General features: G+C 39.8%; 1 long non-coding RNA gene across 1 annotated transcript; it reads left to right on the top strand.

Moving 5' to 3' along the window:
- The first annotated feature begins 65,535 nt into the window (after positions 1 to 65,535).
- LOC136867313 (uncharacterized) lies at positions 65,536 to 108,605 on the top strand. Its single transcript, XR_011017980.1, has 5 exons — positions 65,536 to 65,631; positions 73,771 to 73,823; positions 86,676 to 86,832; positions 94,134 to 94,201; positions 108,450 to 108,605. It is a non-coding gene; the product is annotated as an uncharacterized lncRNA (long non-coding RNA).
- The last annotated feature ends 35,574 nt before the right edge of the window (positions 108,606 to 144,179 follow it).

Here is a 144,179-nt window from a genome sequence, read left to right as displayed (position 1 = left end):
CGCACGCACAAAGATTCTACAACCTATTCCCCCTAATATTACACAGTGAAAACAGCCTTACAACAGAAATCAGACTCTTCCTGTACACTTCACATTATTGTGTCCGCTATCGGAGGACGCTGGCACTTAATTGTTTTCTGGGTATGGTACAGGATCTCCAAAACCGGGTATGTTGCCGTTGATGCTTTCATGGCCCGTCATTGTTTAGGAAGCCTTTCAGGTGGACAGTCAAGATTTCTTCTGAGGACACAGAGCACAGTTCTCTGCGAAACGTAAAGAATTTCACTTTTTTTTCTTGAGACGGCATAAGCCCACAAGCCTATACAGCACCTGGTATGATACTTATTTATTATTATTATTATTATTATTATTATTATTATTATTATTATTATTATTATTATTATTATTATTATATTTAAAATACTAGGCTGATTTTTACATCGATTTTGTGAAAACGGCTGACTCGATTGACATCGTAAAGTATTATGACGTAAGCTCATGGACTGTGGAGTTGCAATGTGTGTTAAAAAGCGTACAACCTCTTGTCGTCTATTTTTAAATTATTAAAGAATAATGTATCATTCTTATTCTCGAAAGTGCTCGCCAGTACATCAAGGCCACCTGGATTGTGGTAGCGCTGAGGAATACGATCAGAGAGAGGAGTTGGAATTGGGCAAGCATGCATGCGCAGTCGGATGTGTCTCTGACCAGTCGCTTCAGTCTGTGTTGTGTTCAAGTTGCAGAGTCTCCTAGTCGACTAGAAGCTATTCTTCACAATGTTACTGTCGCTTTGTAGCTCTCCCCATATTTGCTTGCTTGAAATTTTGATGAGCAAACCTAAAAGGCTTTTTCTCCGAGTGCGTAATTTTAACACTAAATCTTTTAACTTCTCCCACTCAGGTAGTTAGCGAAGTGATTCGACCCTCCGTTTCATACTAATGTGCTAATATTTAATTTTGATTTTGGCGTCATGGTACTGATAACAAACCAAGAACAACGTTCAATTATTAATGAAATTCCATTCCGTTAGTTAGCGAAGTGAGGCGATCCTTCGAGCCATACTAAAGTGCTAATTTTCAATTTTGATTTTGTTGACATGCTACTCATAATAAACTGGGAACAACTTTCAATTATTAATGAAATCATTGGCGTGCTTCAACAAATCAACACAAGTGTCAATAATGCACTTTTGATCGATCATCCCGGGGAACTAGAATAATATTTAGGATATACAGTATATTAGAAAATGTTTTAACTTAAGGCTTCATGCTATATCAGAAACATGGACAATAATAGTCGATGTTTTGCTACCCAGTAGTTGAGCATTGCAAAATACATTCAAAATTCCTCTAAATTTAAATGAGGCTTCGGGGTCCGATTTAAATAAAATTAAAAAGTAGCTGATAATATTCGATTAGCACGGCTCAATATGGCATGAATCCCCAATGGCAAATTGTCGTTCTTTTTAACGTGAGTGAATCGTCTTCTAAAATATAATAGGTAAGGACATTTAATTCCTTCTGGTGGGGATATTATTATCCTTTGGGTAGATTTCATAAAGCTTTTGATTTTTATTTGAAAAATGCTTAGCACCAATTATATATATATATAAATGTATTAAATACCCATTTTGACCCTTCTTAAAAATACTTCGATTACATAAATATATGCTGGCAAACCCACAAAAATAAATGAAATTTCTTTTCAAGAGATCGGTTGCAGGGACTACCCGTCTGTAGATTGTGATGAATTGAATGTTATTGACCTACCAGCCAGAAATTCAGCACATTATAATTTCGTGATTGAAATTTAAAGCAAAACGTTCACTTCTCCGAAAGATGTCATAATTTTCTAGAAAGTTGGAATTATTCATTAAATCATTTGAAAACCGCTGGGCTTATAACAGGAAGTTCAAAACCGTATACTTATTTCAACGGATTAATATTCTAGATGAAAGGTAGCTACTTAAATTTCCTACATAATTCTTGAATGCATTGGATATAATGGTTTGAATTCACACATTCTTATCCCACATATATGGCATAGAAAACTGAACGTTCCCAACGGCTCCTAAACGGAACAACATCAACGCTTTATTGTAAGAAATATGTGCGAAAATTGTTGAAATTTGGAAATATTAAGTGAAAATAAAGCTGAGCAGGCTTTAATACACTCGAATTGATTTAACATCCGCAAAAACATTTCCATTTTCTTTCAAGAGACATCAATTTCCAATTTGCTTCACCGTTTTTTAAATCACGTTCAATAAACCTGAAGCGACGTGATGCTCCCTTTCCGTCAATCAGTTTTCACCCATGGCCACGTAAATGTTGCATGTCAAGAGAGTGATATGGTAGGGTTGCAAGAGTGAAAAAAGGTAACGATACAACCATTGCACCGAATAAGTGGCTGCGTGGTTTGTGTCACGTAGCTATCCGTTTGCTTTCGGTGATAGAGGGTTCGAACTCCACTGTCGGCAACCCCGAAAATGTTCTTCCATGGTTTCCCATTTTCACATCAGGCAAATGTTGGGGGTGTACATTAATTAGGGCCATGGCAGCGTCCTTCCCACTCCTAGGCCTTTCCTATTCCATCGTCGCCATAAGACCTATCTGTGTCGGTGCGACCTAAAGGAAATAGCAAGAAAAATTGTTGTGCCAATTGTGCGGCAATGTAATCGATTAATTAATTAAATAGTCCGGAATTGTCCAGGTTTTGTAATCAATATTAGAGTTACCTTCTTTCCGCAGTTTGTGCATTTCACAGCGCTGAGGAAAAATAGATGTAATAACCAATCCTGTACTGTAATATTACGCAGAAAGAGAACATTTACAGATGTTGATATAATTTCACAGGCTGCTGACATTGTGGAGAACTTCGATCAATTCATACGGCCACCTGCGGAGGAGAGTGGGAAGTACATAGGAGCCAGTGATGGTAAGTTATGTAGTTAATACTGTAAAAGAATTTTAACAGCAAAATCTTAATCCTCATCTAGCCGATGAATAGATGACTTCATCGTTAAGTTAGCTGTTGACCCGCTTTTCAATTCTTCTTAGTTTTAATACATTACTATACATACATATTTAACCCCATTGAAGAAGAGCTTCCTCAGTGTGATTTATTAGATCAACCCCATAATGTATACGTAGCACTGACATTAGACACTGTGTCGCTGTGTAGCTCTACAGCGGATAGGTTGCACCTTGGGATGGTTCGGTGACAGTCCTTCGCTCGTCCCAGTAAGAGGCTGTTGTGTTCATGTAGCACAAGCAGATTAAAAGGATCAAGTGTAAAAAAGGACAGCAAGAAGGCGGTCATTCACCGTCTACGCGACTGAGTGTCGTGGGAAGAACTGTCTAGCGTTACATAATGACGACAACGACGACGACGTCGACCCTGCACTTCTCTCTGTGCTTGTTGAGAAGTGTTGATAAAAGCAGGATGTAATAATTTCGCAGTCTGAACACAATTAGCCATGTCTGCTAAGCGAAGCGTTTCAGGTGATAAAATCAAAATCGTGCCTATCGTCGTTACGGGACAAAAAGCAAGCAGATGCTTGAACTGTTTGACCAACAGGAAATTGAGCTGATTGAGTTTGTTCACAAGGAGTAACTGTAAAGGAGAACGACCGTCTACAAAATTAAATTCGTCGTAGGCGTCCTAAACCGTGGTGTGGGAAGTGGTGTTGGCTACTGAGTGTATTGCTTCGAAGCAGTGCATCGATTCATTCGCACTCCGAGTGAATCGAATCACAACAGCAGCGAGCTGACGGTACGCGATTGCCGAGTGGCGCACTCTTGGATCCGTGAGCCACAACACACACACACACTGTTATTATGAGAACCCTGGGCATTGGCGAAGAGCCAATGTTCCGCTGCAAATGGGACATAGAAAGCAATGGCTAAGTGAAGGAATCGTACGCTTGTGGCTTTATTACGGTCTGTAACTTTCAGCTCAGTAAATAGCATACTTATTTGGATTTCCAGTAACAAAGTGGTTTAAATAATATTTAATTAATTTTGCAGTGTTATAAACGAAGATAAACCATAATTCCAAAGTAACAGCCTAATTACAGGTTCTTCTATTTATTGGGTTAATGAATATTGGTATTATAACTTAGTTGACATTCGAGAGTTAATTCAACTAAAGTTTATACCTTCTACTATGACTATGAGCCATGACCATGATCACTCAGAAGTATATGTTTTACATTGGTAAGAGCTGCTCTGCACTCTCTCAGTTCGTATATCGCATCATTGCTCAATAGTTAAGTCATAGAATCACGAGATCGCCGATTGCCCGTGGACGGATATCTTTCTCCTAATTCTGTACACTGTTTAATGGATTTGTCACCGTAAGGGGAGGCCTTGTGACAACAAAACTTTATGCGAACAGGTAGCTGCAGTGAAACCTCAACCTGAAGCCAGGATGACATGCATAAGGAAGCAGTTTATAGAATAAAGACCGGATGGGAGCAGTGAGCATTAAGTATTGTTGCTGTTATCTACAAGTACAGCTGATGTAATAGGAACGGTGACTAAAATGTGCCATGTATCTGGACATTGTACCAATTAAGTAACGTGAACGGAATGGGATAAATTCATAACATGAATCGAATATTCCATCACTAGTCTGAAGAACTGGCTATTGCTACACGACAAAGCCCCTGCACTTCGCTTTGTGCTTGACCAAGAAGAATGGTATTGAAAATTAAGATTTAATTCCGCCGATGATGTCATCGCTGTCACAACAGATTCCGTAAATGATTTTTCTGCCAATATCACTCAACAATGCTCTGAAATGCTGTACTAAGTTTGACAAACATGTACGGTGGCCAACGGAAGCTATACTGAGGGGCGATGGGGAGATGTGTAAGTGAACACTGTGTTGTGTGGCTGCTTACACTCTGCTCACCCGTCCATGAATTTATTTACTGTGGCAGGATCATACCATAGATGTAAATGGATTACTAACATTTCATATGAACGTAAAAGAACATTTAAAATAGGGAATTGAAAGAATCTTTCAATTTCTCTTCTATATCCTTGTCTAAATGTTACAAACAGTTATGTTCATATTTTGGATCTGAAAAATTTGGATTATTATACGCTGATAAGTGTATGACATTTAAAAGATAATTCATAACCTTCAACGGATGACGAGTGTTTACTATACTACTGTGATTGAGGTTTTTATTTTTTTAATGCTACCCAAAATCGAGTTATCAGCAACTTATAATGGTAAATACACTGCAGTGTAAAACGTAAGGACGAGATAGATAAAGCAACATAACATATCAACTATACGCTGGAAATGAACGAAGGTGCTGTAGCATGTAGCCAGAGGTCTCCAAACGTGCATGGAAGCCTGGCATTTGGTGAACGCGACTCTGGGGCCAAATGGGACTGGTCCCACAAAAGGAAGCATTTTAAGGAATGGGACAAGACAGTGTATTGATCAGCGAGCTCTTACGATGCGCTGTGTTGGTGTTATTCATTACAACATGGCCCGGAGATAACTTTTGGATGACTTCACATGGGGAAGAATCATCGGGGAAACTGGAAATAGGACGAAGTGGGACTAGTGTAGCCCAGGAGTTGATGTTGTCCACAATATTGTTTCACGTGCATGGAGAGCATTCCGGACCGCGGGCACTGCTGCGGGAAAGAGAGGAGAGGGTCGAACACGGTCAAATACAGCAGCTAATGACCGTTACATTGTGCAACAGGCACGAAGAGACCCACGTCAATCAGCGAGTGTATTGCAACCACATTTAAGAGGACTGCGAGGGCACGCAGTCTCACTCCACAGTGGCATGGCGACTCCATGAGAGTGGTCTGTTTGCCCGACGACCTTTACGTTGTGTTCCAATGACACTCGCACATAGGCGACACCGAATGCGATGGCGCCAAGGGCATCAGCTCCGGATAGAAAAGAAGTTGGGTAGCGTGTCTTCTCATATGCGATCAGATTCCGTCTGAGTCATGATTCCAGACGAACCCTCATCTGGCGAGAGTTGGGAACACGTAGTGCTCCCAGGAAAATTGTCAAACATAATCATTCTGGTGATAGAAGTGTTATGGTGTGGGGAATCATGATGTTGCAAGGGCGTACAGACTTCCAAATCCTTGAACGGGGTACACTCACCAGTCAACGTTGTTGTGTGCAGCGTACTCCTTCCCAATGTGCGTCTTTCCTGGAGTGAATTCGACCCTGATTCCATTTTTATTCATGACAATGCACGACCGCATCGAACAGCGCAAGTGTGGCAGCTGTTGGAGAGAGCGGATATTCGGCGAATGGACAGGCCTGCCCGTTCCTCGACTTAAATCCCATCGCTCACGCGTGGGGCATTTTGGGCAGACATCCATATACCAACGACCATCAAGCAGTTCTCAACCACGTGGATGGAAGAATGGAACGCTGTAAACAAGAACGCTTTAGCAATCTTGTGGCCAGGATAACACGTTGTAGAGCATGCATCGTCGTCCGCGGTGATCACACATCATGTTAATAAGCATGTCCCTTCTTTTGTGATGTCCAGGGGACTATCATGAGTCGCAGTGTCTCAGTGTAATTTATTGTCTCTGAATAAAAGTGTCATATCTGTTCGTTTCATCGCATATTCCTTTCAGTTGCCTACTGTCCCATACTGTAGCTGTTCATACTATGTGTGGTTCAAGTTTCATGGACCTATGTTACTTGACACTGATACAACATGAGAAAGTTAAGTTTTGCACAGCAAGTAAAATCGTGCTATTGTTAGATATTTTATTACTGTAGAGTAACAAAGCGGGTACTGATAATTGTCTTTTCTTCTAAAAGTAATGAAATTAACGATAGGGATTTAACCTAGAGGCTCACTTAGGCTTCTTGTACTTGAACATTCGTTATTGCTGTCAGGGAAGTATTATGATACGTTTTGAAACAGTGAGAAAAAGGTTAATAGCAATTGCCGAAGTGCACATAGTAATATCCAGGGCCGGAGATCGATGTCTAGGGCGAGATATGAGGTTAGGACGGTCGTCGTTGAGAATAACGGTATGGAGGTCGTCCACCATACCTTGAAGTGCTCTCACAGCACGGTCTGTATATGCACATCCCCAACCTACACTATAGGCATTAAGGTTTCCACATAATAAATATGTACTGTAGGTTCAAATTGTTTAAATGAAAAGCCCCATTCTGCTGCACAAATTATATGCGGGATGTACAACATTATCTCGAAGGGGTAATGTTTTAACCACCTCAGAGTGTGGTTTCTTCATAAAAAGTTCTTTAGCTTCCTTATACGGTAAGATATACTTGGCCGAAATCTCGTTGATCTCTAATAGTTTATAATACTCATGGTACTGTTTACATAGTGCGTTATATTTACATTCTTGGTGTACACACGTTGGATGAAGCAGTGATCCGGAGCTTGGAGCATGCAACGCACCACTGTTGTTGCACCTAGCTTGAGATCGACAGCTTTTACTATTGTGTCCGAGGCGTAAACTATTATAGGGAATACGCACTGTTGCCAAACCGCACTTCACAACGTACCCCATATATTGACACACTGTCTGAAAGAGTCTGAGGGTGTAAAGTATTTGAACAGCAATTGTAATATCGACCACAGATGCGTTGCGTAGCTTCATGAATTTTAAGAGACTGGTGTATCCTTGTCTGGAATACGGACGCCAGGACATGAAAGAATTAAATGGAACCAACTCAAATTATCTGATGAATACTGCCCACAGCATATCACAATAAAATACGTTTTTCTAATGAAAAGATCACTTTTTAAGCAACGCAGTACTGAAATACTGACACAGATACTGCGCTGCCAAAATAAAAGTGGCATCGATACGCAACTCTTGCCGAAGTCAATAAAATAAGGCGACATATTTATCACTTCCACATATTAACATTAAAACACCTCGATCAGGAGTCGGTCTTCAATCAACAACGTTATCAATAAAATAATAATAATAATAATAATAATAATAATAATAATAATAATAATAATAATAATAATAATAATAATAATAATAATAATAATAATAATAATTCCATCAGTGATTGGAAACTGAATAGAAGAAAGTAGGCACTTAATCTCCACCCTCTCACTTACAAAGAATTACATAAAGCAGCAAAATTGGCCACTTGTCATATAGTAAGGAAGTCAATTGGCATGGACCATTCACCATATACAGAGGACTAACTAAAATCTTCTACTAATAAATTTCATTGTTCATTACTATAACTTTAATGGTCATATTGGCCCCCTTGAGTCTTCCATGAACAATCTTTCTTTGAAGGATATATTGTTTGATTCTTCTTATCTGCCCAGTACTACTCTGCCCGTTCTGATCACCGTGTTGTTAATTCGTCTGATATCTCTACGGGCCTTCCGTGATTCATTACGATTGACAATTTGTGATTCTTAATAAGGTTGGTAATTTTGTTCTTTTGCCCTTCATCTGTAATTTCGAGTCTAACTGTTTTGAGATCCTCTTGAATTTCTATGATCCAGTGCCCTCCTGTCTTTCTTCCCAGATTTCTCATCACTAGTTGACGGAACATCCTGTTTTATGATTGACAGTTTATGTAGCCTATAGTAAATATCGTATAAATATCTGCCAAATTAATTTTTCAAAATTGTATGTATATACTGTACCATCGTGTATAGAGCATATGTGTATATGTAATAAATAGCACGGAGAGAGTGGGGTGCGTTGGTCTAACCGGGTAACTGTCAGCTTGCATTTGCATTCGGAAAACGTTGGGTTCGCATCTTACTCTCAGCAGCTCTGAGGATAGTTTTCCGTAGTTTCCCATTTTCACATGATGCAAATGTTGAGGCTGTACCTTATTTGAGACCACAGACTCTTCCTTCCCGGTCCTAGCCATTTCCTATCTCATCACCACCAAAATATCTGTCTCAGAGTGTACGATATGTAGCCTTGAGCGATAAAAGCCTGTAAGTTCTACTCGATATAAATGACAAGCTTTTGTCTGTTTTAGCGGATGTGGAGAAGGTGTCCACGCTGGAGGTGTTGACTACCCAGAGCCAGAATGTAAGTAGAGGAGAGTTGTACTGTCTATCACTTGTAACTTCTTCTTCTTCTTCTTCTTTGTTCGTTCTTGGACTCTGCGCAGCGCACTACGTCCAGTCACTGGGTTCACTTGTAACTTCATTTGAATATTCCTTGTGCTATTCAGCAGTACAGTATGTGTCGGTACGGTGTTTCAATTGGACACGCCAAGCCCCCGAATGTTGAACTCCTCTTGCATCTTGTTGTTACTGCCCGAAACGCGACCCTGTTGGAGGCATCCATGATACCTCCAGAACAGCCTCTCCACCCTTGAACCTTGGTTCCAACAGTTGACAATCAAACTTGTGTTAATAAGTTAATAAATGTCATGTGACATTATTGGGAACGAGACAAGGCAGGCTCGAGTGGGGGAGTTAAATCGAAGAAGTTATCGGATGGTCCCGAGTGTCACTCTTGACCGAGGATACATATATCGCCTGCACAAATAAAGACCTTCAACCATCGCACGCACAAAGATTCTACAACCTATTCCCCCTAATATTACCCAGTGAAAACAGCCTTACAACAGAAATCAGACTCTTCCTGTACACTTCATATTATTGTGTCCGCTATCGGAGGACGCTAGCAATTAATTGTTTTCTGGGTATGGTACAGGATCTCCAAAACCGGGTATGTTGCCGTTGATGCTTTCATGGTCCGTCATTGTTTAGGAAGCCTTTCAGGTGGACAGTCGGGATTTCTTCTGAGGACGCAGAGCACAGTTCTCTGCGAAACAAAAAGAATTTCACTTTTTTTCTTGAGACGGCATAAGCCCACAAGCCTATACAGCACCTGGTATGATACTTATTTATTATTATTATTATTATTATTATTATTATTATTATTATTATTATTATTATTATTATTATTATTATTATTATTATTATTATATTTAAAATACTAGGCTGATTTTTACATCGAGTTTGTGAAAACGGCTGACTCGATTGACATCGTAAAGTATTATGACGTAAGCTCATGGACTGTGGAGTTGCAATGTGTGTTAAAAACCGTACAACCTCTTGTCGTCTATTTTTAAATTATTAAAGAATAATGTATCATTCCTATTCTCCAAAGTGCTCGCCAGTACATCAAGGCCACCTGGATTGTGGTAGCGCTGAGGAATACGACCAGAGAGAGGAGTTGGAATTGGGCAAGCATGCATGCGCAGTCGGATGTGTCTCTGACCAGTCGCTTCAGTCTGTGTTGTGTTCAAGTTGCAGAGTCTCCTAGTCGACTAGAAGCTATTCTTCACAATGTTACTGTCGCTTTGTAGCTCTCCCCATATTTGCTTGCTTGAAATTTTGATGAGGAAACCTAAAAGGCTTTTTCTCCGAGTGCGTAATTTTAACACTAAATCTGTTAACTTCTCCCACTCAGGTAGTTAGCGAAGTGATTCGACCCTCTGTTTCATACTAATGTGCTAATATTTAATTTTGATTTTGGCGTCATGGTACTGATAACAAACCAAGAACAACGTTCAATTATTAATGAAATTCCATTCCGTTAGTTAGCGAAGTGAGGCGATCCTTCGAGCCATACTAAAGTGCTAATTTTCAATTTTGATTTGGTTGACATGCTACTCATAATAAACTGGGAACAACTTTCAATTATTAATGAAATCATTGGCGTGCTTCAACAAATCAACACAAGTGTCAAGAATGCATTTTTGATCGATCATCCCAGGGAACTAGAAAAATATTTAGGATATATATTAGAAAATGCTTTAACTTAAGGCTTCATGCTATATCAGAAACATGGACAATAATAGTCTATGTTTTGCTACCCAGTAGTTGAGCATTGCAAAATACATTCAAAATTCCTCTAAATTTAAATGAGGCTTCGGGGTCCGATTTAAATAAAATTAAAAAGTAGCTGATAATATTCGATTAGCACGGCTCAATATGGCATGAATCCCCAATGGCAAATTGTCGTTCTTTTTAACGTGAGTGAATCGTCTTCTAAAATATAATAGGTAAGGACATTTAATTCCTTCTGGTGGGGATATTATTATCCTTTGGGTAGATTTCATAAAGGTTTTGATTTTTTTTGAAAAATGATTTGCACCAATTATATATATATATAAATGTATTAAATACCCATTTTGACCCTTCTTAAAAATACTTCGATTACATAAATATATGCTGGCAAACCCACAAAAATAAATGAAATTTCTTTTCAAGAGATCGGTTGCAGGGACTACCCGTCTGTAGATTGTGATGAATTAAATGTTATTGACCTACCAGCCAGAAATTCAGCACATTATAATTTCGTGATTGAAATTTAAAGCAAAACGTTCACTTCTCCGAAAGATGTCATAATTTTCTAGAAAGTTGGAATTATTCATTAAATCATTTGAAAACCGCTGGGCTTATAACAGGAAGTTCAAAACCATATACTTATTTCAACGGATTAATATTCAAGATGAAAAGTAGCTACTTAAATTTCCTACATAATTCTTGAATGCATTGGATATAATGGTTTGAATTCACACATTCTTATCCCACATATATGGCATAGAAAACTGAACGTTCCCAACGGCTCCTAAACGGAACATCAACGCTTTATTGTAAGAAATATGTGCGAAAATTGTTTAAATTTGGAAATATTAAGTGAAAATAAAGCTGAGCAGGCTTTAATACACTCGAATTGATTTAACATCCGCAAAAACATTTCCATTTTCTTTCAAGAGACATCAATTTCCAATTTGCTTCACCGTTTTTTAAATCACGTTCAATAAACCTGAAGCGACGTGATGGTCCCTTTCCGTCAGTCAGTTTTCAGCCATGGCCACGTAAATGTTGCATGTCAACAGAGTGATATGGTAGGGTTGCAAGAGTGAAAAAAGGTAACGATACAACCATTGCACCGAATAAGTGGCTGCGTAGTTTGTGTCACGTAGCTATCCGTTTGCTTTCGGTGATAGAGGGTTCGAACTCCACTGTCGGCAACCCCGAAAATGTTCTTCCATGGTTTCCCATTTTCACATCAGGCAAATGTTGGGGGTGTACATTAGTTAGGGCCATGGCAGCGTCCTTCCCACTCCTAGGCCTTTCCTATTCCATCGTCGCCATAAGACCTATCTGTGTCGGTGCGACCTAAAGGAAATAGCAAGAAAAATTGTTGTGCCAATTGTGCGGCAAAGTTATAGATTAATTAAGTAGTCAGAAATTGTGTAGGGTTTGTAAACAATATTAGAGTTACCTTCTTTCAGCAGTTTGTGCATTTCACAGCGCTGAGGAAAAATAGATGTAATAACCAATCCTGTACTGTAATATTACGCAGAAAGAGAACATTTACAGATGTTGATATAATTTCACAGGCTGCCGACATTGTGGAGAACTTCGATCAATTCATACGGCCACCTGCGGAGGAGAGTGGGAAGTACATAGGAGCCAGTGATGGTAAGTTATGTACTTAATACTGTAAAACAATTTTAACAGCAACATCTTAATCCTCATCTAGCCGATGAATAGATGACTTCATCGTTAAGTTAGCTGTTGACCCGCTTTTCAATTCTTCTTAGTTTTAATACATTACTATACATACATATTTAACCCCATTGAAGAAGAGCTTCCTCAGTGTGATTTATTAGATCAACCCCATAATGTATACGTAGCACTGACATTAGACTCTGTGTCGCTGTGTAGCTCTACAGCAGCTAGGTTGCACCTTGGGATGGTTCGGTTACAGTCCTTCGCTCGACCCAGTAAGAGGCTGTTGTGTTCATGTAGCACAAGCAGATTAAAAGGATCAAGTGTAAAAAAGGACAGCAAGAAGGCGGTCATTCACCGTCTACGCGACTGAGTGTCGTGGGAAGAACTGTCTAGCGTTACATAATGACGACAACGACGACGACGTCGACCCTGCACTTCTCTCTGTGCTTGTTGAGAAGTGTGGATAAAAGCAGGATGTAATAATTTCGCAGTCTGAACACAATTAGCCATGTCTGCTAAGCGAAGCGTTTCAGGTGATAAAATCAAAATCGTGCCTATCGTCGTTATGGGACAAAAAGCAAGCAGATGCTTGAACTGTTTGACCAACAGGAAATTGAGCTGATTGAGTTTGTTCACAAGGAGTAACTGTTAATGAGAACGACCGTCTACAAAATTAAATTCGTCGTAGGCGTCCTAAACCGTGGTGTGGGAAGTAGTGTTGGCTACTGAGTGTATTGCTTCGAAGCAGTGCATCGATTCATTCGCACTCCGAGTGAATCGAATCACAACAGCAGCGAGCTGACGGTACGCGATTGCCGAGTGGCGCACTCTTTTATCCGTAAGCCACAACACACACACACACTGTTATTATGAGAACCCTGGGCATTGGCGAAGAGCCAATGTTCCGCTGCAAATGGGACATAGAAAGCCATGGCTAAGTGAAGGAATCGTACGCTTGTGGCTTTATTACGGTCTGTAACTTTCAGCTCAGTAAATAGTATACTTATTTGGATTTCCAGTAACAAAGTGGTTGAAATAATATTTAATTAATTTTGCAGTGTTATAAACGAAGATAAACCATAATTCCAAAGTAATAGCCTAATTACAGGTTCTTCTATTTATTGGGTTAATGAATATTGGTATTATAACTTAGTTGACATTCGAGAGTTAATTCAACTAAACTTTATACCTTCTACTATGACTATGAGCCATGACCATGATCACTCAGAAGTATATGTTTTACATTGGTAAGAGCTGCTCTGCACTCTCTCAGTTCGTATATCGCATCATTGCTCAATAGTTAAGTCATAGAATCACGAGATCGCCGATTGCCCGTGGACGGATATCTTTCTCCTAATTCTGTACACTGTTTAATGGATTTGTCACCGTAAGGGGAGGCCTTGTGACAACAAAACTTTATGCGAACAGGTAGCTGCAGTGAAACCTCAACCTGAAGCCAGGATGACATGCATAAGGAAGCAGTTTATAGAATAAAGACCGGATGGGAGTAGTGAGCATTAAGTATTTGTTGCTGTTATCTACCAGTACAGCTGATGTAATAGGAACGGTGACTAAAATGTGCCATGTATCTGGACATTGTACCAATTAAGTAACGTGAACGGAATGGGATAAATTCATAACATTAATCGAATATTCCATCACTAGTCTGAAGAACTGGCTATTGCTACACGACAAAGCCCCTGCACTTCGCTTTGTGCTTGACCAAGAAGAATGGTATTGAAAATAAAGATTTAATTCCGCCGATGATGTCATCGCTGTCACAACAGATTCCGTAAATGATTTTTCTGCCTATATCACTCAACAATGCTCTGGAATGCTGTACTAAGTTTGACAAACTAGTACGGTGGCCAACGGAGGCTATACTGAGGGGCGATGGGGAGATGTGTAAGTGAACACTGTGTTGTGTGGCTGCCTACACTCTGCTCACCCGTCCATGAATTTATTTACTGTGGCAGGATCATACCATAGATGTAAATGGATTACTAACATTTCATATGAACGTAAAAGAACATTTAAAATAGGGAATTGAAAGAATCTTTCAATTTCTCTTCTATATCCTAGTCTAAATGTTACAAACAGTTATGTTCATATTTTGGATCTTAAAAATTTGGATTATTATACGCTGATAAGTGTATGACATTTAAAAGATAATTCATAACCTTCAACGGATGACGAGTGTTTACTATACTACTGTGATGGAGGTTTTATTTTTTTAATGCTACCCAAAATCGAGTTATCAGCAACTTATAATGGTAAATACACTGCTGTGTAAAACGTAAGGACGAGATAGATAAAGCAACATAACATATCAACTATACGCTGGAAATGAACGAAGGTGCTGTAGCATGTTGCCAGAGTTCTCCAAACGTGCATAGAAGCCTGGCATTTGGTGAACGCGACTCTGGTTCCAAATGGGACTGGTCCCACAAAAGGAAGCATTTTAAGGAATGGGACAAGACAGTGTATTGATCAGCGAGCTCTTACGATGCGCTGTGTTGGTGGTATTCATTACAACATGGCCCGGAGATAACTTTTGGATGACTTCACACGGGGAAGAATCATCGGGGAAACTGGAAATAGGACGAAGTGGGACTAGTGTAGCCCAGGAGTTGATATAGTCCACAATATTGTTTCACGTGCATGGAGAGCATTCCGGACAGCAGGCACTGCTGCGGGAAGGAGAGGAGAGTGTCGAACACGGTCAAATACAGCAGCTAATGACCGTTACATTGTGCAACTGGCACGAAGAGACCCATGTCAATGAGCGAGTGTATTGCAACCACATTTAAGAGGACTGCGAGGGCACGCAGTCTCACTCCACAGTGGCATGGTGACTCCATGAGGGTGGTCTGTTTGCCCGACGACCTTTACGTTGTGTTCCGTTGACACTCGCACATAGGCGACACCGAATGCCATGGCGCCAAGGGCATCAGGTCCGGATAGAAAAGGAGTTGGGTAGCGTGTCTTCTCATATGCGATCAGATTCCGTCTGAGTCATGATTCCAGACGAACCCTCATCTGGCGAGAGTTGGGAACACGTAGTGCTCCCAGGAAAATTGTAAAAACATAATCATTCTGGTGATAGAAGTGTTATGGTGTGGGGAATCATGATGTTGCAAGGGCGTACCGACTTCAAAATCCTTGAACGGGGTACACTCACCAGTCAACGTTGTTGTGTGCAGCGTACTCCTTCCCAATGTGCGTCTTTCCTGGAGTGAATTCGGCCGTGATTTCATTTTTATTCATGACAATGCACAACCGCATCGAACAGCGCAAGTGTAGGAGCTGTTGGAGAGAGCGGATATTCATCGAATGGACAGGCCTGCCCGTTCCTCGACTTAAATCCCATCGCTCACGTGTGGGACATTTTGGGCAGACATCCATATACCAACGACCATCAAGCAGTTCTCAACCACGTGGATTGAAGAATGGAACGCTGTAAACAAGAACGCTTTAGCAATCTTGTGGCCAGGATAACACGTTGTAGAGCATGCATCGTCGTCCGCGGTGATCACACATCATTTTAATAACCATGTCCCTTCTTTTGTGATGTCCAGGGAACTATCATGAGTCGCAGTGTCTCAGTGTAATTTATTGTCTCTGAATAAAAGTGTCATATCTGTTCGTTTCATCGCATATTCCTTTCAGTTGCCTACTGTTCCATACTGTAGCTGTTCATACTATGTATGGTTCAAGTTTCATGGACCTATGTTACTTGACACTGATACAACCTGAGAAAGTTAAGTTTTGCACAGCAAGTAAAATTGTGCTATTGTTAGATATTTTATTACTGTAGTGTAACAAAGCGGGTACTGATAATTGTCTTTTCTTCTAAAAGTAATGAAATTAACGAAGGGGATTTAACCTAGAGGCTCACTTAGGCTTCTTGTACTTGAACATTCGTTTTTGCTGTCAGGGAAGTATTATGATACGTTTTGAAACAGTGAGAAAAAGGTTAATAGCAATTACCGAAGTGCACATAGTAATATCCACGGCCGGAGATCGATGTCTAGGGAGAGATATGAGGTTAGGACGGTCGTCGTTGAGAATAACGGTATGGAGGTCGTCCACCATACCTTGAAGTGCTCTCACAGCACGGTCTGTATATGCACATCCCCAACCTACACTATAGGCGTTAAGGTCCCCACATAATAAATATGTACTGTAGGTTCAAATTGTTTAAATGAAAAGCCCCATTCTGCTGCACAAATTATATGCGGGATGTACAACATTATCTCGAAGGGGTAATGTTTTAACCACCTCAGAGTGTGGTTTCTTCATAAAAAGTTCTTTAGCTTCCTTATACGGTAAGATATACTTGGCCGAAATTTCGTTGATCTCTAATAGTTTATAATACTCATGGTACTGTTTACATAGTGCGTTATATTTACATTGTTGGTGTATGCACGTAGGCTGAAGCAGTGATCCGGAACTTGGAGCATGCAACACACCACTGTTGTTGCACCTAGCTTGAGATCGACAGCTTTTACTAATGTGTCCGAGGCGTTAACTATTATAGGGAATATGCACTGTTGCCAAACCGCACTTCACAACGTACCCCATATATTGACACACTGTCTGAAAGAGTCTGAGGGTGTAAAGTATTTGAACAGCAATTGTAATATCGACCACAGATGTGTTGCGTAGCTTCATGAATTTTAAGAGACTGGTGTATCCTTGTCTGGAATACGGACGCCAGGACATGAAAGATTTAAATGGAACCAACTCAAATTGTCTGATGAATACTGCCCACAGCATATCACAATAAAATACGTTTTTCTAATGAAGAGATCACTTTTTAAGCAACGCAGTACTGAAATACTGACACAGATACTGCGCTGCCAAAATAAAAGTGGCATCGATACGCAACTCTTGCCGAAGTCAATAAAATAAGGCGACATATTTATCACTTCCACATATTAACATTAAAACACCTCGATCAGGAGTCGGTCTTCAATCAACAACGTTATCGATAAAATAATAATAATAAAAATAATAATAATAATATTAATAATAATAATAATAATAATAATAATAATAATAATAATAATAATTCCATCAGTGATTGGAAACTGCATAGAAGAATGTAGGCACTTAATCTCCACCCTCTCACTTACAAAGAATTACATAAAGCAGCAAAATTGGCCACTTGTCATATAGTAAGGAAGTCAATTGGCATGGACCATTCACCATATACAGAGGACTAACTAAAATCTTCTACTAATAAATTTCATTGTACATTACTATAACTTTAATGGTCATATTGGACCCCTTGAGTCTTCCATGAACAATCTTTCTTTGAAAGATATATTGTTTGATTCTTCTTATCTGCCCAGTACTACTCTGCCCGTTCTGATCACCATGTTGTTAATTCGTCTGATATCTCTACGGGCCTTCCGTGATTCATTACGATTGACAATTTGTAATTCTTAATAAGGTTGGTAATTCTGTTCTTTTTCCCTTCATCTGTAATTTCGAGTCTAACTGTTTTGAGATCCTCTTGAATTTCTATGATCCAGTGCCCTCCTGTCTCTCTTCCCAGATTTCTCATCACTAGTTGACGGAACATCCTGTTTTATGATTGACAGTTTATGTAGCCTATAGTAAATATCGTATAAATATCTGCCAAATGAATTTTTCAAAATTGTATGTATATACTGTACCATCGTGTATAGAGCATATGTGTATATGTAATAAATAGCATGGAGAGAGTGGGGTGCGTTGGTCTAACAGGGTAACTGTCAGCTTGCATTTGCATTCGGAAAACGTTGGGTTCGCATCTTACTCTCAGCAGCTCTGAAAATAGTTTTCCGTAGTCTCCCATTTTCACATGATGCAAATGTTGAGGCTGTACTTTATTTGAGACCACAGACTCTTCCTTCCCGGTCCTAGCCATTTCCTATCATATCACCACCAAAATATCTGTCTCAGAGTGTACGATATGTAGTCTCGTGCGATAAAACCCTGTAAGTTCTACTCGATATAAATGACAAGCTTTTGTTTGTTTTAGCGGATGTGGAGAAGGTGTCCACGCTGGATGTGTTGCCTACTCAGAGCCAGAATGTAAGTAGAGAAGAGTTGTACTTTCTATCACTTGTTACTTCATTTGAATATTCCTTGTGCTATTCAGCAGTACAGTATGTGTCTGTACGGTGTTTCAATTGGACACGCGAAGCTCCGGAATGTTGAACTCCTCTTGCATCTTGTTGTTACTGCCTGAAACGCGACCCTCTTGGAGGCATCCATGATACCTCCAGAACAGCCTCTCCACCCTTGAACCTTGGTTCCAACAGTTGACAATCAAACTTGTGTTAATAAGTTAATAAATGTCATGTGACATTATTGGGAACGAGACAAGGCAGGCTCGAGTGGAGGAGTTAAATCGAAGAAGTCATCGGATGGTCCCGAGTGTCACTTTTGACCGAGGACACATATATTGCCTGCACAAATAAAGACCTTCAACCATCGCACGCACAAAGATTCTACAATCTATTCCCCCTAATATTACACAGTGAAAACAGCCTTACAACAGAAATCAGACTCTTCCTGTACACTTCACATTATTGTGTCCGCTATCGGAGGACGCTAGCACTTAATTGTTTTCTGGGTATGGTACAGGATCTCCAAAACCGGGTATGTTGCCGTTGATGCTTTCATGGTCCGTCATTGTTTAGGAAGCCTTTCAGGTGGACAGTCAAGATTTCTTCTGAGGATACAGAGCACAGTTCTCTGCGAAACGTAAAGAATTTCACTTTTTTTTCTTGAGACGGCATAAGCCCACAAGCTTATACAGCACCTGGTATGATACTTATTTATTATTGTTATTATTATTATTATTATTATTATTATTATTATTATTGTTATTATTATATTTAAAATACTAGGCTGATATTTACATCGATTTTGTGAAAACGGCTGACTCGATTGACATCGTAAAGTATTATGACGTAAGCTCATGGACTGTGGAGTTGCAATGTGTGTTAAAAAGCGTAAAACCTCTTGTCGTCTATTTTTAAATTATTAAATAATAATGTATCATTCTTATTCTCCAAAGTGCTCGCCAGTACATCAAGGCCACCTGGATTGTGGTAGCGCTGAGGAATACGACCAGAGAGAGGAGTTGGAATTGGGCAAGCATGCATGCGCAGTCGGATGTGTCTCTGACCAGTCGCTTCAGTCTGTGTTGTGTTCAAGTTGCAGAGTCTCCTAGTCGACTAGAAGCTATTCTTCGCAATGTTACTGTCGCTTTGTAGCTCTCCCCATATTTGCTTGCTTGAAATTTTGATGAGGAAACCTAAATGGCTTTTTCTCCGAGTGCGTAATTTTAACACTAAATCTGTTAACTTCTCCCACTAAGGTAGTTAGCGTAGTAAGTCGACCCACCGTTTCATACTAATGTGCTAATATTTAATTTTGATTTTGGCGTCATGGTACTGATAACAAACCAAGAACAACGTTCAATTATTAATGAAATTCCATTCCGTTAGTTAGCGAAGTGAGGCGATCCTTCGAGCCATACTAATGGGCTAATTTTCAATTTTGATTTAGTTGACATGCTACTCATAATAAACTGGGAACAACATTCAATTATTAATGAAATCATTGGCGTGCTTCAACAAATCAACACAAGTGTCAAGAATGCACTTTTGATCGATTATCCCGGGGAACTAGACAAATATTTAGGATATATATTAGAAAATGCTTTAACTTAAGGCTTCATGCTATATCAGAAACATGGACAATAATAGTCGATGTTTTGCTACCCTAGTAGTTGAGCATTGCAAAATACATTCAAAATTCCTCTAAATTTAAATGAGGCTTCGGGGTCCGATTTAAATAAAATTAAAAAGTAGCTGATAATACTCGATTAGCACGGCTCAATATGGAATGAATCCCCAATGGCAAATTGTCGTTCTTTTTAACGTGAGTGAATCGTCTCCTAAAATATAATAGGTAAGGACATTTAATTCCTTCTGGTGGGGATATTATTATCCTTTGGGTAGATTTCATAAAGCTTTTGTTTTTTTTGAAAAATGCTTAGCACCAATTATATATATAAATGTATTAAATACCCATTTTGACCCTTCTTAAAAATACCTCGATTACATAAATATATGCTGGCAAACCCACAAAAATAAATGAAATTTCTTTTCAAGAGATCGGTTGCAGGGACTACCCGTCTGTAGATTGTGATGAATTAAATGTTATTGACCTACCAGCCAGAAATTCAGCACATTATAATTTCGTGATTGAAATTTAAAGCAAAACGTTCACTTCTCCGAAAGATGTCATAATTTTCTAGAAGGTTGGAAATATTCATTAAATCATTTCAAAACCGCTGGGCTTATAACAGGAAGTTCAAAACCATATACTTATTTCAACGGATTAATATTCAAGATGAAAAGTAGCTACTTAAATTTCCTACATAATTCTTGAATGCATTGGATATAATGGTTTGAATTCACACATTCTTATCCCACATATATGGCATAGAAACCTGAACGTTCCCAACGGCTCCTAAACGGAACAACATAAACGCTTTATTGTAAGAAATATGTGCGAAAATTGTTTAAATTTGGAAATATTAAGTGAAAATAAAGCCGAGCAGGCTTTAATACACTCGAATTGATTTAACATCCGCAAAAACATTTCCATTCTCTTTCAAGAGACATCAATTTCCAATTTGCTTCACCGTTTTTAAAATCACGTTCAATAAAGCTGAAGCGACGTGATGGTCCCTTTCCGTCAGTCAGTTTTCAGTCATGGCCACGTAAATGTTGCATGTCAAGAGAGTGATATGGTAGGGTTGCAAGAGTGAAAAAAGGTAACGATACAACCATTGCACCGAATAAGTGGCTGCGTGGTTTGTGTCACGTAGCTATCCGTTTGCTTTCGGTGATAGAGGGTTCGAACTCCACTGTCGGCAACCCCGAAAATGTTCTTCCATGGTTTCCCATTTTCACATCAGGCAAATGTTGGGGGTGTACATTAATTAGGGCCATGGCAGCGTCCTTCCCACTCCTAGGCCTTTCCTATTCCATCGTCGCCATAAAACCTATCTGTGTCGGAGCGACCTAAAGGAAATAGCAAGAAAAATTGTTGTGCCAATTGTGCGGCAAAGTTATAGATTAATTAATTAAGTAGTCAGAAATTGTGTAGGGTTTGTAAACAATATTAGAGTTACCTTCTTTCCGCAGTTTGTGCATTTCACAGCGCTGAGGAAAAATAGATGTAATAAGCAATCCTATACTGTAATATTACGCAGAAAGAGAACATTTACAGATGTTGATATAATTTCACAGGCTGCTGACATTGTGGAGAACTTCGATCAATTCATACGGCCACCTGCGGAGGAGAGTGGGAAGTACATAGGAGCCAGTGATGGTAAGTTATGTAGTTAATACTGTAAAACAATTTTAACAGCAACATCTTAATCCTCATCTAGCCGATGAATAGATGACTTCATCATTAAGTTAGCTGTTGACCCGCTTTTCAGTTCTTCTTAGTTTGAATACATTACTATACATACATATTTAACCCCATTGAAGAAGAGCTTCCTCAGTGTGATTTATTAGATCAACCCCATATAGTATATGTAGCACTGACATTAGACACTGTGTCGCTGTGTAGCTCTACAGCGGATAGGTTGCACCTTGGGTTGGTTCGGTGACAGTCCTTCGCTCGTCCCAGTAAGAGGCTGTTGTGTTCATGTAGCATAAGCAGATTAAAAGGATCAAGTGTTAAAAAGGACAGCAAGAAGGCGATCATTCACCGTCAACGCGACTGAGTGTTGTGGGAAGAACTGTCTATCGTTACACAATGACGACAACGACGACGACGTCGACCCTGCACTTCTCTCTGTGCTTGTTGTGAAGTGTGGATAAAAGCAGGATGTAATAATTTCGCAGTCTGAACACAATTAGCCATGTCTGCTAAGCGAAGCGTTTCAGGTGATAAAATCAAAATCGTGCCTATCGTCGTTACGGGACAAAAAGCAAGCTGATGCTTGAACTGTTTGACCAACAGGAAATTGAGCTGATTGAGTTTGTTCACAAGGAATAACTGTTAAGAAGAACGACCGTCTACAAAATTGAATTCGTCGTAGGCGTCCTAAACCGTGGTGTGGGAAGTAGTGTTGGCTACTGAGTGTATTGCTTCGAAGCAGTGCATCGATTCATTCGCACTCCGAGTGAATCGAATCACTACAGCAGCGATCTGACGGTACGCGATTGCCGAGTGGTGCACTCTTAGATCAGTGAGCCACAACACACACACACTGTTATTATGAGAACCCTGGGCATTGGCGAAGAGCCAATGTTCCGCTGCAAATGGGACATACAAAGCCAGGGCTAAGTGAAAGAATCGTACGCTTGTGGCTTTATTACGGTCTGTAACTTTCAGCTCAGTAAATAGTATACATATTTGGTTTTCCAGTAACAAAGTGGTTTAAATAATATTTAATTAATTTTGCAGTGTTATAAACGAAGATAAACCATAATTTCAAAGTAACAGCCTAATTACAGGTTCTTCTATTTATTGGGTTAATGAATATTGGTATTATAACTTAGTTGACATTCGAGAGTTAATTCAACTGAAGTTTATACCTTCTACTATGACTATGAGCCATGACCATGATCACTCAGAAGTATATGTTTTACATTGGTAAGAGCTGCTCTGCACTCTCTCAGTTCGTATATCGCATCATTGCTCAATAGTTAAGTCATAGAATTACGAGATCGCCGATTGCCCGTGGACGGATATCTTTCTCCTAATTCTGTACACTGTTTAATGGATTTGTCACCGTAAGGGGAGGCCTTGTGACAACAAAACTTTATGCGAACAGGTAGCTGCAGTGAAGCCTAAACCTGAAGCCAGGATGACATGCATAAGGAAGCAGTTTATAGAATAAAGACCGGATGGGAGCAGTGCGCATTAAGTATCTGTTGCTGGTATCTACTGGTACAGCTGATGTAATAGGAACGGTGACTAAAATGTGCCATGTATCTGGACATTGTACCAATTAAGTAACGTGAACGGAATGGGATAAATTCATAACATGAATCGAATATTCCATCACTAGTCTGAAGAACTGGCTATTGCTACACGACAAAGCCCCTGCACTTCGCTTTGTGCTTGACCAAGAAGAATGGAATTGAAAATAAAGATTTCAATCCGCCGATGATGTCATCTCTGTCACAACAGATTCCGTAAATGATTTTTCTGCCTATATCACTCAACAATGCTCTGAAATGCTGTACTAAGTTTGACAAACTTGTACGGTGGCCAACGGAGGCTATACTGAGGGGCGATGGGGAGATGTGTAAGTGAACACTGTGTTGTGTGGCTGCATACACTCTGCTCACCCGTCCATGAATTTATTTACTATGGCAGGATCATACCATGGATATAAATGGATTACTAACATTTCATATGAACGTAAAGGAACATTTAAAATAGGGAATTGAAAGAATCTTTCAATTTCTCTGCTATATCCTAGTCTAAATGTTACAAACAGTTATGTTCATATTTTGGATCTTAAAAATTTGGATTTTTATACGCTGATAAGTGTATGACATTTAAAAGATAATTCATAACCTTCAACGGATGACGAGTGTTTACTATACTACTGTGATTGAGGTTTTTTTTTTTTTTAATGCTACCCAAAATCGAGTTATCAGCAACTTATAATGGTAAATACACTGCTGTGTAAAACGTAAGGACGAGATAGATAAAGCAACATAACATATCAACTACACGCTGGAAATGAACGAAGGTGCTGTAGCATGTTGCCAGAGGTCTCCAAACGTGCATAGAAGCCTGGCATTTGGTGAACGCGACTCTGGGGCCAAATGGGACTGGTCCCACAAAAGGAAGCATTTTAAGGAATGGGACAAGACAGTGTATTGATCAGCGAGCTCTTACGATGCGCTGTGTTGGTGTTATTCATTACAACATGGCCCGGAGATAACTTTTCGATGACTTCACACGGGGAAGAATCATCGGGGAAACTGGAAATAGGACGAAGTGGGACTAGTGTAGCCCAGGAGTTGATATAGTCCACAATATTGTTTCACGTGCATGGAGAGCATTCCGGACCGCAGGCACTGCTGCGGGAAGGAGAGGAGAGGGTCGAACACGGTCAAATATAGCACCTAATGACCGTTACATTGTGCAACAGGCACGAAGAGACCCACGTCAATCAGCGAGTGTATTGCAACCACATTTAAGAGGACTGCGAGGGCACGCAGTCTCACTCCACAGTGGCATGGCGACTCCATGAGGGTGGTCTGTTTGCCCGACGACCTTTAGGTTGTGTTCCGTTGACACTCGCACATAGGCGACACCGAATGCGATGGTGCCAAGGGCATCAGCTCCGGATAGAAAAGGAGTTGGGTAGCGTGTCTTCTCATATGAGATCAGAATCCGTCTGAGTCATGATTCCAGACGAACCCTCATCTGGCGAGAGTTGGGAACACGTAGAGCACCCAGGAACATTGTCAAACATAATCATTTGGAGGTACAAGTGTTATGGTGTGGGGAATCATGATGTTGCAAGGGCGTACCGACTTCCAAATCCTTGAACGGGGTACACTCACCAGTCAACGTTGTTGTGGGCAGCGTACTCCTTCCCAATGTGCGTCTTTCCTGGAGTGAATTCGACCCTGATTTCATTTTTATTCATGACAATGCACGATCGCATCGAACAGCGCAAGTGTGGCAGCTGTTGGAGAGAGCGGATATTCGGCGAATGGACAGGCCAGCCCGTTCCTCGACTTAAATCCCATCGCTCACGCGTGGGACATTTTGGGCAGACATCCATATACCAAAGACCATCAAGCAGTTCTCAACCACGTGGATGGAAGAATGGAACGCTGTAAACAAGAACGCTTTAGCAATCTTGTGGCCAGGTTAACACGTTGTAGAGCATGCATCGTCGTGCGCGGTGATCACACATAATTTTAATAACCATGTCCCTTCTTTTGTGATGTCCAGGGGACTATCATGAGTCGCAGTGTCTCAGTGTAATTTATTGTCTCCGAATAAAAGTGTCATATCTGTTCGTTTCATCGCATATTCCTTTCAGTTGCCTACTGTTCCATACTGTAGCTGTTCATACTATGTATGGTTTAAGTTTCATGGACCTATGTTACTTGACACTGATACAACATGAGAAAGTTAAGTTTTGCACAGCAAGTAAAATCGTGCTATTGTTAGATATTTTATTACTGTAGAGTAACAAAGCGGGTACTGATAATTGTCTTTTCTTCTAAAAGTAATGAAATTAACGATAGGGATTTAACCTAGAGGCTCACTTAGGCTTCTTGTACTTGAACATTCGTTATTGCTGTCAGGGAAGTATTATGATACGTTTTGAAACAGTGAGAAAAAGGTTAATAGCAAATGCCGAAATGCACATAGTAATATCCACGGCCGGAGATCGATGTCTAGGGCGAGATATGAGGTTAGGACGGTCGTCGTTGAGAATAACGGTATGGAGGTCGTCCACCATACCTTGAAGTGCTCTCACAGCACGGTCTGTATAAGCACATCCCCAACCTACACTATAGGCGCTAAGGTCGCCACATAATAAATATGTACTGTAGGTTCCAATTGTTTAAATGAAAAGCCCCATTCTGCTGGACAAATTATATGCGGGATGTACAACATTATCTCGAAGGGGTAATGTTTTAACCACCTCAGAGTGTGGTTTCTTCATAAAAAGTTCTTTAGCTTCCTTATACGGTAAGATATACTTGGCCGAAATCTCGTTGATCTCTAATAGTTTATAATACTCATGGTACTGTTTACATAGTGCGTTATATTTACATTCTTGGTGTACGCACGTAGGATGAAGCAGTGATCCGGAACTTGGAGCATGCAACACACCACTGTTGTTGCACCTAGCTTGAGATCGACAGCTTTTACTAATGTGTCTGAGGCGTTAACTATTATAGGGAATATGCACTGTTGCCAAACCGCACTTCACAACGTACCCCATATATTGACACACTGTCTGAAAGAGTCTGGGGGTGTAAAGTATTTGAACAGCAATTGTAGTATCGACCACAGATGTGTTGCGTAGCTTCATGAATTTTAAGAGACTGGTGTATCCTTGTCGGGAAGACGGACGCCAGGACATGAAAGAATTAAATGGAACCAACTCAAATTGTCTGACGAATACTGCCCACAGCATATCACAATAAAATACGTTTTTCTAATGAAAAGATCACTTTTTAAGCAACGCAGTACTGAAATACTGACACAGATACTGCGCTGCCAAAATAAAAGTGGCATCGATACGCAACTCTTGCCGAAGTCAATAAAATAAGGCGACATATTTATCACTTCCACATATTAACATTAAAACACCTCGATCAGGAGTCGGTCTTCAATCAACAACGTTATCAATAAAATAATAATAATAATAATAATAATAATAATAATAATAATAATAATAATAATAATAATAATAATAATAATAATAATAATAATAATTCCATCAGTGATTGGAAACTGCATAGAAGCATGTAGGCACTTAACCTCCACCCTCTCACTTACAAAGAATTACATAAAACAGCAAAATTGGCCACTTGTCATATAGTAAGGAAGTCATTTGGCATGGACCATTCACCCCATACAGAGGACTAACTAAAATTTTCTACTAATAAATTTCATTGTTCATTACTATAAATTTAATGGTCATATTGGACCCCTTGAGTCTTCCATGAACAATCTTTCTTTGAAGGATATACTGTTTGATTCTTCTTATCTGCCCAGTACTACTCTGCCCGTTCTGATCACCGTGTTGTTAATTCGTCTGATATCTCTACGGGCCTTCCGTGATTCATTATGATTGACAATTTGTGATTCTTAATAAGGTTGGTAATTTTGTTCTTTTTCCCTTCATCTGTAATTTCGAGTCTAACTGTTTTGAGATCCTCTTGAATATCAATGATCCAGTGCCCTCCTGTCTTTCTTCCCAGATTTCTCATCACTAGTTGACGGAACATCCTGTTTTATGATTGACAGTTTATGTAGCCTATAGTAAATATTGTATAAATATCTGCCAAATTAATTTTTCAAAATTGTATGTATATACTGTACCATCGTGTATAGAGCATATGTGTATATGTAATAAATAGCATGGAGAGAGTGGGGTGCGTTGGTCTAACAGGGTAACTGTCAGCTTGCATTTGCATTCGGAAAACGTTGGGTTCGCATCTTACTCTCAGCAGCTCTGAAGATAGTTTTCTGTAGTTTACCATTTTCACATGATGAAAATGTTGAGGCTGTACTTTATTTGAGACCACAGACTCTTCCTTCCCGGTCCTAGCCATTTCCTATCACATCACCACCAAAATATCTGTCTCAGAGTGTACGATATGTAGTCTCGAGCGATAAAACCCTGTAAGTTCTACTCGATATAAATGACAAGCTTTTGTTTGTTTTAGCGGATGTGGAGAAGGTGTCCACGCTGGATGTGTTGCCTACTCAGAGCCAGAATGTAAGTAGAGAAGAGTTGTACTTTCTATCACTTGTTACTTCATTTGAATATTCCTTGTGCTATTTAGCAGTACAGTATGTGTCTGTACGGTGTTTCAATTGGACACGCGAAGCTCCGGAATGTTGAACTCCTCTTGTATCTTGTTGTTACTGCCTGAAACGCGACCCTGTTGGAGGCATCCATGATACCTTCAGAACAGCCTCTCCACCCTTGAACCTTGGTTCCAACAGTTGACAATCAAACTTGTGTTAATAAGTTAATAAATGTCATGTGACATTATTGGGAACGAGACAAGGCAGGCTCGAGTGGGGGAGTTAAATCGAAGAAGTCATGGATGGTCCCGAGTGTCACTTTTGACCGAGGACACATATATCGCCTGCACAAATAAAGACCTTCAACCATCGCACGCACAAAGATTCTACAACCTATTCCCCCTAATATTACAGAGTGAAAACAGCCTTACAACAGAAATCAGACTCTTCCTGTACACTTCACATTATTGTGTCCGCTATCGGAGGACGCTAGCACTTAATTGTTTTCTGGGTATGGTACCAGATCTCCAAAACCGGGTATGTTGCCGTTGATGCTTTCATGGTCCGTCATTGTTTAGGAAGCCTTTCAGGTGGACAGTCAAGATTCCTTCTGAGGACGCAGAGCACAGTTCTCTGCGAAACGTAAAGAATTTCACTTTTTTTCTTGAGACGGCATAAGCCCACAAGCCTATACAGCACCTGGTATGATACTTATTTATTATTATTATTATTATTATTATTATTATTATTATTATTATTATTATTATTATTATTATTATTATTATTATTATTATTATTATTATTATTATTATTATTATTATTATTATTATTATATTTAAAATACTAGGCTGATTTTTACATCGATTTTGTGAAAACGGCTGACTCGATTGACATCGTAAAGTATTATGACGTAAGCTCATGGACTGTGGAGTTGCAATGTGTGTTAAAAAGCGTAAAATTTCTTGTCGTCTATTTTTAAATTATTAAAGAATAATGTATCATTCTTATTCTCCAAAGTGCTCGCCAGTACATCAAGGCCACGTGGATTGTGGTAGCGCTGAGGAATACGACCAGAGAGAGCAGTTGGAATTGGGCAGGCATGCATGCGCAGTCGGATGTGTCTCTGACCAGTCGCTTCAGTCTGTGTTGTGTTCAAGTTGCAGAGTCTCCTAGTCGACTAGAAGCTATTCTTCGCAATGTTACTGTCGCTTTGTAGCTCTCCCCATATTTGCTTGCTTGAAATTTTGATGAGGAAACCTAAAAGGCTTTTTCTCCGAGTGCGTAATTTTAACACTAAATCTGTTAACTTCTCCCACTCAGGTAGTTAGCGTAGTGAGTCGACCCACCGTTTCATACTAATGTGCTAATATTTAATTTTGATTTTGGCGTCATGGTACTGATAACAAACCAAGAACAACGTTCAATTATTAATGAAATTCCATTCCGTTAGTTAGCGAAGTGAGGCGATCCTTCGAGCCATACTAATGTGGTAATTTTCAATTTTGTTTTAGTTGACATGCTACTCATATTAAACTGGGAACAACTTTCAATTATTAACGAAATCATTGGCGTGCTTCAACAAATCAACACAAGTGTCAAGAATGCATTTTTGATCGTTCATCCCGAGGAACTAGACAAATATTTAGGATATATATTAGAAAATGCTTTAACTTAAGGCTTCATGCTATATCAGAAACATGGACAATAATAGTCGATGTTTTGCTACCCAGTAGTTGAGCTTTGCACAATACATTCAAAATTCCTCTAAATTTAAATGAGGCTTCGTGGTCCGATTTAAATAAAATTAAAACGTAGCTGATAATATTCGATTAGCACGGCTCAATATGGCATGAATCCCCAATGGCAAAATGTCATTCTTTAACGTGAGTGAATCGTCTTCTAAAATATAATAGGTAAGGACATTTAATTCCTTCTGGTGCGGATATTATTATCCTTTGGGTAGAATTCATAAAGCTTTTGATTTTTTTTTTTGAAAAATGCTTAGCACCAATTATATATATATATAAATGTATTAAATACCTATTTTGACCCTTCTTAAAAATACTTCGATTACATAAATATATGCTGGCAAACCCACAAAAATAAATGAAATTTCTTTTCAAGAGATCGGTTGCAGGGACTACCCGTCTGTAGATTGTGATGAATTAAATGTTATTGACCTACCAGCCAGAAATTCAGCACATTATAATTTCGTGATTGAAATTTAAAGCAAAACGTTCACTTCTCCGAAAGATGTCATAATTTTCTAGAAAGTTGGAATTATTCATTAAATCATTTGAAAACCGCTGGGCTTATAACAGGAAGTTCAGAACCATATACTTATTTCAACTGATTAATTTTCAAGAAGAAAGGTAGCTACTTAAATTTCCTACATAATTCTTGAATGCATTGGAAATAATGGTTTGAATTCACACATTCTTATCCCACATGTGGAGCATAGAAAACTGAACGTTTCCCAACGGCTCCTAAACGGAACAACATCAACGCTTTATTGTAAGAAATATGTGCGAAAAGTGTTTAAATTTGCAAATATTAACTGAAAATAAAGCTGAGCAGGCTTTAATACACTCGAATGGATTTAACATCCGCAAAAACATTTCCATTTTCTTTCAAGAGACATCAATTTCCAATTTGCTTCACCGTTTTTTAAATCACGTTCAATAAACCTGAAGCGACGTGATGGTCCCTTTCCGTCAGTCAGTTTTCAGCCATGGCCACGTAAATGTTGCATGTCAAGAGAGTGATATGGTAGGGTTGCAAGAGGGAAAAGAGGTAACTATACAACCATTGCACCGAATAAGTGGCTGCGTGGTTTGTGTCACGTAGCTATCCGTTTGCTTTCGGTGATAGAGGGTTCGAACTCCACTGTCGGCAACCCCGAAGATGTTCTTCAATGGTTTCCCATTTTCACATCAGGCAAATGTTGAGGGTGTACATTAATTAGGGCCATCACAGCGTCCTTCCCACTCCTAGGCCTTTCCTATTCTATCGTCGCCATAAGACCTATCTGTGTCGGTGCGACCTAAAGGAAATAGCAAGAAAAATTGTTGTGCCAATTGTGCGGCAAAGTAATAGATTAATTAATTAAGTAGTCCGGAAATGTCTAGGTTTTGTAAACAATATTAGAGTTACCTTCTTTCCGCAGTTTGTGCATTTCACAGCGCTGAGGAAAAATAGATGTAATAACCAATCCCGTACTGTAATATTACGCAGAAAGAGAACATTTACAGATGTTGATATAATTTCACAGGCTGCTGACATTGTGGAGAACTTCGATCAATTCATACGGCCACCTGCGGAGGAGAGTGGGAAGTACATAGGAGCCAGTGATGGTAAGTTATGTAGTTAAAACTGTAAAACAATTTTAACAGCAACATCTTAATCCTCATCTAGCCGATGAATAGATGACTTCATCATTAAGTTAGCTGTTGACCCGCTTTTCAATTCTTCTTAGTTTTAATACATTACTATACATACATATTTAACCCCATTGAAGAAGAGCTTCCTCAGTGTGATTTATTAGATCAACCCCATAATGTATACGTAGTACTGACATTAGACACTGTGTCGCTGTGTAGCTCTACAGCGGATAGGTTGCACCTTGGGATGGTTCGGTGACAGTCCTTTGCTCGTCCCAGTAAGAGGCTGTTGTGTTCATGTAGCACAAGCAGATTAAAAGGATCAAGTGTAAAAAAAAAGGACAGCAAGAAGGAGATCATTCACCGTCTACGCGACTGAGTGTCGTGGGAAGAACTGTCTATCGTTACACAATGACGACAACGACGACGACGTCGACCCTGCACTTCTCTCTGTGCTTGTTGTGAAGTGTGGATAAAAGCAGGATGTAATAATTTCGCAGTCTGAACACAATTAGCCATGTCTGCTAAGCGAAGCGTTTCAGGTGATAAAATCAAAATCGTGCCTATCGTCGTTACGGGACAAAAAGCAAGCTGATGCTTGAACTGTTTGACCAACAGGAAATTGAGCTGATTGAGTTTGTTCACAAGGAGTAACTGTTAAGAAGAACGACCGTCTACAAAATTGAATTCGTCGTAGGCGTCCTAAACCGTGGTGTGGGAAGTAGTGTTGGCTACTGAGTGTATTGCTTCGAAGCAGTGCATCGATTCATTCGCACTCCGAGTGAATCGAATCACAACAGCAGCGAGCTGACGGTACGCGATTGCCGAGTGGCGCACTCTTGGATCAGTGAGCCACAACACACACACACACACACTGCTATTATGAGAACCCTGGGCATTGGCGAAGAGCCAATGTTCCGCTGCAAATGGGACATAGAAAGCCATGGCTAAGTGAAAGAATCGTACGCTTGTGGCTTTATTACGGTCTGTAACTTTCAGCTCAGAAAATAGTATACTTATTTGGATTTCCAGTAACAAAGTGGTTTAAATAATATTTAATTAATTTTGCAGTGTTATTAACGAAGGTAAACCATAATTCCAAAGTAATAGCCTAATTACAGGTTCTTCTATTTATTGGGTTAATGAATATTGGTATTATTACTTAGTTGACATTCGAGAGTTAATTCAACTAAAGTTTATACCTTCTACTATGACTATGAGCCATGACCATGATCACTCAGAAGTATATGTTTTACATTGGTAAGAGCTGCTCTGCACTCTCTCAGTTCGTATATCGCATCATTGCTCAATAGTTAAGTCATAGAATCACGAGATCGCCGATTGCCCGTGGACGGATATCTTTCTCCTAAATCTGTACACCGTTTTATGGATTTGTCACCGTAAGGGGAGGCCTTGTGACAACAAAACTTTATGCGAACAGGTAGCTGCAGTGAAACCTCAACCTGAAGCCAGAATGACATGCATAAGGAAGCAGTTTATAGAATAAAGACCGGATGGGAGTAGTGAGCATTAAGTATTGTTGCTGTTATCTACCAGTACAGCTGATGTAATAGGAACGGTGACTAAAATGTGCCATGTATCTGGACATTGTACCAATTAAGTAACGTGAACGGAATGGGATAAATTCATAACATGAACCGAATATCCCATCACTAGTGGGAAGAACTGGCTATTGCTACACGACAAAGCCCCTGCACTTCGCTTTGTGCTTGACCAAGAAGAATGGTATTGAAAATAAAGATTTCATTCCGCCGATGATGTCATCGCTGTCACAACAGATTCCGTAAATGATTTTTCTGCCAATATCACTCAACAATGCTCTGAAATGCTGTACTAAGTTTGACAAACTTGTACGGAGGCCAACGGAGGCTATACTGAGGGGCGATGGGGAGATGTGTAAGTGAACACTGTGTTGTGTGGCTGCATACACTCTGCTCACTCGTCCCTGAATTTATTTACTGTGGCAGGATCATACGATAGACGTAAATAGATTACTAACATTTCATATGAACGTAAAAGAACATTTAAAATAGGGAATTGAAAGAATCTTTCAATTTCTCTGCTATATCCTAGTCTAAATGTTACAAACAGTTATGTTCATATTTTGGATCTTAAAAATTTGGATTATTATACGCTGATAAGTGTATGACATTTAAAAGATAATTCATAACCTTCAACGGATGACGAGTGTTTACTATACTACTGTGATTGAGGTTTTTATTTTTTTAATGCTACCCAAAATCGAGTTATCAGCAACTTATAATGGTAAATACACTGCTGTGTAAAACGTAAGGACGAGATAGATAAAGCAACATAACATATCAACTACACGCTGGAAATGAACGAAGGTGCTGTAGCATGTTACCAGAGTTCTCCAAACGTGCATAGGAGCCTGGCATTTGGTGAACGCGACTCTGGGGCCAAATGGGACTGGTCCCACAAAGGGAAGCATTTTAAGGAATGGGACAAGACAGTGTATTGATCAGCGAGCTCTTACGATGCGCTGTGTTGGTGTTATTCATTACAACATGGCCCGGATATAACTTTTGGATGACTTCACACTTGGAAGAATCATCGGGGAAACTGGAGAGAGGACGAAGTGGGACTAGTGTAGCCCAGGAGTTGATATTGTCCACAATATTGTTTCACGTGCATGGAGAGCATTCCGGACCGCAGGCAATGCTGCGGGAAGGAGAGGAGAGGGTCGAACACGGTCAAATACAGCAGCTAATGACCGTTACATTGTGCGACAGGCACGAAGAGACCCACTCAATCAGCGAGTGTATTGCAACCACATTTAAGAGGACTGCGAGGGCACGCAGTCTCACTCCACAGTGGCATGGTGACTCCATGAGGGTGCTTTGTTTGCCCGACGACCTTTAGGTTGTGTTCCGTTGACACTCGCACATAGGCGACACCGAATGCGATGGCGCCAATGGCATCAGTTCCGGATAGAAAAGGCGTTGGGTAGCGTGTCTTCTCATATGAGATCAGATTCCGTCTGAGTCATGATTCCAGACGAACCCTCATCTGGCGAGAGGTGGGAACACGTAGTGCACCCAGGAACATTGTCAAACATAATCATTTGGAGGTACAAGTGTTATGGTGTGGGGAATCATAATGTTGCAAGGGCGTATCGACTTCCAAATCCTTGAACGGGGTACACTCTCCAGTCGACGTTGTTGTGTGCAGCGTACTCCTTCCCAATGTGCGTCTTTCCTGGAGTGAATTCGGCCCTGATTTCATTTTTATTCATGACAATGCACGACCGCAGCGAACAGCGCAAGTGTAGCAGCTGTTGGAGAGAGCGGAAATTCGGCGAATGGACAGGCCCGGCCGTTCCTCGACTTAAATCCCATCGCTCACGTGTGGGACATTTTGGGCAGATATCCATATACCAACGACCATCCAGCAGTTCTCACCCGCGTGGGTGGAAGAATGGAACGCTGTAAATAAGAACGCTTTAGCAATCTTTTGGCCAGGATAACACGTTGTAGAGCATGCATCTTCGTCCGCTGTGATCTCACATCATTTTAATAACCATGTCCCTTCTTTTGTGTTGTCCAGGGGACTATCATGAGTTGCAGTGTCTCAGTGTAATTTATTGTCTCTGAATAAAAGTGTCATATCTGTTCGTTTCATCGCATATTCCTTTCAGTTGCCTACTGTTACATACTGTAGCTGTTAATACAAGGGTAATTCCGGGAGAGTTGCCGCACTTTTTATGTCTTTTGTTATATCTCGGTATGTTTACTTTAAAAATTGTTGCAAATTCATCGAGCATAATTTGAAAACATGTACATTTGATCAGGGATGAACAAAATATTGGCAATTGAAAGTAAATGGGAGAAAGGACGGAACAAAGGAATTGTTGCATCTGCGGCGTCTCTCCCTGGATCCCTGTATAGATGCCGACTTTGCTCGGGAGAGATGCCGCAAGTAAAATAATTAATGACAAAATTAAAGTTAAGCCAATTTCTTCAACTTTAGTATAACCGAACACTAGAACGTACTACAAGACAATTATATCCACATAATATAATCATTCAATGGAAAAAATCTATCTAATAATTTACAACATTAAATTAATCGTATTTTAATTTCGATTTACTATAAATGTGCATGTGCAATGGATTCTTCACTGTGTTATATAAAACCCCACGGCACTTAACACCCTTGAAAGGGCTCTGGCCTGCATAGCGACCGCTGCTCAGCCCGAAGGCCTGCAGATTACGAGGAACCGTGTGGTCAGCACGACGCATCCTCCCGGCCGTTATTCTGGGCTTCCGAGACCGGGGCCACCATGTCACCGTCAGATAGATTCTCAATTCCAATCAAGTAGGCTGAGTGTACCTCGAACCAGCCCTGAGGTCGAGAGAAAAACCCTGACCTAGCCGGGAATCGAACCCGGAGCCTCCGGGCGAGAGGCAGGCACGCTATCCCTACACCACGGGACCCCCGTGTTATATAATGGAAACATCAAAATCATAATGAATATAATTCTGTCCCGGCACAGTAATTTGGAAACATGTCTAAGGTGGGATTCTTGAATCAAAAACTGATGTTTATCCTCTTAGAAGTTTTTACAGATTGTTTCCTAAAACTTTGTTCTCTAGCAATTTTGCTGCAACAGTCGTTATATGTAGAGCAAGATTCACGTAGCCATTGTTTGTAACTCAAACACTGGATACAGTAATCCTTTTTTGGATATCATTTTGACTTCGGTGATTATTGAAGTAGCTATACCTGCTGGACCCAGAGAGCCCTTTTCCAGATTTCGTGACTGCATTCGAAGTTTCAGTGTTCGTTCCGGAATTCTGTAGTATCATTCTGCCTCCCTGATCAGTATTTCCTTGGCTTTCAGTCTTTTAACAGCCTCTCTTAAATTTGCCTGTGTCCATTGAGGTCTTTTAACAGTGCCCTTACTTTTATAATGAGCAGGCATGTCGCAAATTTTTATTGCTGAAAATAATATAATTTTATATAATAAAATAATGTTACCAATGAAATTAATAAAAATAGATTATGTATATCAAGAATCGTGAGACGATAAAATATTCGAATAAAATACCGGCACACTCTGAATAGTATTGAATGTTTCCAGATGGCTTGTAGAATCTGATAGCAATGAGGCATCTCAGCCGGATTGTTGTGCGGCAACTCTCCCAACTATCAGGGAGAGACGCCGCACCCTCCTGTTTTCGTACCTCAAGGCTATCATGGCCCAAAATTAGCTTACTCTCAACTACAGTTATGTTTCTGACGTCTACTGTACTAAAAACGTCTGATTTAAGCATTTGAAGCCAACTTAATATACAATAAATTAACACACGCAAAAACTTTGTCAGGAGGAAACATGATAACGGCTATAGTTGGCGTAATACACGAGCAAATTTCGTCACACTCGCAGACAGTAGTTCTTCCTTGGAAACTGAAAAACCACACATATTGCCATCTAGCTGTAACGATGGGAACCTTTAGTTAGAGTGTATGCGGCATCTCTACCGGGGCGGCATCTGTCCCGGATTTACCTTATGTATGGTTCAAGTTTCATGGACCTATGTTACTTGACACTGATACAACATGAGAAAGTTAAGTTTTGCACAGCAAGTAAAATTGTGCTATTGTTAGATATTTTATTACTGTAGAGTAACAAAGTGTATTTAGAACCATGTACCGGGCTTCATGGTACTGATAATTGTCTTTTCTTCTAAAAGTAATGAAATTAACGAAGGGGATTTAACCTAGAGGCTCATTTAGGCTTCTTGTACTTGAACATTCGTTATTGCTGTCAGGGAAGTATTATGATACGTTTTTGAAACAGTGAGAGAAAGGTTAATAGCAATTGTCGAAGTGCAGATAGTAATATCCACGGACGGAGATCGATGTCTAGGGCGAGATATGAGGTTAGGACGGTCGTCGTTGAGAATAACGGTATGGAGGTCGTCCACCATACCTTGAAGTGCTGTCACAGCACGGTCTGTATAAGCACATCCCCAACCCACATTATAGGCGTTAAGGTCTCCACATAATAAATATGTACTGTAGGTTCAAATTGTTTAAATAAAAAGCCCCATTCTGCTGGACAAATTATAACAGGTCTGTGATGCCCTTAGATGTTCTGGGCCGCACGCGCGCTACACTGAAGGAATCAGCGTGTCCTCCTAGTCCGAAAGGACCGGGCAACCCGTTGAACCTCCTTCGTGCTAGGGATTGGGGCTTGCAATTGTTCCCCATGAACGAGGAATTCCCAGTAAGCGCGAGTCATAAGCTCGCGTTGATTACGTCCCTGCCCTTTGTACACACCGCCTGTCGCTACTACCGATTGAATGATTTAGTGAGGTCTTCGGACCGGTGCGCGGGATCTGCTTCGCGCAGTTTCCGATGTGTCTGGAAAGATGACCAAACTTGATTATTTAGGGGAAGTAAAAGTCGTAACAAGGTTTCCGTAGGTGAACCTGCGGAAGGATCATTACCGAAATTGTTTTAATAAAACACATTTCGAGAAGGAGGTGTCGGACGGCCCCGCGCGGTCCTCTCCTCCGGCGAGGCTCCCTCGAGGAGCGAGACTCCTGCCGAGCCCGCTGTTGTGAGCTCGGGCCAGTCCTGTTCGTAATCGAAGGGGTAATGTTTTAACCACCTCAGAGTGTGGTTTCTTCATAAAAAGTTCTTTAGCTTCCTTATGCGTATGATATACTTGGCCGAAATCTCGTTGATCTCTAATCGTTTATAATACTCAAGGTACTGTTTACATAGTGCGTTATATTGACGTTCTTGGTGTACGCACGTAGGATGAAGCAGTGATCCGGAGCTTGGAGCATGCAACACACCACTGTTGTTGTACCTAGCTTGAGATCGACAGCTTTTACTAATGTGTCCGAGGCGTTAACTATTGTAGGGAATACGCACTGTTGCCACACCACACTTCACAACGTACCCCATATATTGACACACTGTCTGAAAGAGTCTGAGGGTCTAAAGTATTCACCCTAGTCCGTATTTGAACAGCAATTGTAATATCGACCACAGATGTGTTGCGTAGCTTCATGAATTTTAAGAGTGATGTATCCTTGTCTGGAAGACGGACGCCAGGACATGAAAGAATTAAATGGAACCAACTCAAATTGACTGATGAATACTGCCCACAGCATATCACAATAAAATACGTTTTTCTAATGAAAAGATCACTTTTTAAGCAACGCAGTACTGAAATACTGACACAGATACTGCGCTGCCAAAATAAAAGTGGCATCGATACGCAACGCTTGCCGAAGTCAACAAAATAAGGTGACATATTAATCACTTCCACATATTAACATTAAAACACCTCGATCAGGAGTCGGTCTTCATTAAACAATGTTATCGATACAATAATATGATAATAATAATAATAATAATAATAATAATAATAATAATAATAATAATAATAATAATAATAATAATAATTCCATCAGAGATTAGAAACTGCATAAAAGTGTTGAGACACTTAATCTCCACCCTCTCTCTTACAAAGAAATACATAAAGCAGCAAAACTGGCTACTTGTCATATAGTAAGGAAGTCCATTGGCATGGACCATTCACCATATACAGAGGACTAATTAAAATCTTCTACTAATAAATTTCATTGTTCATTATTATAACTTTAATGTCCATATTGGACCCCTTGAGTCTTCCATGAACAATCTTTCTTTGAAGGATATACTGTTTGATTCTTCTTATCTGCCCAGTAATTCTTCACCCGTTCTGATCACCGTGTTGTTAATTCGTCTGAAATCTCTACAGGCCTTCCGTGCTTCATTACGATTGAAAATTTGTGATTCCTAATAAGGGTGGTAATTTTTTTCTTTTTCCTTTCATCCGTAATTTCGAGTCTAACTGTTTTGAGATCCTCTTGAATTTCTTTGATCCAGCGCCCTCCTGTCTTCTTTCCCAGATTTCCCATCACTAGTTGACGGAACATCCTGTTTTATGATTGACTGTTTATGTATAGTAAATATAGTATAAATATCTGCCAAATTAATTTTTCAAAATTGTATGTATATACTGTACCATCTTGTATAGAGCTTATGTGCATATGTAATAAATAGTACGGAGAGAGTGGGGCGCGTTGGTCTAAGCGGGTAACTGTCAGCTTGCATTTGCATTCAGAGATCGTTGGGTTCGCATCTTACTCTCAGCAGCTCTGAAGATAGTTTCCCGTTGTTTCCCATTTTCACATGAGGCTAATGTTGAGGCTGTACTTTATTTTAGACCACAGACTCTTCCTTACCGGTCCTAGCCATTTCCTATCCCATCACCACCAAAATATCTGTCTCCGATTGTACGATATGTAGCCTCGAGCGATAAAACCGTGTAAGTTCTACTCGATATAAATGCGAAGCTTTTGTCTGTTTTAGCGGATGTGGAGAAGGTGTCCACGATGGAGGTGTTACCTACTCAGAGCCAGAATGTAAGTAGAGGAGAGTTGTACTTTCTATCACTTGTTACTTCATTTGAATATTCCTTGTGCTATTCAGCAGTACAGCCATGTATCTGTACGGTGTTTCAATTGGACCCGCCAAGCCCCCGAATGTTGCATCTTGTTGTTACTGCCTGAAACGCGACCCTGTTGGAGGCATCCATGATACATCCAGAACAGCCTCTGCACCCTTGAATCTTGGTTCCAACAGTTGACAATCAAACTTGTGTTAATAAGTTAATAAATATCATGTGACATTATTGGGAACGAGACAAGGCAGGCTCGAGTGGGGGAGTTACATCGAAGAAGTCATCGGATGGTCCCGAGTGTCACTTTTGACCGAGGACACATATACCGCCTGCACAAATAAAGACCTTCAACCATCGCACGCACAAAGATTCTACAACCTATTCCCTCTAATATTTCACAGTGAAAACAGCCTTACAACAGAAATCAGGCTCTTCCTGTACACTTCACATTTGTGTGTCCGCTATCGGAGGACGCTAGCAGTTAATTGTTTTCTGGGTATGGTACAGGATCTCCAAAACTGGGTATGTTGCCGTTGATGCTTTCATGGTCCGTCATTGTTTAGGAATCCTTTCAGGTGGGCAGTCGAGATTTCTTCTGAGGACGCAGAGCACAGTTCTCTGCGAAACGTAAAGAATTTCACTTTATTTTCTTGAGACGGCATAAGACCACAAGCCTATACAGCACCTGGTATGATGCTTATTTACTATTATTATTATTATGATCATTATTATTATTATTATCTATATATTTAAAATACTAGGCTAATTTTTACTTCGATTTTGTGAAAACGGCTGACTCGATTGACATCGTAAAGTATTATGACGTAAGCTCATGGACTGTGGAGTTGCAATGTGTGTTTAAAAGCGTAAAACTTCTTGTCGTATATTTTTAAATTATTAAAGAATAATGTATCTATCATTCTTATTCTCCAAAGTGTTCGCCAGTACATCAAGGCCACCTGGATTGTGGTAGCGCTGAGGAATACGACGTGAGAGAAGAGTTGGAATTGGGCAAGCATGCATGCGCAGTCGGACGTGTCTCTGATCAGTCGCTCCAGTCTGCGTTGTGTTCAAGTTGCAGAGTCTCCTAGTCGACTAGAAGCTATTCTTCGCAATGTTACTGTCGCTTTGTAGCTCTCCCCATATTTGCTTGCTTGAAATTTTGATGAAGAAACCTAAACGGCTTTTTCTCCGAGTGCGTAATTTTAACACTAAATCTGTTAACTTCTCCCACTCAGGTAGTTTGGGAAGTGGGTCGACCCTCCGTGTCATACTAATGTGCTAATATTTAATTTTGATTTTGGCGTCATGGTACTGATAACAAACCAAGAACAACGTTCAATTATTAATGAAATTCCATTCCGTTAGTTAGTGAAGTGAGGCGATCCGCTGAGGCATAGTAATGTGCTAATTTTCAATTTTGATTTAGCTGACATGCTACTCATAATTAGGAACAACATTCAATTATTAATGAAATCATTGACGTGCTTCAACAAATCAACACAAGTGTCAAGAATGCATTTTTGATCGTTCATCCCGGGGAACTAGAAAAATATTTAGGATATATAGCAGAAAAATGCTTTAACTTAGGGCTTCATGTTATATCAGAAACATGGACAATAATAGTCGATGTTTTGCTACCCAGTAGTTGAACATTGCACAATACATTCAAAATTCCTCTAAATTGTAATGAGGGTTCTTTGTATGATTTTAATTAAATTAGAAAGCAGCTGATAATATTCGATTAGCACAGCTCAATATGGCATGAATCGCCAATTGCAAATTGTCATTCTTTAACGTGCGTGAACAGTCTCCTAAAATATAATAGGTAACGACATTTAATTCCTTCTGTTGGGGATATTATTATCCTTTCAGTAGATTTCATAAAGCTTTTGCCTTTTTTGCAAAATGCTTAGCACCAATTAATTATATATATAAATGTATTAAATACCCATTTTGACCCTCCTTAAAAATACTTCACTTACATAAAAATATCCTGGCAAACCCACAAAAATAAATTAAATTCGCTGATATCTTTTCAAGAGATCGGCAACGGGGACTATCCCTCTGTAGATTGTGATGAATTAAATGTTATTTATTCAGCACATGATAATTTCGTGCTTGAAATTTAACGCAAAACTTTTACTTCTCCGAAAGATGTCATCATTTTCTAGAAAGTTAGAATTATTAACTAAAAAATTTGAACACCGCTGGGTTTATAACAGGAAGTTCAAAACCATATACTTCTTTCAACGGATTAATATTATAGATGAATGGTAGCTACTTAAATTTCCTACATAATTCTTGAATGCATTGGAAATAATGGATTGACTTCACACATCCTTATCCCACATATGGACCCATAGAAAACTGAAAGTTTCCCAATGGCTCCTAAACGGAACTACATTAAGGCTTTACTGTAAGAAATATGTGCGAAAATTGTTTAGATTTGGAAATAGTAAGTGAAGATAAAGCTGGGCAGGCTTTAATAACTCGAATTGACTTAACAACCGCAAAAACACTTCCATTTTCTTTCAAGAGGCATCAATTTCCAATTCGCTTCGCCGTTTTTTTAAAACACGTTCAATAAACCTGAAGCGACGTGATGGTCTCTTTCCGTCAGCTAGTTTTCTGCCATGGCAACGTAAATGTTGCATGTCAAGAGAGCGATATGGTAAAGTTGTATGAGTGTAAAAAGGTAACTATACAAGGAATGCACCGAATAAGTGGCTGCGTGGTTTGAGTCACGTACCTATCCGTTTGCTTTCGGGAGATAGTGGGTTCGAACTCCACTGTTGGCAACCCCGAAAATGTTCTTCCATGGTTTCCCATTTTCACATCAGGCAAATGTTGGGCCTGTACAGTAATTAGGGCCATGGCAGCCTCCTTCACATTCCTAGGCCTTTCCTATTCCATCATCGCGATAAGACCTATCTTTGTCGGTGCGACCTAAACGAAATAGCAAGAAAAAATTGTTGTGCCAATTGTACGGCAAAGTAATAGATTAATTAGTTATTTAAGTAGTCAGGAATTGTCTAGGTTTTGTAATCAATATTGGAGTTACCTTCTTTCCGCAGTTTGTGCATTTCACAGCGCTGAGAAAAAATAGTAATTATCTTGTTCATAAGTTGGAAGTAACAGACATGAAAGTAGCGAGAATGATTGCTGGTACAAACAGGTGGGAACAATGGCAGGTGGGTACTCGGAATGAGGAGATAAAGGCTAATTTAGGAATGAACTCGATGGATGAAGCTGTACGCATAAACCGGCTTCGGTGGTGGGGTCATGTGAGGCGAATGGAGGAGGATAGGTTACCTAGGAGAATAATGGACTTTGTTATGGAGGGTAAGAGAAGTAGAGGGACACCAAGACGACGATGGTTAGACTCGGTTTCTTACGATTTAAAGATAAGAGGTATAGAACTAAATGAGGCCACAACACTAGTTGCAAATCGAGGATTTTGGTGACGTTTAGTAAATTCTCAGAGGCTTGCAGACTGAACGCTGAAAGGCATAACAGTCTATAATGATAATGTATGTATGTATGTAATAAGAAATCCTGTATAGTAATATTACGCAGAATGATAACATTTACAGATGTTGATATAATTTCACAGGCTGCTGACATTGTGGAGAACTTCGATCTAGTCATACAGCCACCTGCGGAGGAGAGTAGGAAGTACACAGGAGCAAGTGATGGTAAGCTATGTAGTTAATACTGTAAAATAATTTTAACAGCAACAGCTTAATTCTCATCTCGTCGATAAATAGATGACTTCATCATTAAGTGACCTGTTGACCCGCTTTTCAATACCTTTTAGTTTTAATACATTACTATACATACATGTTTAAGCCCACTGAAGAGCTTCCTCAGTGCGATTTATTAGATCAACCCCATATTGTATACGTAGTACTGTCATTAGACACAGTGTCACTGTGGTGCTCTACAGCGGATAGGTTGCACCTAGGGATGGTTCGGTGACAGTACTTCGTTCGTCCGATTAAGAGGTTGTTGCGTTCATGTAGCACAAGTGGAAAAGAAAAGGATCAAGTGTAAATAAGGACAGCAAGAAGTTGATCATTCACCGTCTACGCGACTGAGTGTCGTGGGAAGAACTGTCTAGCGTTACACAATGACGACAACGACGACGACGTCGACCCTGCACTTCTCTCTGTGCTCGTTGTGAAGTGTGGATAAAAGCAGGATGTAATAATTTCGCAGTCTGAACATGTTAGCCATGTCCGCTAAGCGAAGCGTTTCAGGTGATAAAATAAAAATCGTGCCTATCTTCATTACGGGGCAAAAAGCAAGCTCATGCTTGAACTGTTTGACCAACAGGAAATTGAGCTGATCGAGTTTGTTCACAAGGAGCAACTGTTAAGAAGAACGACCGTCTACAAAATTGAATTCGTCGTAGGCGTCGTAAACCGTGGTGTGGGAAGTAGTGTTGGCTTCTGAGTGTATTGCTTCGAAGCAGTGCATCGATTCATTCGCAGTCCGAGTGAATCGAATCACAGCAGCAGCGAGCTGACGGTACGCGATTGCCGAGTGGCGCACTCTTGGATCAGTGAGCCACAACACACACACTGTTATTACGAGAAGCCTGGGCATTGGCGAAGAGGTGATGTTCCGCTGCAAACGGGACATAGAAAGTCATGGCTAACTGAAAGAATCGTACGCTTGTGGCTTTATTACGGACTCTAACTTTCAGCTCAGCAAATAGTACACTCACTTGGATTTCCATTAACAAAGAGGTTTAAATAATATTTCATTCATTTTTCAGTGTTATAAACGAAGTTAAACCATAATTCCAAAGTAATAGGCTAATTACAGGTTCTTCTATTTATTGGGTTAATGAATACTGGTATTATAACTCAGTTGACATTCGAGAGTTAATTAAGCTAAACTGTATGGCCTCCACTATGAATATGAGCCATGACCATGATCACTTAGAAGTATATGTTTTATATTGGTAAGGGGTGCTCTGCACTCTCTCAGTTCGTATATCGCATCATTGCATAATAATTAAGACATAGAATCACGAGATCACGGATTGCCCGTGGACGGATATCTTTCTTCTAATTCTGTACACTGTTTAATGCAGTTGCCAGTGTCATGGGAGGGCTTGTAATAACAAAACTTTTTGCGAACAGGTAGCTGCAGGTGAAACCTCAACCTGAAGCCTGGATGACATGTAGGTCTATAAGGAAGCAGTTGACAGATTGAAGACCAGATAGGAGCAGTGAGCATTGAGTGTTGTTGCTGTTATCTACCAGTACACCCGATGAAATAGGAACGGTGACTAAAATGTGCCGTGTATCGGATCACTGTACCAATTAAGTAACGTGAACGGAATGGGATAAATTCAATAAAATGAATCGAATATCCCATCACTAGTGGAAAGAACTGGCTGTTGCTAAAAGACAAAGCCCCTGCACTGCGCTTTGTGCTTGACCAAGAAGAACGGAATTGAAAATAAATATTTCACTCCCCTGATGATTTCATCACTATCACAAGAAAATCCGTAAAGGATTTTTCTGAAAATATCACTGAACAATGCTCTGAAATGCTGTACTAATGTTGACAAACTTGTACGGTGGCTATCGGAGGCTATTTTGAGGGGCGATGGGGAGATGTGTAAGTGAACACTGTGTTTTTTGGCTGCCTACACTCTGCTCACCCGTCCATGAATTTATTTACTTTGGCAGGATCATACCATAGACGTAAATGGATTACTAACATTTCATATGAACGTAAAAAACATTTAAAATGGGGAATTGAAAGAATCTTTCAATTTCCCTTCAATATCCTAGTCTAAATATTTTAAACAGTTATGTTCATATTTTGCATCTAAAGCTGAAATGTTAATGTTAAAGTTTGGATTATAATACTCTGATAAGTGTATGACATTGAAAAGTCAATTCATAACCCTCAACGGATGACGAATGTTTACTATACTACTGTGACTGAGGATTTTATTTGTTTTAACGGTCCCCATAATCAAGATATCAGCAACTTATAATGGTAAATACACTGCTGTGTAAAACGTAAGGACGAGATAGATAAAGCAACAGAATATATCAACTACACGTTCGGAATACATGAGAGTGCTGTACCTTGTTGCCAGAGGTCTCCAAACGAGCATAGAAGCCTGGCGTTAGGTCAACACGACTATAGCGCCAAAAGGGACTGGTCCCACAAAACGAAGCATTTTAAGGAATGGGAAAAGACAGTGTGATTGATCAGCAAGCTGTTACGATGGGTTTTGGTGGTGCTATACGTTACAACATGGCCCGGAGATAACGTTTGGATGACTTCACACGGGGAAGAATCATCGGGGAATCTGGAAGGAGGACGAAGTGCGACGAGTGTAGCTCAGGAGTTGGTATTGTCCACAGTGTTGTTTCTCGTGCATGGAGAGCATTCCGGAACACAGACACTGCTGCCGAAAGGAGAGGAGAGGGTCGACCTCGATCAAATACAGCAGCAGATAACCACTACATTGTGCAACAGACACGGAGATACCCACGTCAAGCAGCGAGTGAATTGCAAACCACATTTAACAGGACTGCGAGGCACGCAGTCGCACGCCACAGAGCCATGGTGACTGCATGAGGGTGGTCTGTTTGCTTGACGATCATTACCTTATGCCCCGTTGACACTCGCACATCGGCGACACCGTTTGCGATGGTGCCAAGAGCATCAGGTCTGGGTAGAAGTTGGCTCGCTTGCTCTTCCCAGATGAGAGCAGATTGAGTCTGAGTAGTGATTCCAGACGAACCCTCATCTGGCGAGAGGTGGGAACACGTAATGTACCCAGGAACATTGTCAAACATAATCATTTTGGAGGTACAAGTGTTATGGTGTGGGGAAACTTGATGGTGCTTGGGTGTACCGACTTCCAAATCTTTGAACGGCGTACACTCACCAGTCAACGTTATTGTGTGCAGTGTACTCCTTCCCAATGTGCGGCTTTCCTGGGGTGAATTCGGCCCTGATTTCATTTTTATTCATGACAATGCACGACCGCATCGAACAGCGCAAGTGTAGCAGCTGTTGGAGAGAGTGGATATTCGGCGAATGGACAGACCTGCCCGTTCCCCGACTTAAATCCCATCGCTCAAGTGTGGGACATGTTGGGCAGACATCCATACACAAACGACCATCCAGCAGTTCTCAACCGCGCTGTTGAAAGGATGGAACGCTGTAAACAAGAACGTTTTAGCAATCCTGTGGCCAGGATAATATGTTGTAGAGCATGCATCGTCGTCCGCTGTGATCACACATCATTTTAATAACCATGTCCCTTCTTTTGTGATGTCCAGGGGACTATCATGAGTTGCAGTGTCTTAGTGTGATTTATTGTCTCTGAATAAAAGTGTCATATCTGTTCGTTTCATCGCATATTCCTTTCAGTTGCCTGCTGTTCCATACTGCAGCTGTTCATACTATGTATGGTTCAAGTTTCTTGGACCTATGTTACTCGACAGTGTTACAACATGTGGTTGCTTTCTTCCTTAAGTTTTGCACAGCAAGTAAAATTGTGCTATTATTAGTTATTTTATTACTGTAGAGAATAAGGTACCGTATTTCATGGTACTGATAATAGTCTTTTCTCTTAAAAGTAATGAAAATAACGAAGGAGATTTAACCTAGAGACTCGCTTAGCCTTCTTGTACTTGGGAAGAACATTCGTTGTTGCTGCCAGGGAAGTATTACGATACGTTTTGAAACAGTGAGAGGAAGGTTAACAACAATTGCCGAAGTGCAGATAGTTATAACCACTGCCGAAGGTTGATGTCTGAGGCGAGATATGAGGGTAGGACTGTCGTCGTTGAGAATAACGGAATGGGCGTCGTCCATCATATCTTGAAGGGCTGTCGCAGCACGGTCATTAAAAGCATATACCTAACCTACACTATACGCATTAAGGTCTCTGCTTAATATATATGTACTGTAGGTTCAAATTGGTGAAATAAAAAGCCCCATTCTGCTGAACAAATTATAATGCGAGATGTACAATATTATCTCGAAAGGGTAATGGTTTAACCACATCAGAGTGTGGTTTCTTCATAAGAACTTCCTTAGCTTTCTTATACGGTAAGATATACTTGGCCGAAATCTCGTTGATCTCTAATCGTTTATAATACTGAAGGTACTGTTTACTTATGCCTTTGCTGGCAGGATGTAGTGTTTACAGTGCACTATGTCTTCTTGTATGGGCTAGAATAAATTTGTTACTTTCATTGACATCTTTCAGTCTCTTCCTTGGCTTTGACAATATGAACGTGACTGAGGTATGAGCGATTCTAGTAATACCGCTCCTTATACAGCCAGTCCCTGTTATGAAGGGTGTGAAAATATCGCTCATAGGGTCGGTTGGTGCATGCATTTCAGTAAAATGTGATGTATGGCTTTTAGTGCCGAGATATCCCAGGACGGTTTTGGCTCGCCAGGTGCAGGCCTTTCTAATTGACTCCCGTAGGCGACCTGCGCGTCGTGTTGAGGATGAAATGATGATGGAGACAACACATACACCCAGCCCCCGTGCCGTAGGAATTAACCAATTAAGGTTAAAATCCCCGACCTGGCCGGGAATTGAACCCGGGGCCCTCTGAACCGAAGGCCAGTACGCTGACCGTTCAGATGCATTTCAGTGGGCTTGGCAGACTGATGTGTAATAGCAACTTCTGGCGCAGTGAGGAAAGCAACGGGAAACTACCTCACTCCTCATTTCCCTAGTATGCCTCTTCAGTAACACCTAGATTATCTATGACAGCTCTTGGTGGAGCTGTAGAGGATAAAACCAGCCTTTGGGCTGAATACCCAACATACATACTGTTTACTTAGTGTGTTATATTGACCTTCTTGGTTTACGCACGTAGGATGAAGCAGTGATCCGGAGCTTGGAGCATGCAACACACCACTGTTGTTACACCTAGCTTGAGATCGACAGCTTTCCAAGATGTTAACTATTGTAGGGAATACGCACTGTTGCCAAACTGCACTTCACAACTTGACACACTGTCTGGAAGAGTTTGAGGGTCTAAGGTATTCACTCTGGTCCGTATTGGAACAGCAACTATAATATCGACCTCAGATGTGTTGCGTAGCTTCATGAATTTTAAGAGACTGGTGTATCCTTGTCTGGAGGACGGACGCCAGGGCAAGAAAGAATTAAAAGGAACCAACTCCTATTGATAGATGAATACTTCCCACAGCGTATCACAGTAAAATACGTTGTTCTAATGAAATGATCACTTTTTATGCAACGCAGTACTGAAATACTGACACAGAAACTATGCTGCCGAAATAAACGTGGCATAGATACTCAACTCTTGCCGAAGTCATTTACATAAGGCGGCATATTCATCACTTCCCCATATTATCATTAAAACACCTCGATCAGGTTTCAGTCTTCAATTAACAAGAGTGTTATCGATATAATAATAATAATAATAATAATAATAATAATAATAATAATAATAATAATAATAATAATAATAATAATAATTATAATAACAATAATAATAATAATAATAATAATAATAATAATAATAATAATTGTACCGGGCGGTACACCTCTACGCCGCAAATTTAAGTCTTCCGCCAATAAATCCTCCTCTACCGGAGAAACTGCGAACTTTTAGAGCTGTATTAATTCATGAGTTTTCTCAGAAGAGGTCTCTACTATAAATTTTGGGAGTACAGAGTTGTCTATACTGTGTGAATTTCAACGTGTTTTGTCTTCTATGGATCAAGAAGTGTGGACATTCGCTGACAGATGTCTCTACCCAAAAAACTATGATCAATCACCCTGGTGCGAAGTGAAGGAACTTTTGTTGAAGAATTTTGTATTTATAAGTTTTGGTCTTTACTAAATTTTGTTCTTTCATTTGTGGGTTGGCAATATTAAGCTTTCTTTCCGCCTGTTTTGAACTTAGCCAATCAGTAATTTCTGTAATTAATTTTCCACCTATCAGAGGTTTCTTCTTCGAATTTCCATGTGTAACTCTTAGCTACCCAGTTAAGTTGAGTGGGTGTGTCTTTATTATTCATGAAAGGTCTCGAATCTTCCACGTGGGTTTAAAAACTGCTGATTTTCTCGGCTCTTCGCCACTTCAACAACATCTTGCTTAGTGTATAGAAGCATAGCAGGGGGCGGGTAGTGCCTCTTCCTTCGGGCAGCAGCTCTTCAACAAGGTAATGGCCGTTTAACATCTTTCTTTTATCTTTGCTAGCTCAGCAGTTTAACCCGCGGGGCAGGTCCGAAACCTTTAATATGTAACCTTTAAACATGTAAATCTTTTTCCGTCTTTGTAAAACTTCATATATCTTTAAATGTAAATCGGGGATAGAGAGTGCTTTACTCTCTCGAGCTCCCCTTCATTTTGATTTAAGGTGACTATGTTTTCGTAACTTATTTTCCAATCTTTCTTAATGTGTTAAAATTGTTCTTATACAAGTCACCTATATAGTGTGGGAATAGCCCCTGTGTATCGGCTTAGCGCCACGTAGGTTTTAACAAGCTTTCATGTAGGAGTGCTAGTACACGCCTCCATTCATCTTGATATTTTGGACCATTTAATTAATCTGTTCCTTTTCCACGAAGGCCTAGTAGGGTGGGTACAAGATACCCCTGTTTAATTCTTGTAAGTTTTGCCGTGACGACAAGCGATCGTAATGTATGGTATGGCCTTGAATAGGCTTGAAAGATTGAGAGCGGGTCAGCTCTTTCTGGTATTTTGAAAGGTACCTCGGGGAGGCGTGACATTTTGATTGCTGGGAGCAAGTGCTCCATTGTATTGAGGGAAATTCTGCCCTATTCTAAAATATGTGGTTGTGAGCTGAAAGCTCAGAAATTGTTAAACTTCGGGGCTCGTAGCCCAGAATTTGTAAAGACCCCTTAACTTGTGCTTTCGTTTGTAAAATTACATTGTACCTGATTGTTCTTTGTTATTTCACCTAGTGAAAATTGTTGAACCTTGTTGTCTATTGAAAGTATAACCTTTATTTAAATTTTAAATTCATTTTTCGGACTTGTAGTTAGACCCATTCCAGCCCGCACCTTCTTTCACCTCTGCTGATCCACCAAAACACGGTAACAATAATAATATAATAATTGAAATTGAAACAGATCTCCTGGAAATCAATATCTCAGAAGACATTGTACAGGACAGATGTAAATTCAGAACCAAAATCGACAATCACCACTTTGAAGACAAACCCAACACCAGAGCTGCTATAACTTGGACAGAAGAACGAAGGAAGAAGCTCAGCGAGAGGATGAAGAGATTTTGGGAGGAAAACAAGGCCAACACATCAGCTAAGCAAGTTCAACCGTGCTCCTGAGTAGGGCATAACGATGTAATAATAATAATAATAATAATAATAATAATAATAATAATAATAATAATAATAATAATAATAATAATAATAATAATTTCATCAGTGATTAGAAACTGCATAGAAGCATTGAGGCACTTAATCTCCACCCTCTCACTTACAAAGAATTACATAAAGAAGAAAAACTGGCCACTTGTTATATAGTAAGGAAGTCCATTGGCATGGACCATTCACCATATACAGAGGACTAATTAAAATCTTCTACTACTAATTTTGATTGTTCATTATTATATCCTTATTGGCCTTATTGGACCCCTTGAGTCTTCCATGAACAATCTTTCTTTGAAGGTTGTACTCTTTGATTCTTCTTATCTGCCCAGTACTATTCCGCCCGTTCTGACCACCGTTTTGGTAATTCGTCTGAAATCTCTACAGACCTTCCGTGCTTCATTACAATTGAAAATACGTGATTCTTAATAAGGTTGGTAATTTTGTTCTTGTTCCCTTCATCTGTAATTTCGAGTCTAACTGTTTTGAGATCCTCTTGAATTTCTTAGCGCCCTCCTGTCTTCTTTCCCAGATTTCCCATCACTAGTTGACGGAACATCCTGTTTTATGATTGACTGTTTATGTATAGTAAATATCGTATAAATATCTGCCAAATTAATTTTTCAAAATTGTATTTATACACTGCACCATCATGTACAGAGTATATGTGTATATGTAATAAATAGCACGGAGAGAGTGGGGCGCGTTGGTCTAAGCGGGTAACTGTCAGCTTGCATTTGCATTCGGAAATCGTTGGGTTCGCATCTTACTCTCAGCAGCTCTGAAGATAATTTTCTGTAGTTTCCCATTTTCACATGATGCAAATGTTGAGGCTGTACTTTATTTAAAACCACAGACACTTCCTTCCCGGTGCTAGCCATTTCCTATCTCATCACCACCAAAATATCTGTCTCAGAGTGTACGATATATAACCTCGAGCGATAAAACCCCTGTATATGTTTTACTTGATATAAATGTCAAGTATTTGTCTGTTTTAGCGGATGTGGAGAAGGTGTCCACGATGGAGGTGTTGCCTACTCAGAGCCAGAAGGTAAGTAGAGTGGAGTTGTACTTTCTATCACTTGTTACCTGATTTGAATATTCCTTGTGCTATTTAGCAGTACAGTATGTGTCTGTACGGTGTTTCAATTGGACACGCCAAGCCCCAGAATGTTGAACTCCTTGTCGTTACCGAACGAAACGCGACCCTGTTGGAGGCATCCGTGATACCTCTAGAACAGCTTCTCCACACTTGAATATTGGTTCCAACAGTGGACAATCAAACTTATGTTAATATGTTTCTAAGTGTCATGCGACACTATTGAGAACGATACAAGTCAGGCTCGAGGTGGGAGTTACGTCGAGGAAGTCATCGGGTGGTCCCGAGTGTCACTCTTGACCGAGGACTGGTATATCGCCTGCAAAGCAAAGCAAGGTCATCTCCGTACAGGCCATGAAGGCCTTTGGAGTAGTGGAAGGTAAAGGCTTCCACCATTGTTAACTTCGGCGTGATGTGGTAGAGTGGTTAGCTCTACGCCCGGCCGCCTTTGCCCCCAGGAATTAACCTGGTACTCATTTTGGTGTAGGCTGAGTGAACCTCAGGGCCATATGCACCTCCGGAAGTGGAAATCCCGTATCTTAAATTTTACGACTTCCTGACGCGGATTCGAACCCACGTCCTTCCGGGCGAACGAAGCACGCCCTTACCGCCTTGGCCATTGAGCCCCTCTTATATCGCCTGCACAGAAAGAAACCTTCAACCATCGCCCACACAAAGATTGTACAACCTATTCCCCCTAAAATTGCACAGTGAAAGTAGGCTTGCAACAGAAATCATGTTCCTTCTGCACACTTCATTTGCGTGTCCGTTATCGGAGGACACCAGCACTAACTTGTTACCTGGGTAGGGTACAAGATCTCCAAAACCAGGTATTTTGCTTAATTATTATTATTATTATTATTATTATTATTATTATTATTATTATTATTATTATTATCATCATCATCATCATCATCATCATCTATATGTTTAAAACACTATGCAATTTTTTGTTACATCGATTTTTGAGAAAATAGCTGAATCGATTGACATCGTAAAATATTATGACCTAAGCACACATCTCAATATTGTGATCTTTCCTACTTTTAAAGACACCATCCAAACTTATTCTTCTACTGATGTCCTCCCACGCCATCCCTCCACTGACAGCTCGGAACATACTACTACATCCTTACTACAACCCTAAATACTCATAACCATGTGCAGACATATGTACCCTTTATTTAAAATCATATTTGGGTATGATGCGCAAAGGTATCACCCAAATATCACTATAAAATTTGTCACAAATGGAACATAATAATTGCTTTTACACATATCAAGTGAAAAATCCCTGGCAAATTAAGAAATACCGTCGTTATTTGAGAAATATGAAAACATACTTAAGGCTTGTAGACAGGACTGGTTTATGTCGTACTACGCTGCTGGTGCCGTCTTTTGTTACTTTCTTCAGGTCCAGAGTTAGCACCGTGGAATGGGAGTGCTATGTCTGTAGATTCTCATTATCTTTGTCCATTCGCTGCTGGCGCCGTCTTTTGTTACTTTCTTCAGGTCCAGGGCTAGCACCGTGGAATGGGAGGGCTATGTCTGTGGATTCTCATTATCTTTGTCCATTCGCTGCTGGCGCCGTCTTTTGTTACTTTATTCAGGTCCAGGGCTAGCACCGTAGAATGGGAGGGCTATGTCTGTAGATTCTCATTATCTTTGGCCAGTACAAACAGCAAAATGGAGGTCAAAAGAAAAATAGCATGATCCTTGGACCAATAAATATTTTTATTTCTATTCGAACGAAATCACTAGTCCACTGAGTTTTTCTTATGTACATTGGCCATATCATTTTGTCGCCTATTAAATATTGCATATCGCGATACAATTCGTGAAATGATGTCATTGACAAGTGAAGAATGAAACGAAAGCAAAGAACTTCAGTGAACACAGATATCACACACGAAATTGTTCAAAGTGTAAGACAAAAGACATACGTGTGTCACTGTGAGCGCAACACCAAATGTACTTGTAAAGTAGTAAAGTACGTATTCATATTCTCCAAAAAACATATATTTCTTAATTTGCCAGGGATTTTTCACTTGATATGTGTAAAAGTAATTATTATGTTCCATTTGTGACAAATTTTATAGTGATATTTAGGTGATACCAATGCGCACTATACCCATCATATTTATGTGATTTCCCCAATGAAGATCTTTCCTTATATTTATACCTAGATATTTACAATGATCCCCAAAGGGAAATTTCACCCCATCAACGCAGTAATTAAAACTGAGAGGACTTTTCCCATTTGTAAAACTCACAACCTGATTTTTAACCCGGTATTTCACCATACCATAATCTCACACATTATCGAGGCAATTTCGCAGTTGCTCACAATCTTATAACTTATGTATTACTCTGTACAGAATAACATCATCTGCAAAAAGCCTTATCTCTAATTCTACCTGTTTACACATATCATTGAAATATATATATATTGACCTACCAGCCAGAAATTCAGCACATGATAATTTCGTGATTGAAATTTAAAGCAAAACGTTCACTTTTCCGAAAGATGTCATCATTTCTATAAAGATAGAATTCTTAATTAATTAATAATTTGAAAACTGTTAGGCTTATACCCGGAAGGTCAAAACCATACACGTCCGTCAACGAATTAATACTAAAGATGAAAGCTAGCTTCTCCAATTTCCTACATAATTCTTGAATCCATTGGAAATAATGATTTGCCTTCATACATTATTTTTCTATATATGAAGCCATAGTAATCTGGACACTTCCCAATGGCTCCTAAACAGAACCACATTAAGGCTTTATTGTAAAAAGAATGTGCGAAAATTGTTTAGATTTGGAAATAGCAAGTGAAGATAAAGCTGGCCAGGCTTTATACACTCAAATTGACTAAACATCCGATAAAACACTTCCATTTTCTTTCAAGAGGAATCAATTCCCAATTCGCTTCGCTCTTTGTGTCATGATCAATAAACCTCAAGGGACGTGAAGGTCTTTATTTACCTCAGCCAGTTTTGAGCCAAGGCCACGTAAATGTTGCATGTCAAGAGAGTGATATTATAAAGTTGCAAGAGTTGCTTCGCTCTTTGGGTTACGTAGCTATTCGTTTTCATTCGGAAGGTAGAGGGTTCGAATTCCCCTGTCGGCAGCCCTGCAGATGTTTTTCCATGGTTTACTAATTTCACAGCAAGCAAATGATGGGGCTGTACCTGAATTAAGGCCATGCCAGCTTCCTTCCCATTCCTAGGCATTTTCTATTCCATCGTCGCTTGACTAATAGGAAATTGAGCTGATCGTGCTCATTTACAAGGAGCAACTGTAAAGGAGAACGACCGTCTACATATTCGTCGTAGGCGTTCTAAGCCGTGGTGTGGGAAGTAGTGTTGGCTGCTGAGTTATGCTTCGAAGCAGTGCATCGTTTCATTCAACTGTCCGAATGAATCGAATCACAGCAGCAGCGAGCTCACGGTACGCGAGTGCCGAGCGGCGCACTCTGAGATCAGTGAGCCACAACACACACACTGTTATTATGGGAACCCAGGACATTGGCGAGGAGCCTATGTTCCGCTGCAAAAGAGTCATAAAAGGTCATGGAGAACTGAAAGAATCGTACGCTTGTGGATTTATTACGTCGGTGCGACGTAAAGAGAATATAAAATAAGTTTTGTGCCAACTGTCTGGCAAAATAATAGATTATAGAATTAAGTATTCAGGAATTATCTAGGTTTTGTAATCAATATTAAAGTTACCTCCTTTCCGCAGTCTGTACATTTCACACCACCGAGGTGAAATAGATGTAATAACCAATCCTGTACTGTAATATTTCGAAGAAAGAGAACATTTACAGATGTTGATGTAATTTCACAGGCAGCTGACTTTAGGGAGGTCTTCGCCCAATTCATACGGCCACTTTTGGAGGAGTGTAAGAAGTACGTAGGAGCAAGTGATGGTAAGTTATGTATTTAATACTGTAAAATAATTTTAACCCGTCATCGGTATCGTTGTTAGGTAGCCCCTAACAAAAATATTCCTTATTAAGAAAAGTTTTTTGGTTTAAGATTCAAACTTTTCAAACTCCAGGTATTCTCAAATGAGTTTATGAGTCACATGTTTTCCTTCGTTACGCGATGATTCACGCCCACGTGTCACGTGGAGGAGTGGGGGAAGTGCGTTCTGTCTGGAGTGTTAGTCCGCGCCTCGCTACGATACCTGTCGCGTCACAGGCAGTGTTAGGCGCATTCTAGCCTCGATAGCTTTGGCGTCACAGTTTTTGCGCATTCCGTGCTGGTGTAATGTTTTAGTAAACAGTATCACAGTGAAATTATAATGGCTAATAGGCCTAGTGAAACTCTTATTTTGAGCTAGATTGAAGAATCTTGCCCTGGAAATCGTAAAGCCACATCTGTTGAGACGTACTTTAGTCGATGTTCTGTCAATTGGTCTCAGAAATTCCATCAAAAATATCTTTGGACAAGAACTTCCCGTCAGAACTGCGACACCAGCAGCCCCAGGTAAGTATTGCTAACAGTTCTCACTTCTCCATTTTTACAAGTATCTAACTGAACACTTTGTAAAACTTGTTTATAATCATTACCAAAAAAAGCTATGGTGTTTACTGTATATATTTTCAGACGTTCCCGGGCGGAACAAAGATGTGCCTACTCCCAGTTCGAAAAAAACCGATTTACGTTAGCTCGCTGTGATACGTGCAAACGCTCAACGTGCAAATAGCACACTGGTCTAACAAAAAAGTAGTATGCAGTGAATGTTTTTCGCAAGAAGTTGAAAGAAATGAGTGAACAGGAAAATTATATAAAATAATGTTTACAAATCATGTTAACATTTGTTTTGTTCTGTAATATGTATTTGTAATGCCAAGGATTTTGTTGCTTTTCATAATATTTAGTAATAGTTATTAAATTTGTACAAATAGTTAACATAAAACCAGTCTGTTAAAACAAAATTATAATTACCTTCTAAAAGAACGAAAACAGTGTACGAGTCGAAATTGTAGTAGCAAATATTTAGGAAATAAACAATTGTAGATATATACAAATATGTAAGTATATGTACTAAATAACCAAATACTAGTATATATTATTCAAACTGCCGAGAAGAGCTCGTATAAGAACTAAAATCATATACCAAGGCGATGTTTGGGGAGCCCCTATACACGCTACCTCTCGCGTAAGTGCGGACAACGATACTGATGGCGGGTTAACAGCAACAACTTAATCCTCATCTTGCCGATGAATAGATGACTTCATCATTAAGTTACCTGTGGACCCGCTTTTCAATACTTTTTAGTTTTAATTCAATACTATGCATACATGTTTCAGCCCACTGAAGAGCTTCCTCAGTGCGATTTATTAGATCAACCCCATATTGTATACGTACTACTGTCATTAGATACAGTGTCACTGTGGTGCTCTACAGCGGATAGGTTGCACCTTGGGATGGTGCGGTGACAGTACTTCGCTCGTCCCATTAAGAGGCTGTTGCGTTCATGTAGCACAAGCAGAAAAAAAGGATCAAGTGTAAAAAAGGACAGCAAGAAGGCGATCATTCACCGTCTTCGCGACTGAGTGTGGTGGGAAGAACTGTCTATCGTTACACAATGACGACAACGACGACGACGTCGACCCTGCACTTCGCTCTGTGCTTGTTGTGAAGTGTAGATAAAATCACGAGCAGCAGGATGTAATAATTTCTCACTCTGAACACAATTAGGCATGACCGCTAAGCGAAGCGTTTCAGGTGATAAAATCAAAATCGTGCCTATCGTCATTACAGGGAAAAAAGCAAGCTGATGCTTGAACTGTTTGACCAACTGGAAATTGAACTGATCGTGTTCATTCACAAGGAGCAACTCTAAATGAGAACGACCGTCTACATATTCGTCATAGGCGTCCTAAGCCGTGGTGTGGGGAGTAGTTTTGGCTACTGAGTGAATGTTTCGAAGCAGTGCATCGATTCATTCAACGGTTCGAGTGAATCGAATCACAACAGCAACGAGCTGACGGTACGCGAGTGCCGAGTGGCGCAATCTGGGAATAGTGAGCCACAACACACACACTGTTATTATCGGAACCCTGCACATTGGCGAGGAGCCGTTGTTCCTCTGCAAACGTGACATAAAAAGTCATGGCTTACTGAAAGAATCGTACGCTTGTGGCTTTATTACGAACTCTAACTCTCAGCTCAGCAAATAGTCCACTCACTTGGATTTCCATTAACAAGGCGGTTTAAATAAAAGTTGAATTCACTTGCATTTTTAAAACTAAGTTAAATAATAACTCCGAAGTAGTTAGGCCAATTATAGGTTCTTCTATTTATCGGGTTAATGAATCTTGGTATTATAACTAAGTTTACATTCGAGAGTTAATTCAACTCAACTCTATAGTCTCCACTATAACTAGGAGTCATAACCATGATCACTCAGAAATACATATTTTACATGTGTAAGAGCTGCTCTGCACTCTCTCAGTTCGTATATCGCATCATTGCACAATAATTAAGTCATTGAATCACGAGATCACCGATTGCCCGTGGACGGATATCTTTCTTCTAATTCTGTACACTGTTTAATGGAGTTGTCACCGTAAGGGGAGGCCTTGTAACAACAACACGTTATGCGAACAGGTAGCTGCAGGTGAAACCTCAACCTGAAGCCTGGATGACATGCATAAGGAAGCAGTTGATAGAATGAAGACCAGATAGGATAAGTGAGCATTGAGTGTTGTTGCTGTTATTGACCAGTACACCCGATGTAATAGGAATGGTAACCAAAATGTGCCGTGCATCGGAATATTGTACCAATTAACGTGAACGGAATCGGATAGATTCAATAAAATGACTCGAATATCCCATCACTAGTGGGAAGAACTGGCCTTTGCTACACGACAAAGCCCCTGCACTTCGCTTTGTGCTTGACCAAGAGGAACGGAATTGAAAATAAAGATTTCAAACCGCCGATGATGTCATCGCTGTCACAAGAGCACCCGTATAGGATTTTTCTGCCAATAACACTCAGCAATGATCTGAAATGTTGTACTAATGTTGACAAACTTGTACGGTGGCTAACGGAGGCTATTTTGAGGGACGATGGGGAGATGTGTAAGTGAACCCTGTGTTGTGTGGCTGCCTACACTCTGCTAACCCGTCCATGAAGTTATTTACTGTGGCAGGATCGTGCCATATACGTAAATAGATTACTAACATCTCATATGAACGTAACAAAGCATTTAAAAAAGGGCACTGAAGGAATCTTTTAATTTATATTAAACATCCTAGTCTACAGGTTGCAAATATTTATGTTAATATTTGGTATCTAAAGCTGTAATGTCTATTACAAACTTACGAGTATTATACGCTGATAAGAGTATGACTTCGAAAAGGTCATTCATAACCTTCAACGGATGACGAGTGTTTACTATACTACTGTGGTTGAGGTTTCTATTTGTTTTAATGGTCCCCAAAATCGGGATATCAATAACTTAAAATGTTAAATACACTGCTGTGTAAAACTTAAGGACGAGATAGGTAAAGCAACATAACATATTCACTACAAGGTGGAAATGCATGAAAGTGCTGTACCTTGTTGCTAGAGGGCTCCAAACTTGCATAGAAGCCTGACGTACGGTCAACGCGACTACAGCACCAAATGAGACTGGTCCCACAAAACGAAGAATTTGAAGGAATGGGACAAGACAGTGTGTTTGATATGCGAGTTGTTACGGTGCGCTGTGGTGGTGTTATTCAATAGAACATGGCCCGGAGATAACATTTGGATGACTTCACACGGGGAAGAATCATGGGGGAAACTGGAAGGAGGACGAAGTGGGACGAGTGTAGCTCAGGAGTTGGTATTGTCCACAGTGTTGTTTCACGTGCGTGGAGAGCATTCCGGACCGCAGGCACTGGTGGCGGAAGGAAAAGAGAGGATCGACCACGGTCAAATACAGCAGTAGGACATGAATGAATTAACTGGAACCAACTCCCATTGACAGATGAGTACTTCCCACAGCGTATCACAATGAAAATACGTTGTTCTAATGAAAACATCATTTTAAGCAACACAGTACTAAAATACTGACACAGGAACTACGCTGCCAAAATAAAGTTGCAACGATACTCAACTCTTGCCGAAGTCAATAAAATAAGGCGACATATTTATCACCTCCACATATTAACATTAAATCACCACGATCAGGTGTCGGATTGAGGATGCAAATAACTCTACTATCGTGGCGGCACATGGTGCGTTCATAGAACGGCTGGCCTGGATTTACAGTACAAATGGCACATGTTAATAGCAGATACAGAAATTTTGGTTGTGTAATCATGGAATGACACACACATTGTTTCGGCTGTAATTTTCGTGAAAACCATTTAGATGTTGTGAAACGCTTCAAGTGTAACAGACACAAAATGTCATCATATCTAATATTCCAGACAGTGAAAGCATCAATCAAAATTAATATATACCGAGCTCGATAGCTGCAGTCGCTTAAGTGCGACCAGTATCCAGTATTCGGAAGATAGTAGGTTCGAACCCCACTGTCGACAGCCCTGAAAATGTTTTTCCGTGGTTTCCCATTTTCACACCAGGCAAATGCTGGGGCTGTACCTTAATTAAGGCCACGGCTGCTTCCTTCCCACTCGTAGCCCTTCCCTGTCCCATCATCGCCATAAGACCTATCTGTGTCGGTGCGACGTAAAGCAACTAGCAAAAAACAAATTAATATAAATAGTTGCTTTTTATATAGGGCGATTCATAGAAAACGTGCAGAATTGAAATCGATGCCATTTATGTCTGGTAGGAGATTGGAAGATGCAAATATATCCCAAATATGAAAAGTCTGTGGGAGGTTAACTTACCATCACAGAAGATTTTAGAAATGACCTCCATCTGCATGCTGACACACCCGTCGATCCACCCTTCTGTCAGCTCGCTCTAGCGTTTCCTTGCCTATTCCATTGATTTCAATCATGATGTTGGTCTTCAAAACTTATATTTTTCGTGGTCGATTTCGATACATTTTATCCTAGAAACAACACCACGGGAAATAATCTGGTGTCGTTTAGTTTGATGATCGTGGTGGCCAGAAATGATTATAGATTATTCTGTCTTTAAAGAAGTAATAGCATGTGACTCAGTCGATGTGTTGGCAAGTCGCACTGTGTTGACATAAATAACCTGCGTTCATTGTCCTGTAGTTGCTCGACAAATTACAGGGAAATGTCCTTGTGCCGGTGTGTATTAATGGTATCCGAGAAGAAGAATGGACCCACTATTCGGTTTGCCGAGACTTCAAACCAACTCCGACATTCTGTTGGTGCAGGGGTCTTTCATGTATGCCCTGTGGGTTGTGTGTGGCCCAAACGCGGGTATTTTGAGAGTCAGGTAACCTGGAACCAGGCCTCATCTGTGAGCCACGTGATGTTCAGAATTCCCGGCAGCCATTCGGTAAAATCTATGAACCATGTGCAGTGACCGATTCATTACTCAATATTCGGTTCCTGCAACTCGTGAATGGCAGTCATCTTGTATGGCCGCAGTTTCCTTACCTTGGCCACACTCTGACATATGAATACCCCGCCTCCTTGATACAAGGAACGTAACGATTTCGTAGGAAACTGAAGCAGGCGATTTCGAACAACTTCCGCCACTTCTGCTAACCTCTTCAGTCCCGAACCTGTTTTCACATTCAATATGTTATATTTTGCTCAAATAACTTTAAAATGTTAAAAACAAGAAATAAAATTTTGCTGATTTTTTAATGACTTGTAGCATATATGCTACATCAGGACTCAAGAGTTGATTTTTCTACCATTATTAATCTCTTCCTTATATTTTATTGTATTATTGCAAGTAATTAAAATGACATGTAGAGTATATGCTACATACGGACAGAGGAGGCTAAACCAGATGTGTGATGTTTGTCACACTCGCTCAACGAAGACCCAGTTGTTTCCAATTTTCTAACTATAGCCAGTATAATATCTCTCTTAGAAGGATCGTACACGGATCGTAAGATATACTTGGCCGAAATCTCGCTGATATATAGTCGTTTATAATACTCAAGGTACTGTTTACTTAGTGCGTTTTATTTACCTTCTTGGTGTACGCACGTAGGCTGAAGCAGCGATCCGGAGCTTGGAGCATGCGACACACCACTGTTGTTGCACCTAGCTTGAGATCGACAGCTTTTACTATTGTGTCCGAGGCGTAAACTATTGTAGGGTATACGCCCTGGGGATACACCACACTTCACAACGTACCCCATATATTGACACACTGTCTGGAAGGGTCTGAGGGTCAAAAGTATTCACCTTGGTGGGTATTGGAATAGCAAAAATAATATCGACCTCAGATGTGTTGCGTAGTTTCATTCATTTTAAGAGACTGATGTATCCGTGTCTGGAACGGACGCCAGGACATGAATGAATTAACTGAACCAACTCCCATTGACAGATGAGTACTTTCCACAGCGTATCACAATGAAAATACGTTGTTCTAATGAAAACATCATTTTAAGCAACACAGTACTAAAATACTGACACAGGAACTACGCTGCCAAAATAAAGTTGCAACGATACTGTACTCTTGCCGAAGTCAATAAAATAAGGCGACATATTTATCACCTCCACATATTAACATTAAATCACCACGATCAGGTGTCGGATTGAGGATGCAAATAACTCTGCTATCGTGGCGGCACATGGTGCGTTCATTGAACGGCTGGCCTGGATTTACAGTACATATGGCACATGTTAATAGCAGATACAGAAATTTTGGTTGTGTAATCATGGAATGACACACACATTGTTTCGGTTGTAATTTTCGTGAAAACCATTTAGATGTTGTGAAACGCTTCAAGTGTAACAGACACAAAATGTCATCATACCTAATATTCCAGACAGTGAAATCATCAATCAAAATTAATATAAAAAGTTGCTTTTTTATATAGGGCGATTCATAGAAAACGTGTAGAATTGAAATCTACGCCATTTATGTCTGGTAGCAGATTGGAAGATGCAAATATATCCCATATGAAAAGTGTGTGGGAGATTTACTTACCATCACAGAAGATTTTAGAAATGACCTCCATCTGCATACTGACACACCCGTCGATCCACCCTTCTGTCAGCTCGCTCTAGCATTTTCTTGCTTATTCCATTGATTTCAATCATGATGTTGGTCTTCAAAACTTCTATTTTTCGTGGTCGATTTCGATACATTTTATCCTAGAAACAACACCACGAGAAATAATCTGGTGTCGTTTAGTCTGATGATCGTGGTGGCCAGAAATGATTATAGATTATTCTGTCTTTAAAGAAGTAATAGCATGAGACTCAGTCGATGTGTGGCAAGTCGCACAGTGTTGACATAAATAACCTGCGTTCATTGCCCTGTAGCTGCTCGACAAATTACAGAGAAATGTCCTTGTGCCGGTGTGTGATAATGGTATCCGAGAAGAAGACAACTTCCGCCACTTCTGCTAAACCAGATGTGTGATGTTTGTCAGACTCGCTCAACGAAGACCCAGTTGTTTCCAATTTTCTAACTATAGCCAGTATAATATCTCTCTTAGAAGGATCGTACACACTATACTCTCACCTGAACGCGTTTTATGTACTGTAATTGCGATAGACTTCGTAATGCAACACTTTTTACTCTAAACACGCGCTGAGGAATGTTCAGTGCATCTTTAATGAATGCACGGCAAATCAACAAGGTAGACAGCAACTAGCAAAACTGAAGGAACAATTGACGTCTAAGAACGAATTACTTGCATAACGTTTGCAAATGTTGGTAAGAGAATCTTCCAGAATTTCTTCAATTTCAGAAAGCAATCACACCTACCTTTCATCTATCAGACGGGAATTGGGTCGTTTTGAAAACCACTCAGCTTGTATAAATCACCCTGTTCATTGAGCATCTGCTTTGTTAATTAATATAGGTCGGTCTGAGTGGCTCAGACGGTAGAGAGCTGGCCTGAACCTAACTTGGCGGGTTCGGTCCTGGGACAGTCCGGTGATACTTGATGGGTGCTGAAATACGTCAGCTTCCTGTCGGTGAATTTACTGGCTCCTACAGGAACACATTCGGGACAAAATTCCGGCAACTGGCGTCTCCGAAATCTGTTAAAATATTGTGGAACTTAAAATCAATAACATTAGGCCTATTATTGGTAATAATAGCTAATGTACGGTATGTTTAAAGGCGTTTTTGTATAATTTTGTCAACAACGCTGCAACTAGATGATAAAAATGACTCATATATCACTTTTTTAAATTATTTGCCGTATTTTAACGGCCTGGCAATGTATTTATACAAAAATCAAATCTAACGGCCGTGGGCCCACCAAGCGACCGCTGCCCAGTCCGAATTTATGCAAAAAATTAGGTAAGACGTGGTCAGTACGACGAATCCCCTCGTTCGTTATTCTTAGATTTCTAGACCGTGGCCACTATCTCTCAGGTAGCTCATCAACTCTTCTCGTGTAGGCTGGGTGAACCTCAAACCAGCCCTCAAATTTAAGTAAAATTCCCTGACTTGACTGGGAGTCGATCCGAATATACTTCAATCTGTGACGTGAAAATGGGAACTAATATTTATTTGGCATCATGGAATTACAGCTTGGAAACATCTACGAGAATTCATTTATATTTCTGGCATGTGTACTTGTGAAACGAGACGTTATCTATCGCTCATTGTTTGAAACTGTCATCTAGTTGTGGAATATTCCATGCACACTTAATTCGAACTATTTCTCTTATTGTTACGTATTGCTGGATGAATCTGAGTGGGTCGATTTTGATCAATGGCCGTGCGTCATGCGCATTGTGCGACTATGATTGGTGGGAGCAGCTGTGAACTTCCGGCATGCTCAGGGAGAGCGAGCCAGTCGGTCTGCTGTGTTCGAGCGTTCAACATGGCTGTGATTAGACGCGCTCGTATGAAGACAACTTCATGTTGCCAGAAAGTGCTAATAATGGAGTGTCAATCGCCAGGATGAGTGCGATGCTATTAGGGCTATGTCCTTTGTTATTTTTAATATTAACGTGAGCTCCAACCATTGTATTTCATTACTGTAGGTAGAAAACTTCGTGTGAGTGTTTACCGTTAACTAGATGGGAAGTGCAAAATGTGTTGTAATTTGGATATCTTAACTTTACTCAAGTAAGTACTGAAAAGCATACATTTTTCAAGTGATCTCGTACAGCCAAGGAGCACATCTTCGAAACGTCTGTTTGTTAAAAAAAAACTGTAAACGTCTGGTAACAAAATTTACTGTAACGGATAGGATTTAAATTTGTAAAAGTATGTAACAAAATTTTACGGGAACTTGGAATCGCTAGGTATGCGTGTATGAGGCTGTAGTTCGTGGGTGTTGTTTAAACTTTCTGTGTTGTGGTTCGTATCTTGTTTGCCTACTCATTCTTGGTTGTGTTTATTATCATTATTATTGTCGACGTTATTATTATTATTATTATTATTATTATTATTATTATTATTATTATTATTATTACTATGTTCATTTAATTTTATTTTCCTCCCTAATTTTCTTTGTTGTTCGTATTTACCTTCTAACTGTTACTATTGCCTCGACTTGGTAATTATTTGGATGTGATCGTTATTTGCATTATTGGGACTTAAATTAAATGACACCTCATGTATACATCTTAGCGTGATCCAAAGCCCCCTCCATCCTAAATTATTTAGGCAGTTGGTGTACTGTTAACAAAAGGAAATGTAATTTCGTACTATAACCCATGGGAGTAATTAAAAAATGTATTACTATGATTTTAATAAGGTTGAGTCTGTAAAAATTTGAAATTTTCTGGTCGATATTGAATTTAAAATATGCCAATCTCCTTACGTTTGCCTGTCTCATTCTGCTTTTTGTTTGGGCTTCTTGCCGTTGTTGTTATTATTATTACGTAATGGTCATCCCTCTCTTATCTTATCTGATGACACGTTATTAATTTTGGTGACTTTGATGATTATAATGAGATTATGGCTTGGCGTCGGTAAATGTCGCTCCTGGGGTGTGCTTCGAATTCTATTATTATGTGGGAACGCATTATGTACCTTTTCCATTGATATTTTCTTATTTGGTTGAGTTAGTTAACCATCTTTGTTTTATTAAAATTTAATCTGGTTTCCTTTAATTATGTAGATTTTTATTCGCGGTTGGAGCCACTAATTTATTATTGTACGCTATTGTGTGTGTTTTTTGGGCGTGTTTCCTCTTACTTGTTAGTAGTGTAGCAAATTTCAATTTTAAACAGAATTTCTATCTCGGGCCCGCATATCGGTTGCAACCAATTTTTAAAACAAACTGTACGTAAAGTAACGAATTTGACTAGTTTAATTAATGGTATTAGTTATGAATTTTCCAAATTTAATTTGGGTGGAAGTCTATGTTAATGTCAGCTTCATTTCATCTTAAGTTCAATTTTATTTTAAAATACTGTTTCTCTCTTTTAGTATAACTGCGTTTTAATTTTTCTAAGAAAAGGGAATATATATATTCAATTGTTCTTATATTATACCGATTTTCAAATTTTATTTACTAAGTAAATTTTCCTTATTTTAAATTTAATCTCGTGTGTCATTTAGTAGTTAGTAATATTGACCTGGCAACCTGTCAACGTTTATGTAAGACCCTGGCCTTTTCCTTTATGCTTTTGCCCTCCACGCTTCGTGTTTTGTGCTGCTGCTCTTACGGTAAGTATTGTGCTTGTTTTCTTCTTGATGTTTGTGCCTTTTCATTTTGATGTTTTGTTTACAACTTGGTAAGGTTGCACAATCTACAAGCGTGTTATCGATACAATAATAATATTAATAATAATAATAATAATAATAATAATAATAATAATAATAATAATAATTTACCAGTTACTCCATCGGGCGCGTCCCATTGGAATTGGGGAAGCTCGCTGGCTCTGCCACCAGCAGAGTCAGAGGGTAGTAGAGAAATAAAATACCACCGTGAAAAAAAACTGGTCCCTTTCCAGGGTTACGGCGAAGACTGGTAAATGACCAGAAGCCAGAAAACATCTTGAGGCAACTTCTAGGGCTAACAACCCTAGTTGTAAAAGGATGGGTACCCGTCCAAAGCAAAGTCAAGTCAAGAAGCATGATGGCACAACGTTTCAAGAAACAAACCCCAGGGGGTAAATCTTCGGATAAATCCCTCGTCGTTAACGCCACGGCGCACGAGTCTCGTTCGGATTCTGGGGGAGACTCGACATCATGCAAGAGACGAGTCGGAGCGTCTCGGTGTACCCCGAAGAGTCAAAAACTCAGGTCAAATTCAAAAACCCTTCTAGCTACTTTCAACATAAATTCACTTACAAAAACTGGCAAGCTGAAAACCCTCACCAAAGCTCTTCACGAAAATCAGATATCCATAATGGCCCTACAGGAAACAAGGTAACCAGATGAAGAGATTTTTGAATCCGAAGGCTATCGATTTATCAAGAGCAAAGCGCAAAGAGGAATCCTCAATGGAGCTGTGATGCTTGGAACCGCGTTTGGTGTTAGAACCAAGATCCTGAAATCGATAGAAAATTTCGAACCTGTGAATGACAGATTGTCTATACTCACAATTAAATGCGCGAACAAAACCTACGCCCTAATTAACGCACATGCTCCCACAAATTATAAGAACAAGTCTGATCCAGACGAAGTTGATAATTTCTGGGACTCACTGGATGAAAAATTAAACAAAATCCCCAAACACCATGTCAAGCTTCTTTTGGGTGACTTCAATGCCCAACTAGGTCGTGAACCGAAGTACAAGAAAGTTATAGGAAATTAACCCTGCTCACAAAAGAACCAATCCTAACGGCAAAAGTCTGGTGTCCATTTGCGAAAATCACAACCTGCAGGTCATGTCGACCCACTTTCGCCATCTACCCAGAAAGCAAATGACTTGGCGTTCTCCCGTCCAAACTCTCGGAGAGTTCCAAATAGATCATGTTGCAATCTCCAGGAGAAACAGCCCTGAGATTATGAATGTCAAGGTAAAGAAAAGCATCAATGTGGCCACAGATCACTATATGTCTCTTATCAAATTCAAGCTAATTCCCGCAAACACAAGGAAGACAACCAAACAGATCACACGCTTCGACAATGATAAACTTCGGCAAAGGGTCGAGGAGTTTCAGGAGAAGACTAGACCAAATGACTGTGACTTTGACAACGCCAAAAGTCTCCTTGTTGAGGCCGCCAAAGACGTTGCAGAAATCAAGAGAAGCAAAAAGCATGCCTGGTGGAATGGTACCTGCGAATCAGTCCTCAAAGAAAGACTCAATGCGTGGAAACAGTACTAGTCTACGAAATCAGGGAATGGTTGGGAAACCTACAAACCCCAACATGCCCAAGCAGCTAGGGTGTTCAGAACTTAGAAACGTAAATACGAAAAATACGAAAAGATAGAACAAAACTTTAGGAAGAATGAAAGCAGAAGGACTACAGAGCCTTCAAACGCAAAATCACTGTCTATAAACCACCATCTCTATGCTTTGAGCGAAAGGACGGCACACTGGCGACGTCAAACGAAGAAAATTGCAGCATTCTGGCAGACTACTTCAAGAATGTATTTAATTGCTCTAAACCGCAAAGCCCCATTGAGACCAAGGAACCCTTACTCAGGTACCCAGATTTCAGACCACCCGACAGGGATGAAATCAAGCGCCACATTGCCCGTCTCAAGAATAACAAAACACCGGGGGAAGACTCAGTAGTAGCAGAACTATGGAAATATGGCCCACAGGAATCTCTTGATATCTTGCAAAAGCAAATAGAAGAAACTTGGAACAAGGAGACCCTACACGAAGATTGGAAAATAACTTTGATTCATCGATTACACAAAAAAGGCAGCATTAAGAACATCAACAACTACAGAGGAATATCTTTGCTACCCGTGACTTACAAAAATATATCACTTGCCATCCTGGAGCATTTGGAAGCACAAGTCGAACATCAAATAGGTGAATACCAAGGAGCGTTCAGAAAAGGTCGCTCAACAGCCGAACGGATCTAAAATCTCAAAACAATCATCAGATATTGTACACTAAGGTCCAAGCAGTATGTGTCTGTCTTTGTGGACTTCAAGAAAACGTACGACTCCATTGACCGGGAAGTCGTGCTAAACATCTTAAATGAATTTGGAGTTGATTTGAAACTGCTGGCATTAATTAGAGCCACCCTGACCGATACAAAATACAAGGTGAAGTTCCACGGATGTCTCTCGCATTCCTTTGACATCAAAACAGGAGTCCGACAAGGTGATGAGCTATCCCCGATACTCTTCAACTGTGTTCTTGAAAGGATCATCAGAACCTGGCGGGTGAGATTACAGGAAACCAACTACAGTCCATTAAGAATAGGAACCAAATCCAAGGGGATCGCAACAGACTGCTTAACATTTGCCGATGATATTGCTGTTCTCTCAAACGACATATAAACCGTTAGAGCTCAAGTTGAAATTTTAAAGAAAATTGCCGAACAAACTGGTCTGCAGATATCGTTTGAGAAAACAGAAGTAATGACTAACATCAAAGAGGCTCCACCAAAACTCAATACAAAGTACGGGGACATCATCCGAGTAGACAAATTCAAATACCTTGGTGAGATCATCATGAACAATGGACTGGACAAAGAAGCACTTCCGGAGCGAGTACGCAAACTGGAAATAGCCTACCAAACATCCCGCACAACCTACAACAAAAATGCCTTTCCCAAAACACCAAGATACGTCACTATGTCAGTAGTTCTATATGCAGCCGAAACCCTGTCTTAAATGCCAACAAAGGACTCCTTGAAGAACTGGAGAAAAAAGAAGGCAAAATTGTGAAAGGAATTTTAGGATCAAAGTACAGAAATGGAATCCATCAAAAGAGATCCAACGAGGAAGTCTACAGCAAAATGGAGAAAATTACCGACACAATCAGAAAAAGGCGGGCACGATTTTACGGTCTTTTGAAAAGAATGGACGGAAGAAAGTTAACTAAAGTCATCTTTCACTTTTTTATTCAAACCCCAAAGCCACAATTCCCTGGTTTAGAAATACCAAAGAAGACTTACACATGCTGCATATCTCTGCTAAAGACGCCCTTAACAGAGATCTCTTCCGTAAGAAAATATTGACGAACGGGCTAAACCAAGACGAGCAACCGAAGAGAAGACACGGTGCCCCTTGGACAGTGGAGCGTAAGCAGGTCCACTCACAAAGAATGAGGGAAATTTGAGCTCTAAAGAAGGCCAAGTTCAGTGTCAAATGCAACAAGACTTAACGTGGTCCTTGATGGGTCCAGCGAATTATATATATATAGTAATCATTCCGTCAGTGATTAGGAACTGTACAGAAGCATGGAGGCACTTAATCTCCACCCTCTACCTTACAGAGAATTACAGAAAACAGCAATCCTGTCCACTTGCTATATAGTAAGGAAGTCCATTGGCATGGATAATTCATCACATACAGAGGATTAATGAAAATCTTCCACTAATAATTTTGATTGTTCATTATATGAAGGGGAGTTTAAAAGGCAAAATGTGAATTTTTTTGAAATTTTTCAAAATAAGTCCTAAAATATTATTTAGTGTTCTATGAATAAAATGGTATATAATTTATCTCTGTGTGACTGCTAGAAGTATTTTATTTTTAATTTTATAAAATTGCTTGCATATGCGTCAGGCTGGTTAATTTTGGACATGCATCTCTTTATTTACGAATGTCTCTGAAACTACTGCACGTAGAAGGCTGTGATTTTCGCCTATAGATAGAGAATACTCGGCGCTCAATTTTCGTTACTCTTCTGTTTCAATTATGTATGCCGCTATGCTTGTTTTTGTGTAAAGAATGTTGAATTTCGTGTAAATTAGTGCCTCTGGGAGTGCTTCCGTGTAGTTTGATTGCACTTATTTTGATAAACAAAGTATAAATATGCCTAGAAGTGCTAATCTATTTGGAAAACGTATGTTTTGAGGCAACCAACATTCTAAAATCACAAGACCATGTGGTTCACATGAGGTAGAATCCGCCAACAGTGTAGAAACAGATTGTCAAAATGTGACTCCAAACAAGAAGACAGACACGCCCCCTACCAGTGCAAGTGAATCCAAATTTGGTAAGGCTGAAGTTCCAGGAGAGTATTTTGAGCACAATAATTCTATAAATGAAGCAGTTATGGAAGCTATCAAGAGAATCTACAGAGACCTAGCTCATCCAGACCTTCTCAGAAAGTGTCTACATGGGCGCACTCAGAATCCCAACGAGTCTTTCAACAATATTATCTGGACTCGAGTGCCCAAAAATGTATTCATTTGTGGGGTTAAGAACTTTTTTTTTTTTTTTTGCTAGGGGCTTTACGTCGCACCGACACAGATAGGTCTTATGGCGACGATGGGAAAGGGAAGGCCTAGGAGTTGGAAGGAAGCGGCCGTGGCCTTAATTAAGGTACAGCCCCAGCATTTGCCTGGTGTGAAAATGGGAAACCACGGAAAACCATCTTCAGGGCTGCCGATAGTGGGATTCGAACCTACTATCTCCCGGATGCAAGCTCACAGCCGCGCGCCTCTACGCGCACGGCCAACTCGCCCGGTTTAAGAACTTTTAAATGGGGAGTCATTGATGCTGTATTAACACTTGCTGGTGGGAACATGGGAAGAGTAAGAGTGTTATTGCATCTCAACACATCAACCCTGGCCGTCATACTATGAAAGGACTGCAACATTTAGACAAATTAAGAATCGCCAAGGCACAGCGTGCAGCAGAGTTCAACACCAAAGCAGCAAGGTCATCGCGAAGGAAAAGGTTTTTAGAGAAAAGAGGTGCCAGGAAGAGGATACTGACTATGCTGCGGGGTGCTTTTGAGCCTTAAATTAAAAATCTGAGTGAGTTCTTATAATTTCAAGTTTTAAACCTGATTTTCTCAAAATGACATTTTTTTGCTACTTGCTTTTCGTCGCGTCGACACAGATAGGTCTTATGGCGACGATGGGCCAGAGAAGGGCTGGGAGTGGGAAGGAAGCGGCCGTGGCCTTAATTAAGGTACAGCCCCAGCATTTGCCTGTTGTGAAAATGGGAAACCACGGAAAACCATTTTCAGGGCTGCCGACAGTGGGGTTCGAACCTACTATCTCCCGAATACTGGATACTGGCCGCACTTAAGCGACTGCAGCTATCGAGCTCGGTAAATGACTTTTTTTTACCATTAATGTTCCTGTATCTGAAAAACTACTTGTGATTAAAGAAACTTTGTGAGATGCTTTATTATATCTTACTGTCCTTACAGAAGTAGAATAATAGCACAGGTTTCCATAGACATGGAGTAAGGGGTGCCCATCTACAAATATTTTGTGTAAAAATGACACCTTTAGAAAAATTAATATATCTCGTTCTTTTGGTTTCTATATTTTAATTCTGCTTCAGTCATAATAAATCATATAGAAATTTCATCTGTAAAAAATCAGAGTCGTATCTTCATTGGTTCCAAAAATATAGGAACATAATCTTGGCTTATTTAACATTGGCAGGATAAGCCTTTTAAACTCCCTTTAACTTTATTGGCCACATTGGACCACTTGAGTCTTCCATGTACACTTTTTATTTGAAGGTTTTACTGTTTCATTCTTCTTATCTATCCAGTACTTCATCATCCGTTCTGATCACAGTGTTCTTAATTCGTCTTAAATTTCTACAAACTTACTGTGCTTCATTACAGTTGAAAATTTGTGATTCCTAAGAAGGGTAGTAATTTTATTCTTGTTTTCTGCATCCGTAATATCGAGTCTAACTGTTTTAAGATCCTCTTGGATTTCTTTGATCCATTGGCCTTCTGTTTTCTTTCCCAGATTTCTCATCGCTAGTTGCCGTAAAATTCTGTTTTATGATTGACTGTTTATGTATAGTAAATATCGTTTAAATATCTGCCATGTTCATTTCTCAACATCCTAAGTATATACCAGTATGTATGGAGCATGTGTACTAAATAGTACGAAGCGAGTGGGGCGCGTTGGTCTAACCGAGTAGCTGTTAGCTTGCATTTGCATTCGGAGAACGTTGGGTTCGCATCTTACTCTCAGCAGCACTGAAGGTAGTTGTCTGTAGTTTCCCATTTTCACATAATGCAAATGTTGAGGCTGTACCTTATTTGAGACCACAGACTCTTCCTTCCCGGTCCTAGCCATTTCCTATCTCATCGCCGCCAAAATATCTGTCTGAGATTGTACGATATATAGCTACTAGCGATAAAACCCAGTAAGTTCAACTCGATATAAATGTCAAGCTCTTGTCTGTTCTAGCGGATGTGGAGAAGGTGTCCACGCTGCACGTGGTGACTACTCAGACCCAGAATGTAAGTAGAGAAAAGTTGTACTTTCTATCACTTGTTACCTCATTTGAATATTCCTTGTGCTATACAGTAGTGCAGTATGTATCTGTACGGTGTTTCAATTGGACACGCCAAGCCCCCGAATGTTGGACTCCTCTTGTACTTTGTCGTTACCGACCGAAACGCGACCCTGTTGGAGGCATCCGTGATACCTCTAGAACAGCCTCACCACACTTGAACCTTGGTTCCAACAGTGGGCAATCACATTTATGTTAATAAGTGTCATGCGGCACTATTGGGAACGAGACAAGGCAGTTTCGAGTGGGGGAGTTATATCGAAGAAGTCTTCGGATGGTTCCGAGTGTCACTCTTGACCGAGGGGATATATATCGCCTGCTCAAGTAAAGACCTTCAACCATCGCCCGCACAAAGATTATACAACCTATTAACCCTAACATTACACAGTGAAAATAGCCTTGCAACATAAATCAGACTTTTCCTGTACACTTCATATGCGTGTCCGCTATCGGAGGACGCTGGCACTTATTTGTTACCTGGGAATGGTACAAGATTTCTAAAAGCAGTTATATTGCTTAGTGTTATTATTATTATTATTATTATTATTATTATTATTATTATTATTATTATTATTATTATTACGTATATATTTAACACTAGGCTGACTTTTACATCGATTTTTTGAAAACGGCTGAATCGATTGACATCGTAAAGTATTATGACGTAAGCAATGTGTCTTCAAAAGCGTAAACATTCTTGCCTATATTTTTAAATTATTAAAGAACTAGCTGATGTACCCGTGCTTCGCTACGGGATTCTCAGAAAGACTGACTTGGTGGTTTTCCTAACTGAATTCAACATAGGTCATTACAAAAACCTCAGTAGGAATGTAGCGATTGAAAGCAATGTTATGATGTAAAATACTCGATCAAATGAAAAACCGCACACTTTCTCACTTTTAACGAACAGTACTACGGTGCCGAGCTAAGAGTCCAAAGTTCCAGAGCTGGAATAACCAGGTCGCAGACTGCCGTGAACACTCCTCTGTCATTATTCCGTTAAATATGCACACTGCTCATTCCAATCAGTGGCTCAGAGTAGGGATTGTATAGCTCGAATACTATGATGAACCAGTGTGTTACGTACCAGATATATCAGAAAATGTATGAACCAGAGGAATGGCATGCTAAAGAAGAAAGTTATCACACCCCTGCTACTTCCCACCAATATACAGGCAGGCTGTTACAGTCGGTACAACCAAGCGAGTTGGCCGTGTGGTTAGGGGCGCGCAGCTGTGAGATTGCATCCGGGAGATAGTAGATTCGAACCCCACTGCCGGCAACCATGAAGATGGTATTCGGGTGATGGTGGGTTCGAGCCCCACTGTCGGCAGCCCTGACGATGATGGTTCTCCGTGGTTTCCCATTTTCACACCAGGCAAATGCCGGGACTGTACCTTAATTAAAGCCACGGCCGCTTCCTTCCACTTCCTAGACCTTTCCTATCCCATCGTCGCATAAGACATATCTGTGTCGGTGCGACGTTAAGCAAAATAAAAAGATGGTATTCCGTGGTTTCCCATTTTCACACTAGTCACACCAGGCTGTACCTTAAAGCCAAGGCCACTTCCTTCACACCGCAATTCATTTCCTATCCCATCGTCGCCATAAGACCTACCTGCGTCGGTGCGACGTCAAGCAAATTAAAAAAATCCTCGGTACGCTGCAGTAATCCTATCTATCGGGGATGAGAGGAAAGAGAAGACAAAAAGCACATCACAACAAACAATGGTCAATGTAGTGTTATTGTTGATAAAGTTTATGAGCTTTCTATATTGCAGGCCTTCACATTAATTTTCTTTCGACTCTGTGATATTAGGGTGTCTTACAAAATTATTTATATCGTAGACTGTAGTTCCTTATTCTCAGACTTTACATACCGATTTTCACTAAATTCTGTTTAGCCATTTTCTCGTGACTCGGCGCTGAAACAAAAATCCAAATTCATGAATATCTCCGATTATATGCGGTACGGTAACAATGTATAAGAAATAAGTGATCGGAAATTTAATAACTTCTTACGTAACTACTACTAACTTACGACATAACTAAAGTTAGGTTAGTTATGTAGTATTTATCGATAAGACCACTAATAACATAAATACCTTATTTGAGAATTACATTTCAGACCTTCCCCTAAACTACCATTTCACTCAGCGTGAATAAAATAATTTGTAGCCTAGATTGCAGTGGTTCATCACCCGTCATTACATACCGATTTTCATTAAATTCTCTTCAGCCGTTTTCTATTGATGCGTGTACAATCAGACAGACAGACAGACAGACAGACAGACAGACAGACAGACAGACAGACAGACAGACAGACAGACAGACAGACAGACAGACAGACAGACAGACAGACAGACAGACAGACAGACAGACAGACAGACAGACAGAAATTACGGAAAAGTTAAAAATACATTTCTTTGTTACTGTGGACATGACAGATACAGAAATACCATTCATTTCAAATTCTGAGCAATGTACAGGCAAAACACTTATTTTATATATAGATTACATTTCAGTCCTTCCCCTAAACTACCATTTCACTCAGTGCGAATAACATTATTGATATCCTAGATTATAGCGACCTATTCCCCGACTTTGCATACCAATTTTCGTGAAGATACGACCACTAATAAAATAAATATTTGACAATTAAATTTTAGGCCTTCCCCTAAACTACCATTTTTCTCAGCGTGTATAGCCTATATTGTAGCAACTTATTTTCCATCTTTGTCTAGCGATTTTCATTAAGACACGACCACTAATAACATAAATATTTGAGAATTAAATTTCAGGCCTTCTCCTAAACTACCATTTCACTCAATGTGAATAAAATAATTTATAGCCTAGATTGTAGCGGTTCATCACCCGACTTTACATTCCGATTTTCATAAAATTCTCTTCAGCCGTTTTCTCGTGATGCGTGTATATACAGACAGACAGACAGACAGACAGACAGACAGACAGACAGACAGAAATTATGGAAAAGTAAAAAATGCATTTTCTTGTTACTGTGGACATGACCGATACAGAAATACCATTCTTTTCAAATTCTGAGCAATGTACAGACAAAACTCTTATTTTATATATATAGATAAAGATAATGTATCATTCTTATTCTACAAAGTGCTCGCCAGTACATCAAGGCCACCTGGATTGAGGTAGCGCTGAGGAATAGGACGTGAGAGAGGAGTTGCAAGTGGGCAAGCATGCATGCGCAGTCGGACGTGTCTCTGATCAGCCGCTCCAGTCTGTGTTGTGTTGAAGTTGCAGAGTCTCTTAGTCGATAAGAAGCTATTCTTCGCAATGTTACTGACTCTTTGTAGCTCTCCCCATATTTGCTTGCTTGAAATGATGATGAAGAAACCTAAAAGGCTTTTTCTCCGAGTCGTAATTTTAACACTTAAATCTGTTAACCTCTCCCACTCAGGTAGTTAGCGAAGGGAGGCGATCCTCCGAGCCATACTAATGTGCTAATATTCAGTTTTGATTTAGCTGACATGCTACTCATAATTTGGAACAACATTCAATTATTAATGAAATCTTGATGTGCTTCAACAAATCAACACAAGTGTCAAGATGCATTTTTGATCGATCATCCCGGGGAACTAGAAAAATATTTAGGATATATCGTAGAAAAATGCTTTAATTTAGGGCTTCATGCTATATCAGAAACATGGACAGGAATAGTCGATGTTTTGCTACCCAATAGTTGAGCATTGCACAATACATTCAAAATTCCTCTAAATTTAAATGAGGGTTCGGTGTCTGATTTGAATTAAATTCCAAAGCACCTGATAATATTCGATTATTTTTTTACAATCGGCTTCACGTCGCACTGACACAGACAGATCCTTCGGCGACGACGGGAAAGGAAATGGGTAGGAGTGGGAGGGAAGCGGCCATGGCCTCAATTAAGGTACAGATTTCATAAGGTTTTGCCTGTTTTGCAACATGCTAAGCTCTAAATAATTATTTATTTATAACTGTATGAAATACCCGCTTTGATCCTTCTTAAAAATACGCCGCTTACGTAAAAATATGCTGGCAAACCCACAAAATATACACTGACTGACAGAGCAAATGCAACACCAAGAAGGAGTGGTCAGAACTTTATGCCAATTGCAGGGTAGACTGACGTCACTGAGGTATGCTCATGATGTGAAATGCGCCGCTGTGCTGCCCACGTAGCGAACGATAAATGGGACACGGCGTTGGCGAATGGCCCACTTCGTACCGTGATTTCTCAGCCGACAGTCATTGTAGAACGTGTTGTCGTGTGCCACAGGACACGTGTATAGCTAAGAATGCCAGGCCGCCGTCAACGGAGGCATTTCCAGCAGACAGACGACTTTACGAGGGGTATGGTGATCGGGCTGAGAAGGGCAGGTTGGTCGCTTCGTCAAATCGCAGCCGATACCCATAGGGATGTGTCCACGGTGCAGCGCCTGTGGCGAAGATGGTTGGCGCAGGGACATGTGGCACGTGCGAGGGGTCCAGGCGCAGCCCGAGTGACGTCAGCCGCCAAGCGGTGGCAGCCCCGCACGCCACGTCAACCGCCATTCTTCAGCATGTGCAAGACACCCTGGCTGTTCCAATATCGACCAGAACAATTTCCCGTCGATTGGTTGAAGGAGGCCTGCACTCCCGGCGTCCGCTCAGAAGACTACCATTGACTCCACAGCATAGACGTGCACGCCTGGCATGGTGCCGGGCTAGAGCGACTTGGATGAGGGAATGGCGGAACGTCGTGTTCTCCGATGAGTCACGCTTCTGTTCTGTCAGTGATAGTCACCGCAGACGAGTGTGGCGTCGGCGTGGAGAAAGGTCAAATCCGGCAGTAACTGTGGAGCGCCCTACCGCTAGACAACGCGGCATCATGGTTTGGGGCGCTATTGCGTATGATTCCACGTCACCTCTAGTGCGTATTCAAGGCAGGTTAAATGCCCACCGCTACATGCAGCATGTGCTGCGGCCGGTGGCACTCCCGTACCTTCAGGGGCTGCCCAATGCTCTGTTTCAGCAGGATAATGCCCGCCCACACACTGCTCGCATCTCCCAACAGGCTCTACGAGGTGTACAGATGCTTCCGTGGCCAGCGTACTCTCCGGATCTCTCACCAATCGAACACGTGTGGGATCTCATTGGACGCCGTTTGCAAACTCTGCCCCAGCCTCGTACGGACGACCAACTGTGGCAAATGGTTGACAGAGAATGGAGAACCATCCCTCAGGACACCATCCGCACTCTTATTGACTCTGTACCTCGACGTGTTTCTGCGTGCATCGCCGCTCGCGGTGGTCCTACATCCTACTGAGTCGATGCCGTGCGCATTGTGTAACCTGCATATCGATTTGAAATAAACATCAATTATTCTTCCGTGCCGACTCTGTCTTTTCCCCAACTTTCATCCCTTTCGAACCACTCCTCCTTGGTGTTGCATTTGCTCTGTCAGTCAGTGTAAATGAAATTCGCTGATTTATTTTCAATAGATCGATAAGAAGGACTACCCCTCTGTAGATGGTGATGGATTAATTGTTATTGAACTACCAGCCAGAATTTCAGCACATGATAATATCGTGATTGGAATTTTAAGCAAAACGTTCACTTTTGCGAAATATGTCATCATTTTTTAGAAAGTTAGCATTCTTAATGAATTAATTAATTAATTTGGAAACCGTTGGGCTTATACCCGAAAGTTCAAAACCATACACTTCCGTCAAAGGATTAATACTAAAGATGCAAGCCAGCTAGTTAATTTTCCTACATAAATCTTGTATCCATTGGAATTAATGGTTTGCCTTCACACATTCGTATTCTACATATGGAGCCATAGAAATCTGAACGTTTCCCAACGTCTCCTAAACGGAACCAGACTAGGGCCTTATTGTAAGTGCAGGGAGCTTTAATACACTCGAATTGACTAAACATCCGATAAAAACTTCTATTTTCTCAAGATTCATTAATTTCCTATTCGCTTCGCATTTTGTATCACGATAAAAAAACTTCAAGGTACGTGAAGGTCTCCATTTACCTCAGCCATGACCACGTAAATGTTACAATGTCAAGAGAGCAATATTATAAAGTTGCAAGAGTGCCAAGTGGTAATTGTACAAGGAACACACCGAATAAGTGACTGCGCGTTTTTTTTGCTAGTGGCTTTACGTCGCACCGTCACAGATAAGTCTTATGGCGACGATGACAGAAGGGCTAGGAATTGGAAGGAAGCGGCCGTGGCCTCAATTAAGGTACAGCCCCAGCATTTGCTTGGTGCGAAATTGGGAAACCACGGAAAACCATCTTCAGGGTTGCCGACAGTGGGATTCGAACCCACTCTCTCCCGGATGCAAGCTCACAGCTGCGCGCTCCTAACCGCACGGCCATCTCGCCCGGTGCTGCGCAGTTTGGGTCACGTCGCTATCCCTTTGTATTCGGAGATAGTGGGTTCGAACCCCCCCTGTCGGCAGCCGTGAAGATGGTTTCCCGGGCTCTTCCGTGGTTTTTCCATTTTCACACCCGACGAATTCACACCCGACGAATCCTGGTGCTATACCATACTACGAGGCTCAAGTTCTCAAACGTAAGAGGACGAAGGACTAATCTCCGGCGTCTAGGAGGGTCTTCGTGCAAGTTGCGATTCTGATTACGAATAAGCTGTGCCAAGCTGAGTAGGTCAGACCGTAGGGAGCTGGCCTTTTTTCTTCAAGTTGGCAGGTTCGATCCTTGCTCAGTCCGGTGGTATATGAATACGTCGGCCTTGTGTCGGTAGATTTACCGGCACGTAAAGAACTCCTTCGGGACAAAATTCCTGCACTTCGGTGACTCCGGAAACTCTGAGTGGTTAGTGGTACGTAACACGTTAATTAAGTAATCTCTTGTTCATGTGAAGGAATTAACGTGTAGATTACAAATACACAAAGTGTATATGCCATTGTCAATTACGACCACTTGATGTTCCAGTTACAAGCGACTTGCCTAACAACATATCATAATTTCAGCCCGTTTAGACACTGTAAATATGTCAACGGAAGCTGTGTTTGCTATGGTTGACATAGGCCACTTGACGAACAAACCGGTGTATTTTGTAGTCTCAAAAACTTTATCAAGTGCTCTTGAAATCCCGGCCTGATTGCGAAACATATCAGGGCACAATTTCTTCGAGATGTCTTTTTCCCGCACGCACCGGCGTATTGTCTTCTCTTGATTGACCCGTTGGGAAGATACCGTGATAGAACCTACCCTAGATGTCAACCGAAGCGTAGAGGATGATCGCGCCTGGAAGCACACATTAACTTCAGTAAATGATTTTATATTTTTGGCAGGTCAGGCCTTTCCAAAAATGGATTGGGGATAACGATATTCTTAACAAAGTTCATTTCACGTCATCGATGGTTTAGCTACTAATGTGTAGAATACACAAACAATTATCTACTCCTGTCTTCATGCATTGCGTTATATTGTTGCGAAATGTAGCTGGATATGAAAATTTCACCGTCACTCTTGAAGACTACCTGCTGTGATAAGGGACACTCTTTCCAAGCGTCTATATTTCTCGCACAGGTGCAGATTGTCAACGTTTACCGACAGCAATCAGAAACTCATTTTTGAACTGTATGATTCAACATGAATATGCTGGACCGTACAGTATAATTGACGATTGCCACATTTTGTTATCTACATGGCGATCGCGTCCACATAAATCGCAACTCAACAATCGCGACTGATTTGTGCTCCCTACCTCGTTAGTGTTAGGTCGCACTCTGACCAGCCCCAAGTTCTCAATCTAACTCACACACTAGTGAACTGTATGATCAGGGCATGACATTATAACATCATTCAGACTCGACGCTCAAGTCTGGCACCGTACGATAGGCTATAACATTCAAGGCTCTCCGGTAAGCCCTACAGTGTCTAGAACGAATTGGGGCGGTGGAAGAATGATCCGACCTAACAGACGAGCAGTACAAGTCAGATTCCTCAATGGAACACTGAACGTTCGTGGTTTCCAACCCTCGTGTTCACAGAAACTTCTCCATGTTCAGTTTCCTCACAATTAGCCGCGAATTTCATATCCCGAGGTACCATGGTAGAGCTTCATATTCAGATAGATCCACTCATACTCTCAGCGAAAGACATTTTTAAATATTTGTATAATATCAGACCAATTCAACGAGGTCTTATAGAGACTACTGGATAGAACAGTGCTGGGATTGGGTAAGAGGCGACCTTGGGCTGAAGTAAGATACAGTCCAAGCATTTGCCTGTTGTGAAAATGGGAAAGTACATAAAACACCTTGAGGACTGCTGAGAGTGAAAGCAAACTCACTGCTACTTGACCCGAATCTGCTAACCAACAATTTATACACCAGTGCATAGGTACTAAACCAGACATTCTTACCTCCATAGATGAGCTTCTCCGTGAGGGAGAGCAATACTTTTAATAAATGCGTGCAGAGTAAAAACCTTAGGTTTCACATTCTGGAAGAACATAGCCTATGCGACAAAATGGAACAAAATTGTACCGTCTCGCTTACAGTTTACAGAAAATCTCTCACGAAGGCGAAATAGCGTTGAATATTTACCTTGTAAACACGCCTTATATAAAATATGGTACAAAACACAAATACTAGCTGCTCTGCATGATGTCTGTCAACTCATAGGAAAGGCTTTCGGCTCAGAGTGAGAAGGCAACAATTAAATTTCAAGGAACATCTTGACAGGTTGGGGCTCCATGCAGTTGAACTGAATTGTAGTTCACCCTTCTTCAAACGCATTATCAAGACAATAGATGTGAGAGGAAAATCCTTTCATTAAGAGTTTAGTAAACTGGGAGAAGGTCCAAATATTCAAGAAGCCACCGAATGTGTTGCAGGAAAGCTGTAGCTATTGTTGAACATCTTCCGCGTAAACAAATTTTAGATGGCTACTTTGACAAAGGAAAGAAGCTCTGCAACTTCCTGCTCAAAGAAGAATTTTCGAAGCAATCATTCAACAAAGCACCCCACCAGCAACAGGACATAATATAGCAAAATACATGCAACCAATGGTTACCCATAGAATGGATAGTTACAGGATATAGCTATGTAAATCGTATCGTGCTTTTAGGGAAAAATTGAGGAGAGGCGAGCAACTAGTGGATGACAGATTTCCTCTATGTAATTTTTCAGATACGTTGGTTCCCCGCAGAAATACATATGTAAATTCTGATGTAATATTGGAGGTCGAAGGCCATGAAGAAAAATATAAGTTATAGAGACTAATAATCTACTCCAACAAAACACTGCAGTATGACGGTCCACAACAATCGAGCAACAAAGGCAACGCAGTCCTATAATTTCTAGCTGTTGCCATTTACTGCAACCTTTAGGGTACAAGCAACCTATGCATTGCACCGTGACTAGTTTTCTGAACCATAAGAGAAAGTTACGGTGGAGAATTTCCGGACAGTGGCAGCTCGACGCAGTCTTTGGGCGCCGTCTACACTGTCATGCCAATAATCATAGGATTGTGGTCTAGTATCGAGTAGTCTTTCCTCTAGCTCGGTCAAGTGCTTAACTCGTCGGCGCATTTTTCAACAAATGGAAAAAGTTCGTGTGGTGAGATTCTGTCCCATGCTATTTGGATAGCTACACACAGATCGCTGGTATTTGTAGCTGCACAGACTTGGGTGTGAATGGACCTCACCAACATGTCGCATAAATGCTCGACCTGGCACATATCAGGTAAACGAGGGGCTGTAGCTGTCGTTGAAACTATCCAGAATATTCCTTGAACCAATTCTGGTCACCTTGGTCCTAGTGAAACACTGCGTTATCTTGCTGAAATATGTCATCTTTGTAGGGTTACATGAAGCACACAAATGGTTTTAAGTGGTCACCAAGCATGTGAACTTAGCACTTACTGGCCAAAGACCTACTCTGGTTGATCAGCGGATCCAACCCATGATACTTGAAAACACCCCACTCCACTACGGTGCTAACATCAGTCTCCATGGTGCGTTGTTGACATCTGTGATCCATGGCTTTATGGGGCTTGAGGAATATCCGAACTCTAACCTCAGCTCGAAAGAAATGGATCAGTGGCTCATCGGACCAAGCTACACGTCCCCAGTCCCCGAGTATCCAAAGAGCAACGTTACGTACCGAGATGAGACGTTTTGTCCGGTGTCGTGATGTTAACAAGGGCACTCTGGTAGGTCTTCCGCTCTCATATCCCACTGACGTTAAAGAACGCTGCACTGGCCTGCTGGATATGCGTCTGGTTCCTTCTATATTGAATGGGGTTGTGATTTGAGCGAGTGTGGATTGTCTGTTACCACGGCGAATTCTAGCCGTACGCTGCTTGTCACAATTATTAAACATCCGTGGTCGGCAACTGCGCAGTTCTCTGTGTGTGGTAATTCCTTCCATGAGGTATTCCGGATACGCAGGTGATGCCGTCGATTGAGAAATGTTAAATGTCCGGACCCAATTCGACAATGGAGTGCTCCATCTATCTGCCCCCTCTATCATGCTCCGTTCGAAAGACGATTATTCACGTTGCCTTGCCGCAACCAGCACCGACGGTGTTTCAGATTAAAAGTCTGGGCACTTCTAAGACGTCACGGCACTATGGCGCCACCGCATATTATCCTTAAATACGACGATTGCATGACTTTTGGAATGTCAGTGTATATAGCCTTTGTGATTCCATCGTTTAATGGTATTTCTCCGTTTAGAAATAGAAGAATGCTACGGGCTTTACGTCGCACCGACCAGATAGGTCTTATGGCGACGATGGGATAGGAAAAGCCTAATAGTTGGAAGGAAGCGGTCGTGGCCTTAAGGTGCAACCCCAGAATTTGCCTGGTGTGAAAATGGGAAACCACGGAGAATCATCTTCAGGGCTGCCGACAGTGGTATTCGCTAGTTGCTTTACGTCGCACCGACACAGATAGGTCTTATGGCGACGATGGGATAGGAAAGGGCTAGGAGTGGGAAGGAAGCGGCCGTGGCCTTAATTAAGGTACAGCCCCAGCATTTGCCTGGTGTGAAAATGGGAAACCACGGAAAACCGTTTTCAGGGCTGCCGACAGTGGGACAGTGGTATTCGAACCCACGATCTCCTGGATGTAAGCTCACAGCCGCACGCCTCTACGTGCACGCCCAACTCGCCCGGTAATGTAAAAGAATGAACTCCACAATTGTCAAGTGTATGTTCTTGCTCTCCCCCTAATTTTTTGATGTGTGTCTCCACATTGACACTGATATTGATAGGTAAAGGAAGGACAATTGAGAATTGTTATTTTATTTTCTGTATTTGTGAGTAGATGAATGTTTCTCCTTGGGCAATTACTTCCCATGTATTAATTTCTTTGGACAGTTCATCATTGATATTAGGTTTGTCCATTGACTATTGTAATAAGTTTGTAATATGTAACGGGATGTATAGAGTTCAAATAAGTATACTTAAAGGGAAAGAAATTGACCACCTTCCAGCTCAGTTGAGAATTCACTTCTGCTGCGGCTTAAGTCGTTGAATGTGATCTAAATTGACGACAAATCGACTACTGTAAATAAAGTCGTGCCCATGCACTTACTCAACACAACTGGAGGTATGGAAAGTAAAGGTTTCTACTTTCTATGGCTTGTCAGGTTGAGTGGCTCAGACGGTAGAAACGCTGCCTCCTGAGCCCTAGTTGGCGGGTTAGACCTCGGATTACAATCGGGCCGTAGCATCTGAAGATGTTCATATATGCCAGCCTCGTGTCGATAGATTTACCGGCACTTATAGGAACTGCTGTGGGACAAATTACCAGCACTTTGGTGTCTCCGTAAACTGAAAATGTAGTTCGCGGATCGTAAAATTATTATTATTATTATTATTATTATTATTATTATTATTATTATTATTATTATTATTCTTTCTTCGTTATGCCCATTCATAGAGCGCGCTTGAGCTTGTTAGTTGGTTTGATGGTTTCTGCCTTCTTATCCTCCCAAAATCTCTTCATGAATGCACTGTGTTGCATCTTGCGTTCTGTCGACCACTTCCTACCAGTTGTCTTTTTTGGTTTCTCCCTAAATTTATGATTGGCTACTTTTATTCTAAAAGCTCCACGATTTTCCATGATTTCGTCTGTGATATTTATTTCTTGGAGGTCCGCCTTAGTTTATTTTGACCTTCTTTGAGTTGATTACTTTGAATAATTTTTAGTTAGACTGTCGCTGTTCATTCTGTAGATATGACCATAGAAATTAAGGCGCCTTTTCCGTACGGCATCAGTAAACCTGTCGGTGAAGGAGTAGAGGTCCGCTGTTCTCCTCTTAATCCACATTCCATATTATTATTATTATTATTATTATTATTATTATTATTATTATTATTATTATTATTATTATTATTATTATTATTATTATTATTATTATTATTATAAACCCAGTAATAAGTGAGATCGGGTGGTTACAAAGCTGTTTTTTGCCTGGAATTCGATGTATTGGTTCTTCGTTTTTCGACTTCCTACCGTGAAATCGACCCCATCCCATTAAATTGAACCGATAATATTTCTTAATGCATGAGGTAGGCAGTTTCCAGTAATTAATTACGACTGAATTGTCATATAAATAACATTAATAAACCTCTAATGATACTTCATTAGCATTGTCATGATTACCATTTTTGTGTTTATAAAAGAGGTACTTGGGGGTGGGGGGGGGGGCGAAATTAGTCTCGTATTATGTGACTAATATACAGACGACTATCATGTTTTATGTTCTGGGCCTTGAGACAGTCTTAATGAAATGTTGTTTTACAGTGTTTGCAGTACTGCGCTTTTAGCAAAGCGGGGATTATTAATGGAACCACAATTGCTTCTGAGTACGACATTTTGAAACTTTACAACTACGTCCATAAAGATGAAGAAGACTTCCTCGCCCATGGTCCGAAAGTTGTCACCGAATTTTTAGCTGAAGGTAGGTTTTGAACTCTGTATTCATTGTTTTACAGTACACGTACACTCAACCTCATAACATTTCTTCGGATCAACGCATAACACGTAAACTACAAATATCGTAGGAAATTGTTCCTAGAAGGTAGAGGAGTAGCTATTTCTTCTATAAATACTATACGTTAACATGCCTCATCGCTAAGTGTATGTTATGCGACCGGCTTCGACAGAGTATCTAATAGCTTAGTTGACTGAGGTACAGTATTTGGGAAAAAGTGAAGGATAATGCAACGGTTCGAATCTACACAACACTCACTTATTGCTGTATGCATGGATCATTGAACCCCAAAGCAAAAAGAAAAGTTTAAAAAATAAATATTTCAATTTTGCCAGAGGATTATTCGAACGAAAGCAAGACCTCTGCTTTTTTTTATTAAGATAATTTAGAGTCACTTTAACCCTAAGGTCTTATCGTGACTTCTAACTGTAGAATTTACATTAAATTACAGTAGGGTGAAGAATGAAAAAAATATAAAAGTGGTATTTTAAACTGAACAGTTAAATTTTTGAATACAGACCAGTGTCTTTGAAAAACTTGATAATTTGTTTGCACAGTGAAGGAGATGAGTGTGTCTCCTTAATATCCTTAGGTAACCGTGGTACTGGCGCCATTTGTCATACAGTGAACAGTCTGTTATGATGTGCTTCACAGTCAACACAATATTGCATGTTGTACAGATGGGAGGCAGTTTCTTCTCAAGGAGGTAGCTGTGACTTATCTTGGAGTGGCCAATCCGTATTCTAGTTATTAGGACTTGATCTTGCCTGTAAAGGTTGTGAAGATAGTGTTGTACTGTAGATTCCGTTGTTACTTCGTGGAGTTTGCTGTTCGAAGTTTGAAGCCATTTTATCTTTCACTGTTGGTATAATTTTGTTTTAGCATAGGCAATAATGTCAGTGTGAGGGGTAGCTATTGTTAGATCGCCTAGTGGGAGGTAAGTAGCGTCTTTAGCTGCTTGATCAGCAGATTCATTGCCTTGAATACCTCTACGAGAGGGTATCCACACAAGGATGACTTGTTTGCCTTCTTTCATGATGTTGTTAAACAACAGTTGTATTTCTTGTACAAGGATGTGTTTCGATGATGGACTTTCTATTGCGTTTAATGCACTTTTTGAATCAGAAAAAATGATGGAGTTATTACAGGTGCTGGTTTTCAAAATATATAGCATAGCCTGCTTTATTGCGTACAGCTCATTAGAGAAGACTGTATAGTAGTCAGGCAATCGGTATAGCATGGTACGTTCAGGATATATAATCCCACATCCATTTCTTTCCTCACATTTTGATCCATCAGTACAGATTGCAGTGTGCCTTGGGTATTTATTAGAAATTTCAAGAATTAATTGATGGTAGTGAGATCTGTCAATATCATCTTTGACACTGTAATTTATTTCAAAGTTAATTTTTGGAAGGGTAATAGTCTATGGTGGGACATTAAGAGAGTTGTCTGTGAGGAGTATTGGAGGGATATTTAAATTTAGTTCTTCAAGAAACTTGGCTATTCTGACATTGAAAGGGGCTGTGGTTTTGATCCTGATTTAATGAGTGCACCTTGATGCTTGTTAGGAAAAGCATACAATTTAATTCTTGATTCACTCATAGTTGCTACCTTGAGCGCGTAAGTCAAACTTAGTTGTCTACGTCTAATTGTGAGTGGTGGTTCATTTGTTTCTATTTGAATGCTGGCTACTGGACTGGTACGGAAGGCTCCTAGAGCAATTCGAAGAGCTGAGGACTGGATGGAATCAAGGATTTTGAGTGAAGACATTCTTGTGGAATTGTATACAATGCTGCCATAGTCTAATTTAGCCCTAATAATGGCTTTGTACGTGTTCATTAGCACTTGGTAGTCTGCCCCCCAGTTCTTTGCTGCCAGGATCTTCATTATGTTCATCCTTCGCAAGCAGTCATCTTTAAGGTTTTTCAGGTGAGGTATCCAACTTAACGTAGTGTCGAATAAAACTCCTAAGATTTTCATAGTTGTTACTGTTTCAATTTTGTGATTGTCCATGTACAGCTCAGGGTCTTGTACAGTATGTTTACATTTGGAGAAGAGTATGCATTTGGTTTTAGTTTTGGAAAACTTGAACCCTGTAACTTTAGCCCATTTTTGGATATTATCAATTGATTCTTGAAGTAACTGTTGAGTAGTTAATTTATTTCTTCCTGCACTTAGTATAGTCAAATCATTGGCAAAAAGTCAAGCCTTTACTGGTAGGTGAATGTTGGAGACAATGCCATTTATTGCAACGAGGAATAATGTGACACTGATGACTGATCCTTGGGGAACTCCATTGTCAATGGTTACTTCATGTGAAAGAGTTCCATTTGTCCTGACTTGAATTCGGCGATCTTTAAGGAAATTATAAATGAAGTGAAGCATGTTTCCTGAAATATTATGTTTCATCAGTGTTTCAATTAGATAGTCTTTCCACACCATTCATATGCCTTCTCAATGTCTAAACTAACAGCTATGAGGTGCTGATTATTTAGGAAAGCTTCTCGGATTTCTGATTCTAAACATATCAGAGTATCTCTTGTTGAACGTGCTTGACGAAAACCATTTTGTGTATCACTAAAAAAGTGTATATGTTCCAAATACCAGCGTAATCTCTTGTTAACAATTTTCTCCAGTAGCTTACACATTGTATTTGTCAAGGCGATGGGACGATAATTATCTGGAATCAAAATGTCCTTTCCTGGTTTGAGTATAGGCACTACAATAGCACAACGCCATTGATCTGGAAATAGTTTGGAACTCCATATATAGTTGAAAATAGCAAGTAGATAATTGAGTGCACTATGTGGAAGCTGTTTTAAAAATTCATATGGAATGGTGTCTGGGCCAGGACTAGATCTGCCGCATTTGTTCAGTTCTGTAACCATTTCTTGTAACTGTAAAGTATCATTATAAGCATAGTTCGGTGTACGTACAGTTTCACTTAAGTCTATTGGATCTCGAGTTGTTTTCATGCGAAGAAATTCAGGTTCATAATTGTTATCGCTAGAGATTTTTGAAAATGATTTAGCCAGTTGATCAGCTATTTGTTGAGGTTGATTTACAATTGACCCAGCGACTGGATCTCTTAGAGAGGTAATACAGAATTTATTGTATTTGCCACTTATTCTTTGGATTTTATTCCACATAACTTTTTGTGAAGTTTGGCAGGTTAAGGAGGAGATGAATGTTAACCAGGAGGTTTTCTTACTTAATTTTATTTTATTTCGTGCTATTGCTCGGTGTTTTTGAAAATTGATTTTATTTTCAGGCGTAGGATTTCTTTTGTATAGGTAGTAAGCACGGTTTTTATTTTTGATAGCCTCTTTACAGGAGTCATTCCACCAGGGAACCGTTTTCTTGAAGGGCATAGGAGCTGTTTTGGGATGTTCTGGTCAGCAGATTTAATTATTACTTCAGTGAAGTCTTGAACAATATCATTGATGTGCTTAGAAGGAAATTTATTTGTTGGAGTTAGATCATTTAAATAGTTATTTACAATCTTTCTAAATGATTGCCAATTTGCCTTATTTAGGTTCCATTTACGGTATTGGAGTTTTGATGTGTTGTCTGGAGAACTTTGATCATCATTAATTATGATGGGGAAGTGGTCACTTCCTTGTAGAGTTGAATAAATGGACCAGTTAAATAGTGCAGCTATGTCTGGCGTACATATAGTTAAATCTATGCTACTGTATGTTCCGTGTGCTTTATCAAAACGAGTTGGAGCAGTTGAGTTCAATAATACTAGAGTCAATTCATCTAGTATCTTCTCTATTTCTTTCCCCCTTGCATCAGTATTGCGACTACCCCATAAACTGTTGTGGCTATTAAAATCACCCATCAAGAAGATGGGTTTGGGGAGTTTGTGTATTAGGTTTCTTAAATCATCAGCGTGAGATGTACTATTCGTAGGAAAATAAACATTGCATACACATTTAGCTTGTGGAAGGTATAATAAAACTGCGACTGCTTCTAAATCAGTAGTTAAAGGAACCTCTTGATGGTGTAAATTATTTTTAACATAGGTGGCTACGCCTCCACTTGCATGATTTGGATTAATTCGGTTTTTTAACGTACGTTGAACTGTCTTAAATGGGAAACAAAGTTGTCTCTAAAGTTAGTTTCTTGTAGACAGACAACTGAAGGCTGATGTTTATTTAGTAGAAGTTGTAAATACTCTCGCTGTGATCGAAAATTGTTGAGGTTTCATTGAAGTAATGATATAGTCATAAGAATGACAAACAAGTGTAGAGGGAATTTTATCATTATTATGTGAGGGAAGTAGAGTCATCGCTGGAGTAATCTGGAACTAAACTGTTAATTGCTTCACCTCGGTTTTCACTGCTATCCTTAAGCAGTATCTTGACTATTCGAGTAATTCTGTTCTTAACGGATTTTTCAGTGTAGTATGGATATAGTTTTTGAAGGGCTTGGACTAAACCCTCTAGATCTTGGGTGTAATTGGAAGCTATTGCTGCAATGTCATTAACTCCAATACTGTTTTCAAAAAAGGATTGGAGTTGTAAGTAATTGAGGGGAAAGGACTGAGGGTTGGCCTCTAGAACTTGCTTAATTGGCTTAAGCATATCACTAATAGTTGTGCTTTCTTTTTCTGTCTTTGGTTTCTTGTAAGTTTGTTTTCTCTTGTTTTTCCCTGTCTGTTCACTTTGTCTTAGGCTCAGTTGTTAGGGGAGGTTCCTTAAAATCAAGGTCTTTTCTGCCTGTAGTTTCACTGCTAGATAGTGATATTGGTCTCTTCGATCCAGCAAGATGAACACATGAAGGGTTTTGAGGGCATTCCAAATGAGAGGTTAGAGTCGTTTCGCCTGAGGGTAAAGGCCCACAGTTTTGAATTTGAGAACACTGAAGACATGTACATGTAGCAGTTGTCTGAAGAGTAGTTTGTGAGGGAGTACAGGTAATATTTTCTTGACAGTTTGTTTTAATTTTTTGTGTATCCTCTACTAGTTGGGGAAATTCTGTTACATTGATCTTGCCACGAGAATGACTGTTTTGATTTAATGAGGAGCCTTCATTTATTATTTCATCATTATCAGGACAGTTTCTAGCTAAGTGCCCCTCAGTTTTACAAAGAAAGCAGGTGGGTGTGTCAGAGGATAAATAAATCTAGTAATTGGTACCCTCATATTCGATTTGGAGTGAGTCTGGAAGTTTGTTAAAGTCTTCATTTTGAATAAAAATCTGTCTCCGAAAACTGAGAATGTGAGAAAATCCGGGGATTGTTAAACCTGCTCTAATAGGTGATATCTTTGACATGGTTTAATGCCGAGTTTGAGAAATTCTTCTTCAATAACAATATTAGGAATCACAGGGCAAACATTGGATAGAATGACTCGTTTGTTTTTAGTTAGGAGAGGTCTTATTTCCAAGGAGACATTATTTATGAGAATCTTAGAATATTTTGAAATTAATTCTTCAACACACTTTTGACTTGCAAGGAAGATACATATTCTTCCATTAGATATCCGTGAGACAAATCGGATGTTACTAGGGCTAGTGACTATTCCAATTGCTAGTATATAATCTCGGATACTAATACCATCGCAAGATTCAATAACAATAGCTTGATCTTTGGTAGGATAGGATTGCATTGCTGCAGAGTAACTTAACCTTGGATTGTTAGGAGATTGATTAAGTGTGTTAGGAACAGTAATAGAGGTTGTCATGAGGTTACCTAGTTCACCGGTACGGGTGGGAATTATGTTTTCTTTATTCTGTCGATTCATGAGGTTACTTGAGACTTGCTGATTTTCATTATTTAGATTCATTGAGTTAGAAAAAACTTGCCGACCTCCATCAACAGAGGCGGTCATTATCGGTTAGCTAACAAGATGAGGTTATAAGTATGAGAGTGATCCTTTAATGAACACTAATCTCCACAACGCAGATTTAAAACCACACTCACTACAAAAGTACTTAGCAGCTTCACTCTGGTGCTTCAGACGGTAAATTTTAGCTTAGAATGACCGATTATTCAATAGTTCCAAGCGACAATATTACACGCGAACATCAAGTAAGTCACTGCCATCTTGACACCTCTGCTTTTTCTTCACATAGGGTCAGGAATACTCGGTGTCTCCGAAAACCATAAAATATAAGCCCCTTTAGCTGTTAAGGAAATAGCGCATTACTTAGACCTGGACTTGTTTTCACACCATTAAATGCCTTCCTTATTCGCCAGACTCACTGACTGAATGATGAGCATTGAAGCTTTCGGTTGAGAAGGTCTTGGGTTCAATTCCAAACCGGGTCGGCGATTTTAAACGCATATGATTAATTCTTGTGGCTTGGCGACTAGGTGTTTGTATTTGTCCCAAAACATCCCTCTTCATACTCGACAACACACCACGGTACAAACCACCACAGAAACACGCAGTAGAGATTACAGCCCTCCATAGGGCTGCGTCAGGAAGGCCATCCTGCCGCAAAACAGGGACAAAAATACATGTGAGACAAAGTTCGCACCCACGAACCCACAGGTGGGTGACAAATCGGTAGAAAAAGAAGAAAGGCATTTCTCATTCAGTGTTACCTTCAGCGACGAATCTCGACTCTTGTTTCTCTCCTGGCTGGGGAATTGTCACACTTTTAGTGCCGAAACGTACCTTGAACCTTTGGTGACTTCATCCGTGTCCTACAAGAAGGTCACATGCAATGAATAATTAGCTGACTGTTTCCACGACAGGGCCCTGAATTCAGTGCTGGAATCCTACGTTTTCAGACGGCGCAGATGTACATCTTTAATCACTGGCGAGCTGTTTGAACTGTGTCTCACGGTTTTCTGCTCGCCGAGCCGCTGCTGGCTTGCCCATAGCGAGGGCGACGAATTTCACTTTCCTGTTATGTTATACCCGTAATTCATACGTTTAGTCCGTGGGCTTGTAGTAGAAACAGGAGGACAATTCTGTGCATCTGTTCTTTTCCTAGGATATTGGTTATGTCACCATTCAAGTCAGGTTTTGGCATGGAAGGTGTGACCCTTCCCGTGTAAGATTAGTGTGAAGAAAGGTGATCTCCTCTTAAAATGACAATTACGAAAACATTGCCTTGAATTAAGAGAAATATCTTCGGAAGTATGTCACAGAAATACAAGAACTCTTTGACTGTTTTCATGAAAGGATTTCTCTCTTCCCTATGGCCTGTAGGGTTCAATTTTACTCTTCAATTTATGAAAATATTAAATGAATTCAACGCCGTGTCCAGTATGATCTTAATATGCTCTCTGACTTTGTGCATTTCAGTGTCAAAACTCAAGACAGATGATCCCTGCGTATTGGCCAATTTTGGGCGGCAATTTGTCCTTGATAAGGTGAGTACGAATTCATTTTTTAGTCTTGGATAACTAACACAGATGGATAATTCAATATTTCACTTACAATTTCGAGTGAAATGATCGTAGGTCAAAAGATATGCACAATTAGTGAATAAGACGTAGCATATTGTTTGAATAGCAACTATTTCCAATCAATCAAGCAAGAAAGCAATCAATCAATCAATCAATCAATCAATCAATCAATCAATCAATCAATCAATCAATCAATCAATCAATGATGCATGTAGGGCTGTCGCCCAGGTGGCAGATTCTCTATCAATTGTTCACCGAGATTTTTCTTAAATATTTTCAATGAACTTTGAAATTTATCGAACATTTCCCTTGATAATTTACCCCTGTCCCTTACTCCTCTTCCTATAAATGAATATTTGCCCCAATCTGTCCCCTTGAATTCCAAATTTACCTTCATAAAATGATCTCTCTTACTTTTAAACGCTCCACTCAAATTTATTCTACTACTAATATCTCTCCACGCTAATTCACCACTGACAGCTCGAAACATACCACGTAGTCGAGTATCTCGTCTCCTTACTTCCAAATCTTCCCAGCCCAAAGTCTGCAATATTTTCGTAACACAACACCTTTGTCAGAAATCACCCAGAAAAAAAATTGTGCATATCCCCTTCGCATTGTTTCCAGTTCTCGTATCAAATAGTCCTGGTAAGGGCTCCGTACACTGGAGCCATACTCTAACTGTGTGGTCTTACCATATACGTATACGCCCTCTCCTTTACATCCTTACGAGAACTCCTAAATGTTCTCATAACCATGTGAAGAGATCTGTAACGTTTCTCAACAATCTGGATGGTATGATTACTCCGATGAATGTTATTCCTTTTATTAAGATCTAGGTACTTATATCGCTCCCAATGAGGTACAATCACACCATCAACACAATAATTAAAACTTGGCAGGTTCGATCCTACCTTAGTCCGGAGGTATTTGAGGGTGCTTAAATACGTAAGCCTCGTACCGTTAGATTTACTGGCACTTCAAAGAACTTCTACGGGACTAAATTCCTGCACTTCGGCGTCTCTGAAACAGTAAAAACCGTTAGTGGGACGTAAAGCCAATAACAATATTTATTTTTCATATATATATATATATATAAGCAAACATTAACGTCCATTAATATTGCCCTGCGCGACCCCCACCCTTTAAATAATTACAAGATGAAATAACCCATAACCTACTCTTATTCTCTGAATTCTATTTTCTGCAAATGTAACCACCCATACAACCAGTATAGTCCAATAGCCCTCATTTTCGTCAGTACTCTCCCATGATCTACCCTGTCTATCCGCTCATCCATCCGAATTCGACTGAACGGAAATTCTTTCTTGATATAAATTTGAACTGGCCTCGCTCACGTAAAATGACGAAAAACCGTGGAATAATAAGTAATATAGACCCTAATATGTTGTACCAAAACTGACGTTACATAGAAGCATTTTAAAAATGGCTGATAATTATAATATGACATCAGTAGTAGGGCAAGGCCGGTTCTAAAACAATGGGTGCTGATTCAGCGCCGAGTCAGAATTTTCTCTCGAGGTCATTGGCCCCTGACAAGGTCATTGACCCCTAGTCAATGACGTGACGGCAATAATGTCACGGCAATGACGTCATTATGACGTCGTACCTCACGTACGTTAGCATGCCTAACCTCACGTAGGTTAGGTTATGACGCTTTAATGACGTCTTCACCCAATGACATAATTATGATGTCAAACCTTACGTACGTGAGTAGGCCTAACATCACGTAGGTTAGGTTATGATGCTTTAATGACGTTTTCACCCAATGACATAATTATGATGTCAAACCTTACGTACGTGAGTAGGCCTAACATCACGTACTAAGGTCATGACGTCATAAGGACATCTAACTTAACTTGTAACCACGTACACTAACCTAACCTCATTGAGTTGGGTTAGGGAACCTAGGTTTTGTTTTCTTTTGGGTGGGTGGAGAGTGTCCTTCACTCCCACCCTACCAAAATAGGGGGTGGGTCGGGGTGAGAGATTGCTCTCTCTCTCTCTCTCTCTCTCTCCCTCTCTCTCTCCCTAGAGGTACACCGCGAGTGAGTGACAAAGATTTTTCGCATTGTGCATCGCCTTTTATTGCATCGTTTTGCGGCTGGGGGATTGACGGGGATTGGGGAACCGCGTAGTGTAGAAAGGGAGGTGCGCACGCATCCGTCTTGCGGATAACATCGCAATTATGCGGGAGACTTGTGAAGTCATGTCGAATTGCGATAGTCATGTTGAAAGCAAAATGTCGATCAGTTCACGCAACCGCGGCCTACTGCGGATAACAGCGCTGTCATGCGGGAGACATGTGAAGTCATCGTGCATTCACCCACACGACATCTCGTAATCTGCAGGCCTTCGCGCTGATCAGCGGTCAAAAAGAATTATGATTAAACGGAATCATAATTTAGTAATTAACATTACAATTGATGTGCTATCTGATAGTATGTTTCGGGAATTGAACCCGGAGCTCCGGTCGTGGCAACTAATCACATTAACAACTACTTGCAATAATTTTAGTAATTAACATTACATTTGATATGCTATCTGATGGTATGTTGTTGGGAATTGAACCCAGGCCTCCCGGACGTGGCAGCTGTTAGACTCTAGAGCAATCTATTACCTGCATTATCTTTTGCATATCTTAATAACAATAATATATCCTGTTTTTTTCATTTCAGAAACTTGGGTTTTATCACACATTTGATTTAAAAATGATATAGATGTTTAGTTTGGTTTGACTAAACGGAATCTTGATTATATAATTATCATTACAAATTATCCTTATTTCCATCTCACTTATCATCCCGTTTAGCAAACAGGATTAGGCGATAAGTACAAGAAATATTCATTAAACTCACGGAAAAAGCAGCTACCATTTTGATTATATTTTTAACATTTTCACGACTGTTATACTTACGTTATTGTTATGTCATCAAACTGGAGGGCGCGGTGTGGAGGAGTCCTTTTGTCCTTTTACCTTCTGATAAGACGAGAGCCTTGACTTCATCATTTGACAATTACCTTTTACATTTAACCCTTTTGCTAGATAAAGAAGAGGGGGCACAGTGAATGAATGAGGTGGAGGGTGTGATAAGGAGGAGGTGGATTTAAAGGATTTTTTATGACCGGATGTCCTTCCTGATGTCAACCTCACCGGGGAAGATAACGAGTTCAGGACCGATTTTTATAACCGGATGCCCTTCCTGGCGTCAGGGAAGAAATCCGTTTCTGTACGGTGTTAGGTTTGTGGTGTGATGAATCTGTTAAGATGGACTATTCTATAATCAGATGTCCTTCCAGACGTCAGGGAAGTTAAAATGAATGACATGATAGGCTACATGATAGTAGGAAGGGAGAGTGTAAAACCCTTATCTTGTCGTATAGCATTGAGAAGTCTGCACTAGGCTTTACGTCTCCATCCGACGGACAAATAACTATCAACAGCGTTACATGCCCTCACTCTATATGAGTACTGCGGAGAGGATTGGAATTTAATCAAGGCTTTTTTTGCACACACAATCTAGTACCTAATTAGAAATTGTATACCACCGAATGCCCTTCCTGACAGGGAAGATAATAAGATGAAATGAATAACATGTTATGTGACAGTAGGAAGGGAAAGGGTAAAACCCGGTAGTGGCACATACCCTTCTCCTGTCGCATAGCATCGAGAAGTCTGCCCAAGGCTTTACGTCCCCATCCGACAGACAAATAAGGACCAACAGCGTTATATGCCCTTCACTGTTGAGAGGCTTGGAATTTAATCAAGGCTTTTCTAGCACGCACAATCTAATGATTAGAAACTGTATACCACCACCTACCTTACCTTGTCGGTTGAATGGTTCGAACGGTTGAGACGCTGGCGTTCCCGTCGCAAAACTGTGCAGGTCAAACCTGTCTCAGCTGTGTGGGCGAAGGGGAGAGGACCGCAAATGCATTGTGCGTGGTGGGGAACGGACAGCATGTATCCCTCTACCAAGAGCAAGATGGTTGCACGCCTCACAATTTTCAGTGCATACAACATATATTTGCGTTCAGAACATACATTGACTGTTGGTATCTTACCTTCTTCATACATTTCAAATGTACATGTATTTTGTAGTGAACGGAAACATCTGAACAGACAGCATACAATCTCTTGTGTTCTGAACACAAAATGAACATCTACATGTTTATTTTTTGGTGAATGAACCTCGACCATTTTAATACTTCTAAGAAAGAGACGGTAACTGAGACACATTGAAAGGGAGGATTAACCTCACCTACATGAAACCTCATGTGTTCAACTCCTTCAAGGGGAGACAATAAATTCCTGTGTGAGATTAGATTAGCGTTGGACAGGTATCAATTAATACACTTTAAAAAATAACTTAATTGAATGTTAATTGAACGCGATTTATCGTATGCTAAACAATGTTGATGTATTACATGGCCATGATCACAATTCTGGAAGTTCAGAAAATTCGACTGCGTTCCATAAGTTTCCCTTCTCACTCTGTGATAAAATATTATCACATATTTTACTTCATTGTTATGCTTACTTGTAATTCGTATTTCAGAATAAAGTGTAAGGCAGATTTCTGCGTATGCGACAGTCGACTAACTGTACATAAATTCGTTGTGGTGTATGATTGGAATAAGACAGAGCTGACTCTGCTCTTGCCTCAAGTTCAGAGAAGGTATGAGGTCGAGGAGCAAAACATAAGTACGACCTGTATGATGGAGAAATTCCTTCGACAATGGTTTGTACGATTTGTTCTTCGGGAAAATGAAGAACGAATACCCGCATATAGAATCTTACGTCTTGGATGAAATTGGCCAAATTCTCGGCAAACCTTTAGACTCGGAGATAGTACTTCTGTATTAGAGATGGCATTGATCTAGCTGGAATGAAGTTAGCCAAGAGAAGAGCAAGGAAGTCCTCTACAGAAGATCTATCGGCTACTGCCTTCACAATTTTATCTGAAAGGACGCCCACGGAGTATGGGTAAGTAATTTGTAGAATTTGAGAATGAGACAGAGCGAACACCAAAGCGTGATCTTGAAATTCAACTAGGAATCCTCAAAAGGAAACACCTCATTAGTAGAATTTACCGAAAATTAGGATATTCCCTTAAGCAACATGGCTAGCGGGAGGAATATGCTAAAACCAGGATAAATAATAGGGGACGGCATTGTAGTTGGAGCGGGTTCAAAAGCTACATTGCTAATAAAGAAAGGTGAAAGTTGTTTTAGATGCACAGATACTTGTTCCGATGGGGCAGACCTTTCTTGTGTAACTGCCGATTTCCTACTCCCAGCAGGCCTAGTAGAGTCCTCTTCTGTTGTTAAGGTGACAGTTTGAACATGATCATCTTTAGCACTAGCCGTCCCGAACAACAATTGACTAACCCGATTAGACATGTTAGAAAGGTGTTCCACTATATTACTAGCTCTCTTAGTGTGATCATCCTTCAGTTTTAGAGACAATAGGTCCTTAGCCCTATTGTAAAAATGGAACAGTCTAGCTTGAACACGCTTAAGCTGATTTGTAGAAGGGTCACTTACTTCAAAGAAACTAACGACAGACACTATCTCAGTGGTATTGTCAGTGATAGTGGACAGAGCCTAATCAATATCCTTCTCCCCAAATACTGGGATACAGATGGGAAACTCTAAAGATTCTTTAAGTTTAGCAATATCTGCCGCAACCGTGCCATCGGACTGGACCTTCCTACTTAGAAGTTCGTAAATTAATTCCTCATTGCGCAACTACCCAGGTGCAAGGGCTTCTTGAGTACCAGATATAGTGATAGAAAAGCTGACAAAATTTGGAAAATTCCAGCAAACAAATGCATTTTTAGAGTTCGTTATCGATTTCTATTAGCTGCCGCCAAAAGAGGGTTTATCCAAACCCATTCAACCACGCACTGCCACCCCTTGTAACGGGGATACCGTGGTTCACAGATATGAAAGAAAGTACGGGCATGAATGGGTGAGTGTAGAAAAGTCAGAATGATTTAAAACTTTATAATTTGAGCTATATTTCTTTCTCTTCCTTTTTCTATTTTAAATTTTATACTTTTCTAAGCAAATGACAAATCAGGTATAGCATTAGCACGTGAGCTCGGGTAACAATATTAGAAAAATCGGAATAATCAACTAGTAACTGATTAACAACCTGAGCTTGAAGCTCCCTAATTACAAATTTTACATGGGCACTATTGCGCCTTTCAACTAACAGTCATGGAGACGCATCTCCGAAATTTTACATTAGTGAAAGAGCGCCTTTGCTCTACAAGGTTACACTTTAGGAGACTATTCTAGAATTTTACAAGTTCCCAGACTATCCAAGTCATACCCTACATTTAACAGAACAAACTGTATTCACAGTTTTATCGCCTCAACAGTCTAATTGACTTAAAATGAAATGGATGAAATTGAGTTTAACAGGAGTAACAAGCATTCATACTACATGGCCTTTGGTAAAAACAAAAGGTTAGCGTTATTGGCCGGAAAGAAAAATTTTAGGAGGCGAATATTTTTACTCCTTTAAATTCAAATGAAATAATAAAATCCTATGTGCGCTTATGGCCCGACATTACAGAGGCTAAGCCTATACTATGGAGGTGACTAGATGGATATAAACTTTAAAAATCAAGAGATAGATTTGAAGGTTACAAAATTAGCGTCAGCTTAATATCAAGTTGGGAGAGAGTACAGGAGGGTTCCTCACTCTTTATTTTATAAATTCGAGTCAGTTCTTTAGACATGTTTGAAATTTACATTAAGAAGTAAATGTTTCATTGCGAAAGAAATTTGAAACCTTCCCCTCGAGATAGCTTCCAAAGACTATTACATTGTTAAGCAGGATCTGCCATTACCTTGAGCTGGTGGACCTTCCGAAGATGGACGAGGGAGCCATTTCCCGCTGCCTCCGTTAAGTACACACTCTGAACTGGAGCGATCACAAAGACAACGTGGCCTGAAATGCCCTAGCTTTTATAGCGGAGAGGAAAGTTCAAGATTTCTCCAGGTCGAAACCCTGACACACCCACCATTTTCATTGGACAATCAAATAAATATCAAAACCCGTGATTGGTTACTTAAATAAATGATCACATTTTCTCATTGGCCAACACATTATGTTGGCGTGAAGAAATAGAAGTGTTGAGAACTTTGGAACACCAACGACAAACTATAAACAATTCAATTCAGGAAACCTTGACATACAAAATTACTTTGAAAATTAGTAGTTCATCTTCACCTCAGAGGGCGCAACATAACTTGATAGTAGCGACACCTGTCGAGAAATATTCAAACTATTTCCAAATGATTTTCAGATTCCCTGATCTAGATGGCCTTCTAAAAGGCGCTGGTTTTAAATGCACGGGGCGGGTGTACCTCCGGTACAATAATAATAATAATAATAATAATAATAATAATAATAATAATAATAATAATAATAATAATAATAATAATAATAATAGACTTGTTATATCATCAGTAATACAAATAATAATTTTGCCAGATTTTAAAATTATTATTATTATTATTATTATTATTATTATTATTATTATTATTATTATTATTATTATTATTATTATTATTATTATTATCTCACAAATGACTTGTAAGATTTTAAGAAGACTGGCAATTGAAAACTCAGAAATATTATATTCAACAAATGTGTCCGAGTTCCAGTAATCATCATCATCATCTGTTTACCCTCCAGGGTCGGCTTTCCCCTCGGACAGAGCGAGGGATCCCACCTCTACCGCCTCAAGGGCAGTGTCCTGGAGCTTCAGACTCTTGGTCGGGGATACAACTGGGTAGAATGACCAGTACCTCGCCCAGGCGGCGTCACCTGCTATTCTGAACAGGGGCCTTGTGAAGGGATGGGAAGATTGGAAGGGATAGGCAAGGAAGAGGGAAGGAAGCGGCCGTGGCCTTATGTTAGGTACCATCCCGGCATTCGCCTGGAGGAGAAGTGGGAAACCACGGAAAACCACTTCCAGGATGGCTGAGGTGGAAATCGAACCCACCTCTACTCAGTTGACCTCCCGAGGCTGAGTGGACCCCGTTCCAGCCCTCATACCACTTTTGTTTTCAAATTTCGTGGCAGAGCCGGGAATCGAACCCGGGCCTCCGGGGGTGGCAGCTAATCACGCTAACCACTACACCACAGAGGCGGCTCCAGTAATAAGACCAGTATTATTTCTTTAACATTTACGGAAACAAACCACAGGTGTACTTTGTGTATTGTATTACTTTTGTTTGAGATTGATTGTCTCAAATTTGTACGGTCCGACGCTCGAGTTCATACAGCCGGTAGGACAAAAAGAATCTCAGGGTTATTGAGGTATCAAACCGGAAGGCGGACTCTCATAGCGTGTTGCAATCTACGTATGACGTCAAAGTTAAGGAAACTATTAATATTCGAAATCAAATAATTATTATATTATCAGTAATAAAAAATTGTAATACTTACCAGAATTTCTTAAAAAATCATAAATATTTATTTTAATGGCGATAATGAGAAAATATAATTGAATGATTAATTAATCTATATAGAGTTAGATTCAAAATAACCATACTTAAAAATAAATAAAATAAATTGGTTCATTAATCGCAATTTGAATCACGCAGCCGGTCCCGTGGTGTAGGGGTAGCTTGCCTGCCTCCTGCCCGGAGGCCCGGGTTCGATTACCAGCCAGGTCGAGGATATTTACCTGGATCTGAGAGCTGGTTCGAGGTCCACTCAGCCTATGTGATTAGAATTGAGGAGCTATGTGACGGTGAGATAGCGGCCCCGGTCTAGAAAGCCAAGAATAACGACCGAGAATATTCGTCTTGACCACACGACACCTCGTAATTTGCAGGCCTTTGGGCCGATCAGCGGTCGCTTGGTAGGCCAAGGCCTTTCAGAGCTGTAGTGCCAAGGGGTTAGTTAATTAATCTGAATCAGGCAAATATTTTAAGTTTCAGAAATGTTGTCCTTCATGCACTGGATTGAAATTGTGAATTTATACTATTAAGAGAGAAAAAATTAGTGAAAATTTATCTCGTCCAGTCGAGTATTTTTATTTTTGAATGATTTCGTATTTATTCTTTTGCTATTCCTCTTTGTGCAAGAAATGATAATAATATATTTAATTAAGTGAACTAAGCATAAAATAAAATATCAATCATAATTTGAAAGGAGATTCGGCATATAGTTGTCAATCATCGATGAAACTTGTCGGCAGCAAAAGAAATATTCTTTTATGTAAATTGTCGATTGTCGACAACGACAAAAAAGAAAAAAATTGAAATCAGTGTTGCACGTCTACTCATAAAGAAAGTATTCTCACATGTGACATGTGTCCATTCGTAACATATTCTCAAATAATATTTCAACACGAAAAACATAGAGTTCAAATGTGGTTTAAAATCAATTAAAAGAGAAAGCTCACTGCCGCTACTCTTTCACTGACGTATTATATTACATAACACTAAATTATTATTGGAAATTTTCTCTGTAAATCATTTCATAGGTAAGCTGCCTCTGTGGATCCGTGGTAGAGTGTCGGCCTTCGGATCCCAAGATAGTGGGTTCAAACCCGGCAGAGGTAGTCGGATTTTTCAAGGGCGGAGAAAAGTCCATTCGATACTCCATGTCGTACGATGTCGGCATGTAAAAGATCTCTGGTGACACATTTGGTGTTTGCCCGACAAAATTCATTAAATCTCAGCCGTAGACGCCCAAGAGAGATCCGGTTTACTCTGTCTGCCATCTAGTGGGCCTATAGTAAAACGGAACGTCGAAATTGACGAGCAGACAGCTAGATGGCGTCAAATCGGAATGTCTGCGCACGGTAGCTGAGGCCATACGATTAATTTTTATTTATTTCATAGGTCGCTTTATTTCATTAAACGTAATTCATGGTTTTTACATTTTTGGGCAATCCTTCATCATTCCTAAGAAAATATCCAAAATATATAAGGAATACTTTCTGAAACATATTCAAGACTACACGTGAAATTCTACTGTCCAGCTTTCCATTTTCGAATATAAAATCGACGTATACATACCGCTATATGGCTTATTTCCACTTATTGCACCGAAAACAGACTATATCTTCAGCAAACAGCTTCTAATGAGCTCATTCCGATGATTATCTACATCCAAAATCTATCTGTGTACAAATTTAATTACCTATTGGAAATCACAATATCGGTATTAAAATAAAATGATTCTCGTGATTATCACTTTATATCGCCATCACATTTCTTGATACCATGAATACTAAGTTATTATGATCTACTATGAAGCGGCCGTGGCCTTAATTAAGGTGCAGCCCCAGCATCTGCCTGGTGTGAAAATGGGAAACCATCTTCAGAGATGCCGACAGTAAGATTCGAACCCACTATCTCCCGGATGCAAGCTCACAGTCGCGCCTCTAACCGTACGGCCAATTTGCCCGGTTCTTCCTCAGTTGCTGGTGATCCGTAGCTGTAGGATGAGAACATTCATTCATTCATTCATTCATTCATTCATTCATTCATTCATTAAGGAGTTAAGAGTTTCATTTGCTTTCCATGCATGCTTGAATCCTGTCCATTCATTCATTCGTCCATTCATTTATTCATTCGTTCACTCAGAATGGGCACTGCCTTCGTGATATTGCAGGCCATACTGTAGCTCTGACGACGTCACGCTTTAGGTGGGACATGAAGGCGATACGCATCCGCTCCGCTTGAATAACATTTACTACAGTAGGGCCTGTACTTCAAGAAGGCAGTGGAATGGGATATACTCTCCACAGCTGCTGAGGGTTCGTAGCTATATGCGGAGTGAATAAATTTCATCCATGCATTCAATCGTAAAATCATCCAATTACACTGGTCGACAATGAATTTCTTACAGAAACAAAGTCAGGTGTTTGTTATATATCTTCATCTGCTGATTCCAAAAAGGGAGTCAGAAATTGTCCTTCACCCACCATTTTTTGTAATTTTGAAAACCATGTTTTTCCTGTTTATTTTAGCATTGGAGGTATATAGGTTGGTGATTAGAAGGCGTATTTTACATTTAAATTTAATTTCATTTTTTCAACAGTGGACTTATAACGTTTGGTGATTGTTGCCTTGGATTCACGAGTTACAACGATTACATTCTCCAACAAAACAATAATTTAAAGATAAAGTTTGAGTCAGTGTGCCCAACTGTAGCGGAATGTGTTTTTGCAATTTACTTTAAATTGCTAACTAGAGTATTCTAAGTGGGTTTAGTACACCAAGAGGTAGGTTAGTTCCATCTAGCCTCAATAATTTCAGACAACTTACAGTACGATCGGAAACAAGGAGCAGAATAAGTACTTGAAAAGGTTTTTCATGTTGTCCACAAATTCACAACAAGACCACGTCGAAGAAGAATCGACTAAACTTGTTGGAAAATAGTAAAAATGGCAATTGTATTTCCAAATTTTTTCCAAATTGGAAGAACGCTTGTTAGAATTTATCTTCCGACACTGCGTGGCGGAGTGCAGCGGAATATCGGAGAACTCGTAGCGACTTTTGCTACGGGCACACTGCGAGTTCGAACTTTCTTAAAAAGGAAGATGCTAATTCTGTGCTGTCTTCCGTTGTCAATTGGATTGTGACAGAAGTGTGAAATACGATCCATGGTAGTGCATTATAAGGAGTAGTGTAAAGTGTATAGTGTGTGTGTGTATAAGGAATATGTCTCGAAAGTGCATAAATGATGAAAACAACTTCCGTTGCGTGTACGGTGAGCTGACTTTCAAAGCGCAGAGACGGAGGTTTACTCCTCTTATAAGTAGGGCTTATCACTTTGTTTAAACAACAAAATAGACCAGGACAAGACATGGGCCCAATAAATATGTTGTACGAAATGTGGAACACTATTAACTGTCTGGTTGAAAGGATCCCGCCATATGCCTTTTACAGTACCTATGATATGGCGCGAACCTAAGGATTATGTGACAGACTGCTACTTCTGCTTTACAAATGTATCTGGAATAAGTTCGGAGTCCAGACATACTGTTAAATATCCATCTTTGGATTCAGCAATTCGACCGGTGTCTCACGGGCCAGGATTTCCCATACCAACTCCACTAGATGACAAGACTGAATAATTTTTCGAACATCAGGATGATTTACAGAAGGATCCAGATTTTACGGAAAATGATACTATAAATGAACCTCACTTTGTAACACAGGAGGATTTAAATGATTTAGTTCGTGATATTGGTTTAAGTAAAAGCAAGGCAGAATTACTCGCCTCAAAATTGAAAGGATGGAAGCTACTGCAGTGTGACGCCAAAGTAAGTTTTTTCCGCAAACGCCGAAAGGAACTGGAATATTTGTTTTCTAAAGAAGAGGACCTAGTTTTCTGAAATGTTGTTGAGAACTTATTCCAGTCACTCGGTGTTGAGCATAAAGTTGAGGATTGGTGTTAGTTCATAGACTCATCGGAAACAAGTTTGAAAGGAGTATGACTACATAATGGAAACATATATCCATCCATTCCTTTAGCTCATGCAGTTCGGTTGAAGGAAAATTATAATAATATGAAACTCTTACACTCTGCTATTAAGTATGACCAATTTTCTAGGCAGATATGTGAGGATTTGAAAGTTATACCCATATTACTAAGGTTACAGCTTGGCTATACCGAATTTTGCTGCTTTTTGTGAAAGTGGAATAGCAGAGATAAACATTATATTTAAAGGAATTGGCGAAAAAGAGAGTTACTTAATCGAAGACATGGAAATGTTCTTCACATGCCACTTGTACAACCTGAAAAAATGTTATTGCCTCCATTGCGTATCAAACTAGGCTTATTTAAGTATTTTCTGAAAGCTCCGAATCGTGATGGTAGAGCATTTATCTTCCTAAAATAAGTTCCCAGAGATCAGCGATGCTAAAATTAATGAAGAAATATTTTTGGGCCCTCATATAAGAGAACTGATGAAAGATATGCAATTTGGAAACCACTTAACTATGCAAGAAACAGCTGCATGGCAATCTTTCAAAAACTTTGTAAAAACCTTTCTACGAAACTTCAAGTCTGATAACTACAGAAAACTTGTCAGTGAGGTGATTGACAACTACAAGATAATGGGATGTAATATGTTTCTAGAATACACTTCCTGCAATCCCATCTCGATTTATTCCGTGAAAACCTAGGGGCTGTGAGCGACGTACACGGGGAGCGTTTCCACAAGGACAACGCGGAAATGGAAAGGCGCTGCCGGGGTAAATCGTTCCCAAACACACTGGCAGACTCCTATTGGACACTGATAAGAGAGGTTCCTCAAACGAAATGCAGTAGAAACTCCAATTTACATACATTTTAGGTGAGTGAATGTAATCTCAGCTAAAATATCATAATACTATAGTGCAGCAAAAATGGCTTTTATGTTTACTCGGAAACCCTGGGTGATGGAAAAGTTCTGTAACAAGATTTGAAATCATCACAAAAAATAAGACAGAAACACCTATTGTTTCCCTTGTAACAAAAAAGTTCAAATTTTGTCGACCAGTGTTATGAATGCTCTCTCCCCAGTTGGTGGTATTGAGACTGGGCGACAAGTGTTAATTCTTTCATGCATGCATGAATTCTGTCCATTCATTCATTCATCAACTCGTTGTCCGGCTCTATGACTAAATGGTTGGCGTGCTGTCCCTTGGTCACAGGGATCCCGGGTTCGACTCCCGGTAGGGTCGGGAATTTTAACCATCATTGGTTAATTTCGCTAGCACAGGAGCTGGGTGTGTGGGTTGGCCTTCATCATCATTTCATCCTCATCACGATGCCCAGGCAGCCTACGGGTGTCAAATCAAAAGACCTGCACCTGGCGAGCCGAACCTGTCCCCGGACACTCCCGACAGTAAAAGCCATACGACATTTCATTTCATTTCATTTCATTTCATTTCATTTCATTTCATTTCATTTCATTTCATTTCTTCGACTGATTCATTTAGAAATGCTCTCTTTCCAGTTGGAGGATACCTGTGACTGGGAGTGAAGTGTTTATTCATTCATGCAAGCATATACTGTATACAATTCAGTCAGGTAATCATTCATTCATTCATGCAGCCATTCATTTATTCAGCTCATGCATAGTGTCAGTTGAATGTAGAGGAGAACTCTGAACTGACTTATGACAAATAAATAAAATATATAATTTCTGATGTGTTTCAGAGCCTCAGCCTTGTGCTCAGACCAGAAGTTAAATGCCCGAGGAATTAATGTGCATCCTGAGACGAAAATACGGAAGAGATCCTGGCAAATCATCTTAATTCTTATGCATATTTTAAATTAACCAAAACCAATGTATCCTGAATGTGAATAAATATGTTTATGACTAAAGCATGAAATGAAATGAGTCAGACATTACTAATTATTCAGACTCCTGTTTAATCAGTAAGTCAGGCTGCACATAGACACTATGACCCTACAAAATGTACAATAAATGTTGGGTGCACGGAAGGTGAACTACCAAATAAATATTATTAACAAATTTAATGAATTCACAATTTACGTTAACAGATCGCATGCGAATTTCATGGTAGGCCTTACCTCACTTATACCTGAAAACTTGCTTCTAGAAATAGGAAAACTAGTTGATAAGCAAGAAGAACATCGAATATACAGAAAAATAACATACACTCATTATCATAAAAACCAGAACACCTTGAAAGACTAGAGATAGGAAGTTTATATTCACAGCACATGTGCATTAGTATGTTCTGAAGAAATGATTAGCATTTGAATCATCCCTCAGATTCAAGGTCCACATTGATATCTCGGCACACCACCGCCGACTAGTAAAAATTGTCTGCGGCTCTCGTTGTCACTATAAACCGAAGGTAATGGAACAGTGTGTCTTGAGCAGATGTGCAGGATGCCTCGCAGACAGGAAATTTAAGCTGGAACAGAAATCAAGTGTGTTTACCCCTAAATGGCCCATCCCGGTAGCGAGACGACGTCAAAACTTCGGACAACCAGACGGCTCACAGACCACAGACAGAACACGAATGCTGCCTCGTCCTCCTTAAACGGGTAACTCTGGCCTTGGAGTAGCCAATCAGAAATCAGGGGCCCGCCTATCGCCACCCAGATTCACCAATCGCAACTCCTACCTCAGTCGCGAACTTTAAATAATTTTCTCGAATACGCACGATCGCGAATCTTCCATTTCCAGAACAGTCAGAAAATACTTTCTAGAATACATAACCAACAAAAGGCAACACACCCTATTCAAAAATTCATGTAACAACTTTCTGGATACTTCCAGTAAATACAGAACCGAAATCTACTATTTACAAATACCATATGTTACCAAAATATTACACTGTACAGGTTAGGTCGTTACATGGAATACAAATAAAACATTACGTCACCACATATCATATCATACAGTAAGTACTACGAAAGGTTTACAAATAAAGTCTTCAATAAACACTTTCCACTTCCAATACATTCTACACCTTTGACACATGTTAACTATCTTATGGTCACCTCAAATATATATGCCTATGCAATAATATGTTGAGGTTCAGTTACAATGACAGTATTCTACTAAATGTAACGACCGCGTTTTAGAAAATTGTCTGCGTAGTTTCTACTGTTAAAATGCTCGAATTCAAAAATAGCACATGAAAATTATGATTTCTCCTGAATTATTCATGATGAAATTCACAACACTCTATATCTGTTACGAAATAATGAGTGACGATCACACGGTATCACTCAAGTTGTTTACCTACACATGTCACATTCTGACACCATCAAATGATCTACTCTACTTTAAGCAACTACATAGCAGAAAAAAACGGAGGACACTTATTTTTGTTACTTATCATACTGATGGCTTCGGGCGAATGGCATCTCCGATCTCTCGGGTAATTTCATCACCTGGCCTTCATCTTAACATTCTCCAGATCTCTCAGGACCATATCCCGAGTTTAGGCCTGCATTGTTTGGTTATTAGGCATCACATAACAATCTTTCATCATGTATGGCGACATCATAGTACCTTAAACACGTAATATGGAATTAGCACAATATTATATAGATAAATAATATTTTACAATGTTTCGAATTAACGCCCGCCTTATTATTTGAGAGAACAAGATATACCGTACCTTACCTCTTTACTTATCAATTCGTGCTATCTGTACAATAGTTAATCAATTTTAACAAGTTTTAGATACAACTTCTTTCTATCCGTGTGCAACGATTCTGATATATTTTAGTCTCTTTCATTATCCGCATTGTTCTTACAAAAACAAAGTCCTTTTCTAAAATACAATAATAAAAATCGGCTTGCTTTTAATAAATCCTCAGATTTCAGTAGCCTGTAATCTCCCTTCCAGATGATTTTGTCGTTTTAAGCATAACCTCTTTGATACAGAACGCTCTTGTAATGACTGTTTTTGATAAAAGGACATGTTTAACAATCCGTCGCCTTCTTAGCTTTACGTACCAGTCGATTATTTTATAGTTGGTCTCTCGACTCTCGAATTATGTCGTAATAAATAGACAATGCATGACCAAGACCGACTACAATATATCAGACCGTAATATCAAAACAAAGGTGGCGGACGTCGTGGGCGCAGTAGCTGCCGACTGATGAAGGTTAGGCTAGCACGCAATAACATTATTTCGACGATAAACCAACTCACGATTTTCGGAGAGGTCGGAATTTAGTCCCAAAGGAGTTCTTTTACCTACCAGTAAATTTACCGACACGCGGCTGACGCATTTGAGCACCTTCAAATACTACCGTACTGAGCCGGGATCAAACCCGCCAAGTTGGGGTCAGAAGGCCAGAGCTTCAACCGCCTGAGCCACTCAGCCCGGCGTCACACTAAATTACTTGTGTTGATACAACTGAAAGAGCTACACAATATCTTGTTCAATCCACCAGAAATTAAGAAAGGATCACGTACATATTTTGCAAACGGTGGTAGGTAATTTAACATGATAAATGTAACATCATAAGGAAAATCACTGTTGCACCTATGAAAAACGCTTTGCAAACAAGTACTCATCACATATAATCAACTACAATCACGCATATTCCGCTAGAATAGATGGACAGTCCCACAACAAAAGAGAAGAGCAAGCTGATTATTTCGAATTTTCACTTAGTCAAATAAGGTTTTCTCTTAGATTACACTTCGCTGGATAGATGGAAATACATTATAAAACTGTTAAAATGATATTTATAACACCATTTTGAATGTTTAAAAATCATTTAAGGTGCGAAATTCCTCAATTTATTCACTCTCATAAGAACTATGAAACATAACGTGTTGTCTTTGTTTCGAAGTGGTGGACAATTTCTAATGTTCAGCACTCGATGAAAATGAAGTACACCCGAAATGATTATGTCAGCCCAATGAACAGCCCCGGTGATGTTAAGCCTTCCTTACTGGAAACTGTTACATCATATGTTGACATATGATATAGTAGCACTTCCAAACATGGTGGTAAACTTAGCAATGAAGCGTTCAGACACTCAATATATAGTAGGATTTTTCCCATTGAAGAACATGAGTAAATCAACTCTATTGACTCTAAACAATGATGTCTTTAACCTACATGGACGAGCTACAATTTGGTGTAGACTGCTTGATAACAGATATCCACAGCATGAATCGGAAGGTATCGGTACAATAAAACCCCTGAGTTACAAACAAAGCTAATCCCTGCAAATCCCCCCTGTGGGTGGGGGCGGTAGAATAACACCCACGTTATCCCCTGCCTGTCGTAAGAGGCGACTAAAAGGTTTCCCAGGGGCTCTGAACTTTGGAGCGACCACGGGGCCCGTAGCTGAGTCCTGGCATTGCTTCCACTTACTTGTGCCAGGCTCTTCACTTTCATCTATAATATTCGGCCTCCTTTGGTCAACACTTGTTCTTTTTAGACCCCGATGGTATTACGTAGGCTATGGATGCCTAGGGAGTCTTTCATGTTCATGCCCTTCGTGGCCCTTATCTTCCTTCGGCCGATACCTTCATTTTTCGAAGTGTCGGACCCCTTCCATTCTTTCTCTGTGATTAGTGTTATATAGAGGATGGTTGCCTAGTTGTATTTCCTCTTAAAACAATAATCACCACCACCACCATCCCTGCAAGTCACTATTTCTTCTGTGTAACAGTGTTCAGATTGCTCCATCTGTCACACTATAAGTTTTGTCATACACCAAGATCTAGCCAAATGTTCCCGCAGGCAAGCACAGATTCCTTCAAAATACAATTGCATCTAAATCACACGACACTTTGAAGCACATAGACACTGCAGGAACATCACCATATCAATTATCACTATCTAAATGAATTGTTTTTTCGAGGAATACGAATAGGTCAACCATTTAGAATTAGAAAAAATAGTATTCCCTAATCTCAGACTTACTTTCAGATGACATATGCACACTACTGTTGAATAGAAATATTCACGACGTATGTTCCTAATCCACTTCTCTCTTAATGTTTTATTCCTTAGAGAACTTAAGAATAGATGTATGAGAGGCATTGCCATAGTTCGATTTAAATCCGGTTCAAAACACGATCAAAACTAACATATTCTTACATGACTGCGTATAATTCCAGATCCTAGTGACCAGTGACCCATATAAATACACTCACACACTTATATTCTACATAGAAATTAATACTTATCGTCAACTTACATGAAATTACTCCGACTGAATGAGGAAACTAAAACGAATAGGCTCACCGTTATCGGTTAGAAAGAGATCTTCCCTAACCACAAATTTTGGTTACACACATAGCCCACGATAGTTTGGTCTTTGACTTCCAAATTTTCCCGGTGAATATTCCTTATCCATTTCTCCTGTAGAGATCTATCTTCAGGGAATTTAAAAGCTTCAGCAACGGTATAATTAGATCTACAACCACGAACGCAGCAGGAACGACCCATTTTGTGCTATGTTACAGCACGACAATATAAACACTATTATGCATCAAAAAATACCATCATATAAATTTCTAACAAAACACCATACTGATAAACCGTTATATATTACTATTTTACCAAACATATATTTATACTTCAATAACTCGATCAAAATAACACTCTTTAACAGAATGTAAACACAGATATGAACCAACCACATGTCTCAAACGCTCACCCACGAAGTCGCCATTTTCCTCCTAATCGATAGTAACATTAAGGTCTGACGGTCTTGGAATGACCATCATAATGTAAATTAAACTTGGCCTAAATGATTTAATCCATTCCACGGCCTCCGTTATATACTTTCGCCATTGTGGTTACATGCCATCTATCGATATCTGTTCCTCTTTCGTTGAAATAAAATACAGCATTTATTCAATATTATCTCCTCGTACAAATATATTTCGTTACCGACCGTGACTTATTGAATACCACGGGGCTCTGAACTTATGAATCCACCTGTGCCTTCAATTCGTTAGGTGGTGTTTATTCAACCGAGCGAGTTACTGTATTTCATATATTGATATACGGTACCTGGATGTATGACAACTGGACGTATATTTCGTATGATTTCATTAACTTTATATTACCATAAACATCCAATGTTCTCTTTAGTTCCGATCTAGCAACCATAGGAAGGTTATAGTATATAGGCCTACCTGATATACTTCTGGTGCTTCACCGCATCTTATCTTTCGTGCTACTTTATGTATATCTAGCATAGTTCTATCTTTCTCTCGTTCTTTTAGAAACTTTATTTTCGAGAGCTAGTTCTGTGAGTCTAATATTCAGTAATGTTGAAGCATACATTTTACGTCCGTGAGTAGCGGTATTTCCTCTTTCTGCCCTGCTTTTGTCTCTGCAAACTATGTACACTATTTTATTTTTACCCTGTTCTTAATCAATCCACACGTCTTCTTACTTCCTTTAATATCCTTCTGCAAGATGTCTGTGTAACTTCTCCAGCATCTCCTTTTCCCTTCACCCAGCTAGTTGGCCCTGCGGTTAGGGTCGCGTAGCTTGAGGTTGCATTCGGTACATGGTGAGTTCGAATTCTACCGTCGGCAGCCCTGAATATGGTTTTCCGTGGTTACCCGTTGTCACACTAGCCATATGCTGGGGCTGTGCCTTAATTTTTTTTTTTGCTATGGTCTTTACGTCGCACCGACACAGGTAGGTCTTATGGCGACGATTGTGCCTTAATAAGGCCACGGCCGCTTCTTTCCGGATCCTAGTTCTTTGCCATCCTTGCGTCGCCGAATACTTCCGATGTGTTAACGCGACGTTAAACCACTGGAAAAAATCGGAACTTACCGCTTAGTCGAGCAGCTCGTCTCCTTGCTCCCAAGAATTCCCATCCCAATTATTGTAACATTTTAGTAACTCTACTCGTTTGTTAAAAATCGCCCAGAACAAGTCGTACTGATTTCCTTATTGCCTTTTCCAGTTCTCGAAACAAGTATTCAACTAATTCACTTGATGATTTTTAACACTGCGACCACGAATATCCAGTTACGTGCAAGTAAGAAGTCTGAAATGAAGTGACAGTTCACTGATCATTACTACTTAGAAAATAACATTTATTTGATATTGATGTAGACCTAGAACCAAGGTTCAAGTAGTTCTGATCACATTTACACTTCTTCATAGCATCCACACTGGATGACTGTGCAACCTCCTCATTTCAGTCTCACAGCAATATTATTGTTGTTCAACGAGAGCCAGTCCATTTTAAAAATACATCAAGGGATATCTTTAACATTAATTGACTTAACAATAGGCTTAATAAAACCACTCAACTGAGTTAATGTTTTGTTAAGCCTCTTTAATCACCAATGACCATGTTTGAACACTAACTCTGCATCACGTGGAAATAACTTTTTATCTACAAATACAACATACCGAGGAAGTTCGGTAAACTTCTAGACGAAAACAAAATTGAAGATAATTATTGAAGAAAGCCATCTAGTAGAGGCTTTAGGAGAGTTATTCACTGTATGATTTACTGGGCTATGGTATAACTGCTGCATGGGACAGTCTATTGCACTGCGCAGGAAAATGAAGGAAAAAAAGGAGGACATTTTGTTCTATTCCACGGCGCCCCTGTGAGGAAGCCATGGTTTACCGGCGTGAGACGGTGCACACTTTGAGAATCACTGACATACATAAACCCTCCGAAATAACTTCAGTTCTTATTCTTGGTCAAAAGTACGACACTCCTTTCATACAGAATGTCACCTCACATGAATAAATTGGCAAGAATTAAAAGTATTTTCCACCAGAAGTAGCGTATAACTTTGTGATAAAATATTATCTCAGTGAATAGCAAGAATCGGTCATCAGTCAAGACTTTGTACTCGCGCAACTTCTAATAATTTGTGTGACAAGTACCTCTGTCACACAGGCATTTATAAAGTTAGCGATCTACGCTACCTCAGTTGATTGCAAGGGAACAAAGGTTACTATTTGATATCAACTTTTTCTCGAGGCTTCCACCGAAGGTGGGGAATGCAGTTCATTGCCGGTATTCCCTGTGTGTTGCAAGAATAGACTCTTAGTTGTGACCTCCGATGGGCTCTCATTCCGAATAATAATAATAATAATATAATAATAATAATAATAATAATAATAATAATAATAATAATGTTATTGTTTTTACGACCCACTAACTTAATTTACAGTTTTCGGAGTCGACAAGGTGCCGGACATTTGCCCCGGAGGAGTTCTTCTACGTGCCAATAAATCTACCGGCATTGGGCTAACATATTTGAGCACCTCCAAGTAACAGCGGACTGACCCAGGATCGAACCTGCCAACTTGGGATAAGGAAGCCATCGACTTAACCACTTGGGCCACTCAGCTCGACTGTTTCAGTCTGAGGGAGTGAGGTGGTGAGCATGAGGTGTCCCACTGAGTCTCGCATCCTGATGGTACAAAGTTTGCGAAGTCGAGTGAATCTTCCATTTTCGCACCTCTCATTACCTTGGAGTTTCTCTGCCCGGTATCTTCGTTCGTCGGACTTCTTCATGTTTATATTACTATTACTGGCAACCAGGTGCCGATTATCCGTCTTTTTTACCCTATTAATTTCCCTGTTGGTGGGGACGGTAGAATGCACCCACGGAATCCCTCGCCTGTCAGAAGAGACGACTAAATATGGTAAACTCTCAAGGACTCTCAAAGGAGCGTGGGATGGCGGCCGTAGAGTCCCCAGCTGAGCCTGGCATTGCTTCCATTTACTTATTCCGGGCTCCTCACTTTCGTTTTATATACCACCACCATCCCAGCCATATTAAAGTTGCAGTCAATATCATCATGCGACTTTTGGCTAAGCATATCTATACTTGAATTAGTTCGTTCGTTCGTAATCTGTTTACCCTCCAGGGTCGGTTTTTCCCTCGGACTCAGCGAGGGATCCCACCTCTACCGCTTCATGGGCAGTGTCCTGGAGCTTCAGACTTTGGGTCGGGGGATACAAATGGGGAGGATGACCAGTACCTCGCCCAGGTGGCCTCACCTGGTATGCTGAAAAGGATCCTTGGTGGGGGATGGGAAGTTTGGAAGGGATAGACAAGGAAGAGGGAGGGAAGCGGCCGTGGCCATGGCCTTAAGTTGGGTACCATCCCGGCATTTGCCTGGAGGAGAAGTAGGAAACCACACGGAAAACCACTTCCAGGATGGCTGAGGAGGGAATCGAACCCCCCTCTACTCAGCTGACCACCCGAGGCTGAGTGGACCCCGTTCCAGCCCTTGTACCACTTTTCAAATTTCGTGGCAGAGCCGGGAATCGAACCCGGGCCTGCGGGGATAGCAGCTAATCACACTAACCACTACAGCACAGAGGCGGCTCGAATTAGTACTTTTCGGAATTTATAGGTTTGTTCGCTTTTTAAAATAATGTGGAGAATGAACTACAGTCCGTGAGGCCACCTGGGCGAGGTGCTGGTCATTCTCCCAGTTGTATCCCCTGACCCAATATCTCACGCTCCAGGACACTGCCTTTGAGGCGGTAGAGGTGAGATCCCTCACTGAGTCCGAGGGAAAAACTAACCCTGGAGGGTAACCAGATTAAGGAGAAGGAGGAGGAGAAGAAGAAGAGGAGGAAGAAGAAGAAGAAGAAGAAGAAGAAGAAGATGATGATGATGATGATGAACTATATAGGTTAAGATGGTACGTTCTGAATGAAGTTATGTTTTATCACTCGTGCCAAATCTCAGAATACAATTGACACATTGTTTACCATATGAACCATACTAATTGTAAAATGAAACTAATAGAGGAGAATCGGGTAATATGGAATAGTCGGGCAATAAGGAATACCACAATATCTTGCCTGTAAGGTACTGCTCTCAGGTGGAAACTCGTCGAATTACGGTAAATGTTCTCATGATGCTTTGTATTCAGTTTCGACATGCTCATGAGTGACGTTAGTGCGTGGAGCAAGAATATTTGTTTTTAATATTTGAAAAGCTTTTGCAGGTAATCCTTTTAAAGCTTGTATTAATTACCAAAACTGAGTTTAGTCCTGGGAAATCCAATGTTACATATTGTACAAGAGTTGCTTATATTGCTACACCAGTGTAATTTCCTTGTTGTGCAAAGTTTATGGCATGACGAATCCTTTAATTCAAACATGGTGTGTCGGGATGTATGGAATACTGTTTTAGTTTCAAAGTAAAATGACGTTTAAAATTAATTAAAATTAATTGCATTAATCCTGGTATATTATAACATTTAATTACCTATAGATCTCAGTTTCTGCATCTGTGACTTTTGTCACTGAACGAACAAGTGATTGTAAAAAGAAAACTCTGAATAATTAGTGTATACAGATTATCATTTAAGTTAATTACCAAATTTATTCTTTCGATTTTTTAAAATTTCTGTTTGTCCACCTGTAAGAACGTTCCTTAAATATAACTGAAAGAATTTACAGAAGTTGTATTTTAATTTACATATTATTTACCCTACTATTCCATATTAGCTGACTATTCCGTATTACCCACCAAGTGCAACTTTTTGAAAGAAATAATTTGGACGTGAAGACATTAACAATTTACAATTTACAAATACAGAGAATCTTGGCTAATTATTTGAATTTTCAAACCATATTTATTTATATTTCATAACTGATTTCGGTAAGAAGTTATACTGCCAAAAGTAAATGGTATTCCATATTATACGACTCTCCTCTACATGTTCAAAGGTTTTAGTTCCAAATTTGGTACTTTCATTAGGCTGTGGTTTAGTAGGCTATAAATCAAGTCGTCCCATGATGCAAAGAGATAGGCACTTGGAACAATAATTAATATGGGATACAGACACTTCTAAGACGTGCTCCCCTCATACACACACACACACACGCGCGCGCGCGCGCGCGCGCGCGCCATGGTGCCGGAATTTTGTCCTGCAGTATTAGATTTTTACGCGCCAGTAAATCTACCGACACGACCATGACACAATGACGTATTTAAACACCCCTTCAAATACCACCGGACTGAGCCACGATCGAACCTGCCAAATTGCGTTCAGAAAGCCAGCGCCTCGACCGTTTGAAACACTCAGCCCGGCGAGAGAGAGAGAGAGAGAGAGAGAGAGAGAGAGAGAGAGATAGTGAGAGAATGAGGGTAAGCGGGGATAGGGGCTTATACGCCATTGACTCGAAAGATATGTCTAAGGTCTCAAGAGTTAAAAAGGCAATTTACGATGGGGCCGTCAGAGATAATAACACTGATATAACCAAGGGCAATGCTTGTATCGATAGAATACAAAACAATGGTCCAGATAGTGAACATGTACTGTACTTTAGAACTTTTTTTTTTTTTTTTTTTTTTTTTTTGCTAGTTGCTTTACTTCGCACCAACACAGATAGGTCTTATGGTGACGATGAGACAGGGAGAGGGTAGGAGTGGGAAGGAAGCGGCCGTGGCCTTAAGGTACAGCCCCAGCATTTGCCTGGTGTGAAAATGGGAAACCACGGAAAACCATCTTCAAGGCTGCCGACAGTGGGGTTCGAACCTACTATCTCCCGAATACTGGATACTTGCCGCACTTAAGCGACTGCAGCTATCGAGCTCGGTACTTTCGTATTCTTGCTTGCTGATGCTTGTTATTTTAAGGGGACTAACATCGAAGGTCATCGGCCCCTTTAGAATTCTAAGAGGGTAGATAGGTACCAAGAAACAATGATACATGGCATATAGGATAGTGATAATGAGTGGTTGCGATAGTGACTGTTGTTGGAAGTTCAAAAACAATACCGTATTCCGACTCTCTTAAGATAATCATAAGAAGGAAGTCAGAACCTTTGACGAATGAATGTGGCAGCTAAAGAAAAGGAAAGGATATGAAAGGTGTGATATGATGACTCCAGAGTGGCCGGACATTAAAGATATGAAAGACAGGAGCACGGGTCAAGTAAGCAATGCCTGACTCAGCTAGGGCTCTGTGATTCACAAGATTCCACGATTCAACGAATTCAACGAAAAAGATGACTTATACGAAGAGACTTCGTACAACAGTACAGTAAACATCTGAAGTAATATACGTTAAAACATGGAAGTAGAACGTGACGTAAATATATCAAGTTAACAGAGCAGCAACATGTGGTGTAGTTGTTAGTGTGATTACTTTCCATCCCCGGAGGCCAGGGTTCGATTCTCGGCTCTGCCACGAAATTTGAAAAGTGGTACGAGTGCTGGAACTGGATCCACTCAGCCTCGGGAGGTCAACTGAGTAGAGGTGGGTTCGATTCCCACCTCAGCCGTACTGGAAGTGGTTTTCCGTGGTTTCCCACTTCTACTCCAGGCAAATGCCGGGATGGTACCTATCTTAAGGCCACGGCTGCTTCCTTCCATCTTTCTTGTATATCCCTTCCAATCTTCCTATCTCCCTACCAAGGTCCCTGTTCAGCATAACAGGTGAGGCCACCTGGGCGAGATACTGGTCCTCCTCCCTGGTTGTATCCCCGACCCAATGTCTCACGCTCCAGGACACTGTCCTTGAGGCGGTAGAGGTGGAAACCCTCGCTGAGTCCGAGGGAAAAGCCAACCCTGGAGGGTAAACAGATTAAAAAAAATAAGAAGAAACATGTAAAGAAGGACAATAAAATATGACAAAAAATATAACATTTATATGTTCAGAATGGCAATAAAATATGATAGTATAATATGACAATAAAACATAGCACTGGTATGTTAAGACTGGCAGTAAAAGCGACAGAAAATATGACGCTAATTATAACAATCAAACGTACAATTGTATGTTAAACAAGGCAATAACACGTGCCAGTAAATACCGGTATGTCATTTTAAACATGAAAATAAAATATATCTAGCTATGACACTGTATACTTTGAAACATGGCTGTAAAAGGTGTAAAGAAAATTATGTTTAATATGGCAATCAAATATGACATTGTATTCGTTCCGACATGGCTCTAAAAAGTAAAGAAAGGAATCCATCATCTCCTCATCCTCGTTCACCCCTGCTGCATACCCTATTGGACGATACTAACGGCCCGTTACAGGGCCTAATAAACAAATCGGTCCGTGGAAACTATTAAGTATGCTACCTTGCCACGTCCCAGGCAAGAGACGGTAAATGAAAAATTACTTGCGTGGAATTTGAAACCCCATAGCTTTGAGCACTGTCCACTATCACATCTCCGACCACGGCCTTGTAAAAGACATTAAATCATGGCACTATATATGTTAAAACTATGATATGTATTACCAAACCAAACCAAACCAAACCAAACCAAACCAAACCAAACCAAACCAAACCAAACCAAACCAAACCAAACCCGATGGTGCAACAGCCCTGAAAGGCCATGACCTACCAAGCGACCACTGCTCAGCTCGAAGGCTTGCAGGTTATGAGGTGTCATGTGGTCAGCACGACGAATCCTCTCGGCCGTTATTCTTGGCTCTCTAGACCGGGGCCGCCATCTCACCGTCAGATAGCTCCTCAATTGTAATCTTGTAGGCTGAGTGGACGTCGAACCAGCCCTCAAATCCATGTAAAAATCCCTGACCAGGCTGGAAATCGAACCCAGGGCCTCCGGATAAGAGGATGCTGTGTAATGCGACAGTAAAATATGGTTCGGTTTATTTAATACAACAATCAAATACGGCATTGTGTACCTTAAGATATGGCAGTAAAATGTGACGAGGGAAATGATACGTTAAATAAAAAAATGAAACCTGGTTAAAACATTCTTTTATGCATTAAAATGGCTATAAAAGTGACATTAAATTGTGACTATATATGACACGGTTATGCTAAAATGTGACAATACAATCACATTTAAATGAAGCAAGTAGAAACTTAAAAATAAGTTACGAAACAAGAATAGGTCTAAATGGGCCAGTTGATTAGTACTATTCGCCATCCTTATCGTAAACTGACAAGGAATATTTTGGGTATGCTCTACTTTAGTACTTTAGTGATATCCTTAGGATATTATGAATAATTATTCCTGACCTCTGCTAATTATCTCCTACTGCTGTTAATATAAATGAAGAACATTGTAGAAGATGTATACCAGTTCTATCTACGAAGTTGGACACATCGTCAATAATGGTGACCACATGGACACTTTCCATATTCTTGGCACTCCTGTGCCAGTACGCTGTAAGTGATTTCATTGTATTATAGATTATTGTTGTGGTTAAAGTAACAGCTGTTATGAGTGGCACACTCAAGTATTCGATACGAGAATAAAGCATAAGAAAGAGGAATATTTAAAAATTCATAGCATTATTAATACCTTTAATAATAATAATAATAATAATAATAATAATAATAATAATAATAATAATAATAATAATAATAGATTGAATTTCTGTACTCTCCTGAATAAGATTCTCATTGGTGAACACGATCGAACTCCAGCGCAGTCGATCGGGATTTTAATTTCTTAGTTTTCCAGAGTAAATAATAATAATTCCGGCTCCATGGATAAATGCTTAATATGCTTATCTTTGGTCCAAATGGTCCTAGGTTCTAATCCCTGCCGGGGTGGCGATTTTAATTTCCCTTTAACCTTCCTTTGGCTTGGGGGCTGGGTTTGTGTGCTGTCTTCGGTTACATTCCATTATCGGTAAGGCCTCATCCTCACAGACATGCAGGTTGCCTAGAGGGCGTCAATTCGAAACATCTGCACCAGTCATCTCCGATTATTATTATTATTATTATTATTATTATTATTATTATTATTATTATTATTATTATTATTATTTCCGGCTCCACGGCTAAGTGGTTAGCGTGCTGGCCTTTGGTCACAGAGTCCCGGGTTCGATTCCGGGCAGGGTCGGGAATTTTAACCATAAATGGTTAATTTCTCTGGCACGGGGGCTGAGTGTATGTGTCGTCTTCATCATCATTTCGTCTTCATAATGACGCGCAGGTCGCCTACGGGAGTCAAATCAAAAGACCTGCACCTGGCGAGCCGGACATATTATTATTATTATTATTATTATTATTATTATTATTATTATTATTATTATTATTATTATTATTATTGTTGTTGTTGATTCGTTATGCCCAGCTAAGGAGTGTGTTTGAACTTATTAGAACAGATTTTGGTTTTTATTCTTCTCTTCCCAATATCTCTTCATCGTCTCTCTGTGTTCCTTTTTACGTCGTTCACTCCATCCTGTACTTATTCGGGTGGGATTTACAGAAAATGTGTGTTTGTGAATTAAGATTCTGTACTGAGCTACCTTGAATGGTTTCTCCATTAATGCCAATTTAATTTAGGTCTTCACTGATTTCTTTAGCCAATTATTGTGGTTTTTCATTGATAATGCTAAATTTAAAATTTTCTTTCTGTGCCTCTAATTATCCATTATATATACTGTAAGTGACCTTAAAACTGTAATCATCGTTTCCTGATTGTATCTGTGATTTTTTCTGTGACTCGATAGATTTCATGTGATTTCCTTTTCATCCAAATTCCATTTTCGTACTTTGGTCCTATTATTATTATTATTACTTTATTGACAATATTACAATTGGTGAACGTTTCAACTAGGCGTACGATGTCTTTTGTAGACTTTCAGTTAACCGACCCCCCCCCCCTAATTTCATTGCGTTGTCTGCTCTGTTGTGGGAGCCTGAAGAAATGAATCGACTATTTCAGAGAGCAGTCAAGTGCCAAAAAATGAAAAAAATGAGTTAATGACAGAATATGTTACTAAGAGGGTATACGCACATTTTGGTGCTGAAACCAGTCAAGAAACGTCCTCCTATAATGGTCAAGCATTACGTTGAATTTCGTATTTAGTTCAGAAACCAGTTAAGTGACACCGCTTGGCTGGTTTCTGCAGTAAACTGGTGGTACATTTTGTGATGTGCCGCACCTTTCTGGTTGGCGCTGCTGTTCTGGAATCGCATGTTCGTAGTTTTGTGAACAACTGATTCAAAAAAGTGTTTTTGTTTAGTGCAGTGTTTTTATAATGGTAGTGATATGTCTGAAAGTTCAGAAGACGAACCTGTAACTAAAAGAAAACGAGTGATAGACAAACAAACTCACACGCGTAATATTATTCGGAATGGAAGGGTAAAAGGAGAAGGTTATATTTCTTACTCAGACAAGGAAGTACCTGGTCTGAGCCCTACATTATTCTTTGTTGTTGTTTGTTTTAGGTGCCCATCAATATCAAGAAGATACGTGAACTAAATGCCTTTAAACCTTACCTGATGTAATATGAACACTTTTATGACAGCACTTTACAATGGCCTACTAGAGAGACAGAATGTGCTGTGGAGTTTGTTTTATGAGGATTGATTACCTCCTGTCATGATGAGCAGGCATTGCTGATTTCATACTTTTGTATCAGCAATACAGTCTAAGCCTATTAAAATATGTTATTTTTCCACAAATATTGGGTTTATGACAAAATCCTTTCAAAATTCATGAATTATCCCCCCCAAAAATATGTTTTCAACACTCGTTTATTTCAGAAACCAGTTAAGTGGAAATTTTTCGGATTTTTTTACAGCGAAGTTAATAAGCACAAAATATTTTCCTTAGATAGGAATTATTAAGAGATATAATACTTTCAAGCTAAAATATTAAAACCCCTACCATAACATCTTTTCTGATGCTAGACAGTTTTTTTCATTTTCCCCAAAATGACTGACTTGGCGCTTGACTGGTTTCTGAAATAATCGATTCATTAATGAGATCGCTGACGCACGGTATTGAGTCTTGTCTGCGGCTACTACGGCTCTTTGCAGTGATAGAGTCTCCCTTTGACCTATAATACGTGCAGAGTTTCGTTACCGTACTTGCGCCACTGAACGATACAAAACCGTTCATAGGATAGAACACTCCCATCCCCTAGTTCTGGATCACCTGAAATGGAGTGAAAGCAGTCATTTATTGCAATTCATTTATTTGATCCATGCATTACATTTTCCTTGTTAAAACTATGTCTCTGTTACTACATTTAATATTAAATATTATACTTAAGGGGAGAACACTGAAAATTGAGGGATTTTAAGGAAAAATATATTTCCTTTTTTTGCATGTTAAAATAACCTAGTCCATTCTGTACCAGAAAATAATAAATAAGTATTCAATCCAGAATCGATAATACCAATAAGAGGCATAACAGGAGAGTTCTGAGGTGAGGAAAGTGTTGATTCTTTTTTGTTTTGTTTTCTCAGTTGTTGCTGTGTACAGAATGCTCCCCGTGACAGAGTTTTCCTCATAGAATGTGAAAAATGTATTTAAAAGCTATGTTGTACGTTAGGTTAACACTTGCTACTGACTTTTTATATCCAGTATGCATAACAGCCTTACTTTCTCACATGTAATTAGGTCCATGCAGATGTAAAAGATAACATTCAAATCTTAAGAGTTAAGAAAATCTATTACTGCAATAATCTTTACAGAATTATAAAATGTGCTCGTACAGTACATAAGCCTGTCTTCGACAGTCGAAATTACTCTATATTCAAGGGATACGATGTTTTTAGAATAGGTGATATGCTTTGTTCTTGCGAATGGATAGCTTTCCTTCGATGACAGGCAATTTACGCACCAACTTGCCAAACTGGTTTTTGTTTCTGTACTACTGTAAACACCTGAACGCTACCGATACAATATTACGAGATGTTACGTAACACTCTTGCCAAACTGGTTTTATGCTTAAGAGCAACTGAGTTATGATATCAGCTGAAGGCTGCTAATAGGGTATAACATGTTACGTAACATTCTCACCAGACTGGGTTTGGTTGTTAGTATTTTGTTTCCGTCTTAAGGACTTCAGCCACCCCTGGTCATCGGTTTCGGGCACTGGAGATGTATCGAATTGTTAATGCTGGTTCTTTTGTTCTTACGTGCTATAGAGGATTGGGGTCCGCCTAAGTGGTGTAGTGATTAGTGTGATTAGCTGCCACCCCTGGAGGCCCGGGTTCTATTCCCGGCTCTGCCACGGAACGGGTCCACTCAGCCTCGGGAGGTCAACTCAGTAGAGGGGGTTCGATTCCCTCCTCAGCCATTCTCGAAGTGGTTTTCCGTGGTTTCCCACTTCTCCTCTAGGCAAATGCCGGGATGGTACCTAACTTAAGGCTACGGCCGTTTCCTTCCCTCTTCCTTGTCTATCCCTTCCACTCTTCCTATCCCCCGACAAGGCCCCTGTTCAGCATAGGAGGTGAGGCCGCCTGGGCGAGGTACTGGTCATTCTCCCCAGTTGTATCCCCGACCCAAAGCCTCACTCTCCAGGACACTGCCCTTGAGGTGGTAGAGGTGGGATCCCTCGCTGAGTCCGAGGGAAAAACCACACCTGGAGTGTAAACAGATTAAGAAGAAGAGAAGGGGATTAGGACATCTGTGGTCATAAGCCCCATGCTCTAGTGAGTATGGAATATTCCTGATAACCTATGTCGGAGCGGGGCCTGTACGGGCGTGTGATGTAATTTTTCGAGCGTAAGTTTGGGATAGGGGCTCCGGGACGTAAAATATGATACGATCCCCGTTTTGCATTGCGTAAAGGTAGAAGAAAGATGACAAAATCGTGTTGACGTGTATGTAAGCAAAGTTTTTTACATCAACGAAAGAATGCATGGGAGAAGATTTCCAAATGAGTAGTGTCGGAATTGAATTATCGAAGCACATAAAACGTTTTGTTTCAAACGAATAATGGACATGCTATAAAACTAAAAACATTAAACGTACGTACATTTCGTGCTTCCTGCCGGGCTGAGTAGCCCAGACGCTTGAGGTGCTGGCCTTCTGACCCCAACGTCACAGCTTCTATCCTAGCTCAGTCCGGTGGTATTTAAAGGTGCTCAGATACATCAGCCTCGTGTCGATAGATTTACTAGCACGTAAAAGATATCTTGTGGGACTAAATTCCGACACCTCGCCTTCTCCAAAAACCGTAAGAATAGTTGGTGGGACGTAAAGCAAAATGACATTATAAAGATATGGTCCGAGCAACCGACCTCTTACTACATCCATCCAAATAGTAATTAATTGAGAATCGGTGCTGGAAGTTGCCTTGACGTACTGCGTGGTGATGTTCCACAGCCCATGAGTGAGTGTTGTGTATATTAAACATTCCTTGTCGTGTGAAAATTGCCTCATCTGTCACGAATACACTCGATAGAAAGTGTGCATTGCGGGATAGATCAATTAACCAGTCGTAGAAATCCACACCCGAGTCATCCATTGATCATTACTTGATCTTATCTCTCTTCCTAATTTCCTTCAGCAGACCTACTAATCTCGTTCTCCACAACTAACCACTCTCCATCTATTGAGTTTCATTAACCCTTTTCATTTAGTCCTTATGCAACATCTTCTTTAAATCAATTCCTCACATTTTTTTTCAACTTATCTACATCCCATCTTCTTGCATTCCTTCCTTTCTTCAAGTTCTTCAACTTCAGGTGACATTTCATGACCACCAAGTTGTGGTCAGGGTCCAGTCGTGTCGTGGAAATGTCTTACAATACAACATCGGGTTTCTGAATCCCTGCCGAATCATAATGAAGTTTATTCGAGTCCTTCCTGCGTCTCCAGGGCTCGTACACGTGTACAGCCTTCGTTTGTGTTGTTTGAACCAACTATTAGCAAGGACTAAATTATGATCAGGGCAGAATTCAAGTAGCCATCTTCCTCTTTCATTCATTCGCCCCAGTCCAAATTCTCCTACAGCATTACCTTTTTTTCCTTGGGCTACCAATATATTCCTGTCTCTTATCACAATTAGATTCTCCCTACTTTTACAAATTGTACTCAGTCTTCTCACTTTTCATAAAAATTTCCGATTTCTTCACCATCTGCTGAAGTAGTAGGCGAATAGACCTGCACTATTGTGGTGGGCATAGGTTTGGTGTCTACCTTGACAGCAATAATAACCCGCAGCCCTATTTTATTATGAATTATTAAGCTAACTCCTGCATTTCCCATGTTTGATTCTCTAGTTGCCTGACCAAAAATCCTGCTCTTCCTGCCAACGCACTTGACCAACTACATCTAATTTTAGTCTATCCATTTCTCTTAAAAACCACAACGATTCAAACTTCTAACATTCCACGCCCCGACTCGCAGAATAACAGTGTTCATCTTCTTGATGATTGCCTCCCCCCCTCCCCCCACCATGCAGTCGCCACCCGGAGATCCCAGTGGCAGTCTGTTTTACCTCCGGAATATGTTCCCCGGAAAGAATATTTCATCCGAACATCATTCGTACAGAAAGGACAACATGTCCTCGGGAGTTAGTTATGGCTAAAGTGGAAGCGACGTGTATGTATCATTTTTGAGCACATACTAGCCCTCATGCAATTCATAAATATCTGGTAGTATCGGGTATCAAACCCGGGACTCCAAGGACGGCAGCTATGCAGGACGCAACATAGGTGGCCATAAATTATGCTACAACCACTGAACAGACCACTATAATTTATACTTGAAATAAATACCTTGTACTTCAGTAGCAGTTCAGAAACAGTGTTCTAAAAATAACTCAAGCACTGGATTCTATATAATGAGTCAAGGCTTCTTCTAATTATCAGTTCAATGGCTTGACGTGGTCGATTCTTAGAGTAAATCACGTAATCACCCGATAGTTGGATGTTTCAAATCTAAGCGTAGGAAATTCCCTTCTCACACCTATTACATGCCCAATTATTTTTATATGACTGTTTCTCCCGCGGTAGACAGTAATTCTAACGGTAGAACATTTATTCCTGGTGCCTTGTTCCTGTTTAGAACACACAAAGCGTTGCCAAATTGTAATTTCGATATTGAGTCTTCTATCTCATTAGCAATTAAAGCTTCTCTTTGTAATAAGTGATCATTAATGAAGTCAATTGAAACTTTACCAATAATCTTTACCAGTTTTTCGAGTGATTCAAACATATTTCTAAACGTGTTGCACCGATTGTCCAGCAATAATAGATTATATAATTGTGTATTCAGAAAATGTGTAGGTTTTGTAATCTATATTGAAGTTACCTCTTTCTGCAATTTGTACATTTCACCCTGTTGAGCAAAAATAGATGTAATAACCAATCCTGTCCTGCAATAGTTACACAGAAAGAGAACATTTATAAATGTTGATATTATTTCACAGGCTGCTGGATATGTGGAGAACTTTGATCAAACTATACGGCCACTTGCGGAGGAATGTAGAGAATACGTAGGAGCTAGTGATGGTAAGTTATCAAATTATTACTGTAAAATAATTTTAACATCAACATCTTAATCTTCACCTTGTAGATAAATAGATTACTTCTTCAGTTATGTTACCTGTTGATTCGCCTTTCAGGACGTTTTAGTTTTTGCCGGATATTCAGCGATGGACTATATTTTACATTTCATATGGGGATAGCATGAACATGAGATTCCTTCTGCAGGGTAGCTTACAGGCTCTTCATCACTTTGCGATATGTCGTAATGTGTTCAGGATTTTCTAACTATTCGGAGATAAATACTGAGATAGGCTAGTTTAAATTATGTTATTAAATAAATAGAGAAGAGATTGAATTTTATTTGCTAACACATGATAACAATTTAATAAAGCTGGACGGCTTCTGGAGTTAAAAGAATGAGGTTAAAGTATTAAAACACGTTGGGAATTATTAACACGCTGGCTTGGTTCAGGAGGTATTCACTTAACTATCTTAAGGGTAATTTTAATGGAAAACCATTCTTGTAATTTAGGATGATCAAGAAAGGACTTCCTAAATTCGATTTCTATATGAGACGGCATGTAACACCATTTTGACTCCTGGTAGACCAACTCTCGTGATACGAGCTCGAGACTCTTGGTATAATTGAGGCCGTCCAATTGGCGTATGCAACGTGGCATGGACCCTTAGTTGAGTCGACGTATTCACCAACGTCGGTAACTTTGGCTGTTATCTTAGATTTCCAAAACTCGGATAATGTTATTATCTCGGATAACGGTTGCTTCCGTATTCACCACAGCATTTATTATCTCGGTTTACGAAACCCAAGATTTCCTTGCAATGTGAATTTGAACGTAGAATTTTTCATACTGCCGCACGGAAAACAAATGACTACGCACTGCCGCCATTAGCGAAAATATACAAGTTGTTGAGCCTACTTATTCTCTTTGTTGTTGAGTGTTTTGGAAGTGTTTGAGATATTATTGCTGTTTTTCGTAATTTTCTCGTCAATCATGTCCGCTTGTGAGCTGCAGAAACGAAGGAAGAAGCCAAATATGACGTTCCACGAGAAGGAAATGTTAATCAATTTGGTGGCTGAGAACATTCATGTAATTGAAAATAAGAAAACAGATGGTGTAACGACGCAGGTGAAGAATGATAGGTGGGGAAAAATTGCCATTTCGTTTAATTCCCAAGGAAATGAGTCTGTTCGGGACGCTGCAAATTTGAAGACAGTTTGGGAGAACATGAAGAAAGCTGCCAGGAAAGCATCAGCGGACAGAAAAATGGAAGTGTTGAAAACAGGTGGGGGCACTAATACGTTTATTAAAAGTGACCCTATTCTGGAAAGAGTAATCGAGCTGATTCGCCCTTCAGTAGAGGGGAATGAAGAACCCGTACGATGGCGATAGTGAACCATTAGAGGTGACAACTGTGAGTGATAGGGAACCATTAGAATTAACTATGGACATTGGTACCAGTAATGTAGTTGTTTTGGAAGAGGGGTGTGGGGAGTCTAATATGGAGGCTGAAGCAGTGCAGTTGGATTGGAGCGACTATACTTCAAATATGCTAAAGTCTTCAATACATCCAGCTCTGAAACCGACTACAAGCTGTAATGAAAGTGACTCCCATAAAGTGAGCAGTGTAGACTTCAACATTTCCCCAGCCCCTCCAGTGTCAATTTCTCCAAGGTGGGCTAAGCGTAGAAGGCCAACGCTTAGCAAATCAGAAGAACCCTTGGCAAAAGTCCACAAATTAAAAGCTGAGGCGATAACAAAGTGCACGGAGGAAGCAACGCAGGAACACTTGTGGAAACAGGAGCTTCACTCTCTTCGTTTAGAGCAAGAGAGAGTAAAGCTGAAAATTGAACAAGTCAGACTTGAGAGGGAGTATGAACTTCTGAAGCAAGAGAAAATCAAAACAGAATTGTTGGTGAAAAAACAGTAAAATGAGTTCAGCTGTGTTATGTGTTTTTAGTTATTTTGTGTGTTGCTTCTTATTTAATTCTTGGTGTGTTTTAGTTATTTACTTTGTGTGTTTCTTATTTAATTGTGTTTTTTCTTATTTAATTCTGGGTGTGTTTCTTGTTATTTGTTTCCTTAATTGTACAGAGAAACAGAAAATACATAAATATTATAGGCTATTCTAAAAAAAAATCTGAAAAATTAATCTTCCCAGTTTCGCTATATAATACTGTCATATGTAAGAACAAACTAAACTAACATCATTATGTAACATTTGTTCTTGTACAATACCACAGCATTCTATAAAGTACCAGGTTGGACTACACATTGATACAACCTCTCACTGATAACTTGTTGGCCAGCTGGCACTTGCATTCTGCTGCTGTTGCTGCTCGTAAATAATTCTCTGCTATCATGATTAGAGAAATAACTCACTAATGTCATAAGCAACAAATTGAATGCTGTTTAACATAGCACTGAAGGCACACATTATTAATTTATTTGAATAGCCTGATGAAATATTTCTTCAGGCAATTGCATTCTATCCTACTTGGTCGAAATATAGGTCATGCCGAGACACATAGTGTTTCACTGTTCTCCATTTAGGCCTAACTAATTTAAGAAATGGAACAAACTGAATTTGTACAAGAAGTAGCTAAATCCAAACACCATAGGCATTAAGATAAATTCTTACCTGAAACTTACCTGATGTTGGTTATTTAATATTTTTTCATGATAATTCTAATCTCAGTGCTACTGTAGAAATTTCTTTAATATAGCCTACAAGTGTTGGACACGCTGAGAAAATGGAACAGTTTAAGCCTCACAAATTATTTGTTCATCATTTCTTGACCTTATAGTAATTTACCATAATAAGGTAGTGAAGGAATTAGTGATGAGGGGCAGCTGGAATACTAGTTAAGAATGTGGAAAATGTAATTAGCTGTTCTAACATACTTTATTTACATATTAATCAACTTCAGAATGACACAACAACAACATAGTAACCAAATATTAATAGACACTTTTAAGCCTCAAAAATCATTTCAGCAAAACTTAAGTAGGAAAAGTGACTTTTATTTTAGAGCTAAGGGTTCATTATCCAACCTCACAAAATACACTATATTTGCTTTTGTAACCTAACATAGTGTGTCATTTTCAGTATTGCTGACATCATTAGCCATTGCTTTTCTTGCTTGTTTTTGTTTTCACTGAAATTTATGCAATTCCTAGAATTTGACATAGATGTCATTACCAACTAATGGCTCAATAAAACCTCCTAAATCAATAAATTAATGCACACACACACATACCGAAAGAAAGTATGCTTATGCTGAAAATAATTTAGATAACCTTTCTAACCCCTAACAACTTGATTCATGCTGTACAGAAACCAACGGTAAAAAGTTATATTCATCTCACACCTGTGCACACATTTCCTCAGTTGCTAGCAGTTCTTATGAACAACGTACATCCCTAACAAGAAATGAACACCCAACAGTATGTGCAAGTTGTGCAGGCTGGGATGCACTGTGTTATTTTTTAGCATCATTTCTTGATAAGATTATAATAAGTTATACAAAGTACTGCAAAAAAAAAGTGGGAAATATTTTCTTTTATTGAAGTGACAGTTATCATTTCTCAACCTTGTTTAATGTGTGACAATATTTATAAAATGGAGTTATCAGCATGTTTTGAATCATAATACAATATATTTTCGACCACATGTACATATAGTGACATCAGATAGTTGCTTTGTTTTAATAAGTTCAGTAGTACAGCAAGGAGGAACTGATGTAGTTTACGCTTTGTAAAAATATACTTTGTGCAAGCACCATCCTAACTGCAGAGTCATTTCTGGGAATACTTGGACACCTCTATTTAACACACAGGCTACGTGCATACATCTTCAATATAGACTGTTATGCCTTTCAGCAGTCAGTCTGCAAGCCTCCATAATCCTCTTATTCTTAACTAACTGTGGACTCATTCAGTTCCATTCCACTTGTACTTAAATCATTAGAAACTTAATCGAACCATCGTCGCCTTATTTTCCTTCTACAACTTTTCTTCTTCTTCTTTTTTTTTGCTTTACGTTGCACCAACACAGATAGGCCTTAGGGTGACGATGGGACAGGAAAGACCTAGGAATGGGAAGGAAGCGGCCGTGGCCTTACGGTACAGCCCCAGCATTTGCCTGGTGTGAAAATGGGAAACCACGGAAAACCATCTTCAGAGCTGCCGACACTATATCCTGGATGTAAGCTCACAGCTGCGCTGCCCTAACCACACGGCCAACTCACCCGGTTTCTACAACTCTTACCCTCCAGGACCGAGTTAGAGATCTAACATGGTGTGCCTTGGATGATGTCACAATTCAGTAAACAGTGCAGGCAATGTTGGTGCATTAATGTACACAGTACAAACATTGTATTTTATGTTTGAGACTGGCCAAAAGTTGAATTTGATTTGCACAACAAGGAAAGGAAGTCTGGAGCATAAGCCCCCAGGTTAGCTGCCATGAAGCAGCCTCCAGCCCTCTATTATACCCTGTACAAAACCACTGGTCTGCTCTGGATAGGCCAATGGTCTGGTTACATACCAGTTTCAAAGCCTAGGTTCCAAAAATATACTCTTGCTGGTCAATTGCTTGAAGTTGCAGGTACATTTCTTCTGGCACAAGAAAATTAATTTTGTTCCTGACACTTCCAGACATCTGGCACACGTTGCACAACAAATGAACAGGCCTAAGTTTATTAACCTATGACTTATTAAAAAGTCTATGAATTTCACTTATCACTAGTTATTGTAAATATGTCAGAGATTCAGTACAAGCCACGACAATTTTAAACTGGGCGCTTCACTTATTTTGACCCAATGTGGCCAGACATGATGCGAGCTCTTATCAGAGACAACAGCAAACTTGTCTTCATTACAGCCAGGCAATATCAACAAAGAAAATGGTCGCATTCCCTACATTTACACAGTCTTGGATTTACTTATTCTGTGTAAGAAAGAATACTTCTAGGTGGGGGTTTGTGCATCCTGACTAGCATAAAGGAAGGATCTCTCCTCGCTGCTACTTCTGGTACCACTTCGCATAATTTTTACATGATTTTTCCTGTATCCTAAATAAGCGGTACCTGCCATTTCATGAAATAAGTTATCTACCAAACTGACCATTTGTCTTTCCAAACTGTTAGACAGCCTTATGGTTCAAGTTCAGTATTCAATAACATGTATGTCCAACCCTTGTCCTGTTCCTCTATGGAGTCTGGTATGATGCGAGATGAATCTTCGTAGCAAGGTTTTCATGGCCGGATGCCCTTCCTCCCATCAGAGGAGTTAATGAGATATGATGAAGTGTATGGCGTTTAATATGATAGTAGGAAGGGAAAGGGTGAAACCTGGTGCTGGTACATACTCTACTACTCCTGTCGACTAGCACCACAGGGTCTCCTCAAGGCTTTACATCCGCATCCAATACACAAATCGCCATCAACAGCGTCATATGCCCTCACTCCATGTGAGCACTGCAAAGAGGTTTGGAATTTAATCCATGATTTTGGCATGCAATGTAGCGATTAGAAATTGTATACCAGCACCTACCCTGCTGGCCAACATTCTGATGGTGATACTTTTTTTCAACCAATGGGTCTCAAACTGGCCAACCACAGTGTCAGATTGTATAGCCTTCAATGCCTTCACGATCATGGCCACCGGACAGGTATCAGTATTCAATAACATATTTCTTTAGATTTTTATAAATATCCCTAACTTCTGAGAATTTTGCATACAAATACAAATATACTGTCATCAAAATTATCAAACTAAGGCATAAGTCTTGCTGGCATTTTTCAGATTAAACCACTGCACCTTGACCTGACATTTACTCTAATAAGAGTTATAGAAAATTATCACTCTTAAAAAATAATCTTACGACGGCGGTATACAAACTGATAACAAAATCAAGTCGATTATAACGTGTACTATCGATTACAGGACAGATTCCTCTGAAAAGACTAAAACACCGCCAAATTCTTTGAGTTTCAAGAACATAACTATTACTACTCAAGTAATGATATTTACAATTGGAATAATAGGGTATCTAATCCTAGTTTATAGCCCAATTTTCAAAGCTTCGTATACCAATTCTAAACCCCAAATAAATTCAAATGTGCACAAAATCAAAGGTGGATTTCCTGTATAGAGTATTGAAATGAACATATTTTACATTCTGCAATTCAGAAAACATTTCTATTTATGTTGTTAAAATCAAGACTTGAAAAACTTTTATTGTTATGGGTTTTTACGTCCCACTAAACTTTTACAGCTCTCGGGAGATGCCGAGGAGATGGAATTTGGTCCCGCAGGACTTCTCTTATATGGTAGTAACATAAATCTACTGACACAAGGTGACACATTTGAGCACCTTCAAATATCTATTTTTTTTTTATTTTTTTTTGCTACGGGCTTTACGTCGCACCGACACGGATAGGTCTTATGGCGACGATGGGACAGGAAAGGCCTAGGAGTTGGAGGGAATCGGCCGTGGCCTTAATTAAGGTACAGCCCCAGCATTTGCCTGGAGTGAAAATGGGAAACCACGGAAAACCATCTTCAGGGCTGCCGATAGTGGGATTCGAACCTACTATCTCCCGGATGCAAGCTCACAGCCACGCGCCTTCAAATATCAGCGGACCACCAAGTTGGACTCAGAAGGCCGCGCTCTACCATCTCAGCTACTCAACCCAGCCCTTTACTTTTAATGAACGCCAGTACTTCCCATGGAAGCATTAACAATTCTGCAACAGTAAGGTTTTTCACTGGAAATAACCCAACAATTTCCTTCATATGACCATCATATAGGCTTTGATTTTCTGTAGCCATTACGTTATGATAGTTTTTCTTGAAAATGTTTCCCTATCGGATCAGTTACTACTGTACAGAGCTGAGAAGAGAGGATCCCTGAAAGAGCAGTTGCATGTGGGGGGTTAGGGGGAACTGAAGGTGAAGAGGAATGGCAGGCAGGCAGATGACCTATTATTGGCTTGCGGCGAGCATTATCTGATACCACTCTCGATGAAAACAATGAGAGGTTTGAGAGCACTGGCTACGACGACAAGGGGTACCATGTTGTGTTAAAATGCGCAGAGCGCAGGTATAAGACTTGGACTGAGGTGATAAAACCAATAGCTATTTAAAATTCATCAACTTTCTAGCTGCTCATAGCCATATCGTACCTAGGCTACCCCACTTCAACTGCGAACTCAGTCCAATAGTTGCATGGGCTAAAGTAAAACAGTATGTTTAGTGATGCTAGTGACCTTGGTGTGAATATCATTTTGAGAGCTAAGCAAAGAAGTTATCAAGATACCAGCAGTAACAAAAGATGTCTGCATGGGGTATAGCTGTCATGAGTAGTACTGACAGAGACAGGATTATTGAAGTCATGGCAAACTAGTTAACAGGAGTGAAGAAGATTCTAATAAATTATCCTCCTCCAACAAAACTTATTCAGACTTGGCTTTACCCTTGTAAAGCAATTTTTCATCTTAAGATGTAGCCTATAATTTTTTCCAAATCATTTTCATATTTTTATTCTGCTGTGATGTGATTAATATTATCATTATTACTATGACTGCAATATTATTCACTGATACAGCAATCGAGAGACCTGGTACTTTGAAACGGGCAGAAAGGTCTAATATAATAGCCTATAACGGAGAGAATTGTGTAAAACGTACCAATAAAATTTTAGGCCTTTCTTTTGCATCAAGAGGGATTTTCAGAAGATTAATATAAATTTATGCGAGTACAATCTGGTCACCCTGCGTCAATCATTGTTGTACTTTAAAGTCTTGGATTCCATTCGTAGATATTTACAGAACCAATGTTTCTGGGCCAAGCAGTAGCAATACCTCCCTCGCCTCTGCTTCACCATCAAGAATCTGATCATCTCGTCAGCTCCATACAATAAGTACTCCTAAAAAATAATTACTATTTTCACTTTCGAAAGAAGGAGAGAGATGGGGCTTTCTTGAAAAACTCTGGAGATACTTTGGATGTGGTAGCACAAACCAAACTTATATGAAATAAATTTCATGGTTAAAAGCCTGTATGTAAGAGAAATTCCACATTTTCAATAATTCAGAATATGTATTTTTCTATTAAAATACAATTGGATTACAGTGGAATATGTTTCGCCCCTTTTTTTGGGACATTTTCAGCCACGAAACATGTTTCACCATAGTCCAATTGTATATTAATAGATAATACATATTTTGAAGTATTGAAAATGTGGAATTCTCTCAAATATATTTGAAATAAGGTTATTCATCATAACAAGAAAACTGTTCATACAACACAAAAGCAATAAGGATCGTACCAAAATTGTAAGATTTTTACATAGGTACCAAGAAAAATTTGTTCTAATAAAAATGTTAGCTGTTTCTGTACATTTTCACACAAATAAATATTAATTACAAGTGACCCTGTCATCTTTTCTAATGCAAATCATCATCATTATTATTATTAATTATAGATTGCCTAAGAGTCATCTGTTCTAAAATTCAGTATTATTCTCAGCAGAATCATTGCTCCTGTCAACATACCTTATTAACAAACTTTGTAGCTGAAACCACCTCTGCTGCTTCCCTTGTGACATTATCCAAGACAAGTGAAAAGAAGTCATTACCGGTATATGACCATTCACACACACTTGGATTCCCACATTAGTATCTATTTTCACACACTATGGGCACATTTATAAATTTTTATAACACAAAAACTCTTGCAATCATTCTTTATAAACAACTCCCACTCATCCCCAATATCTTTCTTTAATCCTTCCAGCTTGGTTTGTAGTTCAAATATTCTGGTAGACCTGGGAATAGTCTTGTAATCACTTCTGGTTTGACAAGACATCTATTTCTTCAAAATTACTGTAGCATTCCAGAATACAGCACTTTGGTCCCATCTGAAAATCAAGAGAATACTATAAAACATCAACATAGGCTAGATAATAAAATCTAATTACAATAATACAACATGTACTTCATGTTGTATGCTGTATGTAAGCAAGAAACAAAAACAGTGTTTCTTTCCTACTTACCTCTTTATCTTTGTGAAGTTACAGCAGTACAGAGGATTATCAACGTGACAGTACTGTGTTGTTATTGCCGTAAAAGACTTCTAAAGTAGGAATCAATTATTGTTCGTCTAACAAGACTGTCACGGCGAGGTATGCCCTGTTGATCCATTCGTCTATCAATCTGCCCTTCTCCTAATAGTTCATCCCACGGTGTAGGTAGCTGTAGATGTGGATCATCTGGAGGCAGCTCTTCTCCAGCTTGACGCAAGATATTATGAAGAACAGCTGTTGCAATTATCACAGGAAATACACAATCTAACGTGACATTCATTCCCAAAGCAAGAACTGGGAATCGTCGCTTCCATATACCAAATGTTCTTTCTATCACATTTCTAGTTCTTATTTGCGATTCATTGTAAAGATTCTCTTCCGGTGTTTGAACTGCATCCAGTGGAGGCATTAAATATGGTCTACAGGGGTAACCTGCATCTACCAGCAATACTGAATCTCTGTAGATACCTTGTTCAAATCTGGCTCGTTCTACACAATTATTAAAAATAGTGCTGTCATGACTACTGCCTGGCCATCTAGCTACAATGTTGGAAAATTCCATGTTAGAATTACACATTCCTTGGACATTTAAAGAAAAGTACATCTTTCTGTTTCGAAAGAGCTCTGCTTCATTACCACCAGGGGATCGTATCCGAATGTGAGTACAGTCCATTGCCCCTATCACCTTTGGAAACCTGGCGATATTATAAAAGTTAATCTGTGTTCGATGTATAGACTGAGGTGTTTGAGGAAGATTAATATAGCAGGGTCGTAAAGCTGCTATGGCTGCGCTGACTCGATGTACAATTCTAGATGCCGTAGACTGGCTCACCCCAGCATAATCTGCCACGCTAAGCTGACCACTTCCAGTAGCGTAATATCTTAAAGTAAGCAGAAGCTGATTTATGGGTGAAACAGCTTGATTCCTGAAAGGATAGAAAGACAATCCATACAGTTTTCGTATGATAAAAAATGGGATGTACTGATAAGCACTGTGGTTACCTAAATATGCATGTTTGTACAGTACTAACTTAAGACAAGGGTGTAACTTTTTAGTGAAGAATTAAAGAAATTGCCTTATTTATCGAGTGAAGTATACCATGCGTAGGCTATAATGCCTGCAGACCTAACAGTCCTAGAGCAGGTAAAAGCAAGTTTCCCAAAGAGAGCAATATGTGTAGCGAAGTCTACATCAACAAGGCTAATTTATGAACTGGCAAAATAACTTTTCTTCACAGTGGATCTCAAAGCGAGACTGCAGCTCCCGTCTACTACGGTTTCAGAGAAATATGTAACTGACAGATGAAAAGGTCTGGTATCTGGGAAGAATTATATTTCACAGAGGCAATGTTAAAGAGAGAAGGGGCAAAGGCACACTATGACCAGGCATACAATACTGTAACACAGATTATTTGTGCAACTAATTCATACCATTCACTGAATGGCAAGTGTATTTGTGAACTCTGACCAAGAGTACAACAAATACCATTCACTTCACTGGCTGAGAAGAACCATGTTACTTATTGACTACAGCAATTATTAAAATTAGTACTGTCATGTCTAGGCCTACTGTAATGCCCGGTCATCTAGTCACAATGTTGGAAAATGATTAGGCCTACTTGTAATTGTAATACAGCAAAGCTATCGTACTGAACTTGACTTGCAAAAATTCCTTTTGCATTATTTTGTTAGTATGTTGATACTAGTCAGTTCGCGGTTAACGTGTAAAAGTACGTGAAAATTGAATGGATGAATGCAATTAAGCAAAATAACAGAATTTGCAATAAGAAATACGTAATTTAATTAAAACACGTATAAATCACCGGTATTCATATCGGTAATATTTACATTTCGAACAGTGTTTATGAGATAAACCATGAACTGAGTTGTAAAGGCCTATACTAAAATACGACAACAAGGCCTAACCTATATACCTTTTCTTTTTTGGTTACCGGTATGCCTGTCACTTGTTCAATAACCACGAAAGAAATTGTGCAACGTACTTCACTCAAAAAATATACAACATTCCTTAGTTCTTCAATCGTGTACCGTACAAGATATAAGCTATAATCGAGAATTCGCCTTACCTATTTGTTGGAAATTCCAGGTTATGTTCAATCTTGGATAAGACTGACAGTGTCGAAGCTTTAGATAACCTAAAATGAGTCTGAAAATCAATGTCGTCGTAGTCCTCGAAGTATGTCGCTCGTTCTTTTATCCACCTAGGGCGTTTATTAACTGCATAATCTTGATCATATTCCTCGTCGCTGTCATTTTCCCTTTCAATCAGATGTTCCAGCCGTCTACGAGCTGCCATTTTGGAATGCTATTATCTTAGATTTCCCATTTTACCGGGCAACCAATCTCCGGTAAAATTTTAAACCGAGATAATACCCGTTATCCGAGATAATGTTGTTGGTGAATACAAAGTTAACTGTTATCTCGGTTTACGTAGCTTTTAACCAAGATAAAAGCTTTTACTCGTGTTGGTGAATACGGGCCTATGTCACGGACAGTTATCTGTCAATATTTCATTAATCATTTAAGTCAGTGGAGCTAATGACCAAAGGGAAATAAGTTACTGTGGCTTATGGACAAAATATAAAGTCATTGAGGATGATGGGGCAAACAAAGTTAAGTTAATGTGGCTGATGGCGAAAGTATCTATTTAATAAATCCCTGCACTCGTAGTGCTCAACAAATTCAAATATTAAAATAAAAAGCAACAAATGCACAAAATCATATTTGCCAACAATGCTTCTCAAATTTGAACAGTTCCTCTTAACATTACTAAGTTACTTCACCACAACAAAAATCTAAAACTTCCCAAATGAACTTCAAGAAAACTTCATGGATTTACGTTATTATTATTATTCAAAACGCGATTTAATAAAATGTATTAGAACAATTAAGCTATTTGTTGAACAAAACTATATAATAAAGAAATAGTTTCATAAGAAGGCTGTCAATCTTCTTCTATGTTAAACTGAAATAATCTTTTACATTATTGTGACATTTCTTGAACATTTATTGATAATTTCATTAACATACCTTTTGCAACTGGACGTAATTGTGCGTAACTGCTGTTAGTTTCTTGCAGTTCCTATAAGGAAGCATGAATGTGTATGACTACCCATTTCTGGCTTTGCTATGTCACTGTTTTCGATATTAACATCTAAAACAATAATACAATGGATTGTTACAAACGAAATGTTATGATGGGTAACTCTTAACCTACATTCCCACCAAACTATTCATTCGTAAAAATTCCTACACACACACAAAAAAAAAAAACTAATACATCAATCCATCTTAACAATGAGCACTAGACCCTCAAGTACATCATTTCCCATGACCAACTAGCAATTATATTTCCCCATTTAATAACTGTGCGTAGAACGAAATAGAATCACGTTCTCTCATTAAATATTCTGTAAATGTGACATGGACCTCGACCTCCCACTTCGCAAAGTTACAGAATACAACTCAAAACCAGTTGGTCAGCCTGCCTGGGTTTCTTTAACTCCGGTCTCCCAGCACGAAGCCTGCTTCTTCCAATCTAAACAAATGACACTAAATAATTCCTAACTTTCCCGAAATGAGATTCCTGCGTCGGTTACACGTAGAGTAGCTTGAAATAACATCAAATGAATTGTTGGTTATGCGAAGGGATTCGATTTAAAATGTACACCATCACCCAGTCCTAACGCACACAGAATACTTACCCCGTGGACCGGTCGGAACAGACTAGAGACAGACGAGGAACTGAATTCGTGCCTCTTAAACTTATGAAGGGAAGTGGAAAAGGCATGTACCCACAAAAAAACATTGGGATCACAAAAATAGAGTTGATTAACATAACATGAAATGCAAATGAATATGCAAATAGGAAAAGAAATAGAGGACACAGAGAAAAAGGTACTCAAGTTTACAGACGTAAAGAGTATTGTGCACGCAGTCATGCTTTTTTCCAACCACAGGATTCTGCTTTGTAAACATCAACGAGGTTGAAACAGGGGCGTTACGAAATGTGTTAACAATAGTGATCAAAATAGATCTATCTTGGAAAAATAAATTAACACTTGACGCAAAGCATTCCTTTCTCCAGAGTGAGAAGTTGGACACGCGTGAAAGGAACAAACATATCGTCTTTGCCGGGATAAAACCTCCTATGTGATAATATTTTTGGAGATATACTAACCCGCAGTACACACATACTGAAGAGCGAGAATGCCTTGACAATATTCACACAATATTGCACCTTAGATGACAGAACCTCACCGGCCGAAGTTCTAAGCTAAAATATTTCACATAGGAGGTTTTGTCCCGGCAATGACGATATACTTTAAAAGCTTGACTTGAACTCCAGTCATACATTTAAAGACGCGAACACAACAATTATCTCCAAAGAGACAGCATCCCCAGAAACAAAAACACTGAGAAGTAGCCCAGCAAAAAACAAAACAAAACAAGGAGACTGAGAGGTTGCCATAGTTACGAGATCAATAAGCATATCTAACAATAAAACAAATAAAACAGAAAGAAAATCCGTTAAAATGAACAAGTACTCGGGCGTGTAAAGCCGAGAGTAAAAGTATTAAGAGGAATAATAATGGTGTAAAAATAACAACCGTGACACGTGACACGCGCGCACGCACGCACGCACGCACAGCATAGAAACCAGAATGTACAAGACCAAATAGGTAGTGTTATCAAGACAAGTTACGAGACGATCCGTACAGCATGACAAGCAAAATCACAGGCTCCCAAGCTTGATTCAAATTCCCAGATCATAACCGTGGATCGCCGCATAGTAGGTCAGGCTCATCCAGTTACAATCGTGACCGTCAAACTGTATACGCAGTACATGACATATTCATATCGCCTTGCCGAAGGCAACCATGAAATGCATAGCATTAGTGTTAAACAATATCAACACCAAAACAAGCTCAGCCAGTAGCAGACACGAAGAAAAATAATAATAGTTCTCAAATCAAATCCACAGGCAAGCACCTCATTCACACAGACCGATTTTATCCTCCGCTCTCACGTGTGAATAAATGTACGAAAAACAGATGCACAAAACGAAAGATATATAAGGTCTGCAGCAAATGAATAATGAAAAGCCTGCAGAGCTAGAATTTCAGAACACAATGTCAGCATAACTATGGCAAACCAAAACAGTGATATAAATACCTTAAACCTCGTAAGATAAAACCCGGCGATTCTATGTAATTATGAACATTGACTATAGATACAGAGTCGTGTATAGCAAATTGTAAATCAATTTATTATACCATTTAGCATATTTATTTCACAGCCTCCAAATCTCGGACAATGCTGACAAGAAATCAACATGGCTCCCCTTGTTTTGTCAGTTCACCAACTGCCTCCAAGTCCAGCCAACGATGCAACCGACGGACAACGAACAAATCTTAACCATCTACGCGTCTTAAACTGTGGCGTGCGAACAAATGTCTTGTGCTACACGATGATGACCCTGCACTTCCCTCTGTGCTTCTTGTGAAGAAGGGTTGAACACGAGCAGCAGAATGCAATAATTTCGCAGTCTGAGTAGAATTAGGCAAGTCCGCTGAGCGAAGTGTTTCAGGTGATAAAGCCAAAATCGCGCGTACCGCCATGACTAGAAATCCCTTGATAAGACAAGCCAAAAAGCAATTGACACTTGAACTGTTCGACTAATAGGAAATTGAGTCCATGGAGTTCAATTGCAAGGACCAACTGTAGAGAAGAACGGCCAATAAAGCGATTGAATTCGTCGTAAGCGTCCTGAGACGCGGCGTTGTCTACTGAACGTATGCTTCGAAACAGTGTATCGATTCATTACTCGTATGTGCGGGTGAATAGAATCACAGCAATTTAAATAAGATTTCCTGACCTGGCCAGGTAGGAGGCTGTCTCATTAGTCCTAGACTGTGGGCCCGACAGTATATTTACATAAAGCATAAATAATATGAAAATTATTTAATTGTAACGGACGAAGCAGAATATACTTCAATCAGCAAGAGTGTAATAATAATAATAATAATAATAATAATAATAATAATAATAATAATAATAATAATAATAATAATAATAATAATAATAATTATAATAATAATAATAATAGGGAGCACGTTTCGGACCGTGCTTTCGGAAGATGTTCGGTTCGCTCCTTACTATC

Source organism: Anabrus simplex, chromosome 3, assembly GCF_040414725.1.
Source record: "Anabrus simplex isolate iqAnaSimp1 chromosome 3, ASM4041472v1, whole genome shotgun sequence".
NCBI lineage: Eukaryota > Metazoa > Arthropoda > Insecta > Orthoptera > Tettigoniidae > Anabrus > Anabrus simplex.
Note: the sequence above shows the minus strand (reverse complement) of the source record. Positions and strands in the feature narration are given on the sequence as shown.